General features: G+C 45.7%; 3 protein-coding genes across 4 annotated transcripts; 2 read left to right on the top strand and 1 right to left on the bottom strand.

Moving 5' to 3' along the window:
* The first annotated feature begins 347 nt into the window (after positions 1-347).
* Positions 348-24,689, top strand: SCYL3 (SCY1 like pseudokinase 3). 2 transcript variants are annotated; one of them, XM_065409082.1, is made up of 13 exons: positions 348-512; positions 1,013-1,198; positions 2,022-2,135; positions 3,214-3,270; positions 5,012-5,114; positions 11,429-11,540; positions 12,418-12,495; positions 14,203-14,342; positions 15,187-15,374; positions 16,271-16,442; positions 19,150-19,338; positions 20,588-21,303; positions 24,319-24,689. In XM_065409082.1, exons 1-13 carry the CDS (start codon positions 348-350, stop codon positions 24,379-24,381), a joined length of 2,283 nt encoding a protein of 760 aa, XP_065265154.1. In that variant the 3' UTR covers positions 24,382-24,689. The 2 variants fall into 2 exon arrangements, with proteins under 2 accessions (XP_065265154.1, XP_065265155.1); XM_065409083.1 differs by lacking the exon at positions 19,150-19,338 and adding an exon at positions 16,991-16,995 and having other exon boundaries at positions 16,271-16,446; positions 20,579-21,303.
* Positions 24,690-25,067: 378 nt separating this feature from the next.
* FIRRM (FIGNL1 interacting regulator of recombination and mitosis) lies at positions 25,068-55,036 on the bottom strand. The gene is made up of 22 exons (XM_065409081.1): positions 54,948-55,036; positions 53,513-53,617; positions 52,408-52,548; positions 51,062-51,224; positions 50,683-50,767; positions 49,972-50,110; positions 49,346-49,426; positions 47,214-47,278; positions 42,495-42,643; positions 41,279-41,408; positions 39,943-40,129; positions 38,145-38,227; positions 36,731-36,782; positions 35,861-35,950; positions 34,393-34,578; positions 32,930-33,052; positions 29,146-29,241; positions 28,520-28,633; positions 27,967-28,071; positions 27,485-27,565; positions 26,387-26,506; positions 25,068-25,625 (listed from the first exon to the last, which is right to left on the bottom strand). The coding sequence occupies exons 1-22, from the start codon at positions 55,011-55,013 to the stop codon at positions 25,440-25,442; spliced, it is 2,547 nt and encodes an 848-aa protein (XP_065265153.1). The 5' UTR covers positions 55,014-55,036; the 3' UTR covers positions 25,068-25,439.
* A 4,571-nt stretch (positions 55,037-59,607) lies between these two features.
* LOC135882764 (histidine protein methyltransferase 1 homolog) lies at positions 59,608-64,635 on the top strand. The gene is made up of 2 exons (XM_065409784.1): positions 59,608-59,697; positions 63,500-64,635. Exons 1-2 carry the CDS (start codon positions 59,663-59,665, stop codon positions 64,605-64,607), a joined length of 1,143 nt encoding a protein of 380 aa, XP_065265856.1. The 5' UTR covers positions 59,608-59,662; the 3' UTR covers positions 64,608-64,635.
* The last annotated feature ends 57,261 nt before the right edge of the window (positions 64,636-121,896 follow it).

The following is a 121,896-nucleotide window of genomic DNA, read 5'->3' as shown; positions in this document are numbered from 1 at the left end:
CAAGATACTGCTAATATGGCATAGCTTGCACTGAGCTGTTTGTGCTTTACCTGTTCCACGGCTAAAGTCTCTTATCTCTAGAGCTGTCCAAGCCCTTTATTACCTTTACAACATAAATGACTGAGTTTTAGATTTTTATCTACTGAAACTCCAGGGAGAGAACTGTTGACTCAAGTACATCAACAAGATGAGGTTTTTTTGATGTTTTGTTTCACACTTTTCAGAAAATGTTCTGAAGAATAAATTGGACGGTGCCAGTTGGAATTAAATTGTCTGAAAAACCTCTGTTCGCCGTAAGGCCTATTTGACACCGAGAGAGCTTCCACAACGGCCTAATTCTGCAAGTGATGGGCTCGGAGAACAGTGCTTTAAAGAGCTACACACTGGAAGAGCCGCCGTATACCTTACCAACTGGACTCACAATTTACCCAGCTGTACTGCAAGATGGCAAGCTTGCCTCGGTCTTTGTGTATAAAACAGAGAATGAAGACACAGTTAATAAAGCTGCCAAGGTAGAGAACGTGGCCTTGCTGAATAACAGGCTTCTTTCTAATTCTCTTTTTGCCTTTTCTAGTATCAAAGTCAAGCTATCAGTTCCTGTACATGAATGTCCTCAAAGCCCCTTGGGAGGGAGGAGGAAGAAACAGGTTAATTCAGAATACATTTGAAGGGTAATGATCCCTGCTTCTAGCAGATCTCCTTAATTACAGGGACACTCTCACAGCTCCCAAATACAAGTTTTGTTTTATTTTTTTTATAAGATTTTGATATGACAAGAAACATTCTACAGTGTGATCAAAATAAGAGCAGTGTGTGGTGGTGGGCATTCTGGTAGGGAGTGGGATTGGAATTTATAATTCCCTCCAGAAAACTCACTTAAAAGGACATTAAGGTTGTGTGGTTAAGCACTTGCATGTGAGGAGATGCCAAAGTGATGAATCCCCACTAAACCCCCTGCCTATAAAGGATGTGGGATATATACCAACTTGTTTCCTCCTTGTCATTTTTGAAGCACCTGAAAACCTTGCGCCATCCTTGCCTTTTGCGCTTCCTCTCTTGTACCGTGGAAACAGATGGGATTCACCTGGTTACAGAGCGTGTAAAGCCTTTGGAGATGGCACTGGAGATGCTGTCCTCAGATGAGATCTGTGCAGGGATCTATGACTTATTGCTAGCTCTCATCTTCCTTCATGACAGGGTAAGTTCTCAACAGAAACAGGTGTGAATGTGTAAGGTTTGGGCTCCCAGCAGGAACAGGTTTATGTGAGCAGAGGGAAGGCTTTATCAGTGGGCTTACATGGATGATTGTGAGGTATTGGACCTTAAAATCTCACGTTTCTTGTTCCCTGCCTGCTTTTTATTTCACTTGTGACATGGCATTAGCAGCTATCTCAGACTGATAGAGAATAGTACTTTATACCATCTGGCAGCTGGTGTTCCAGACTGCTTTTAGGCGGTACAAAGAATTCTCACTAGCTGTTTTTGAGGCAATGAATAATGATAAAATGTATCTGAAGAGCCAGAACAGGGAAGATAATTATGAAAATGTCATGACTTTATGGCCTGAGATCGCATGACTTGTCAGAGCTATGAACAAATGCTGCTGGAAAACGGATTCTCAGCATAACATATTTGTTTATCATCCTGGTGGTACATAAGATATCAGACTTTGTCCCTGGGTCTAGCGGTGCTTTTTAGGCATGTGTTCAGGATTGAATTAGCAAATCCCAGATCTGAAGCCAGTGTAACTTTAAGTCTTTGTGCTCAGATATGGAGGGCCTCTTGTAACTTGCAATTAGAGTAAAAGGACTGTGATAATTAAACTTGGCCTCCTTTAAAGCCTCAGTCCTTGTGAAAGGTGCCGTTTGGCCTACAAAAACCATTAAGGAACCTGCAGTATAAATGCTGATCTGTGTACTTTTCAGCAGCTTTTTCTCAGATCATCAGGGCACCTAATTAGTGCTAACAAGGATTTAATGCCTTCATCGATCCCCAGGTCTATTGTTTGTTTTATATTTTAGGGAAACCTAACGCATAACAACGTCTGTTTATCATCTGTATTTGTAAGTGAGGATGGGCACTGGAAACTAGGAGGAATGGAAACAGTTTGCAACCTTAGTGAAGCCACCCCAGAGGTAAGAGCCAAACAACCCACTCACAATGCTTGGAACAAGGGTTTCTGGCTTGTTGGGGATCCATCATTAGAGAGCTTTGCTCAAATTTAAAGTGTATCCAATTGCCTAAATTGAGAATTAATATTAAAAGCGTATCAGCCTGCTTCCCAGATCCGTGGCCTGAATGCTTGCTCTAAGGACACAGTTACCATAAATGACCATGTGTGGGTAAAGTCAACTAGTCATTCGAGGGGACTAGAAGTGGCTGCAAGGAGGTGTTAGGATTGGGGAGAGGGAAGGTGGGAACAAGCTTGAAGTCTGTCCTCTTTACTATTGCTGAGTTTACTTTCTTTCCCTGAAGCAGAAAAGCTGAATCCAGATTAAAACAGGTTAACATCCTCACTCATTTAAAGGGCACTTTGGTTCTCCCTGCTGGCATCTCCATTGGACATTAGGGAGGAAAATGTCTGTCTTGAACTCAGCTGCATCCTGTGCAGAGTCAATGCTGCAGTGAGACACTACTCAAATACATTCTGGCTTTCATTCCAAAGGATCCCCAAATTCTTCATAAACTGTACCCACATAGCATCGCTAACAGTTTTACCACCTCCTGGAGAGGGACAGCTGGCCAGGCAATTGGTACCTTGTGTGATGCACAACATTACAAGAGGTGAAATTTTGACCAAGAGCATTGAAGTAAAATCCCACTATTATTAAAGATCCAGAGGTCCAGGTACAGCATGTAGGGATATGGTTTTAAGACAGAAGGCAGAATTGACTCTAGTAAGATTCAGCAACTGCAGGGCATCTCGGTGTTTTACCCTTGATGCTTAGACCCCAGAGCTATCCCTCCAGGTTGGTAAGGTAGTGAGGCATATCCTATACTGAATGTGAAAGGGGGGAACCCACTGTTGTACATTCAGCCAGTCTTGACTGGCCATGGAGAGAGAGAGGAGCGGCGAGAGAGGGAGAAGGGGGGGGGGGGGGGGAAAGGGCAAAAAAAGCTGGGTTTCATCCACTGCTGCTTGGTGCCAACTCACCAAGCGATAAATGATTAGCTCAAAACATTTAACATGAAGTTTTCCTTTCCTCTTTCTAGTTCCTGTGTGGTATCAAGTCAGTGCGAGACCAGGCAGCCATCCCTCCTGAAGAGAGGGTGAGTAGCATTGGGTTGATCAGAAGTTAATCTGTTTTTGCTGCAGGATTTTTTGGTTTTCGATATTGAAGCAAAAAAGCGCAGAAAGCAGTTTCAGCCCATATATATCTATAAATGATGTATTTCTTTAGATTTAAATAAAATAGAGCATGCTTAGATGTGGAGGGATATGTCCATCTAGATAACTTCAGAATTGTGTTGTACTGTCCATAACTTGTATATTGTGAAAGGGGGAGATGACTCAACGGAATAAGTTAATGACAGAGCAACAGCCCTAACAGCGAATATTTTTTTTACATTTGTGTCCCAGCCTTAATATTTACAACAACCGTGCCCAAAATTTTTCCACCCGAACACTTGCAATTTTTCATATACGCTTACATAATTTTTAAAATAGTGAAATGACAGTATTTGCTTCTATCTGTCTCTTGATAAATAAATACAAAAATATTTCCCCCAACAATAAATATCCACAGTTGATGAGCTTTGCAGTTACAGAGGAGGGCGGTTGTAGGATGAACAAATGCTCAGAGATCTGCCAGAGATTCTTTTGTTTTCATGCTCCTTTTTTTTTTTTTTTTTTTTTTTTAACTCTTCTTTATCGGGATGGATCTACATGGAATATGATAGAACATGTCTTTATTTTATAGCTCCAGAATTAGTTCATATCTCCAAGGAAGATCCCAAGTTAGGCATTTTCCGTTTTCAAAAAAGCATTCTGTACTCTTTCTAGGTACTGGTTCTGTTTCTCTTAGGAAGTCTTAAAGTAAATGGCCTGCTATATTATTTACTATTTCTGTTAAATTGCCAGAGGACCACACAGCTAAATAGCCATAAAAAGACTGGCCAATAATCTTCCAGAACCAACATCGGCCAAATAAGACTTTGGTATTTTTAATTATTCTAAAGCTGAGCAAATTTTTTTGCACCGAGTTTTATAAGATAAAATTGGCCAGAAGAACAGGCCAGTTCAAGTATTTAAAAGGTTGCTGGGCATGTATAGAAACTGATTATTGAACACCACTCATGGCCATTTGAAGGTTGTGGTTGTTTATGTAAATGTTATACTCCCAAGAGCAATCCAGCCACATGTATTCTAAGAATTTAGAAAGTGCCAGTTCTGAAACTGAAGCCAATTTTTGTGCTATGCAGAAAGTCAAAATTTAAGAAGCTGGTAAGCTGCACTCAGAAAAGAAAGTCATCATCATCTTGAACCTTTGTATTTTAAAACTCACCAATTTCATTTTGTAAAACTTGGTGCAAACAATATGCTCATCTTTAAACTATAAAGAACCTAAAGCTTCATTCCGCTAACATTTGCTGAGAAGTTGTTGATCCTTTTAAAGCTACATAGTTTTGTGGCGCTGTTGCATTTAATGTCCACGTGTTTCCCTTATTAACCAACTGTCATGTCTATAGTGTAATGCAGACTGCTTACAGACTAGAAGAGAGTGAGTTCTCTCCCTGGTTAACATTGGTTTCCATAGAAATGCAGAAAGCTTCTGGCTTACAGTTGCTGGATGAACTCATGGGGCACTGTTTAACTGTGATGTTCTTGTTTGTGTGTCTAGGCTGTAAGTTCTTTAAGGCTCTAGAGAGGCTTTTGAGTTTTGCATAATATTCCACTTGTAATGCACTGAGTGGAGTAATGGTACTATACAAAGAATCAGAGGGTGTAAGGAGAGAGTAGGGACTCATGGAGACTGTATAGCAGGCTCCTGCTTTATGATTATTTTTTCAGTCTGCAGATTTCAAAATTCTTCCTGAGAGCCACGGACATGCCCGGGATGCCTATTCATTTGGAACAATGGTTGAAAATCTGCTGACATTCTTAAATGATCAAGGTGAGAGTCCTCAAAGACAAGGAATAAAATTACTTTATTTTGCTACCTCCCATGCATGAATGACCCAAAGTATTCATTTTCCAATAGGAAAGAGTGTCTCAGAAGAAGCATGACAAAACTTTTATTGCAGAGAAGTGATTGTCCATTTCACTCTCCACGTATTTCAGAAATGAGAAACTTTCCCATAAGAGCTCTTCCTGTTCCATGCTGTCCTTCACAGGACAGGAGACTTCTTGGTGGTTGCTTTTTCTGTATAGCTTGCATAGTGACTGGGAGTCCAATCCAGGCGTCAGTGACTGGGGTGGGAATTTTTTTGTAATGGAAACGAGGGTACAGTGGTGTTAGGGAGGATTGTCCAGCAGCTGGCATCCTGATTTGGCTGTTGGGATGCTATGTCTGATTCCAAAATCTCACTTCCCCTGTGCATGACTTTGGTAAATTGTATAATCTCTGTCAGCTTTCCCTATCTGCAAAATTTAGATAATGGATTTATCTTTTGTAAACCACTTTACGATGCTCAGTCAAAGAAACTATGTAAATGCAAATTACTATTAAGATTGATCCTTCCCTGCAATTAGAAGGTAGAAATGACACACCGATTCATGGATTCTAAGGCTAGAAGGGACCACGTTGATCACCTAATCCGACCTCCTGTATAATACAGGGCATAAAACTTCCCCAAAATAATTCAGAGAGCATATTTTTTAGAAAAACATCCCATTTTGATTTTAAAATGATCAGTGATGGAGAATCCACCACAACCCTTATGAATTGTTCCAGTTGCTAATTATTCTCAGTTTAAAATGTACACCTAATTTCCAGTCTGAATTTGTCTAACTTCAATGTCTGGTAATTGGATCATGTTTTATCTTTCTCTGCTAGATTGAAGAGCCCATCATTATATATTTGTTCCCCATGGGGGTACTTTATAGACTGTGATCAGGTCACCTGTTAAACTTCTCTTTGTTAAACTAAATAGATTGAGCTCTTTGAGTCTATCACTAGAAGCAGGTCTGCCGACAGCAATTCCAGGCCCCAGGGCAGAACAGTCAATGGGCTCCAGCCTGCACAGACGCGGTCCACCTGACATTTGGGCGGTGCCGCCGGCTGCGCAGGCTGATGCCCAGCGAGCTGCCACCGACTGCCTTCACTGCCGCCGGTACCACCCTGCACGTGCCTAGGAGCCCGCCCTGCAGCCTGCCCGGGCAATTCCACATGAAATCCTTTGAAATCGCCTGAGCCCCTGGGCAATTGCCCTCTTTGCCACCCACTGACCCCGTTTACAGTTACATTTTGCAACCTATCAGTTAGCCAGTTTTTAATCCATGTAATGTATGCCATGTTCATTTTATATCATTTTAGTTTCTTAATCAAAATGTCATGCATTACCAAGTCAAACCCCTTACAGAAGTCTAAGTAGATTACATTAACTCTATTACCTTTACCAACCAGGCTTGTAATTTCGTCAAAAAAAATACCTAGTTTGTTTGACAGAATTTATTTTCCATAAACCTATATTGATTTGCACTGATTACATTACCTTCCTTTAGATCTTTATTAATCAAGTCCTGTATCAGCTGCTCCGTTATCTTTCCCTGGATTGGCGTCAGGCTGACAGGCCTATAGTTACCTGGGTCATCCCTTTTATCCTTTTTAAAAATTGGCACAACCTTAGCTTTCTTCCAGTGTGCTATAACTTCCCTGGTGCTCCAAGACTTAGGCCTGGTCCACACTAACCCCCCACTTCGAACTAAGATACGCAACTTCAGCTACGTTAATAACGTAGCTGAAGTCGAAGTACCTTAGTTGGAACTTACCGCGGGTCCAGACGCGGCAGGCAGGCTCCCCCGTCGACTCCGCGTACTCCTCTCGCGGAGCAGGAGTACCGGCGTCGACGGCGAGCACTTCCGGGATCGATTTATCGCGTCTAGACAAGACGCGATAAATCGATCCCAGAAGATCGATTGCTTACCGCCGGACCCAGAGGTAAGTATAGACGTACCCTTATTGAAAAGCAATGTTAATGGTCCAGCAAGCTGCTCAGTCAGCTCTTTTTAAAACTCTTGGGTGCAAGTAATCTGGACCTGCTGATCTAAAAATGTCTAACTTTAGTAGCTTCTGTTCAGCATCCTCCAGAAATACCAGTGGACTAGAAAGAGTGTTATCACCGTATGATGAGACTGTCATCTGTTTTTCCTCAAATACAGAACAGAAATACTTACTGAACACCTTTGCTTTTTCTGCATTATTACTGCTAATTCTACCATTTCCATCTAGTAATCAACCAATACCATGGTCAAGGATTTTTTGTCCCTAATTAGGGCTGTTGATTAATTGCAGTTAACGAATGCAATTAACTAAAAAAAATTAATTGCGATTAATTGCAGTTTTAATCGCATTGTTAAACAGAATACCAATTGAAATTTATTAAATATTTTGGATGTTTTTCTACATTTTCAAATATATTGATTTCAGTTACAACACAGAATACAAAGTGTACAATACTCCCTTTATATTAATATTTTTATTACAAATATTTGCACCGTAAAAATGATAAACAAAAGAAACAATATTTGTCAATTCACCTCATACAAGTACTGTAGTGCAATATCTGTATCCTGAAAGTGTAACTTACAAATGTAATTTTTTTTGTTAAATAACTGCACTCAAAACCAAAACAAAGCAAAGGTTTAGTCCACTCAGTCCTACTTCTCATTCAGCCAATCGCTTAGACAAACAAGTTTGTTTACATTTATGGGAGATGCTGCTGCCCACTTCTTATTTACAATATCACCAGAAAGTGAGAACAGGCGTTCGCATGGAACTTTCATAGCCGGCATTGCAAGGTATTTATGTGCCAGATATGCTAGACATTTATATGCCCCTTCATGCTTTGGCCACTATTCCAGAAGACATGCTTCCATGCTGATGATGCTCGTTTTAAAAAAAAAAAAAGTGTTAATTAAATTTGTGACTGAACTCCTTGGGGGAGAATTGTATGTCTCCAGCTCTATTTTACCCGCATTCTGCCATATATTTCATGTTATAGTAGTCTCAGATGATGACTCAGCACATGTTCATTTTAAGAACACTTTTGCTGCAGATTTGACAAATGCAAAGACAGTACCAATGTGAGATTTCTAAAGATAGCTACAACACTTGACCCAAGGTTTAAGAATCTGAAGTGCCTTCCAAAATCTGAGAGGATGAAGTGTGGAGCATGCTTTCAGAAGTCTTAAAAGAGCAACACTCCAATGTGGAAACAACAGAACCCGAACCACCAAAAAAGAAAATCAACTTTCTGCTGGTGGCATCTGACTCAGATGATGAAAATGAACATCCGTCAGTCTGCACTGCTTTGGATTGTTAAGAAGAACCTGTCATCAGCATGGACATGTTCTCTGAAATGGTGGTTGAAGCATGAAGGGACATATGATTTAGCACACCTGACATGTAAATATCTTGCAACACTGGCTACAACAGTGCCATGAAAACACCTGTTCTCGCTTTCAGTTGACATTGTGAACAAGAAGTGGCAGCATTATCTCCTGCAAATGTAAACAAACTTGTTTGTCTAAGCGATTGGCTGAACAAGAAATAGGACTGAGTGGACTTGTAGGCTCTAAAGTTTTACATTGTTTTATTTTTGAATGCAGTGATTTTTTTGTACATAATTCTACATTTGTAAGTTCAACTTTCATGATAAAGAGATTACACTACAGTACTTGTATTAGGTGAATTGACAAATACTATTTCTTCTGTTTTTACAGTGCAAATATTTGTAATCAAAAATAAATATAAAGTGAGCACTGTACACTTGGTATTGTTATAATTGAAATCAATATGTTTGAAAATGTAGAAAATATCAAAAATATTTAAATAAATGGTATTCTATTGTTTAACAGTGTGATTAATTGTGATTAATTTTTTTAATCGCTTGACAGACCTATTCCCAATATATTTAAATAACTATCTTATTGTCCTTAACTGTACTGGGCATGGATTTCTCCTTGTGTCCCTTGGCTTCTCTTATCAGTTTTCTACAATTCCTAACTTCTGATTTATATTCATTAGTATCCACTTCCCCTTTCTTCCATTTGTTGTATATCAATTTTTTTTATTTTTATTTTTTACAGTTGCCTTCACTTCCACTCTAAACCAAGTTGGATTTTTAACTAGCATGGGACTTCTTCCTCAATTGTGGCATTTTGGCTTTTGGGGCACTTAGTAGGTGTCCTTAAATGATTCCCAATTATCATTCACAGTTTTCTGGTAAATTCTTCCTCCCAGCTGATTTGGCTCATAATTGTTTTCAGCTTTTTGCAGTTGGTCCTTTTAAAGCACCAAGTATTACTGGTCTGGATATTCTTCTTCTTGCATATTATAAATCTGAGCAAGTCATGATCACTTGTACCTACCATTAACTTTTAGTTCTGTGATTAGTTCCTCTTTATAGTTAGGACTAAGTCCAATATAGAATTCCCCCATGTTGGCAGCAACACTTTTTGAGTTAGGAAATTATAGATGACAATGTTTAGAAATCCCAAGGAGGTTTTAGTCCTGGCAGCATGAGACCTCCAGCACATGTCACTCAGATTGACGTCCTGTCCCACCCCCTCTCCAATCACCCAGGTTTCTTTCCTATGAATTACAGACAGGTGTGTATGGAGGTGGTCATCCAGTTCCCTAGTGTGATTTGATGGTCTATAGCAGACATCAACTAATAATCCTATCTTGTGCTTTCAATGTTAGGACATTGATCCATAAGCATTCAATATCATTTTCTTCTGAGTTATCAATGACTTGGAAACAGGTAATGCCATTTTTGACATAGTGCCATGCCCCTTTCCCTTTTGCCCACTCAGTCCTTCCTAAATGTGTTCTAACCTTTGATTTTAACATTCCAATCATGTGACTCATCCCACCCGGTTTTAGTAATACCAATTAGATTGAATTTATGCTCATAAATGAGCAATTCCAGTTCATCTTGTTTGTTACCCATGTTCTTAGCATTGGTGTATAGGCAATTCAAGAATTTCTTCTTTTCACGTCCTTTGGTTTCTTGATTAATTTTGTTCTCAACATCTTGATTTTGTGCTATGTGCCTGTATCGTCTTTTTTCCCCTTCCCTTTTGCTATTAGCTTAACGCTTCCTGAGTACTCCAGCCAGCCTGTCTCCAAGGAGATTGGTCCCCCTTCTACTGAGGTGGAGGCCATCTGAGCTATACAGTCCCTTCTTTCCATAGAAGGTGGACCAATGTTCCACAAAACCAAAACCCTCCACCACTTACCTAGCTTGAAGAATGAAGTTTGATATCCCTTCATTTTTATCCTAGCTACTGTAGCCATGGATGTCAAATAACCCTGAATCGTATTAAACTCTTTGCCTCAAAAGTAATTATTTAGGCACAGTAGGTGTGTGAGGGGAAAAAATGATTCTTTAGTGTTAAATTTGCTGCCTTTTGTCATTGTGAGCGCCCTTGTTCTTAACAATAAACTCTTATGTAGTGCTTATCTGTAGCTTTCAAAGCCCTTTAGAAAGGGGGTGAATATCGTTATTCCCATTATATAGATGGAGAAACCAAGGCAGACAAAACTGCAGTGACTTGACCCGGTCTCCCAGGGAGGAGTCAGTGACAGACCCAAGTGTTCTGGCTCCCTGGACAATGCTCGATCCACTGGACCATTGTGCCTCTTATCCTATTTATGCTCTCTCACAGCACAAGATCATGACTTCACTTCTTTGTAACGCTCCCTATTTTATATACCTCTATCATGTCACCTTTTTCATCTGTTTCCTGAAGAATCCATTTTTATTATCTCTTCACATGGAAGTCTGTCCATGCCTATAATTGTCCAGCTGACTTTAATTATAATGACACCAAATAGAGCTCTTAGTTGAGGTCCTGCCTGTCTTCTGTAATAGGATGTTTGTAGTTGCTGCAGTGGGAATGTGATGTGTGAGGCGAAAGGAAGCTGCTCAAAAGAACTTTCTTTTGTCCTCTTCACCAAGCTTAGGAGAAAGTGTTCCCTTTAGAACTGGCTTTTTATACATTGTATTTTCCATGCTTACTCCCTAAACTCATCAGCACTCAGTGGCTAGATGGGTCAGGTAGGGAGGAGGTTGATGGAAAATGGCCTTTCTAAAAAAGGTAGAGGCTTATGACAGCTACTAAGCAATAGCAGCGGCTCTGGACTATTTTGCTACCCATCAGCACTTAAACAATAGTAAGTTTGCAGCAGAGGAAGGGGCAGTCTGAGTGTAGTCTGGACCCGGTGCTGGGAATGAAATCTAATGCTCGTTCTGGCTTCAGTTTCAGCGGATATTCTCTCCAGTTTTCAACAGACCTTGCACTGTACGCTGCTGAATCCAGATCCGAAGTGCCGTCCACCACTGTCCAGCTTACTGTCTCATGAGTTCTTCAGGTGAGGGAATGAATGCTTTGTCTGTTTGGCTATAGCTCCCTGTTCCTCACTTCTGTGTTGTTGACATCACTCATTTCATTTTGAAAGGTTGTTGGTGGTTCTTTGATGCATGAAGTGCAAACATAATTACCAAGCTCACAGGCATGTTGTCATGTGGGATCTTTGACAAGGAGACTCCTTAAATTCAGAAGTCCTCATAGCGGGCTGTTGAATTATCAGCAAGATGGTTGAAAGAGTGACACTCCCGTGCATCGCAAATGTTATCTCCCCTACTTCATGCTAGGTGCTGATGGAGGGCATAGAAGACAAGGCTGTTAGAGGTACCTATCTTAGATCCATCTTGACTTCCAGTCTCTACAGACCTACAGTTGCCATCACCTAAATATGTTACTGCCTTGGGGTAGTGTTATTGGCCTGTTGTGGGAATTTTCTTTTCTCACCATAATTTGGGTATCATGCTCAAGAGATTGCAAATGTACTATTGCTCAATTCATACTGTATATAGCTGCATCATTCAATTCCAGTTGTAGACCAGCAGATTGAGGAAATTGCTCTTGGTTTCAGTCCAGCTTCTAATGGACAGATGTCCAAATCACATAATTGCTTTCACCGGCCTCCTTGATAGCCTCAAGAGAGGCTAAGAATGGAATGGACCATGGAGACTGAATCCCCCTGCTAGAAGTGGTTGCAATGGGGGCTGAAGCGCACGGATGCAGTGAGGAATGCAAGAAGCCCAAACTGTCATTCTGATGTTCCCAGTCCAATGTCATGTGACTTGTTACTCCCCTTTCCTCCTCCATGTTCCTGATTAATGCAGGATGTGGCTTTCTTGAATCTCAAGTTCCTGATTCTTAGCCTTCTTCCTTTTTATGGTCAGAAATGATTTTCTGGAAGTTGTGAACTTTCTGAAAAGTTTAACCTTAAAGACTGAGGAGGAGAAAACTGAATTTTTCAAGTAAGTGAAAAGTTTTAAGAGCTTTAACCTTTTGTGGAGATCATTTATTGCGGTGGGAGGGGGGGATGACTTTGTCATGTTCAAAATGGGATCTCAGCAAGACTTTAAAAGGTTTATAGCTGGGATGATACTTCCTCTATCTGTGGATCTCAGTCTCTTACACAGAACATCACCGATGTGTTCTGATTTTAATGTAATCTTATACAAACTCCAAGAAGATCCATTGTTAGCGTTGAATAGGATATACCTGCCACCACCTTTGCTGTGTGGTTTGATTCCGAACAACTAATTTTTCTTGGAAATGGTATCTACACAATTTTCTATGTGCAGCTGATCACTATGGTTGTCACTCCAAGAAAAGTAAAAACCATGTGTAAACTAGGTGAGTAGCAAGTACTTTCATTGCAGAGATAATTGGTCCCGTTGTTCCCTGGGAATGAGCTAGAAAATTTGGACTGTGGTGGACATGGTTGTCTGAAATCTCAGGTGTATTTTAGAAGTGTGATTGGATTCTCTATGGAAACTTAGGCAAAACCAAGGACAGAAGCTTTCCCTTGGGTGGTACGCTGTGAAGACAAACCAGGTTGTATATTGTCCACTAGCCACAATGGGAAATTTAGTTTAGTTTGTTCAGTACAGACAAGGAGAAGCATGACTAATTTAGCAGAAGGTTTTTTATTTAGATCCCACTTGGTCTTCATGGCAGAACTTCCCATTTCCCCTTACTTCTGCATCAGCCATGGTGTCACTTTCAGGATATTACTATGCTGTAGCATCATGTTGCCATCGTGTGTGGTGGTGAGGGAAGAAGGGGTGTGGTATCATTGTAATGCTGCTCATTTGATGAACTGAATCCAAGACCCTCCTCCCGTAACTAACACTTTTGGCACAACTAGAGCTTCTGAAAGATAAGACTGTCAGAATTTTTTTATTATGGTAAAATGTATTTTTCCTTGGCCTCACTCTTGGAAACAGCTGAACTCTTTTGGCTGGAATTTTCCAAAATCCAGCCGCTTTCAGACCCACTTTATACATAGTAAAGAACCATTTAAAAATAATCCTGTACAGATCACTTCTGAAATACTTTTTGCCTTAGATTAAGGGAAGGTCTTCCTGAGTTGATGTCCTTCCTTGCACGGGAAGCAATCTTGTTCAGGCAATGTCCTGTTGAATAAACATACTTGTCTGTTACCGAGTGGCAGAAGGGCGACCCTTGTAATGTGTATGGGGATTGGGATGTAAGTGCATTTTAACTCTAGGGCTTTAACACTGTGATAGTTCATGTGAGCTCCTTGCTCTGAAACACAGACACAAACTGTGGTGATGGACAGTTTTATAAAAGACAGAAATATTCATAGTCTGGCTACAGAATTTGATTGGGGCTTGCTTGGCTGGCTGGTTCTGTCTGGTGTAATCCTTGCCAGCCAGTAGCTTGGCTATGAGGTTTCACAGGATGTATCCATTTCTTTATTATTTATGATTTTGTTTTGAGGTAGGACCTATATTCCCCAATCAGTATTGGGGCTCCATTGTTGTAGGCACTGTACAGACACCATGAGATAACCCCTGCCCCGAAAAGCCCACAGTCTAAATAGAGAGGGAGGGGAAAGGGATATTTAATGGAAACTCATTCTGAAACCAAGTCATAATCAAATTTAAGAAAATAAAAAAAGTTACCCTCATACTAACTCCTCTCTCTCAAAACAGATTCCTGATGGATAGAGTGGCCTGTTTGTCAGAGAAGCTGATAGCTTCACGGCTGGTGCCTCTCTTACTCAATCAGCTTGTGTTTGCTGAGCCAGTAGCTGTCAAGAGTTTCCTTCCACATCTGCTAGGTCCAAAGAAAGGTGACTTTGAATATTCTCTCTTCAGAGCAAACACTTCCTCATTTGGAGTGAAATCAGAAGGGTTAGTTAATTTGAACAGAGGTTTTAATAGTGGTGTTTGTTTAAGCCAAGCAAGTACTGTAAGGTAAAGTACCAAAGATTGTCATTCCAGATACAGAATAATGGGAGTACCCCTGTCCACCAAACTTTTCATTGTTCCTTTGTCACATGCCTCCTGCGGTTGCTGAAAAGAGGATTAGCAATTGTCTGGCCGCCTTCCATGCTGCTATAAATGGCCCTCCCCAGGACTGTGGGGCAAGGGGCATTTCTTAGAGCAGCAGCTGTGTATACCTCCTCCTCCCCTCCCCTAGCATTCTTGCAGATAACAAGGCTGCCCCCTAGCTTGAGCTGTGGGAAGGCAGCAGGTTACTCTGCCACCTCGCTGGCATGGGGCAACTTCTTTCTCCCCAGGAGGCATTCACTCTCCCTTCTTTCCCCTGCTGGAGTGCTCTGTCTCTCTCCCTCAGTAGTTCCTGTGCCCTTTCTTTGCTCCCCCTCCTTCACAATTTTGCCTAAGCAGCCACAGGGACTTGTGTGCCCTTAGCTGCCCAGAGGGGTCACTGTCAAGCAATGCAAATCATTCCTGCCCCACCCTTCTGATGTTCTGAGCATGCTAGCTCTGCAGCACTTCTGGCTCCTGCTGACCAAGAGAGCGTGGCATTAGGACTATGATTCAAACTGGGCTCCTCAGTGATAGACCTAAGCCCATAGGCCGCTGGCTGTGGTGACTGAGAGTAGCGTTAACTTGCAGCGAGTTGTCTCTGGTCTGGGAGGTAGCCTGTCCCATGTTCCAACTCTTCCCTAGATAAAACTGGAGAAAGTGAGACCACCTGCCTGCTGTCACCAGCCCTCTTCCAGACACACGTCACTCCTGTGTTGCTGAAGCTGTTTGAGGTCCACGAAGAGCACGTGCGAGTGGTGCTGCTGTCTCACATTGACGCCTACGCAGAACTGTTCACGCAGGAAGAGTTGAAAAACATCATATTGCCACAGGTTAATGATGAGACAGACAACGGGACTGGACATGGCGTATCAAGAGTGTGGGGATTCTGCTGCTGGGATGGCCTCTGTTGCTTATTACACGTAAAGATCTCCTAGTCCTGGCAACAGTGAAGCACAGTGCAGGCAAATTGTGTAAGCTTTCCCCAAACACCCAACTCTGCCAAATGCAGCTCAGCCCTGACATGCAGCTCCCTTCACTTATTCCAGGCCTGGCACCCATGCACCTCCTCACAGCTCAGTCAGTTCACCTCCATCCTGAGCTAGAGCCTTCCTTGCTAACCCAGTCCTGCCCCCTCACCCTAGCTACGCCAGGGTACCTCAGTCCTGATCTGGAGCACCCCTTGATATTCCAGTCCTGCCCCCTAACCCTAGGTATGCCAGTGTTCCTGGAATATATAGATATTCCAGTGCTAGGATACCCCTTCTTCCTCCCCTCCCACAACTCCTACACATCAAGTTTGACTTATGACCTCCCGCTTATGACAATACACTGCCTCTCCATCCTATGCCACTCCAGTATCTCAGTTGTGGGGGTCTTTTGAGCAGAGATGACTGATCATTCTGAATTGTGCCAAATTATTTGCAAAGTGGTCCAGTGTTCACAAGGAGCTAGTATGGGTGACCCTTTTTAACTGGTAACATGAATCAGGCTTTGAACCCTAGTGAGGAGTAAGGCTACTTTCCTACCCAGGGAAGTGATATACATATTGAATTTTGTTTGTCAGAGAGAAGATGACACTAATAGTGAGTTTCATAAGTGGTTATCCACATGATAGTCTAGATGAAAGAACAGCAGAAACATGCTGTAAACATCTTTAATGGAAGAGCTAAAGAAAGAACTACTCAGATTCTTTGCTGTTTCTGATAGCTTTCTGGTCTTGTCCTAGGTGCTACTGGGCCTTCGAGATACCAGTGACTCTATTGTTGCGATAACGCTGCATGGCTTAGCGGTTCTGGTCTCTCTGCTTGGACCTGAAGTGGTTGTGGGGGGTGGAAGAACTAAGATTTTCAAACGCTCCGCACCGAGTTTCACTAAAACTACGGACCTTTCGCCAGCAGGTAGGTAAATGCAAAAAGAGTTTGGGATTGCAGCACAGTGAGATTGGTTTGTGCTGTCCAATCTTGCCTGTGCTGCTTGGACAGGGACTCTAGGGAGAGTCCGTCATGTGGATAAGCCTGTTAAGTGAAGGCCTCTTGCCCTCAATAGTGGAAAAAATGATCTGCAAAGACAGAACTGGGGTAACGTATTTAGCAACAGATTGTTCCTGCCACAAGCTGCTCCAGTGAGATGTAGAGGAATAAACCACCAGCGACAAAGGCACTGTTGAAAGACCACACTGGGAACAGCCATATATAAACAAAACCACAACTTTCCATTTTGTTAAAGGGACACAGCGAGGAGTATTAGTATTGTAACCAATCCCTCCTAAATAGTTAAAATTTCAGTCAGCTCTATGACTTTTAGTACAACATGGTATTAAATGGAGCAGTGGACCTTGTGTCTGGCATCTTGTGACATTTTAACTGTTTGTGATTGATCTGTTTCCCCCTTATGCGGGGGAAGAAAAAGCAGAAGCTAATTGGTTTTGTCTTGATGTTAGCTGTAGGCCTTGTCTATACCTGTATTTCAGCCTTGCATAGCTACATTAACACAACCCCTCCGGCAGTAGGCAGTGTAGGCAGTTTACACTAGCACAATTTACACTGGTGCAGCTTACCTGGCTTGGAAACGGGGGTAAGTCATGTGACACCCTGGCACCCCACTATTCACCACTGTCATGTAATTAGGATATGTTTTGTACAAAGTATGCCTTGTGAGGTATCATTCTAAGAGTCTTGATCTGCTAGACAGTAATACCTTGTTTGATTGTATGTGCTATCGTCATATGTCAAGTTATGAAGTTTGGCTATGTATGTGTTGAAACATGTTGTGAGGCTGAAAACACCCACAAGCAGCCTTTCAGGTACAACAGTAAAAAGGCCAAACAATGTTAATGGCTCATTGAGAAAATGCACACAAGCACAAGGATTACCCCAGGAACTGTGTACAATAGAAACCTCTCAGAGATAGCACTACACAATGGGAACTGCTTGACCCAGGTCACAGCAAAAGAGCTTTCCAGCAAGTGGGAAGAAGATATAAAAGGGGGACAATGATATCATGATGGTACCTCACTCCCCCTACAACAACACATCTGGAAACACCAGAGGGGCAAGGACTGAACTGGGGGAAATGATGGTCCCAGGCTAGAGGGATTTTTAGCCTGTGTATGAAAACCTGGGAAAGCCAAGGAAGCTTGTGCCTTAAGAATCTGCCAGCCTGTTTATCACTCAGGGTGAGCATTTGCTAATTCATATCCTACCTATTTAGTGTGTTAAGCTCAGTTTGTGGTTTTGTTTATTTACTAAGGTAATCTGCTTTGATCTGTTTGCTATCACTTATAATCACTTAAAATCTATCTTTTGTAGTTAATAAACTTGTTTTGTTTTGTCTAAAACCAGTGTGTGTGGAAATTGTAACTTCGGGCAGAAAGCTGTTGCATATGTCTCTCCACATTGAGGGAGGGGGTGAATTTTATGAGCTTACGCTGTACAGTTGCCTGTGCAGCGCAAGACAGTATAATTTTGGGTTTGCACTCCAGAGCGGGGTGCGTGCCTTAGCAACTGGGAGGTGCCTTACCTGAGCCTTCCCACGCAGAGCTGATCTGAAGCTGCAGCTGGGTGTGTCCCTATCTGTATGCTGATGAAAGAGCAAAGTTGGAGAGCTTGGCAACTTATCACAGCACCACAGTTTGAAAGGGAGCCCAGGCTGGTGGGTCAGGCGAGCTCAGTGGTACCCCAGTTCCAGGTGGCACCCCGGAAGGAATCAGTCACAAGCCACACTGACACAAATCACCTTGTACTGGTGTAAAGTGTGTTACATTAGGGGACTGCATTTGTGCAAATACACAAGGTGACAGAAATCACAGTATGGCGCTCTGCCACCTTGAGTGGTGGCTGGACCTTAGATAGAGGTTGTTGAGCCTGCTATAGCCTTGGCAAATAGACCTGACTCTTCTACCTCAGGCAGAAGAGACTCCAGCTTTTAAGATCTAGGGGTCCAAGGCCCAGTCCCCGCTGCTGCTGATCCAGTCAGGGTTTAGTGTTACACAGGCAATGCCATAGTGACTGGCTTCATTTGCACCAGTGCTGGCTGCCTGTTGCTGTGTGCTGAAACACCTCAATCAGCTGGTTCCTGTACTGAACAGCAGACTGGTTTACGTCACAGCCTATGAGAGGCAGCTGAGAGTTTGTTTTGCATGTGTATGGCAGGGAAAGAGGCACCAAGGGAGGAGATAACAGGAGAATCCCTGTGGAACCTTGTGACTGTTTGACCTGCAGAGCAGAAGCTTGTGTTGGGGAGACAGATGGTTGAACAAACACTGTTCGCCATCTTAGATGCATGGTAATAGGACGTGAATGGGGCTCATATTACTTTCACTTCATTAAAGTGCAGTGATGGCTGCTGCGTTCACCCAGGGGTCTGCAAAGCACCCAGACCTCGCATGTAGAGCCCAAGTACATTTTGCCGATTCAAGGGCTGCCTTAGCAAGTTGCCAGGAATCTGAAGACCCATCAAATTGCAGAAAATGGAGTAGATTGTGGGCCATCTTGGGTTTCATCCTAGCAATTGAATGTAATGAAGTTCTCTATTGTGCCTTTGTTCTGAGCAGAGCAGCAGCTATTGAGTGAGTGTCCTTTGTGTTTTTGCTTTGTATCCCTGCAGACTCCCCAACTCACGTTAGCAACCAGAGAAGTCAGCTCTCCCAGCCCCTACAGAACAACTCTTCCAGTGTGTTCCCCAAGTGCCCCATCGCTGGAAGCGTGTCCCTCAGCAGCGAGAAACATGTGCCAAGAAAAGACTCTCAGGTGGCCTTAAAGACAGGTAAACCTCCAGAGCTTTCTTACTGGAGCAGTCCTTGCTACTAAACACTAATGACGAATATCCTTTTCGGTGGTAGCACAACAGCGCTGCCTCCTGCTGATTTGAAATGGCTACAGAGGTGCCATTTTCAGTTGAGTGACTCACTGCCATATGTACCTGACAGGTAAAGGAGCTAGGAAATGTGGGGAGTGGAGAGTACAGAGGAAGAACATAACATAATGTTTAGGAGAACAGTTTGTATGTTTAACCTTTGGAAAGCTAAGTACTGGAGGGGGGCTCTCCGTGCTTGATTTGCACAGGGATGGATAGAAGATAATTGAGAAGACTGAAGTAAACAATGACACTGCTGGCAAACTGAGCAACACAGATATGTACCCATCATGGCATGTCTGTTTGCCTTTGCGCCCTGGCCCTTTTATGTGCCCTGACCTTCCCACCCCATAGCTAGGTAGGTGAGCAGCTCCAGCAATGAGCTGAAGGCTGTCATGACTCACTAGCGAGTTGCAATTGGCACCATTCATATACTTGCTGCTTCCCTGTCTTCAGCAAGCTGATCCAAAATGTCCATTTGTGTTTCAGTTCTCCTTTGCCTTTGTCCAGTAGCAACTCAGCAGGCCCTGGGCACTTGCTGGTTAGATGTTCCAAGCTTAGGCTAGGTCTACACTACCCGCCTGAATCGGCGGGTAGAAATCGACCTCTCGGGGATCGAATTATCGCGTCTCGTCGGGACGCGACAATCGATCCCCGAATTGATGCTCTTACTCCACCAGCGGAGGTGGGAGTAAGCGCCGTCGACGGGAAGCCGCGGAGGTCGATTTTGCCACCGTCCTTACAGCGGGGTAAGTCGGCTGCGATATGTCGAATTCAGCTATGCTATTCGCGTAGCTGAATTTGCGTATCTTAAATCGACCCCCCCCGTAGTGAAGACCTGCCCTTAGTAACCCTCCCACTGTAGGCAGGAAGCTGGTCACTGCTTCTGAGGCAGAGGCATTTCTGCCCTGCCTTCCCTTCTCCTTTAGCAGCACTTTGAAGCATCAATATAGATCACTGGTGGAGACAAGGCACTGGGCTATGTGGAGCATTGTTCTGATCTAGTGTGACTGTTCCTGAGCAGGCTGATTTTCAGGCCAGCAGGCTGGTGTGGTGTTTCCTTAGTGATAGAGTTAGGGCATCGTGGGAGTTCTAGGTGTAACTTACATTCCCAGTTTTATGGGAAAGGCACAATTTAGCACCATCCAAAACAGGTGTGTAATTCCTATGTCTTCCACAGTTGAACAAGACCCTCAGCTATCCCTGAATGGAGATCCTGCTGCGATGAATACTGTGGGAAGCAGCAGGAGCCCTTTGAGTACTTCTGAAAAGCCAACAGAGGAATGGCCAGACTGGAGTGAGTCCGAAGAGCCCGAGACTCAGAAAATTGTGAACATACAGCTCCGGCCTATGGAGCCACATGGCAGCACTGGGCCCTATGTTGTTGATCATAATGTGGACAAGGAACCCTCGGACAACTTTGAGCCCAGCAGCCCTGCTCCTAAACTGTTCTCAGGAAACAGCCTCAATGCTACGAGAGCTGATGGAGTCCAAGTGCAGAGGCCATTCCCTGGTGCCCTTCAGCCGAGCAAAGAATCCAAAAGCTTCAAACCCAGTCCTCCCCCAATGTCCAGCCCTGTGAATTGCTGGAGCAATGACAGCTGGGACCACCCAGACCAGCTGAGAGAAACCGCATTCCTGGAAAGGTCTCCCAAGTCTCCATGGGAGTCTGGCTTAGGAGAAGAGTTCACAATCCAAGTGAAGAGGAAACCAGTGCGAGATCCTGAGTTGGACTGGTTTGCTGACATGACCCCAGATATTAAACCATCTGCAGCTTTCCTGATTTTACCTGAAGTGAGGACAGACTCGGTTGTTCTTAGTCACTTAAGTGCAGTTTCCAGTGGAGAGGATACCTCCCAGATAGTGCAATTTTCATCCAAATTTGCAGCAGCTGCAGTCACTGAGGTGAGAATATGGGGGGTTGTGGGGATTATATTGAGTGATGTGGTAAATTGTAGAAGGAAAAATGCATTTCAAGGGATGCAAAAATGCAAGCAGGCACTGCACAAACCTGCCACTATGCCTCAGTCCTTAGCAGCTGGGTGTCATCTGTGCAGTGCTGGCACAGTGCATGCTGCCTCAGCAGCTTCATCTAGACAGTGGATAACATGGGGGAGAGGAAGGAGTCTTTGCAGGTGAGGAAACAGGTGGACATCAGTTGACTGCTGTAGAGGTGCTGAATGATGCATCTTATCAGGCACTATGTCAGTTTGATCAGCTCTTGTAGCTGCAGATGTGTGATAAGAGGCACATGAAACTGATTAGTACAGTTTGGGTAAACCTGTGGCCTTTAAAACAAATAGGCACAGTGGCTTGAGGACTAGGAAGGGGATATAAACGTTTCCTTCTAGTTCTTGAGTTCAGATCCAGATAGGGGCTGTTTAGTGGCCTGTGTGAAATATGATTGGCCTAGCCCAGCTTCTACTAGACAGGTACCTTCAACGCAAGTGTGACCTTGTAGATTCAGTGGAGTGGCCAAAGATTTGAAGAGTTGGGAGTCTAAATTCCACTCTCAGCTGTAGCAGTCCTGCTACAACAGCTGAGGCACATTGTGGGGTGCAGCGTGAACCGCATGGCATTAAATGGGATGTTTTGCTTCTGGGACTCTTTCATTAGTTATGTAATCCCTTTTAAAAGATAAACCTACTATAAAATAGGAGGGGTGAGGGGGTCTATGCACCTTGCAAATGAACTCCTCCTTTTAAATGGTTTGTACGATCTGAAAAGAGGAAAGAAACAGCTTGTCCACAATAGCCAGTGGTGCTAGAAACCTGCGCATTTTCTGTAGGGAGTTGTAGAGTGGTGTGTAATCCTGGTTTCTGTCATCACGTGCCTGTATAATGTACCAGATAGATCAAAACAAAGTCCTAGGCTGCTTATTGAACTGGGCACATGACTTGGAAGTTCTGATGGATTGTCACAGAGTCCAAGGACTGCTGCTATGTTCTGCAGCAGTGAGGGACAGGGTTATGGCTCTGCACATGGAACAGTCTGCTTATCTGACTGAGTCCTGGGCTGTGGGTGCTCCTAAGAAGGGGAGAAGCAGGAAAGGCTATTCTCCCTCCCCAAACAGCCTCTGTCTCTGAAATGGAACAGGGTGACCTGTCACAGCCAGTGGTAGTGCTATCAGAGCTGAGGGACTGAGGCTGCCTTGCAGGACAAAGCACAATCACTGTCAGTGCTAGCAGGAAAGGGAACATCCCCTACTTGCCACCAGAGCATGCAGGGTATGGAGAGAGGGAGGTGTATAGAGACCCCTTCCTCTACAGCCCTTTGGAAGGGAGGAGCCCTCACCTCCCTTAGAGATAACAGTTCCTGTGTTAATAGCATGTGTTCCTCTGCTGAGTGATATGGCTAAGAACAGGGGGACTGCTGCTCTTACCCCACCTTGCTGCCATAGTACTTTACTCCCATTTGAGAGTCACAGCAGGGACAGAGACTGGTTTTAAACCATTGTTTGACTGCAAAATACCTGACTCTCCTATCTGTGTTAAATAATTGATCCAGTGCTAGCTTAACGCACACCACCTTTGGAAACCACTGCTATCTGATGTACTGATATCTCCCCCCCCCCCCCCCCCCCCACAGTATCTGAGCACCTAATGCATTTATCTGCACAACACCCCTGGGAGATAGGGAAGTGTTATCAGATAGAGGTTAGTGACTTGCCTGGGTCACGCAGGGAGTTGATGCTGGATCTCCTGTGTCTCAGGCCAGTGAGTGGCTGAACCACATGCAGCACAAGGATTTTATTTTAGTCGGGGGGAACAGTCTAAAAGCTGACCTAACTAGGACAGGGAGAACAGGCTTCACGGGGAGGGCTATTTTAATCTTAGTGCAGAGCTCCATGGTGGCTCCTCACAAAACTGCAGGGAAGGGATGTATTTATGAGCCAGGCATCACTGTGATGGGCATGGCCATTGCATCCGCTGCACAGCCTGGCTCAATGGGCTAACCCTAGTGCCTGTCTGTAGTGTATAAGTTCCTACCTCTGGGGTGGGAGGGTTCAGGTTCTTAGAAATGATGCACAGAACTTCTCTGCAAAGCTTTTTTACCAGAGCTTTCCAGGGGGGATTGAAACCTCACCCAAAGTGACATTTTAAAGCAGCTGATGTTTTAACTGCCTACCAAAGTTCCCCCTTAATGCAGTGTTTCAAGTGCTTCGTTTGAATTGTTCTGGGAGGAAGAGATGGCTTGTTTCTAAAAATAGCACATGATATTTGCTTACTTTCTGGTACCAGAGGGAGTAAATTATTAGAAGTGGGACAGCTGAGCTCTGCTCAGAAAAAAATATTGTGTCACAACAAGTACCTGTGGGTGCTCAGTGTAGGCAAAGTACAGACAGGTCTGGTCATTGATCTAGGTAAGTAGGAGCTGGTAACCCCTTTTTATTTTCAGCCCTAGTAATATTTTATTTAGGCCACTTACCGCTTCATCTACTATGTCTATATAAAGATTTAATGGGGGATGCTGGATTTGGAACTGCCTGGGGTTTAGGGTGAGAGCTGGTGATAGCCCAGCAAACCTGACACTCTTGTTGAGTCTGCTGAGGTGGTTTCTAGTACTAGTGGCCTTGGGGCAAGGACCGTCTCTCTCTCCCCCTTACCAGGCCCTCACAGAAGGGGTGCATGGCATTACAGCACATTCATTTTGCTGCTGCTCCAACCAGTAACTGACCAGCTGTGCAGTTTACTCAAAGGCCAGAGGATTACCAAAAACCTGGGTCAGGGAGGTAGAACTCCAACAACTCTCAGCCAGCTGTGAACCAAACAGGAATTCCCCAGGAACAGGGGGCCCCATTGATGTCTGGCATAGTTCTCAGGGGTTGGGTTAATGTATCTATTTTAGATGGATGGATGTAGCTCTGCATGACTGTCATCTGGTGTGTTCTTACTGACACAGTTTATGTAATTATTCTAGGCTGAAACTGCAGGCTGGGCTGAAGAGGAAGAGGTGAACTGGGAAGATGATACGAACTGGTGATGGATGGGGAAAAAACAAGGGCGGTCTATGGCCTATTGCTTCCAGGATGTGTTAGATTATTACCTCACCAACACGGCAGGCGAGAGCCCAATGCAGCCTATCTTCCTATACCAGGATGCTCCTTTTCCAGCCTGTGCTGAAGCCATATGTACAAGTGAGGTGCATAGCCCTGGCTAGTGGAAATTGGAATAGCTTGAATGGTTTGTGTGTTGGAGCTGAAAGAGTGATTTATACTTTTCTGTTTCAGGAATCATCACTGCTCTGGAAAACTCTTGAAAATAAATGAAAATTGCATTAGTTCAGATAAATTTTATTAATGTTTGTGCCATTTCTTTTTATTAGAAAAATAAGCCACACGGGAGGGGCTCCTTTTAACTTTTTAGATGTAAACTGCAATGATTTCAGACTGTACAGTTTACTTGGATGACCTATTTATTGCTGTTCTACCAGAATGAATGGCTGGGTGGGTGCAGTGTGCTAGGAGACCATTACAAGGAAAGTGTGTTTAACACAAATTGTATCATAGCTCTAAATTCACTCTGCTCTTTAACCTGACCAATAAAGATTATTTTCAAAAGATCAGTACAGTGTCCGAGTGAAACAGCAGCTCAGGTGCCTGACTTCTCCATGAGAGAATGGAGCCTTGGTTTTTAAAATACACTCAAACTATTCACGCATTCATTGTTAACAATTTAATACAAAAGTGTCTGTCTCTGTAGATGTAACAGGGACAATTACAGTCAATTTTCTCTTACAAAAGATTCAAATACCTTACTACACAAGCCTGTTAAGCTTTCCCTGGTCCAAGTTAGAGCAGCATATGAAATCAGCTCCTTTACACAGCATGGAGTCAGTTAAATTCAACATCTTAACTTTTTTGGAAGGGTTAACACATTCAGGCACATTAAACACAACACTATTTACAGTGGGTGAATCAAAATCAGGGTGTTTTGTAGAAGGGTATCACTGGTAACTCCCCTTATTTTCAGTTTGTTCGTTTTCCAGCTGTGATCTCCCCCAGTGTTAAGCCAGTGCTGAGCTGTTCAGTGTCTAACACCTTACCGTACAGTGTTTCTTAAGATGGCTACTGCTGCCTGTAGAGCCTCTAATTTCACTGCAAGCCAAGCAGGAGACGGTCCTTTCTGCAGCAGCAGTTTCACAGCTTCCAGTGCTCTCTCTGCAGTGTCTATAGCAGACTTGTACTGCTCCTCACAGGGTGAGTGACAAGCTCTCTTTGCCAAGGGCTGAAGATTAAAACGTGAGATGTTAAACCTCTACTATTTACTTACAATCCCACTGATACAGGCCAAATCCTCAACCTCTTAGATGAAAAATAACCAGGCCATGTAGTCACACACACAAGCCGCTTCCAACCTCTCTGTTTAAAGCCAGTGCTTAAAGCTGTGAGAATTTCTCCTAACAGTTTTATATGTCTCACTTACTGGTTCAATATAAAGTTTAGTATCCCAATTAACACAGGCATGGGTGCTCCTTTCAGTGTTGTAAGGCTGAGGGCCAACAGGTTCCCCTTTAAATGCTCCTCCTTGAGTGAGAATAGGGCACTTCTTGAACCCCCCCTCTAGTAACAACTGGGGGGGAAGGGAGAGAAATGAATCCTCCCTCAGCAGAAGTGAAATCACATAGCCCTTGCTTATGACAGTTTAACAGGTTGGATAGGACTACCAGAGGCTACTGGGGCTAATGAAATGGGGTGGGCCAGGACTCATGACTGGCACAGCTTTTCCCAGCTCCTCTGAGGTGCCTTCCCTCCTTGCTCTCTCCCTCAGCCCAGAAAGAGGAGAGAGTTTGTGGCAGTTGCAAGGGCAGTACAGAGCCCAGCACTGAAGTGCAGCAGGTGGGTGAGAGCAAGACTCCCTGTCAGCTCAGGAGGGTGTACCCTCTTCACAGCAAGTGCTGGGAGGAGGACAGCACCATTCCCCATGGATGAGGGCATGGCTAAGGACTAATACAAACCTAGTCCAGCTGCTTTCAAAGAGACACCTACCTCTAATGCTGAGCCCCATTCTCCATCCATTTTCATTTTAAGCAAGTGTGCACTGCAGATGGCCTTTTCCTGTTTCACTCGTTCTGCCCTTGCTTCTGCTGTCTCCTCTCCCTGCCTTGCCTGAGGGAAAAGCCACAGGAGCGGTAACAACAAACCCAAACACAGCAGCATTTCCAGCCTCCATGACTCCACCCCTTGACTATTACACTGTGGCAATGGAAATACTCTTTAACGTAATCTGTTTTTTATTTTTTAAACTGCAGTTCTTCAGCAAGGCTTCAACCAGCAAACGTATGGCACTAGGCTGGGAGAACAACTCAGTCTAATGTGGGCTACAACAACTATGCTGGAGCATCATTTCGTGTCTGACATTCGCAGGTAGCAGTTGCTTTGCTGCCTCTCCCCTATGCGGTACAGTGGGCAAAAACTCCTGTGCTGTCCCCTCTGAAGTGCTGCTGTCCAGTGGAAAGCTGGCACATCAAAGGAGGCAAGGGTTGTTAACAGCAGAGATGACTCTTCACCTTTTAATGGTCATGAGTTCAGTGCATTTACTAGTCCTCCTCTAGGAAGTACAAAATACTCTTTCATTAGTTTTTTCTCAATACTCTCTCTGGAGGCTTCTGCGTGAAGAAAATCAATGCACTCTGCTAGTCACTTATTTTCATTTAGGTGCCCATTAAGTGGTACACATAAAAAAATGACACACAGCAAAGGGGCTTGAGAACCCGGCCTTTTGCCTCTGCACAGGGGAGCTAAAACTGCTTAGAACACAAGTGAGCTGCACTCTGTCATCTCACTAATGGATGCCTCTTCACCTTACCCGAAGCACCAGCCAATTTAGTCACCTTGTACTCAGGAAGGGAATAGCAGGGGATGTTAACAAATCAGAGTTGAGGCGCACTGGGAAAGTCTGTGGTGGAAACTTGCACAGCATTTGCCATCACTGTTCCTCATTCTAGCCAACTTTAGCAGGCATGAAAAGGCTCGAGAAAACAAATAATCAGATTCCAATTACAGAGCAGTCTTGTGTCAGTTTACTGTGGGCAAGAGCCCCTCTTCTATCAAGCAAGACAACAGTAAAATAATTCAATAAGATACCTTGGCCAGAAAGCAAACAACTTTGTTTTTAGTTTCTTCAGAATTAAGGCACTGAGGAACTACATCTTCATGCTTTGTTGTCTGTCAAAGGTTTTGAGCAAGAAAAAGTTGGTTAGTATATTAACGTTCAATGCAGCCATAACAAAGATGAACCGTAGCGCATCTACAAAACAATCTGGAAAATGTTCTGTGTTGAGGATGTGGGTGGGGGGGTATTTAAAACAATACTGGAAATCTGTTCTTCCTTCACTTCCGCTTCCTAGGGCCACTGTATTTCTCTTGCATTTTGTTAATCCTTTTATTTTCGTGCAATAGCATATGGAATATGGAGGTCAGTTTCAAGCATTTTGCTCCAGGATAGATACTGACAAAGTGGAGGGAGTTCAGAGAAGAGCAACAAAAATTAAGATGCTAGAGGAACTGATATACAAGGAAATATTAACAGAGCTAAATATGTACATCCAATGTGGTGTCATTCTTACCTCTGCAAACTGAGTGAATGCCTCCAGTGCATGTTGGTAAATCAGCCAAGTCTTGTCGGCCAACAGAGAGGCAAAGAGATATGACAGCTTGGGTATAACTTGCCCCTGAAAGGGGAGCGCACACTAGTCAGATTTTTGTGGAGGGCTAATCAGCATATCCTGCCCCCCTGATTCATCATTAAAGAAATATTTCTGTCAGAAACCTAGAGTCTACAGGTCGAGAAAGTCTGCAACAGCCTTGGCTGGCAAAAAACATAGTAAGAGAGAACATGTACACAAAACCCATTCCTTCCCATCTAGAGCTCAGACATCAGCCCTTCTATCAAGCTCCTGGGAAATAATATACAAATGAATGCACCCAGCATCCTACAGGCAATGCAAGTAACAGAAACAGTCTCACTAGAATATAAAACTTCCATAGAAGTAGTATGTCCTGGTTTGAAAATAAATGTCTCCAAGAACCAGTGCCACTGTACTACATATTCTATGAACACAACCCATTAATAATATATACGAATGGCTCAGGACAAAATGTTGCCTTCAGTGTATTTACCTGAATTTCTTGTGGCATAAACAATTTCCCCATAGAAGAGAGAAGATCCAGTGCTGCCAAGCGAACATGATCTGGGGGATCCAACTCAAGGAGGGAAGCCTGCATTGCAAACACCTGCAGGAAAATAGATCTGGATGAAGCCCCATCAAATAAGAAACAAATAAGACAAAAACTCTGTTCAACTGGGGATTGCAATGACCATCAAGTCTGAGTTCAATCAAAGCTAGAGAGAGTTAGATCAGGACAATAGATGCATCAATGGAACAAAAGCAAGTATCCCAGAGCTTTTCAAAATGTTACCCCCCCAAAAAACAAAAAAATAGAATCCTTACATAAAAGCCCAAAGTGCATTTGAAAGAGAAACATACATCATACACTATCACTGCCCTAAGCCCAGCGAAAAAAATGAGACTGAGAGTCCCAAAAGTGATATGAACCAATGTGTAGCAAACACCATAGCAAAGCCATCAAAATGGTGTACGAAGGAATCAAAATAAAAGTTAAGAACTCTTCATTCTTGCTAAGTGGTAGAAATCAGACCATGAAACAACTCATTAGATGTGATCTCATTTAATAACAAAGATCCAGCATGCATGAGGTAGATTGCACAAAAAGATGTCTCTTACCTGAGTTATCAGTTGAGGGTCTAATGTTTGGATGAAAAATTCCAGTAGTGGAAGGAGCAAGCAAAGTGTCTGCTGGAGGCATGGCTGACTTGAGACCTGCACCAGATCAGAAGAGCATATTATTTAGCATCATAGCACTTCTGTTTACAAGGCAATTTAACTGGTTTATAAAAAGCACGAGACTGCAAATATTGTGCCCAAAGCATTTAACTTCAGACAAATACAGTATAATCACAGATACAATTCCCATGAGAAGCAGTGAGGAAGGCTAGAAGTCTAAATACTAAGGGGCAAACTAGAGTGCCTGGTGTTAAGTGAGGATATTGATATATTAGATATTGTAGAACCTCAGTGGAATGAGGAACATCAATGGGATGTGGTAATACCAGGGTACAAAATACATAGGAATGACAGAGTAGGTCATGCTGGTGGGGGAGTGACATTATATTGAAAAAAAGCACAGAGTCAAATGAAGTAAAAGTCTTAAATGAATCAAACTGTACCATAGAATCTCTATGGATAGAAATTCCATGCTTGAACAACAAGAGTATAGCAATAGGAAAGTACTGTCAACCACCTGACCAGGATGGTGACAGTGACTGTGAAACTTTCAGGACAATTAGGCTACAAAGGCAGAAAATGTAATAATAATGGAGGATTTCGACTATCCTCATACTGACTGGGTGCATGTCACCTCAGGACAAGATGCAGAGATCAAATTTCTAGACACCAACAATGACTGCTTCATGGAGCAGCTAGTCCTGGAACCCGCAAGAGGAGAGACAATTGCTGATTTAGTCCTAAGTGGAGCACAGGATTTGGCCCAAGAGGTGAATATAGCTGAACCGCTCAGTAACAGTGACCATAATGTAATTAAATTTATCATCTTTGTAAGATGGAAATTACCAATGAAACTCGCCTCAGTAGCATTTAACTTCAAAATGGAGAGCTATACAAAAATGACAACGCTAGTTAAATGAAAATTAAAAGGAAGAGTCATAAGGGTGAAATGGCTGCAAACTGTATGGAGACTATTTAAAAACATTGTAATAGAGGCTCAAACTAAATGTATACCCCATGTTAAAAAACAGTAGACGGAACCAAAAAAATGCCAGCATTGCTAAACAGCAGAGTAAAAGAGGCAGTTAGAGACAAAAAGCCATTCTTTAAAAATTGAAAGTCAAATCCTACTGAGGAAAATAGAAAGAAGCATAAACTCTGGCAAGTCCAGCGTAAAAGCATAACTGGGTTATAAAAAGAATTAGCTAAGTTCCTGCAGGACAGGTCCATCAATGGACCCAATCCTCTAGGTGTCCCTAAGCCTCCAACTGCCAGAAGCTGCAACTGGACGACGGGTTGGATCACTCGATAATTGCCCTATTCTGTTCATTCCCTCTGAAACATCTGGCACTGACCACTGTCAGAAGACTGATACTGGGTGAGATGGATCATTGGTCTGACCCAGTATGGCCACTCTTATGTTCATGATAATCAAAGAGAAGGAAAAAAGAATTGTTTAGGATGGTTGCATATTATAGGATGCTCTACTAGTAATATTTTTATTTAAAATCTATGGCATTTGTATCCCGCCCCTCTCACAGAAACCAAACAAGTAAGATGTGTCTCAACCTATTTTCTCCATAACCATTTGGCAAATATAGTTATTCTCCCCCTCCCCCCACCACCCACATCTGAGCACAAACGATGACGACTCCCCTGACTGCACCTTTAAAAGCAGCAAGATACACTGTTTGTGGGAAGTGTTGGTTAGGTAACCTTCTGCTGCAGACCAATAGGAGGCCCTGGGTTTTGGTGTGCTACTCCAGATGGCAATAGTTTTCATTCTGGCTCTGTGGATGAGGGCAAAGCAGTGGACGTGTTATTCCTTGACTTTAGCAAAGCTTTTGATACAGTCTCCCACAGTATTCTTGCCGGCAAGTTAAAGAAGTATGGGCTGGATGAATGGACTATACGGTGGATAGAAAGCTGGCTAGATCATCGGGCTCAACGGGTAGTGATCAATGGCTCTATGTCTAGTTGGCAGCCGGTATCAAGCGGAGTGCCCCAAGGACTCCACCCTCAGCAAGTTTGCAGATGACACTAAACTGGGAGGAGTGGTAGATACGCTGGAGGGTAGGGATAGCATACAGAGGGACCTAGACAAATTAGAGGATTGGGCCAAAAGAAATCTGATGAGGTTCAACAAGGACAAGTGCAGAGTCCTGCACTTAGGACGGAAGAATCCCATGCACTGCTACAGACTAGGGACCGAGAGGCTAGGCAGCAGTTCTGCAGAAAAGGACCTAGGGGTTACAGTGGACGAGAAGCTGGATATGAGTCAACAGTGACCCTTGTTGCCAAAAAGGCTAATGGCATTTTGGTTGTATGAGTAGGGGCATTGCCAGCAGATCGAGGGACGTGATCATTCCCCTCTATTCGGCATTGGTGAGGCCTCATCTGGAGTACTGTGTCCAGTTTTGGGCCCCACACTACAAGAAGGAAAAATTGGAAAGAGTCCAGCGGAGGGCAACTAAAATGATTAGGGGGCTGGAGCACATGACTTATGCGAAGAGGCTGAGGGAACTGGGATTATTTAGTCTGCAGAAGAGAAGAATGAGGGGGGATTTGATAGTTGCTTTCAACTACCTGAAAGGGGGTTCCAAAGAGGATGGATCTAGACTGTTCTCAGTGGTAGCAGATGACAGAACAAGGAGTAATGGTCTCAAGTTGCAGTGGGGGAGGTTTAGGTTGGATATTAGGAAAAACTTTTTCACTAGGAGGGTGGTGAAGCACTGGAATGGGTTACCTAGGGAGGTGGCGGAATCTCCTTCCTTAGAGGTTTTTTAAGGTCAGGCTTGACGAAGCCCTGGCTGGGATGATTTAGTTGGGGATTGATCCTGCTTTGAGCAGGGGTTGGACTAGATGACCTCCTGAGGTTCCTTCCAACCCTGATATTCTATGATTCACATTAGTAATGGGTTAAAAAAACATGGGCCAGACCCTCAGCTGGTATAAACTGGAATAACTCCACTGAAGTCATAGTCTTCCCACAGTTCAAATAAAGTCAATGGAGTTACACTGATTTACAACAGCTGTGGATCTGGCCTTATACGTTTAGATCTTGGAAGAAAGAACAGTAATCACTAGATTTGAACACTGTAAAGGAAATTCTGACTTTATCAAATGTCTCTATGTTCTTTTTTCACCAGTGCAAGGAGTTAAACACATGTTGTTTCTACAGAAGATGGTTATGTTCTGTTTTCTGCACAACCACATCCCTCGCCTGAGCTCAGAATAGTGCTTTTGCAGGCAGTTCAGTGCCAAACAGGGCCAGAATTAATCCAATTCTCATCACAAGGAAATCCTATATTACCTTTGTTTGTTCTTAGTAAAATAAGGTCATTAAGTTATCCCTACTGGCTGGTTCATCTGGTTCTATTAATTTGTTTTTTCCCCATTTCTGGGGTTCAATCCCCTTTCTAGACTCGTTTTAGACAACAGTCCATCTAAAACTGATGTGGGGTAATATATGACTCACCACTACATGGACAGTTCCAGCTACATATCACTGGGGGCAAACGTGCTTGTGGGAAGAATTCAATCCCCAAAGCACTGGCAATGGCTCAGACACCATAATGTTTGAAGCTCAGGGACTCAGCTGCACTGCGCTTTAGGGAGCTGCTCCAACCCCAGTTAAATGCCTTGGTAACACACAAATGGTGGAACATCATGAGCCCTTCAGGGTAGCGATGCCTTACATTGTTGGAACAGTGAGTTCCCTCACCTGCTTGCCCTTGAGGAGAGCCCAGAGCTGACTAGCAGCTCCCAACACTGCTGCCTGTAGTCCTGCCTCCAGAGTGTCGCCAGCAGAATTGCACACAGTCAGCAAGACAGAGAGAGCAACGTTCTAGCAGAGATGGAGAGAAGGGTCAGGAGCAAGGTAAATACCTGGCCTACTGGATTCAGCTGCTAAAGCCTCACAAGAGGCCCAATGTGTCAGTAATGTAATTCTGCTAGTCCACCAGGCTACAAGCCAACTCATGCCACCTTCACAGAGCAAACTCCCACTGACTTCAGTAGGAGTTCTGCACAAATAAGGAGGGGAGGGTTTAGCAGTCTTATTAATCACCACAGAAACATAGGAAGCAGAACCCTGAATTGCTGGCCTTTTAGGTGGAGGTGTCCAGTCACACTCAACTCTCCTTAGGTTGTCAAGGAAAACCAGTGCTTGTCTTTCAGGTATGCCAGCCTCCGAGAACAGCAGAGACCTTATCACTTAAAAGAAATCTTCTAGCCGAAACCACACCAGAAGTCTAAGTGAGAACACTGTATGTATGCTCGGCAAGAGATCAAAAAATAATTAAAATAATTATTGACCCGCAGAGCTTTCGCTAACTATTGTTAGCGGACACATGAGACGTGAACACAACGTTGCAAGGGAGGCACTATATGCCCAAAGATGAGCTCTTTCTGATCCGAAAGATTTTCAAAAATAGGAGTCTAAAGTTAGGTTCCTAATTCCATATTTGGGCACCTAAATGAGCAACCTGCCTTTCAAAAATGCCAAATAGCCACTCCCATTGTGGCTGCCAGAGCTGTTCAGTAATCAGCCCTCTGGAAAGTTGGTCAAAAGTTGAAGCTTAGCTCTCCCTTTGACACAGGAGTTATCTGACATTTTTGCTACTAAGAATTATTAGCCTGCATTTACTGGGGGAGAGGGGAGAAGATAGCTCTCTTCATAATATTGTACTGCAGTGACTCCTAGAGGCCTAGATCAGGGCCCCACTGTGCTACACCCTGTACACATACATAGGCCAGGTCTACACTACACACTTACTTCGCTATAACTATGTCACTCAGGGGTGTGAAAAATCCACACCCTTGAGCGACGTAGTTACACCAATCTTAGCCCCCCCATAGACAGTACTATATTGGCAGGAGAGCGTCTCCTACCGATATAGTTACTGCCTCTTGGGGAGGTGGAGTTAGTAAGCCAACCGGAGAGCTCTCTCCCATCGGCTTTAGAGTGTCTTCACCAGAAGCGTTACAGCAGCGCAGTTGAATCGGTGCAGCTGTGCCATGCAAGTTTGTAGTGTTAGACCTGCCCATAATAAAATGACACTCCCTAGTCCAGAGAGTTTGCAATCTAAACATACTGTAAGGGTGCACAATAGGGGAAGAGTAACAATAGGCTCCTTACCGCTTAGGAGCTCTAGGTTTAATGAACAGAGTCACACCTTCCCTTACCACAGGTGGGAGTTCTCCCAGAGTGCACCTGCCGCTCAGCCACTGCCTGCATTGTGTGAGCCCCACCGCACAGAGCTGGTGCGCCACTTGTTTCCTAAGATCGGGAGTTAGGGCCTTGAGAGAAATATGCTGCCACAGGAGCAGGTTCTCTGCTTCTTTGGGAGGAAACTTTTGGGTAAACTCCACCTGCAAGTCAAAGTAAATGTTAATTAAAGAGATCAGGACAGAACCTGGAAGTGATGAGTTGCAAAACCTACAAACTGTACCTTGATTTGTGCTACTCTTGACAGTTGACAAGGAGCCCCACATGAGGTGTGTGAGAATGATCTACTGAGGCAGTGTGATTCAGCAAATGGTACTCTCAACCATACGGGGGGATAGCAACAGAGAACAGGGGCCAGATCCTCAGCAAGCATAAATCTGCTTTGCTCCACTGAAGTCACTGGAGCAATGACAACTGAAGATCTGGCCACAGAAGTTTGGGGAACAATTCCCCATGGAAAGCAGTCTGATGTTGGGCTCCCCGTCACTAATCAATCTCCCTACTACTGAAGAGCCCATTCCTGCTTACATTTACTCACTGAGTAACTTTATCCATGTGAGCAGACCAATGGACTTCACCGAGAGTTCTAAAAGTGCCTCAGGGTTCGCAGGGTCAGCCCTTTAACTCCTAGTCCAAAAGTTTGCAGCAACCAAGGTTGATCCCCTTTGACTTTTTTACTGATTTGCAGCTCAGTGGGGAAATGCCACCATGCCCACACTGGACACTTGCTTTTGTAAAGCTTGGTGCAGACATACCAGAGGAGCATACTAACATAAAACACTGACAAAATCATAAATGTTTTGCTATTCAGCCTTTTCTTATGAAGCATGTGGAGGCTGATTCCCAAGCAACTAAACCACTTAGCTGAGTATCCTTTTTACCCGAGTGATTTCCTGTGCACCATTTATTAATTTACCTCAGCATTGTTGTTTTTTGTTATTACTATTTAACTGTCATTTATTTGCAACCAACACGCCTATTGTGCCTTTAAACGTTATACGTATAGCTATGGTCTCCCTTTATACTGTGACTCAAAAGTGATCTAGTCATTATTAGAATAAGCAGAGTTAACTCTCACCATCTCTCAACTGGGAAACAGTCTAAAACACAGGGAAAATAGCAAAACAAACTCAAAGCAAAGCTGGATCGATAATAAGGAAAAACTAAAGTGGTAAGAGAAGGCACTTCTGGGACAGCACAGGGGCTGAGTTAGTTATTAAGGTAACCTCCTGTGTCCTTTCTGTATTGGTATGTTATCTTTTGCTCTGCTTTATCATCTCACAACATCAGGATGGCAAGAAACCACTGTTTGCTCCACCCTCCTGTTTCTAGTGAACTGAAAATGGATGGCTTGTGTTTTAATGGAGGCCAATTGGATTTCTATCTGGCTTAGCAGAAGACCGGAGAAATTGGTGCTATACTTGCCTGGTGGTCTGGAGCCATCAAGAACAGCATACGCCTCAGCAGGACCCCCAGGACAGAGAGCTGGTAACACTCGCCAGGGCAAGACTTTAGCTGAATTAGGATAACAGGGAATTGATCTAATCAAATTAAGAAAAATACCCTGCTCCCAGCACATGAATCCTACAGGTTGGCATTTTCAAAGACTCAAAGACTTTTGTGACTCAGGAAAATGACCTAAAAAATTAATATTGAGCCTCTGTTTAGGCAGCAACAAATTCTCCTCTTACACCAAAGATTATATTTCCCTTTTTAATCAAAACATCCCAATGAGTGATCACTGGTAGTTCATCACCATTACAATCAGGTCTTTCCCTGCATTACATGCCATCTATTGGTTTACTGTTTTCTACTTCACGGTGCTATTTTTAATGGATATGTATGCTACTTTGCTCTTATTTATCCTTGGGGCATCTCATTGAATTCTTCTCTGTCCATTCCTCTAATTTATCATATAGGATCACTATAGTAACTTCTAAATTAGCAGCTCTTGCATCAGTTTTGCAGTGTCTGTATATTTCTCACCCCTTCCTTCAGATTGTTTACCTACATCACCACTAAATATATTTATAGTGTTACAAGTGCTAATTATTAACCCTCGGGAGGGAGGGATTTTCCCGAGGGAGGGAGGGATTTGCTGATAGCAAAGATGGAGCACAGAAAGGATGAGAAAATTGTCCAAGGTCACTTATGAAGTTTGCAGGAGAGCTGGAGTTAGAACTCAGGTCTCCTTACTCCCTATCCCTTGCATGATCTGTTCAAAAAAAGCAGAAAACCTGTCTGCCCAAACACACACATGTACATGCATACACTGGACTCTGCCACGCTACTCACCAAATGGGCTATCACAAAGATGTGATGAGCACACAATTCAGCCGTTCCATACCTGGGATGCAACAGAGAGAGGTCAGTAAGCCAATTAGCACAGCTGCCCTGTTCTGCTGGGTCGGAGAGAGTAGTTTGCACTCTGCCACACAAAGCAGAGAAATGGTTTTTCCTAAGGGCCTCTGTATATTTCATTTGCCAGAAGAAAATTCCAAAGCCATTCTGTGGCCAGAGAATCAAGGAATATAGAGGACGTGCATTAGCAGGGGGAAATATGACCCACCTTTTGCGGATCAAAACATAGGACCACTATACGACCAGTGTAGCATTAACTATGATTGCAATGCAAGAAGAAAAAAAAAAAGACATGTATACACAAGTACACAGTACATGGATGATAAATGCACACTGTTGATGTTAATCAAATAAATAATAAATTAAAGTAAGTGTTGTAGAGTGAAGAGAACTTGTATAAAATTTGTAAGTTGATACAGATACACTGGACCATTATAACAATGAAATTAATGTAAATATATGGAAATGAAAGTTACATGATACTAGTGAAATATATCTAAGGTTGGTGAAAAATGTTATGTTAATATATTATTTGAGAAACGGTCTGTGATCTTGTCTTTAAACACTAATGCACAATGCATGTGCACCAGGGGACAAAGTTTTAAGTGGCAAGTGCATCCTTAGTAGTGGCATATTGTGACTTGGGTGCTCAGCTGCACAACATTAACGTCCTTTAGCTGGAGATTTTTTTGGTATGGAATCTCCTAAGGCTGGGTTGTTTTTCAAAGAAAAAATACCCCTAGAAGCAGCAGCACCTCCACGTTACAGGATTTCGAAGCTCTGTTGACTTGCCAAAATTTGCCAGTCCCACATGGAAATTCAATAGTTTGGCCAGATCCCACCAGAATGTCCTGTCGCACACACTTTACAAGGACTGTAACAGAAAGCCCCTCTCCTGAGAGACTTAGCAGCTGCACAGCTGAGGAGGTGCATTGCAAGAGCCCTCCCTCAAGCCTTTCTCTTCCCTTTCCTTCAGCCCAAGTCAAAATAAAGCCTCATGGAGCATTAAAGGTTCTCTCTCCTCAGAGATGGCCATTTCCATGCCACATTTAAACTTGCTACCCACAGGCCTCCACTGTAGAGCTGTTAGAAAAAAAAATGTCAAGAAATCTTTTATAAAAGTATGTTTTCCCCTCATGCTGGAAAAACAGCTGAACCATTTCTGCTCATGTTTTCCAAAATAAGCTACATTTTTGAGCAGAGACCAACCCTGGAACATGGCTGCTCTACAAGTTAAACTTTCTGAGAATTATCAGCAATTCAAACCATGCAGTTAGGAAGCCAATGCTCATGCAGCCTGAACAATACAGTGCATCGCTCCTCACCCTACAATAATTGGGTATCTTACCGGGCCAGGAAGCACCATGAATCCATAGCCAGTAGAGAGGTGATCATACTAGAACCAAGGACTGCATCCAGCAGAGCACGCTCCTGAGGAAAGAATAGAGAAGACACTTATGAACAGATTGCAATTCTACTCTCTACTGTTAATCCACTTACTAGTGTGACACATAATTAGACTAACAAGGTGGGTGAGGTAATATCTTTTATTGGACCAACTTCTGTTGGTGGGAGAGACAAGTTTTTGAGCCACTCAAAGCTCTTCTTCAGGTCAAGCTTGTCTCTCTCACCAACAGAAGTTGATCCAGTATAAGATATTACCTCACCCACCTTGTATCTCTAATATCCTGGGACCGACATGGCTACAACTACACTGCATATAGAATTAGACTTGTCAGTTGGTGCAGTTAAAATGCCTAGGAGCAAACTGGCTTTAATATCGCATGTTCAGTTATAAAGGCAAGCAAGCAACACTAGGTTTATTTTTAACATTGGCCATGTGTGAAAATTTACTACAGCTGGTTGAAAATTTTCAAATTTCAAAAATTTTCAATGAAAAATAGGGTTAATTTTTTTGCTAGAATTTTGGACAAAAAAGAGGGACAAATTTTTCATGAAAATTTTATCCTTTTTGGGGGGCAGATCTCAACTTAACTTAAGACCAAACGCTATCCTTATTCAGTACTTAGGCAGGCAAAACATCTGATTGCCTTGGTAGGAGTTTACTCTGAGTGAGGAATTCAGGAGTTAGTCCTAATTTTTTGTCTGAAAAGATTTTTTTGTATTATTTATAGAAACATACACACACAAGGCTATGCCTTCCTGGACTTATTAGGGGTCGCTTGCTGGAGGATTCTCTGCGACTTGAAGTCTTTAAATCATGATTTGGGGACTTCAATAGCTGAGTCAAGGGAGAGAATTATTCCAGGAGTGGGTGGGTCAGCTTTTGTGGCCTGCATCATGCGGGAGGTCAGACTAGATGATCATAATGGTCCCTTCTGACCTTAAAGTCTATGAGTCTATGAGTCTAATACTTTGCATTTATATAGTGTCCTTTATTCTGTCTACCTGTATATACTGTCCCAAACATAGGGGAATTTCATAAGATCTCAAAGCACTATAAAAACATTAATGACTTAAGCCTCAGAACCCTCCTACAAAGGTAGATAACTACTTATTTCCCTTTTATGGCACAGGATTGAACTGGATCACAAAAATACAGTGGTAGACTAGTAGGCCACTGCTCTGATCACTAGATAACACTTCCTCATTTACGTGCACTGTGAATGAGTAAAACACTGACAAACTTAATACCCTTGGCTCATGGAATTGTAAATTTCCAGCCAGATGGCCCCAAATTGAAGGTGGAGAACCAAAAGACTTTCAGCCTATGTTACAGTAGTTGTGATGGCCTATCCTCTAGGAGATAAAATCTGAAGCTGGAATTTCTGAGTCTTAGGGAGGTGATCACCTTCAGAACTTGTATTAAAAGGAAGTACTAAACAGCTTTTTTAAAGAAGCTGGATTTTTGCACTCCTTTTGTGGTTTTACAAACAGATTTCTAATACAACTGAGGTCTCCAACCATGATTATACAGTTGTTTTTGGTAAATGACATTTGCTGCACATTTGCAGTCTTACTTGCCTTGTATCTGCCTTCTGAAGTAAAGCGAAACCAATTCATGCCTGGACACATCACCTTTGGAGCTCGGTGTGTGAGGAAGGGGACACTTTTTGAAAAAGTTAAAATCCACCAGAAGGAAACAGCTGAAAAGGTGATCATGGCTAAACCAAAAATCAACCTACCAGCTGAGGAAAGCGTGATGGGGGTGTGGATGCAATGAAGGCACACAAGTGGACACAGAAGTGGTGATACAGGGTGACAGGAACCTCAGCTTGTCCATTATCCATCACTCCAGGCAAACAAACAGGAAGAGAGAGCTCACCAGAGCACTGCTGGAAACCGAGAAAAAGGGCTGAGAACAAAGAGAGCCTGCAGAACAATGAAAGAGTGGGGTTACTGCTGTCCACACCTCACACCCCAAGAACAAACATCTGAGCTAGGGGAACTCCTTGTCTCCTGTTGGGAGCTGTGGCAATAACACCAATATTTTTACAGTAACAAATTTACAACTCTGATTAACTTTCTGTTTATAAACTCAGGTGATTAGCAGAGGCTTTTGGGGCTGTAACAGGGTACACTGGCCCTTTACAATTAGAGGGGGCCAGGAGATCCTGTTCCAGGGACATTGGAATAAACAGAGGCCCTGGAAATGGCCTTGTAGCAAGAAGAGAGGAAGCAATCCTGGGGAATTAGTACTTGGTTAGGAAAAATCCAGTCACTGTCCCTTTAAGGGCCAGGATGAGAAGCCCTGTAGTATAGGATTGGGCAGGCTCCCCTCTCCCCTAACCAATCAGGGGGAAGATCTCCGAAGGAGCACAGTATATATATTACTCTCACTCTCTCAGAACAGAGAGTGAGTTGACAGGGAGAAGGAAGCCAGAGCCAGGAGACTGAGCTACCGCTAGGAAGGACAGGACTGGCAACTCCGTGAACAACAGTCTGGGGTAGAATAAGAGCTCTGCGTACAGCAAAAGAGCAGGAAGTGAGCATGAACTTTTGTGTTGCTGTAATTAACTTTATTCTGGGGACACTGAGAATTACTCTGAACTGCTTTCATCTATTCACACAACCCCAGGTGGCGGGTGGAGGCATCTTGAGAAAGACTGTGGGGAGTTCCCAAAGGGACCCAGGGGAAGCACAGTCAGGGCACTGCTGAGGCACCTCTGGACATGAGGGGGCGCTCAGTAAATGGCATGCCTGCTACAGGGAAATAAATAAACACACTGACTTGAGGGAAAGTTGACCAATTTTGGAGATAAAAACAAATTCGACCCTGAGGGCCCTCCACATCCTTGCATGAGCCCAAAGGCCATCCTTTCCCTCAACTGACCAGTGCATCTCTGCTTTGTACTGTGCACCCTTGAGGAATTACATCACATCCACCAGCACATCTGGCCAAGGATCAGACAGTGCGCCCTCAGAGCCTGCTAATGCTACTGATTTGCTAGCTTGAGGGGCCTCTTGCACCTGAACACCCATGTCTGCCTGTGCAGCTTGACTGCTGTAGGCAAAAATTACCTGGGAACCTCTGCTGAGAACTGGCTTCCTGTGGTCCAGAGAGCCTGCACAGCCTCAGACTGAGAGGGCAGCTTGTCCATTATGGTAACCAGAAGATGACACTGCGGCAGATGCAACTCAGGAGAAAGATCTGCAGGGAATTTTTTTTTAAAATGTGAAGTACATTTGCATTTGTAGAGGATATTTTTGATGGAATCAAAATTAAGCTAGGGCGAGTGATTAACAACAGAAGACTGAGTGAAAAGTACATTAATGCTGCTAATGAAGCTCAAAAGTCACTCAGAGATGGAGCTGGTTGGAAAATGGAGGGGAGGTGGAGTCCCAGAGAAAATTTCATGTTTTAAGCAAAAAATAACTAATCACAATATTTTATCCAAAAAAACAAAGAATTTTGATTCAGAAATGCTACTGTAGTGCCTCATGGGAGTTGCGGTTAGAGTGCCTCATGCTCCTTTATGGCCCTTTATGGCCCTGGCTCTGTGGTCAGACTACAGTTCCCATGATGCACCATACTCTCCACTCTTCATGAGAGCCTCAGGAGAGTTGCATGGCCACAGTGTGCATCAGGGAAGATGAAGGCTGGCTGGGGTAGCCCAGTATAGCACACAAAGGAGAGTGGGTGCATGAGACACCTGAACTACAACTCCCAGGATGCACTGTGGCAGCATTTCAGAGATATTTTATTTTCTGGTTGAAACATTTTGGGTTTGGCTGAAAACCGGGGGGGGGGGGCTGGGGGGGCTGGGGGGAGGAACATGCAATTTTTGGGGGGGGGTCAAAAACCCAATTTTCCCATCAAAAACAGTTTTGGCAGAAAATTTTCAGCCAGCCCACTTTTGCATTGACTTTTGTGTCAGAAGGGCATCTTAACTAAAAATATGATTTATTCAATATAATAAATCAGTGTTTTAATGCAATTTTCCCAGTGCACGCAGAACAACAGTCATAGAGTTAAAGAACCTTTTATGTTGTTTTATGAGCTGTGCAATGTTCACCCCACCTAGTGCTGTAATTGCCTGAAGATCCTTTAGTACCTTAAAGTATTACTTAGGATCCATTATTAAAACTACTCCACAGAAATAAGATACCAACTTTTTGACATATGCAGAAGTGTTGTATAGCGAGTGAAACACAAAAAATCAAGACACCTTGTTCTATTCCTGAGAGATGGCACAACTGTACTATTAAACACAGGCAGTAATATTTTTAAACCTACCTAATTTTTCACTTAATACCTGCTCCAGAAAAGGCCTGAAGGGAAGAAGCTGGTGAATGAGAGGGTCCAGTGCCACCAGAAAAACCCTGGCTATTTCATCTCGATGGGCCTCTGAAATCACCGGAGCATACAGACTAGGAGGAAATTTGCTGGAGGGGAAAAAATACAAAGCTACTCACTAGCACTGCATTTCAAATAAGCATGAAGAGACAAAAATGTGAGTTACTATTATTGTGGAAAGAGAACAGGAGTACTTGTGGCACCTTAGAGACTAACAAATTTATTAGAGCATAAGCTTTCGTGGGCTACAGCCCACTTCTTCGGCATCGTGGGCTGTAGCCCACGAAAGCTTATGCTCTAATAAATTTGTTAGTCTCTAAGGTGCCACAAGTACTCATGTTCTTTTTGCGGATACAGACTAACACGGCTGCTACTCTGAAACCTATTATTGTGGAGTAACAGATCTATCAATACGAGCAAAGGGAAGCATAATTTTCATATCTAACAATGTATTTTAAAATGGTGAGCATGTGTCTATATTCTGCCTTTAAACCGACTACTGAAGGCCTATATTTTATTAACCACAGTAAGAAAAACTCCCCAATCTGCTTCTGCTGAAAAATGGTAAAAGTGCATACAAAGAGGAATTTACTCAATAGGTGTACGAGCGGAAAACTTCAAAGGGAAACATTTGTAGGTTCAATTTGTTCCAGATGATGAGAGTACCAACATACTGGACGGCAGGTTAGTGATACCAGGTTAACGCCATTTTGCTTTGCAGGAAATGAAAACTTAGGAAGATTAAGTGAGAAACAAAATATTAAAAAGAGATTGAGTCCAAAAAAAAAAAAAAGAGGAAACAGAATGAGAGAAAGCAGCAGAGAGGGAGAGGGCATCAAGTGAAAACCTACTGGTCACATTCTGGGGTGCAATCCAGACCAGTGTGGGGTTCTGTCACCACCTACCCTGCAAATTTGGGTGCCTCACAATGCTTTACTGTTGTAGCTCCCAACCTGGGCCACTCACAAACAGCAGGCAGGTCAACTCCTGAGTATCTGTGTGTTGCTGCAGTCCTGGTCCAGCATCTCTGACACCAGCAGCTTGTCAGCAAACACCAGCCACATACTGGCTTCCAGCAGTACTTGGTTACTGCTTGCAGTGACCCCAAGACACTCCCAGTCCTGGATTGTCCCCAAAATGTGTGTTCTGCACTGTCCAGCCTCTCCGGGGCAGTTCAGATATTATCCAACAGTTTGCTACTTTAACTGGAGTTACCCAAACAGTTCAGTTTAAAGACAACACTGGATTACATTTGGTTAAAAAATAAAAAGTTTATTTATCTACAAAGAGATAGATTTTAAGTGAGTACAAGTATAAATATTAAAGTCAGAAATGGTTACAAGAGAAATACAGATAAAATGCTTTCTAGTAGCTAAAACGAAACTAGTCTTGGTTCAAGGTAAAATCCTTATCCCAAGTTCCCAGCAACAGGGCTGACCAAATTCTCAGGTCACGATGCCCTCACCAAGTCACAGGGCTGGTTCCTTTGTCTTCTTGGGTGAAAGAGAGAGCAAGAGAGAGATAGGGAGAGAAAGAAAGATATCCCTGGGGTGTTTTTGCCCCTCACTTTTATAGTCCAGTCACCCTTTGAGATGCATTTTCCGGAGGGTTACCGCTAGATAAATTTCCTTCCCACTGTGAGGATAGAGACATGGCATCTTGTGGTGAAAGAGGTTCCATGTTGTTGCTTGCTAAAACGCAGAGCAGGTCTACACTTAAAGCACTGCATTAGTGCAGCTGCGCCACTATAGCGCTTTGGTGATGACGCTACTATGCTGACGGGAGAGCTTCTCCTGGCGGCATAGTTAATCCACCTCCACGAAAGGCGGTATCTATGTCGACAGGAGAAGCCCTCCCATCGACATGGCTCTTTCTACACTGGTGTATAACTAACTGTATCGCTCCGGGGTGTGGCTTTTTCACACCCCTGAGTGATGTAGTTATACCAATGCAAATTCATAGTTATATCTGGCCGCAGATCAATCTGTTCCTGCCTCCCATTCACTGCCAAATGGCCACTTGATGGGTGATTTGCCAATCAACTTTGATGACACCAGGCTAGAGGTGTTAGCTTGTCCATTGTCTCTAAGGAACAGGTTACCTCCTTCCCAGATTTGTCTGGTAAAAACATTTCAGTCATAATTTCAGCTTATGTTCACTACTTTACATATTATGTTGCTACACACATTTCACCATGATCTTTTGTACAAAGATTATTACAGTAGTGTGTAGGGTGTGAATACAGAGGTGCATTCGGTCACCTTACTAGTCTAAGAACAGGTCTACGTTACAGACCTGTATCTGGATAACTACGTCTCTCAGGGGTGCGAAAAATCTACACCCTGAGCAACAGTTATACCAATCTAACCCCCCGTGTAGACAGCACTATGTTGATGGGAGAGCTTCTCGCGTCAACATAGCTACTGCCTCTCGGGGAGGCGGATTAACTACACCAATGGGAGAAGCTGTCCTGTCAGCGTAGGAGCATCTTCACTTAAGCGCTGCAGCTGCACTAATGCAGCGTTTTAAGTGTAGGCCTGCCTAAGAGGTAGGCCTAAAGTGTTTTGGGATGGGGTTTTGTTTTGTTTTTTTTAAGTTATGAATTTCTGCATCTCCCAGGACTGAAAGAACAGGTTTAACCAGCATCTCCCTGAGTGATTTTTTTTATAATGGTAGATGTTAAATTTTATTTCCACTTTGAAATTGGCATGGGCGTGGCAGTTTTCAGTGTTTCGGTTAAAACTTTTATGTATAAAAAATAAGAGTTGCAAAGATATGTTTTTCAAAACTAGAATGGCATAAAGGTGTAGGAAGTATAGGAAGGACTTTAGGGCTATTTGACACAGAGCTATCTACCAGCATAATTATACTGGTATAATTATTCGCTGGCCCTTAGGCACTACCATACTAAACATGATTAATAACTATAGCGGTATAATTGTACCAGTAAATTTCCCCATGCAGACAAGCCCTTAGATACTACTAAAATGAGCATTATAGAAACAGATTACAAAGAGACTATGTAAAAATGGCACCTTCTTACTCAATAAATTTGCTCAGTTTTTAACACTTTCACTCCTGTAAGCCCTGCCAAGTCAGCACATGCAGAAGAGAGAGCGCATCATCAACAAAAATGATTAACTGAGAACGTGACCTTGCAATGAAATGTGCACAAGAGTCCATCTGCACCCAACTCACTGAAGGATCTGGGCTTAAATTCCAAGTGCAGCATCAAAATGTGCCCTCAATTACGCCTACATTATGCTATTTTCCTCATTGCCAGGGCAAACTGAATAAGTATCCTATCTCAGAGAAAAGTGACAAGCAATTTAAAGTCCATGATACTATGTATTGTCTGCAGAGCCGCAGCAAAGTGTGTTTCAGCAAGGATTAACCAGCCTGGCATCTTCCCTTTTTACAAGATTACAGTATAATACAGGGGTCGGCAACCTTTCAGAAGCGGTGTGCCGAGTCTTCATTTATTCACTCTAATTTAAGGTTTCGCGTGCCAGTAATACATTTTAACGTTTTTAGAAGGTCTCTTTCTATAAGTCTATAATATATAACTAAACTATTGTTGTATGTAAAGTAAATAAGGTTTTTTAAATGTTTAAGAAGCTTCATTTAAAATTAAATTAAAATGCAGAGCCCCCTGGACCGGTGGCCAGAACCCAGGCAGTGTGAGTGCCACTGAAAATCAGCTTGCGTGCCGCCTTCGGCATGCGTGCCATAGGTTGCCTACCCCTGGTATAATTCTAAGGCCTGAATGTTCTTTAGTGAAATTCTATTTTCAATCCCTCATTAAATTTGTTAAATAAATAAAAAAATCTGCTCAGGCTGAATATTTCCATGTTCGATCATAGTGAAAGAACTATTTTACAAAATAACTGTTGCTGAGGTGCATAAAATGTGGTTTATGTTTTCACCAGAATGCAACTAAAATAAACTAACTGTCCCACCACACACGTACTTTCAATTAAAAGGAGAAAGAGCAGGTCCCATTGTTAAGTGATTACGTAATAACAAACTCTGTCACAGTGCAAGCACCAAACAGAACAGAACTATGGTTATTGTGGGACAATAATTATTTCCTAGCCTCTGTGGGGTTTAATTTAACCTTAATAGTGCATTAAATTTCTTTTGCACTTAACTTTTTTTAAAACAAAATGTTGCCTCATTATTTCATTGCAGAGGCCCTGTGGAGTGAGTAATCACAAGAAAATCAGTAGTTAAGGGCTCCATCTGCACAGTAAGGTCTACCCAGGTAGATCCACTGATAGGACCTATTAGAAGAAAATGCAACAGAATGAGGAGTTTGGTAACATGTTGGTATTCATGGCACTGATTCCCTTTCTGGTGGCATTTGGAGGATAGGTTAAAATGACTAGTAGCTACACAGACAAACAGACCACACTAAAGCACCCAAAATAAGTTTCCCATGAGGAAATACAAATTTCTCTGACCTCCATACACCAAAGAAATTCTATACACAATTGCTATTTTACATATAACAAATCAAAGAGTGACTGCTGCGATCTTTTATTTTTGCAAGTCTTGTAACGTTTGGAACTGCTGTAACTACGACAGACACTTTCAGAGCTGATACAGAGATATTCCACTGCAGTGGAATAAAAGAGCTATTCTTTGTGGTTCACTTACCTATATATCTGAAGATACAGCTGGTGTAATCGACTGCAGGAATCAGAGAGGAAAGGAATAAATTCCTGCAAAAGCCACCAATTTTGAATGGTATTTTCAAAATGAAATAACGATTAAATATATTTTTCTTCTGCTTACTTGAATTTTTTTTTGAAATGCTTTATTATGAAGTCTAATTTTTAAAAGTTGTAGCCTGCTGTGATGCATAGTGCAAAAGAAATGCAAAATGCACAACACATGACAAATTATCAAGTAAAATTATCATATGTTTCTCCTCTTTAGGAAGCTAAATGAATAAGCTAAGGGTTTTCTTAAACTTCTTTTACAGGAGCAATAACCACAGTCAATCACAAACAAACAAAAATGCACTCTTCACATATTTTAAAGACTATTGATTCTATCCCATGCATAAACAAAAAGATAACTGACATTAACACAACAGACAAGGTGATTATATACCTCATTATCTACTCTGCATTTGTTATTGCTATTTGGTGTGTTACTTAAATGGGTACCAAGAGGTTAAAATAAGAATATCAGAAGAAAGAGGTGGGGGGAGAAGGAAAGGACAGAGAGAAAGAGTAGGAAAGAGGAAAGTGGTTTTCTGTAGTTATCCCTAGGTAGGTGATAGGAGCTTGCAGAAAATCCCAGGAGAAGAAAAGTCCAGCCAGATTATTTATTTTTAAATCTCCTGCTCACATTTGCTTTAAGAGGGAGCTTAAGGTCTTTTTAAAGAGCAATCAAACACTAGAACTCACACATTCAGAGACAGCCTTACACCTTTTTCTGTGTAACAATTTTTCTCCACCCATCTCCATATGTAACTGATTCCTGTTCACCACTATTACACTGCTGCACGAGACTAGCCAGAGGATTTGTGGGGAGGGTTAGGAAGGGGATTCTCTTGGCTACATCCCAAACTTAACTACCCTATTTTATAAAAAGATGTTGGACAGTGATTGAGATCTTCAGGTACCGCCCCACCTCCAGCCTCCTGCTGCAGAAATGGAATCCAACTATTTGTGCTGGTGATATGGATAGTTGCCAACATCTAGACAAATGTTGCAAAGGGCAGTTGTTCAAGTAAGTTGGGGGTCTGTCGATCACTAGGCCCCAAAGCCACTGGTGAACCTGTTTCTCTCTCGCACCGTCACTTGGTAGATGTGTGTATTAATATCCCAATTTTGTAGACACGGAAACTATGGCACAGAGACAGGACTTGAATGAAGGAATCCTTTATTCTCAGTCGTGTACTTAATCCACTAGAACAGTGGTTTTCAACCTTTTTTCATTTGCAGACCCCTAAAAATTTTGAATGGAGACATGGACCCCCTTTGGAAATCTTAGACATAGTCTGTGGACCCCCATGGGTCTGCGGGCAACAGGTTGAAAACCACTGCACCAGACCATACTGCCTCTCATGCTATCAAATTCATCCTCCTAGTGGCAAATGATCATATTGGCTTCTCAGCAACTGAACAAGTTCAAATGAAGGCAGTCTGCTAGTAGGAAGCTGTTAGCGGCCCCGTAAAATCAGCAGCCTCCTGGGTGGAGCTACCTCCCTCAGCTGAGAACTAATCTGCGGCCCACTGAAAAAAGTTGAGGGTCCTGTGGACAAATGCCAGCCCTGGGATGCTGGACGTGGGACCAGGAATATGTTGTGAACATTATGGATAAATCAGCAACAAGCTTACACCCCTCGCAACTGTTTGTCTGTTTACATTTTCAAGGCAATATTGGTCCAGTGCCAACTGTGAGGGATAAGCACCCCTCTACTGACTCATCAATGCCAATGCCTGCTGCATCTCGCTGCTCCCATCCAGGTACAGTACTGACCCTGCTTAACGTGTGAAATCTGATGGAGTCAGAGAGCATGGTGTTCAGCTGGAAGAATACAGCAAGGCAGCTATTTAGCAAAGGATAGGCAGAAGTAGTGAACAGTATTAGGTATCCAAATTGTATTACATGTGAGATAATAAATCACAAGCAGGTAAGTATGGGTGTTAATTATGCCATCCAGATACCACAGTCATAAGTATGGTGTAGCATAACAAAATACTTGATCAGTGTGTCTATTTGCATAGTACAGAGTTAGTTTTATGCTCACGTAGGACCCATATAATAAATCTTACCTTGATGTAGTGAACAAGAGAATTAGCAAAGAATCTACACAGTTTGACTGTCCTCTGGAACAACTTGTAGTCAGTGGTCTCCTATCAAAAAGGAAAGCAGCAATGAAAACACCATGGACAGACTAAGAAGATATCAAAGAAAGCAACATTGCAAGATACATTACTAACAGGGCTAGAAGCTTTATTTTGTTTGTTAAAGGAAGCTTGGATTCCACACAAACACAGCAGAAATTGGGGAAAACCCCTAAGAATGTGTGATGTCCCTGGAATCTCGAAACAATTTTTCACAGGAATCTTCAAAATTTAACTGTTATCTTTTAATTGACCTAGTGAAAGCAGCAGTATGTGAAATGAATGAGATTCCTGATAGAGTACTGGAGGAGCGGTGGGAGGGAGAATACTCTTTGTATTTACCCAAAGTATCCTGGATGCTAACCAGTGCTATTAGACTCCCTTTCAATGTGGTTTTTTAGAGAACCTTGTAAGCAATGTGAAGTACCTAGTGTGTAAAATGAGACTATTTTTTCACCAATAACACTGCATAGCAAACATATCTATTTTTGCAGTGCTTCCTAACCCAACTCTTTCTCAAGCCCAAAAGTAGTTTTGGGGGATTGTTCATTCACCTGTGTCCCAGACAGCTTCATCTGCTCAGCCAGCTGCAAACAGGAATGGAACGAGAAGAGGGTGTCCTTGCACAGGCCACTGAGGATGTCCTTGTGTTTCAAATGGCTCTGTAGCAGGGAATGGTGCTTGAGGCTTTGCCTAAAAAAGCCAGACAGGAGCAGGATCAGATGCTTAATTGTCAGAAACAAATCAAGTGACAACAGGTCATCATGAGCACTATTCCACAGACCCTACTCTACTCTGTCTAGGCTCCTACACTGCACCCGTCACCATGGTATCTGAGTGCACTAATGCAGCGGTGTCCTGACAAATGCCAAGGAACTCAGAGACAGAACCACTCTTGTCCCATTGTGACTATTTATTGAAGCACAGAAGGGATACAGGATGCGTCAACAAGGTGACAGAATCTAATCCAACAGTGTCGGTGGAATTCCAATTCAGACCCTTGGGGAACACTTAAATCATAATATTGTATTTAGAATTTATTTCCTTAACACATTATAAAAAAGATAAAAGAGTGTTTCACTTTCTAAGACAAGGCTCATAACTTTTTCCACTGAGAATGCATTACCGGTTGAACTTCAGTGGGAATCAGGGCCCCACCTCCCATAGGCACTTTTGAAAAGTCTAGCTTTAAACAAGTTATAAAACAGTGGCTCTAAAATACACTTGGGATACACAACAGCAACATTCAAAGTATTAAAACATACTTGATTATGAACTTCCATGTGTTGGCATGAAGGGCATGGTCCATGTTGGAAATGACAGAACAGATCTCCAGCACAGTGTGGATCACTGCAGAGGGAACAGTAAGAGCAAACGAACACCGAGTTTAAATGGACCTGTATATTCAATGCCTGAAAAAAACCAAACACAGCTGTCACATCACTGCATTTGCAAAACCACTTCCAGTTCTGGAAAACTGACCAATTATAAGGTGCTGAACGCCCTTAACTCCCACTGAAGGCAACAGGAATTGAGGGTGCTCAACATCTAGCAGGAAGTGCTCTGCATTTTGGGGGATCAGGCCCACCGTCTGTAGAAAACAGGGGGCTGGGCAGGATAAAGAAACATCTTTCATATACACACCTGACACCATATCTACAATACTGTCCTCAGCAGAAGCAGATTCCATAGAGATCATATCAAGCAGCTCCATAAGCTGCTTTTGAAGAGAATAGGTCTCTTTAAACAGAGATTGCAGGAGGTCAGAAATCAAGTGCAGGCACTCACTGTACAGTGACTCGCTGTCCTGTAGGAAATGTGGGATTAGGGAGCGTTAGAAAATGTCTGAGAATCAAGACCTGATGTTGCTCCTGCTGAAATCAATGGGAATTTTGTTACAAATGTCAATGGGCGCAGAATCAAGGCATACAAACATCTACTTCAACTCACACAACCAGCAAGAGCTGTAGATTTTAAATAGCCATCTGTGGTTACTATGCATGAAATACAAAATACCACTCACTTAGGGCCTGATCCAAAGACCAGTGAATCAGCAAGAGTCTTTCTAGTGATTTAACTGAACTTTGGATCAGACCCTTGATGCATGACTCTAAAATCAGATTTCTACCAAAATCTAGGACCATACTTCATGACAAACATAGTTGTATCCCAAAAGTTTCCCAGTACGTTAAAGTGTTTCTTAATAATAGATTGCCTACCGGAGGAGAAGTCCTTAGCAAGGTCTCACTGTGTAATTTGGCTCCATAAGTATTTAAAGGTTCTAATAAGCAAGGAAGACAAGCTCAAAAGTGAAATTGATGCCAGTAGGATGGATGACAAATTACTATGTCTTATGATACTGGCACTGCTTACAGCAGGAAAGGTTTCAAGCACAACAATCAGTTTTCCTCCATGTGCAGGTGCTGTAAAATGCGACACCAACATGTTTTTATACATAACGCAAAGTATTTAATCCCAATCACAAATCTGCCTTGAAATTTGCACTGAATCATAGGGTTAATATTAACACATCCATAATCACTTACACCTCTGCAAACCCACTGAAGACAATGGGCTTGCACAGGTGTCAATGAGGGCCTAATTAGTTAAACAACTTATTGGGCACAATACAGGAGTAACTGGGTGAAGTGTAATGGCCTGTGATGTACAGATCAGACTAGATAATCTAATGATCCCTTCTCATCTTAAACAGTATGAATTTCATCAGAAGAACCTTTATTACTGGTAATAATGCACAAGATGGAAATAACAGCTTGGCTTTCAGAGGCCATGCTGAGTTTGCAGGGCTGGCAGATGGAAAAGCCATCTTCATACTTGTAAACTGAGCACATTTGATCCAATATTGAGACAACAAATATGGAAAGCCACAAATGTAACTTTTCAAAGCAAAATCACATCTCAAGGATTTTTTTAAATGATCTATAACTAGATCTAGAATAGTTTTTTCCCCTATTAATCCAGAGACCTACCTTGCAGTGCATAAATGTGTTTTTGATTACATAAAGAATGGAAGAGGGAAGGCTACGGATACTCTCTAGAGGCACAGGCTCCTGCAGGGTACAGATATGTCGCACACAACCCGTCAGAGTTTCCAGCAGCTGCACCATAGTCTGCAAGTGAGATCATTATCATCATCATCATCATCACTGAAGGCACAATCTATAACAGTACACTGCAGCAGTTAATTCAAAAAGCAAAAATTATAAAGCAGCTCTTCCCTTGTGCATTTGGCTAAACTGTTCTCTGTCTTTTAGGACATTAGCAAACGGAAAAGTATTAGGAAGCCAGAAAGATTAATGAAGCTCTGTAAAAAAGACAGCAGCAGTTTCAGACCACAGCTTTTCTGTGATGTCATATTCTCTTTACGTGAGAATCATGTTTGTGACAGTATCAACTAACAGATCTTTCAAAGCACAGCTATACCCTAAAAAGTGATTATGAAAAAAATAGCACCTTCCTAAATACCGACTCTGCTCCTTGAGAGCATTTAGAACAACATCTGCTTGCCTTTTTTTTTTTTTTTTTACACTACTATTTATTCCTGTTAGCACTGCTGACCCAATCCAGATCTTGGAGAAAAAAATGGATTCTATTCTGGCTTACACATGATCTACCAAATTTTTAACTCAAATCCAACTGCAGGCTAAATTTTGCCCTCAGTTACACTTTTGTAACATTAATGAATACAATGGAACTGCATGTGTGTCATTAAGGGCAGAATCTGGCCTGCAGAATCTTTATTACTGATGATGGAATATCATATAGAGTCAATGACAGATAAACATGAAACCTCACAATGCAACATGATGAAAATCAAGACTAACAATGCTGAGGGTTGGAGGTCTAAGGCCCCAATCCTGGAAGTATTTAGACACATGCTGAACTACCCTTTATCAACAGAAATATATGGACACTGCCTGACATATTCAAACTAGCTGCACTATGACAAATCCAGAATGGAATTTTACATTCAGCTGTTACTGGCACAAACACTTCACAAATCTCTCCACAGTTTTGGTAAAAAACATATAATCACCTAACCACTCCTCTTACAGCTCATTTCAATAGACTTACCTGTAAAACATTCCTCACTGCTTTGCATAATTCTATGTTCTGGCTGGTTAGTCCTTTGGCTTGACTGGATAATTCATACAACAAATCATCAAATAATTGTATTGCCTGTCAGAATAAAGCAAATTAAAATAAAACTGATATTATTAGACTCCAACATATATCCAGTATAAAACCAGGGCACCCATCATACATCCACTTTCATCTTTGGTATGGAGGTGTGGAATGTAGACACTTATGCTTCATAGCCCTAGCTGTTTGAAGCAAGAAGTATTGCATGTCATAACCTGCAGTTTCCATAGGTCGCAATTCTATTTAAGATGAGGGCAGATATCATGTGTTCTGTTATTACACAGAAATGAGTCTCTCTATAGTTAGTTTAAAGGAGCTTCCCATTTAACCTCCAACCCCAACTTTAACCAATATTATTAACAACATTACTACAAATTTTATAAAATACATCATACTCTAGCACAGACTTTTCTTAAGTTTGGTTCAAATCAATCATTTTGGAGACAGAGAGTTTTGTTTTGTTTTAAAGGCAGTTTATTATTCTGAAAAGGTTTGGAGGTCATGTCATTTTGAAGATTTGTTTTTCTTTTGGTTGGTCTTGATGCCTTAGAGTTGTTAGTCGTGGAATTAGAAAGATATAAGCAGCTCTTTCCAAGCATATACAGAATGTTGCATCGCTGATGTGGTGAAATTACACAGGTTTAGGATATGCACATTATAAAGCAGTTCCTTTCTATGCTCTGAAAATCTGTTGAGGATGATTAATATTGGGGTAGGAACTGACCAGGAGCTCTTACAGACTTCCTGTTGTCTACAATCGGGGGTTCTAGGGAATTAAACTCCTACAGACAATGGGAGCTAGGCAACCCCTATTGTAGTCTCTTCTATTTCATTTAAAATGTGAATATTTAATTTAAGAATTTCAGTATAGCTATAATAAATAGGGAGTATTTCATGTTGTCAGGATTGACCATATCCTAGGTTAATTTGGCCTTACAGGTTATTTGTTACAAATACTTTGGTCTTCGGCCTTGCAATTTATTTAGCCAAAGAAGCACCCTCAAATTATAATAATAAATAAATGATCATAATCATAATAATGTAATTCTGCATTTACTTATCATCTGTTTTAATAGGTCAATTTTTCTCAAAACAGGCTTTTAAAATTCACTTTGTTATTGACTACATCATGCATAACATCATTGGCCCACTCTTCCTGCCATTGAAACCAACACTAAAAATCACAGGAGCAGGACTCAGGATATAAAATCATGAGACCATTTTAGAGTGAAAGGGAATGTATTTCAAACATTAGCTTGATTTCAAAACAAGAATTCTATCATACAAACTACTACAGACCTTGCAGTAACCAGATTTTTAGTATTGTATTGATGTTTGATTCTTCACATTACGGAAGACATCATACCTTGGGTAACACTTTTGAGAAAAAGGTTTGCTCTAATTCTGAAAGGTTGATATGAGGCAGAAACATTTCAGTCAGAATCCTCAGCACACCTGTGAAGCAAAATATTTGCAGTAAAGGAGAACACCATAAAATGATCAAAAAGATACCACTACCAAAGTCCCACTATAATAAAAATACTTGCAACTGCACAAGTATTCTTTCTGATGGTACAAGGGGACAGCAACCCTAACAAATAAACTGATAGCCTGAGAGGGTTAGGAGGGAGGGAAGGAAGGAATCCCACCCCACCCCCATAATAATGCCCATTTGGAGAGGTGCATGAATGTAGGGATCTTTACCTTCCCAGGAAGCAACAGTCTGATATACAGCACTATATAATACAGATAGGATACCAGGCCACGACTAGTAATTTGAATCACTATGACAACCCTTATAAATAAGCTTACTGTAGGCCAAAATCTAAGCATGGACAACACCTACTGAAGCTAATGGAAGTTGCAATTGAAAATGTATCCCTGTATATACATTCCCTTCCAGTTCCCCCTCTCTTGGATGATCCTAACACATGCACTTTTAAAAAGAACAGCGGAGGCACTCGAGCAAACTTTTAAAAAATGGTTATCAGAGCTTCCCTAAACTGTCACCTACTGTCTGCATTTTCCTTTCCCCCATCCTTTACCAGAATATTTATAATACAAGTGATTGCCTTTCTAAGTAACCCGCAGATACCGTTACCACAATTTGGTTTTTGTGAGCTTAGAACAGAGGTGGGCAAACTACGGCCGGTGGGCCACATCCGGCCCATGGGACCCTCCTGCGCGGCCCCTGAGTTCCTGGGCCGTGAGGCTAGCCCCCGGCCCCTCCCCTGATGTTCCCCTCCCCCGCAGCCTCAGCTCGCCCCACCGCCACCACAATGCTCTGGGCGGGGCGGGGGGGGCTGCGAGCTTCTGGGGCAGCGCAGCTGCAGAGCCTGGCCTAACCCGGTACTCTATGCTGCGCAGTGCCGACAGTGTGACTGGCTCCAGCCGGGCACCGCAGCTGTAGCGCCACCAGCCACTGGTGCTCCAGGCAGCGCAGTAAGGGGGCAGGGAGCGGGGTGGTTGGATAGAGGGCAGGGGAGTTGGGGGGGGTGGGCAGGGGTCGGGGCAGTCAGAGGATGGGGAACAGGGGGTTGAATGCGGGCAGGGGTCCCGGGGGGGCAGTCAGGAATGAAAGGGGGGATTGGATGGGCCGGTGGGGGGCAGTCAGGGAACAGAGAGAAGGGATGACTGGATGGGCAGGGGTCCCGGGGGGGGCCCGTCAGGAATGAGAGGAGGGGTTGGATGGGGCGGTGGGGGGCAGTCAGGGGCGGGGGTTCCAGGGGTGGTCACAGGACAGGGAGCCAGGGGGGGTGGATGGGGCAGGAGTCCTGGGGGGGGCCGTCAGGGAACAGGGAGGGTTGGATGGGGCAGGAATCCCGGGGGGGCGGATAGGAGGTGGGGGCCGGGCCACGACCCCCACCCCTAACCGGCCCTCCATACAATTTCTGAAACACAATGCGACCCTCAGGCCAAAAAGTTTGCCCACCCCTGACTTAGAACCACTTCCATGCTGATGACAAATTGTGATACCAGTGTACAAATGAGACAGAAAGTGAAAAGAGATTCTATTTTTAATAAATACCCTAGCAATTATCAATGGCCCAAAAGGAAAAACAAGATCTTCACACACACACATGCATCTATTTCTCTTTTTGTTTTTAAGTTGTTCAGAATGTCTGTGATTGTTGAAGACTGTCTTACAAAACCAAGGAAGATTATGTTATAAAATAATTTGTAATTAACACAGGGGCTACAATACAATAATTGTAATACAAAATGACTTATAGGGAAGAGGCACTGTAACACCAAATAAAGTTGTCATAACTTACGAATATGCTCGGTCCAGTCGTCAGAATTTTGATAGATAGAGTAAAAATGTTAAAGAAAAGAAACCCAAATATGTACTGAAGTACAGACTAATCCCACTATGGAAGTTGCTATGACTCCAGTTCTGCAAACACTTAAAAGGATGTGGTAAATCAATGGCACTATTTCCATAGTAGCATCCACCATAAGCTTAAACCCTTGCAGGATTAGGACCAATATAAATATAACTATATACACACAGATACCTATTCAACGTGAATTAGCACCAAAAAAAATGTTACTTAACTACTTTAATCAAACACAAAAATGAATAGAATTTTATTTATAATTTTGAATTATTCCTACTTTCCAATGCATTCCAGTAACAGCACTCTCTAGCCTACTTTTAATTAGATTGTCTATATAAAAGATAGTATGCAGTGTAGTTGTAGTCGTGTAATGTTTCCAGGATATTAGAAAGACAAGGTGGGTGAGGTAATATCTTTATTGGACCAACTCCTGTTGGAGAGAGACAAGCTTTTGAGCCACAGGTTCTTCAGGTCTGGTAAAGGAACTCCCAGCAGCAAAAACACCCTATCGTCCCTGTGGGTGAACACTTTTCACAAAGCGTTCACTCGGTCTGCTGACTTATGTCCTCATCCTCAAAAGAAACCTGCACAATGCTTTCAAAAAATCATGGACCAAAGAGAGAGACTGTGGATTTACGATTTATTACGACAATCTGTAACCTATAAACCCCCTCCTTCGTCCTAGGACTGCAGAAGAGTAAACATGCCACTTTACCTTGAATGGTCCCTTACAATATGTGCTAACTACTTATGCTAAACAATCTGTTCCACCTTGCATTTTGCTGTGAGGCTGGCAGTTCCTTTCCCAGACCTGAAGAACAGCTCTGTGGCGCTCAAAAACTTGTCTCTGTCATCAACAGAAGTTGGTCCAATAAAAGATATTACCTCACCCAGCTTGTCTCTCTACATAGAAGATTAACATTCAATAATTTTAAATAACTAAAAGTTGGTGCTCATAAGTTCTTTTACTCATCTTTTATAATTCAGTGTCAGAATTATAATCTTCTTTTCACTGCAGTTTTCTTTTTACATGTTTATTCTTGTAAAGTGTGTTATTTTAAGAGGATTATTAGAATTCAGGGTTGCTAAATTTCAAATTTACCCCTTTGGAATATTGAATTCTTTTTAAACTGTATTTTTACTTTACTGCACTGCTGTTACATTTGCTAACCAGGCCCACATGTTCTTTATTTTCAGAACTGTGTGATACTCTGTTATTTTTATTTTGGTAACCTCATCTTTAGAAAAGTTAAACTGAAAAGCCATGACCCTGAAAGCCGCTCTGCGAGGGGGAGTCCCGCACTCATCCAGAGCCCTGAAGGGGCTTAACAGTTTGAGGGGTCAGTGGGATAAGTGTGCAAAAACTAAACACAATACACTGCGATGGGAGTAGGGAGGAAGTCAGAGAAACCGAGCGACAAGTGGTAGCTAAGTGGTAGGTTGGAGAACAGGGTAAGAAAGGCTATGGGCTGCACACAGTGATGGGTGCCTGGCAGTCGGAAACCAACAGTGCTGGGTAATGGAGACCCTGCATTAACCCATCAACCTTATGGCTGCCCCAATGCCGCCCACCAGCTACCCCACATCAGCTCTCATCAGTGCACAGACACCCGCCCTATCCCTGCCCCCAACACCTGCAACTCTACCCCTGTGCCACCCCATCAGCACCTGACACCAGTTCCATTCCTGTCCCAGCAACACCCCACAGCACCCTGGCTCCAGCCCTGCCCCAGTGACACCCCCCAGCGTCCCAGCCTCACTGCAGTGACATCCCACAGCACCCCAGTGACACCCTATAGCGCCCCAGTGACACCCTACAGAGCCTCAGCCCCAGCAACACCCTGCAGCACCTCAGCCCCATCCCTGCTTCACTGGCACCCTGCAGAGCCTCAGCCCCACCCCAGTGCCCCATCCCTGCCAGCTGCCCGACTGACACCCCACAGCACTCACAGCCCCATTCCTGCCCCACTGACACCCTGCATTGCCCAGCCCCACCCATGACACCCCACAGCACTCACAGCCCCAGTCCTGCCCCAATCAGGGCCGGCTCCAGGCACCAGCCTGGCAAGCAGGTGCTTGGGGCGGCCACTCCGGAGTGGGGCGGCACGTCCAGCTATTCGGCGGCAATTTGGCGGACGGTCCCTCACTCCCACTTGGAGCAAAGGACCTCCCGCCGAATTGCCGCCGCAGATCGCGATTGCGGCTTTTTTTTTTTTTTTTTGGCTGCTTGGGGCGGCCAAAACCCTGGAGCCGGCCCTGGCCCCAATGACACCCTGCATCGCCCAGCCCCACCCCAGTGACACCCCACAGCACTCACAGCCCCAGTCCTGCCCCACTGACACCCTGCATCGCCCAGCCCCACCCGTGACACCCCACAGCCCCATTCCTGCCCCTCTAACACCCTGCATCGCCCAGCCCCACTGACACCCCGCAGCCCCTCGCCGCCCTGGCCGGGGCCCGCGGAAGGATATGAGCAGGCGGGGCAGGACGCAGGGCAGCTCCCGGCGGCAGAGCGCCCCGTCCCAGCCGCCCAGCTCCCGCAGCAGCAGCTCGGGGTCCGCCGGGGACATGGCCCGGCCCGGCTCCGTCCCGCCGCCAGCAGCCACGGCGCGCCTCGCGGTCTCCCAGCAGCCCCCGCGGCAGGCGCCGCGCCGTGTGGGGAGGGGCAGAGCGCGCGGCGGAGTGAGGCGGCCGGGCCCAGTACAGGGGCGGGAAGGGCCGGTAGGGGCTGTATGGAGCCATGCGTGCTAGGGCCGAGGGGGCCCCCGGGGCACGGTGAGTGACCCCCTCCCCCGCAGCCAGCCAGGGACAAGGGGGGGCCCCGGGGCACGGTGAGTGGCCCCTCCCCCGCAGCCAGCCAGGGACAAGGGGGGGCCCCGGGGCAGGGTGAGTGGCCCCTCCCCCGCAGCCAGCCAGGGACAAGGGGGGGCCCCGGGGCAGGGTGAGTGGCCCCTCCCCCGCAGCTAGCCAGGGACAAGGGGGGGCCCCGGGGCAGGGTGAGTGACCCCTCCCCCGCAGCCAGCCAGGGACAAGGGGGGGCCCCGGGGCAGGGTGAGTGACCCCTTCCCCGCAGCCAGCCAGGGACAAGGGGGGGCCCCGGGGCACGGTGAGTGGCCCCTACCCCGCAGCCAGCCAGGGACAAGGGGGGGCCCCGGGGCACGGTGAGTGGCCCCTCCCCCGCAGCCAGCCAGGGACAAGGGGGGGCCCCGGGGCAGGGTGAGTGACCCCTCCCCCGCAGCCAGCCAGGGACAAGGGGGGGCCCCGGGGCACGGTGAGTGACCCCTCCCCCGCAGCCAGCCAGGGACAAGGGGGGGCCCCGGGGCACGGTGAGTGACCCCTCCCCCGCAGCCAGCCAGGGACAAGGGGGGGCCCCGGGGCAGGGTGAGTGACCCCTCCCCCGCAGCCAGCCAGGGACAAGGGGGGGCCCCGGGGCAGGGTGAGTGACCCCTCCCCCGCAGCCAGCCAGGGACAAGGGGGGGCCCCGGGGCAGGGTGAGTGACCCCTCCCCCGCAGCCAGCCAGGGACAAGGGGGGGTCCCCGCGGCACGGTGAGTGACCTCCTGCCCCGCAGCCAGCCAGGGACAAGGGCGGTCCCCGGGGCAGGGTGAGTGACCTCCTGCCCCTCAGCCAGCCAGGGACAAGGGGGGGCCCCGGGGCACGGTGAGTGGCCCCTCCCCCGCAGCCAGCCAGGGACAAGGGGGGGCCCCGGGGCACGGTGAGTGGCCCCTCCCCCGCAGCCAGCCAGGGACAAGGGCGGTCCCCGGGGCAGGGTGAGTGACCCCCTGCCCCTCAGCCAGCCAGGGACAAGGGCGGTCCCCGGGGCAGGGTGAGTGACCCCCTGCCCCTCAGCCAGCCAGGGACAAGGGGGGGCCCCGGGGCACGGTGAGTGGCCCCTCCCCCGCAGCCAGCCAGGGACAAGGGGGGGCCCCGGGGCAGGGTGAGTGGCCCCTCCCCCGCAGCCAGCCAGGGACAAGGGGGGGCCCCGGGGCAGGGTGAGTGACCCCTTCCCCGCAGCCAGCCAGGGACAAGGGGGGGCCCCGGGGCACGGTGAGTGGCCCCTCCCCCGCAGCCAGCCAGGGACAAGGGGGGGCCCCGGGGCACGGTGAGTGGCCCCTCCCCCGCAGCCAGCCAGGGACAAGGGGGGGCCCCGGGGCACGGTGAGTGGCCCCTCCCCCGCAGCCAGCCAGGGACAAGGGGGGGCCCCGGGGCAGGGTGAGTGGCCCCTCCCCCGCAGCCAGCCAGGGACAAGGGGGGGCCCCGGGGCAGGGTGAGTGACCCCTCCCCCGCAGCCAGCCAGGGACAAGGGGGGGCCCCGGGGCAGGGTGAGTGACCCCTCCCCCGCAGCCAGCCAGGGACAAGGGGGGGCCCCGGGGCACGGTGAGTGACCCCTCCCCCGCAGCCAGCCAGGGACAAGGGGGGGCCCCGGGGCAGGGTGAGTGACCCCTCCCCCGCAGCCAGCCAGGGACAAGGGGGGGCCCCGGGGCAGGGTGAGTGACCCCTCCCCCGCAGCTAGCCAGGGACAAGGGGGGGCCCCGGGGCACGGTGAGTGACCCCTCCCCCGCAGCCAGCCAGGGACAAGGGGGGGCCCCGGGGCAGGGTGAGTGACCCCTTCCCCGCAGCCAGCCAGGGACAAGGGGGGGCCCCGGGGCAGGGTGAGTGACCCCTTCCCCGCAGCCAGCCAGGGACAAGGGGGGGCCCCGGGGCAGGGTGAGTGGCCCCTCCCCCGCAGCCAGCCAGGGACAAGGGGGGGCCCCGGGGCAGGGTGAGTGACCCCTCCCCCGCAGCCAGCCAGGGACAAGGGGGGGGCCCCGGGGCAGGGTGAGTGACCCCTCCCCCGCAGCCAGCCAGGGACAAGGGGGGGCCCCGGGGCACGGTGAGTGACCCCTCCCCCGCAGCCAGCCAGGGACAAGGGGGGGCCCCGGGGCAGGGTGAGTGACCCCTCCCCCGCAGCCAGCCAGGGACAAGGGGGGGCCCCGGGGCAGGGTGAGTGACCCCTCCCCCGCAGCTAGCCAGGGACAAGGGGGGGCCCCGGGGCACGGTGAGTGACCCCTCCCCCGCAGCCAGCCAGGGACAAGGGGGGGCCCCGGGGCACGGTGAGTGACCCCTCCCCCGCAGCCAGCCAGGGACAAGGGGGGGCCCCGGGGCACGGTGAGTGACCCCTCCCCCGCAGCCAGCCAGGGACAAGGGGGGGGTCCCCGCGGCACGGTGAGTGACCTCTGCCCCGCAGCCAGCCAGGGACAAGGGCGGTCCCCGGGGCAGGGTGAGTGACCCCCTGCCCCTCAGCTAGCCAGGGACAAGGGGGGGTCCCCGGAGCAGGGTGAGTGAATCCCGCAAACATTTATGCACGTGCTGAACTCTGCTCACAAGACTGTGGGACTCCATTCAAGACAAGAACCTCCCAAAGCAGTGGGATTGCTCACAGGAGTAAGGTTAAGCATGGGGTCAAATGTGTGCAGAATTAGTGCAGCTGCAGGCTAGGGCGACCAGACAGCAAGTGTGAAAAATCGGGACAGGGGGTGAGGAGTAATAGGAGCCTATATGAGAAAAAGACCCCAAAATCAGGACTGTCCCTATAAAATCGGGACATCTGGTCACCCTACTGCAGGCGGTGCAAGTGGAGAACTAGAGTAGTGCCAGTCTGTGTGGTTGGATCTAGTTTTCAAACTAGATGGATATGAATATGAGCCATAATATTATTTAGATATTAGAATTTTTATTCAAATTAGAAATTCTTATTTCTGGCACAGTTTCCAACTGATGGTGTCACTTTTATTTTAAATTGAGGACAAAACCAAACATATAATACCAAGTGAGAATCAGATGCCCTGAAAAAGAACAGGAGAAACCCTGGCATAGTAGTTCAAAATAGAGCAAGTAGAATGCAGAGCAATAATCTTTTAATTTACAGACGAGAATGAGACCACAGTCTGAAATTTGGAACAATCACATTTTCTTGTCGGACAATCAAATTTGAACTTTTAGTTTCCTGTAGGCAAGCGATTTATATCTTCTTGAACTTGTCGGTGTGCTTTGCAGGGAGGAAGGCTGTGACTAAAGCTCAAGATTAAATTATTCAGGAGACCAGACTTTACTCAACTCTGCCATTCACTTCCTGCATTACCTTTCACAAATCCCTTAATTGTCTTTTGTTTTCTCCTCTGTGAAATGGGAATAGTAATAATTGCTTACCTCAAAGGGATGTTACAAGGTGGCATTAGATAATATTTGTAACTTATGTTGTCCTTTGGATAGATAAAAGCGCAAAGTATTTATCTTTCAATTTAATGAAATGTGATATTTGACATATATTCTCTTTTTATAGAATTCAACAGATGAATTTGCAGAGAAAGTGGACATTATACCTGCAAAGTAGAGGCTTTCATAGTGATAACTAATGTAAAGATCTTTGCAGACAGCTTTTAACTATGGCAGAGCAGCCTTACAGCCAGGGAGCAAGTTCTTATCTGCACAAGCCATAGAAGAAAAATCACATTTATATTAACAGTTTCATTGGATGAGTGTCTGCCCTATTGTAAGTTTGGATATAAGCTGTGATTTATTTTTTTTATACTTCATAGGAAAATGGCTTTTCAGTTTAACTTCTCTATTGAAGAGAAAGCAGGAAATGAACTCGAGACTCTTGGTGATACAGCCTTGCAGCTGGAATCTGCACACGCTTCTTTGAACCCAGGCGGATCTACAGAAAAGAGCAAAGAAATTTCATCAGAAGAAAACGTTGTGCACAAGGAGTCTCTGTGTGCACATGAGGCAACACCCAAAACTGCAGATCCAGTAGCAAACTGTAGCCCTGATAAAAGCCAGGTCCAGATGCTGCCAAAGAAACGAGCCAGCTTTAAAGTTGCCAAAGAGCATAATATTCCTGAAGATTTCAGCAAAGTGTTAGAAAATAAAGTTATGGAAGCTGTACAGGGCCTATACTATGTAAATATTTCTGTGGTGGAAATGACCCTTTCAAATGACTCCCATGAAGAAGACATAGTGTCTAAAAGTATTTCTTCTCACTCTGATCTTATCACAGGCATCTATGAAGGGGGACTGAAAATATGGGAATGCACTTTTGATCTCATGGATTATTTGTCAGAGGCTGAAATGCAGTTTATCAACAAGACAGTCTTGGATCTTGGTTGTGGGGCTGGGCTGCTGGGAATACTTGCATTAAAGAGAAAAGCTAAAAAAGTCCACTTTCAGGACTATAACCACACTGTGATTGATGAAATAACCTTGCCTAATGTAGTGGCTAACTGTACTGATGGTGGTGGTGATGGCGGAATTAGTGAACCTCCTTCAAAGAAGCACAAGAAAGCAGACTTCATACCAGCTCTAATGTCTAAGTGCAGATTTTTTTCCGGAGAATGGGCTGAGTTTAGCCAACTCCTGTTAAGTGGCAACAAACCCTTTTCAAAGTATGACCTTATTCTCACATCCGAGACCATCTACAATCCTGACTACTACAGTGCTTTGCATGATACGATTTCTAAACTGTTGGATAAAAATGGCCGCGTGTATTTGGCTAGCAAAGCACATTATTTTGGGGTGGGAGGTGGTGTGCATATCTTTGAGAAATTCATTGAAGAGAGGAATGTGTTCTGGACTAGAACTGTCAAAGTTATCAATGAAGGACTGACACGGTACATTATTGAAATGGCCTTTAAGATTTCCAGTTAATCCATTCATTCCCCATGGTGCCTGTTAAATATCTTAATAAAGAAGTGATTTATAGCCAGATGTCCCGCTGCCTTTTTATCTGTTGAGTTGTTCTGAAATGTCTTCCTGTGGAACTCCTTGCCAGAGGATGTTGTGAAGGTCATGACCATAACAGGGTTCAAAAAAGAACTAGATAAATTAATGGAGGATAGGTCCATCAATGACTATTAGCCAGGATGGGCAGGAATGGTGTCCCTAGCCTCTGTTTGCCAGAAGCTGGGAATGAGGGACAGGGGATGGATCACTTGATGATTACCTGTTCTATTCATTCTCTCTGGGGCACCTGGCATTGGCCACTGTCGGAAGACAGGATACTGGGCTAGATGGCCCTTGGGTCTGACTCAGTGGGGCCGTTCTTATGTTCTTATATAGGTCTCTATGACTTGCAGTAAATTGTTTTTTTCCAATTTGTCACACTACATAGTGATTAATGTATTTTATCCATGTCACTCAAGCCTATAAAAGTTGGGTGCAGGATCCATAATGCTGTCATTTTGACGACATCACTATTCAGATAAAGGGCAGGAAACCCTTTAAGTTGATGACTTTTTATCCAACAAAAATAGCTTTCATAACAGCTTGCAATTTTTTTATATCAATTATATGAACAGGCAGTCCTGGAATGGTGTTTGAGACATTGCTAAAATTGTCCATATGATGAAAGAGAAGGAGAAACCAGAAACACAAATTTTGGCTGTATCTTGTGCTCCAGAATATAAGCTTATATTTAAAAAAAATAGCACTTACTAGCCCTTATGACTTGAAGAAGAGGTAAAATGATGTCTGCCTGAGATTGCAGGCAGCCTGAAAAAACTGCTTTTAAATGCCCCACTTCATTTTAAGGGGTAGTAACTCTGAAGCTTAATGATAACACTTAGTTTATAATCAAGGCCCTTCTTTTTTGGTATTTGCTAAAAATTCTCTCTGAAAAATTCCCAGGGTTTTGACAAAGTCAGTATTTGGGTTTTATCAATTTTACTGTTTTAGCTTGAACCCAGGAATTTTTTACAGGGGAAGTGGATGGGACTGTGCTGAAAGGCTGGGGCCAGAAGAGGCTCTGTGTGGCAGGGGGGCCCAGTTCTCATGGGGTGCAGCGCTTCTGCTCCGTGTAGGCCAGTTACTGCAGTGGTTCGGCTATCTGAGCTCCCTGCCCATCTCGCTCCCCCATTGCACCGAAGAAGCGGACAGGGTCTGAAAGGCCGGTGTTAGGAGGCACCCCTCTCCCACCACCCTCTGCCCTTCATTTTCAGCTTTTACCCATTTTTCACTGTTTTTAAAATTTTGAATAAACACTGATAAATTCCTGGCAAATTAAAACAAAAAAACTGAAAACGAAGAGCCCTATGTATAATGTTGATATTTACACTACTGGCCAAAGCACAGAAGGGTGATTACGTTATAAAATCTGCCCAATCTACTTTTAATGGCAACTTGTTTGGGCATAAAGGGAGGGAGGCTGTGGACAAAGGTTGGCAGAGCATTGCTACTGTTTTCCAATCTGAGTCTCAAGACAGTGGGAACTGGTTGTGTGCAATAATGACCAGTGTGTGTGTCTCACTTTACTATTGCCTCAGGGAGTGAAAAGTCTTTAAGAGCTAAGGGAGTGTAATCCATTTGCACTGGGAGCACGATACGCAAGAAAGAGAATCCTAGATGTGTTCTGTTGATGAAAAGGTGCTTATAACCATCTACTACTTTATCGTATCCTTCTGCAAGGAACTTTTTTCCATAATGGAAGAGTTGCCTAATTCCTCCCACGCGTGTCCCCAAAACTATTAAAGAAGACTTCTTTTAGAAATAAATATATATATATATATATAAAAGAAAGCCACCCTCCAGTGACAATAAGCCATGGCAGCTTAGTTCTTAGGTTTCTAGTGCAATGCTCAGATAGTTGAATGCATTCAGCCTTTGAACTTGTGCCTTGCAATACACACAAGGTATTTACTAATAGCCAATTACTGCAAACCTTGAGCTGGCTTACTGCTGTATTCTCCCACATTTTAAATGTCACTAGTCATGCAATGTAGCTTTCCCCACATCCTTTTGAGAACATACTTCACTATCAGAACCCACTGGTTTTTTCCCCTGATGTTCAGCATGAATTTTCCTTTGCTTAATTTCCTCACTTTATTCTTAGCTACAGCTTCTTGGAACATCCTTGAGGTTTTTATATATCAGACCTTTTAAGGCTTTATACTTGGAGGTTTTATTAGCGCTATACCACAGGCTGTAGAGGCAACTACAAAACAGGAGAATTGACATAGTATAATTAATTTCCCCTTTCCGTATCATGGCCCAAAGGTAGATAAAGAAAATAATCCATTTAAGTCATTTGTTTGAGATGAAACCAGCAAAAACAACTCTGGAGCTTCTAATTCCCTATTCACTTTCCTTATGTTTTATTGTCCATGATCCTACTCCTGCTAAAGTCAGCTGCAACAGTCGTGTACTTCAAGGGAGATGGATTTGGCCATTGGTTTTGGAGGTTGGTAAGTCTGAGGTTTGAAGATGGGTATTGTCAAGGTTGATTCCCCACTCTGGCACTTCGAGTGCAGAAGGTGGGGCCCACAAGGATTCTAAAAATTAATACTGGCCTCTCCAGGCTTGTACTAAACTCCCAAGGTTACAGATTTTCTCTGTCCTTGGATGGGTCATTCCATGCTGCCGTCCAAGCTCCCTTGAGACATTTATCCGCTTCCTGCTCTGCCTGGAACTGCTCCTTTGATGCTGGAGACATTAGTTCCTTGCTGGGTTGTGGACTTGGGCTTGGTCCCAATGGAAGCGATGCAGGTGATGGGGGTGTCTCCGTCTATTGTGAACTGCTCTTCGCTGGTGCACTAGATCGTATTTCATGCTCCAGTTGATTTTTTTGCACCAGTTTAGCTGCTGCTGGAGGTGCAGGCTCTGTGGCACCCTTTGGTGCTGGCTCCCTTGACTTTGGTGGGGTTGCAAGCACAGGCTCTGGTGCTGACTGCTCCGCCAGTTCCGATCCTTGGACTGGTTCTGGCTGGGTTCCAGGAACTGGATTTACAACTGCTGCCATAGACTTTGGTCTAGGGTCTGGTTCCACCACCTCTGGCTGGGTCCCCGGGCCTGTGGTATCAGGGGAAACAGACTGGGTTCTTCTAGGAGGCTCAGGAATGGAGTTAGATGTGGAGGCCTGTTTAGCCTGGCTGTGGGTGACAATCCCCACCCTTTTTGTTAGCCTCACATGATTGGCTAAGTCTTCTCCCTGTAGCATGGGAATGGGATAATCATCAAAGACTGCAAAAGTCCATATTCCTAACCAGCCCTTGTACTGGACAGGCAACTTGGCTGTAGGCAAGTTTAAAAAGTTGGTCTTAAAGGGTTGCACCGTCACTTGGGCCTCTGGATCGATGAATTTGGGGTCCACCAGGGATTGGTGGATAGCTGACACCTGTGCTGTGCTCCAGTGTCTCTCCATGCAGTAATCTTCCTCCCGCTGACACACACAGTTTCTCTTCGCTCTGGGGGTATTTGTGAGACATCTGGGCCTGAAGGCTCTCGGTGGGACCCCAGGGCTGATGAGTTGCAGTCTGGTGCTCTTGGGGCAGTTGGCCTTCACATGTCCCAACTCGTTACATTTAAAGCATCGCTCAGCTCACTGTGGGCTCGGGCGAGGTGGGTGGTTGGAGAGTAGGGTGGTAGGACAAGAGGGCATCTGGGGTTTCCCTGGCTGTGTGGAGGGCTTCTCCTTGTGAGGTGGGGCCTTGGGCTGACTCCGATGGTGGGGTGTTGTCTTGGGTTGCCCTGTCTGGTATCCGCAGCAACTGCTACTAGCTTTCTTCTTCTCCGCCACCTCCACCCATTTGGCTCCGATCTTCCCCACCTCATTTACAATTTTGGGCTTCCAATCTAGGAAGTACCTTTCTATTTCCTCAGGAACACCCTCTAAGAACTGCTCCATTTGTATTAGGACAGACAGATCTTCCAGAGACTTAATATTTGCTCCTGATATTCAGGCATCCCAATTTTTTACAATGTGGTAGGTGTGTTGGAAAATGCCATGTTTGGTTTCCACCTTAGGGCTCGGAACCACCGATGGGCATGCTCGGGAGTTAGCCCCATCCTAATTCTGGTTTTTTGTTTAAAAAGTTCGTACTCGTTCATGTGTTCTTTAGGCATTTCAGCTGCCACCTTTGCTAAGGGTCCACTGACTTGTGGTCTCAGCTCCACCATATACTGGTCTGGAGGGGATTTTCTTGGAATGGGGAGCAGTACATGGAGAAGGACTGTTAGGGCTACCTGATTGACCCAGTTTAGCCTTTTCCAGCTCCAAGCGCTTCAGCTCCATTTCCGCCACCATGTCAAGGCTGATTCCCCACTCTGGCACTTCGAGTGCAGAAGGTGGGGGCCCCCAAGGATTCTAAAAATTAATACTGGCCACTCCAGGCTTGTATTAACCTGTAACCTTGGGAGTTTTTCTCTGTCCTTGAATGGGTAGATGCTGCTACCACCCAAGTGCAAAAAACCCCTTTGGGAACCTTCCTGTGGAGTACCCTTAACAGGGCTGGCTTTAGGACCTGCGGGGCCCGATTCCGCGGTCCAGGTCTTTGGCGGAACTTCGGTGGCAGGGGGTCCGCTCCGCGTCTTCCGCGGCACTGAAGGACCCCCGCCGCCGAAATGCCGCCGAAGACCCCAGAGCGACCCCCCCCCCTCCGCTGCCGAAATGCTGCCGAAGACCCTGGAGCGGCCCCACCACCTCCACCACTGAAATGCCGCCGGAGCGGACCACCGCCGGGTGAGCTTAAAGCACGGGGCCCTCTTAGGTGCAGGCACGGGGCCCTCTTACCCGCAGACCCAATTCCGGGGAATCGGGTGAATAGGCCTAAAGCTGGCCCTGACCCTCAAGCCCCTTCACACACACCCCCTCTGAGCTGAGAAAGAAAACAAAGGAAATCAGCTGTTGCCACCAGCTAAGTAAACAACCTCTGCACAAACCTTTTAGGACACAAAAACCCAATCCTGTTCTTAAAAAAGGTAAATTTTATTAAAAACAAAAAGAAAGAAAATACATCTGGAACTTAGGCTATTGCTAGATCTAAAAAGAGCAAATACAATAATTAAGCATCAAGAATGGTTTTCCTGAGGTCTAGCTTAAAGGTTACAAGCAAAACAAAAGCACCTGGGGTTAGCACAGAGAAGTCCACAAGCCATAAAGAAGTAAAAGAGATAAACCTAATCACATCTTCCTAGACATTTCCTGATCTACTTACATATCTGGCGTTTCAAATGAGTAGTTTCTAGGTATGATTTGATGGTTTTTCATACCTGGCGCAGCTCTTACAGCATAGTTCCAGCCCTATCTCTCCTCTCAGGAGAACAACAGACAGACAGACAAAGGGGAAGTTTTTTCCCAATTTTAAAAAGTTCTAGCCTTCCCATTGGCTCTTTTGGTCAGGTGCCCACTCCCTTCCTTTCACCTATGGACTTTTTAACCCTTTACAGATAAAGCCAGTAGAGAACAGCTACTAACAGGGATTTTATAGCTAACTGGCTGGCTAGGTGTCCATAAAAGGGAGTTACCCCCCTCTTCATTTATCACAGGTATCATTCTTCCCCTTCTGGGTATGTCTGCATAGCAAAAGCCTTGCACGGGCTGGCCTACCTGAACTAGCTTGAATCCACCTAACACAGATAACAATAGCAGTGAAAACAGTGCAGAGCAGGCTAGCAAGCCAAGTAAATACCCAGGGTCAATGTCAGGCTTGTACTACCCATGCTGAAGACGGGAAGTACAAGCCTGGCACGAACCCTGGGTATGAACTTGGCTCACTAGCCCACTATGCACTGTCTTCAGTGCTATTGCTACTTATGCTAGCTGGATTCAAGCTAACCCGGCGTGCACACCCTTAGACGAGGAGTGACACTACTGCTTCCCCCAACTGTCAAATCATTACAACCCTATAGACTAGTTCTAAATCATCTTTTCAAAATCTGGAATTAATAGCCTCTACCCTACCCCCTTCTTCTGGCCAAGTGAGGAATGCAAGTAATCAGTGTTCCCTATACACCACATCATCCCCCCCACCCCACCCATAACCTCTTCACTACTAGATGAGGGGATAGAATCCAGAGGTTTCTTCCCACCCAAGTCCCCTTTGTAGGAGCATGATGCACCACTGAGCCATCTACAATGTCCTGTGTGTGCAAACTAGATTGCAACCCAACACCTCTTTCTCGTCTGCCCATTCCCAGAACTCATCCCAACTCCACCCTCACGTTTTGGAAGTGTGACTTGTATGATCAGAAATCCGGTCTGGCTTTGTCTTTCCAGTAAATCAGTACTGCAGGGAGACATAACAATCCTGTCCAATTCTCTCAGGAAAGTGAGTTTTAAAGACCTTGTTTCTGTGAGAGAGTTTGCCTTATCTGATGATCTTTCTTTGAAGAGAGTATTTGCTGATTACAGGAACTGAGACCATCAATCAGCCCAACTTTATGCACAGGAACCAGTGAGGCAGTACAACAGCAGCACTTAAAATTATCTTTTTCTGTTGAAAAGTTTAGGGCAAAAACAAAGGGAAGATGCATAAGGGAAGGCTGGCTGGAAAATGTTCTATTTAGAAACAGTTCTGGTTCTCTTACCCCATTCTTGGTTACTAGGCACATTGGCATGGAAACATGTTCTGTAGTCATAATCCCTGTAGGGAAATCAAAGCTAGGAACTGTATTATCGTGACCTCGCAACCATCTTGTATGCTCAGCCTCCATAAATTGGAAATATAACTATAGAGTCAGTAGTATTCGGCTTTGGTGTAGACAGAAAAATATCAGCTGCATTACTAACAGGGACAGTTAAATTAAAATCACAGATTCATGGGAATAAAAGGGAGTATGGACAAGATAACCTTGAGTTTCTGCAAATTTCTTACTGGGTGCCTGTCTGAGTTTCTTGTTAAAACTTGCTTTTGCTGATAAGTAGAAATTATGAGGTTTTTCTGTTGCTAGAGAAATTGTTTTAGTCCATTAGGGGTTATGATTGGTTAGATTTAGTGTATAGTCATGCTTTCAGTAAAATAATTGATTAAGGTATTGATAAGAAGAACTCTAATTTTAACTATAATGAGGGTCAGAAAATAAGCTTGTTGGAACTCAATTCCGGGATACAATTCAAGACCAAAGCTGCCAGGACTTTTAACCCCTGCATGACCATATTGTGCAGAACCCAGAGCCCCGGACGAGAGCAGATCCTGACTGCCCATCGAGAGACATCCGTCTGTTGTTGTTGGGAGTGGTAGGCATTAGATGCTTGGCATGTGTATTCCATTATTTGTTGCTAATTGCTAATAAGTACATGTACATGTTTAAGGATATTCACCATGTGAAGGTTCTTTCACTGGGAAAAAGCCCTGCAGACCCATAGAGCCCTGAACCTACAGAGGGATAAGTTGGGTCCCTTGTCCCTGCGTACCCACGAAGACAGGTAGCAGACGGGAGCCTTAAATTGTGCGGGTAATAGTAGGGCATTCTGTGGAGAGGAATGGTGTGGAAGGAAGATACTGAGAAGATTATGGGATATGTTTGTTAGCAGGGAATTAAGGATAACATCACTACCATAGGAAGGGATGGGGAAAGATGCAATAAGAGAAGACTTCAGAGGCAATCCAATGTAGAGATATGTAAGGCCTTGAAGGCTAGGACAAAAAATGTAAACTTAATGCCACGGAGGAGGGGGAGTAAGTATAGAAATTTGAAGAGGAAGGAAACATAGTGAGCTTAATGGTAGAAAGAGAATGTTATGGGCCATAGTCTGTATGGAACGGAGAGTTGCAAGGCAAGTATTACAAAAGCCAGAGGAGGATGTTGTGGTAGTCAAGATGTGATAAGGACAGACATGGCCAAGATTTTTAGCTGGAACAGAAAAGAAGGGTTGCATCTTCAATATGCTGTCAAGTAAGTGAAAGATTTGGACACAGCCTTAGATGTGTCAGGAGCAGATAGAGGAGTCAAAGACTTGCAATTTCTAAGCATGGATGGTGATTGTCAGCAGTGACATTGAATGAGGGGAGCAAAGAATTTTAGAGGAAAAAGTCAAGAGGACAGTTTTCACCATGTTAAGTTTAAGCTGATGGAAAGATATCCAAGCAGGTGATGTCAGCTAGGCTGAGGAGCAGGATTGGAGGAAGGGAGACGGGTCAGAAGTGAAGAGGTAGATTTGTAAGTCTGGTGTAAGTAGCAGTTGAAGCCATGCGACCAGATAGATTATCCTGAGAGAAAGCGCAAAGGAAAAAGAAGAGGACCTAATTCTCAGCAGGAGAAACTGGACAAACATTCTATACAGGCTTGAGGAGACATAAAACACACACCTACCTGAGCCTGAACCAGCCCAAAATTTCTCCAGAGGGAGCGAAGAAAACCTAGCCTGGCTTGACCCTGCTTATCTTTCCAGATTAGGCGAGATCAGGCCTGTTCATGGAAGTTATCCACACAGAAGACTTAGATAGTGAGGTTCATGAGCTGTAACTAAACATCTTTCTCTCACAAATGTAGATCTAATTTATAATACTTTCCTTTGGCCATAGAAATCTTGGCATATGGGGATTGCCAACTATTTAATCTGGACTATTTTAAATTGAAGCAGAATCAAACTATTAGGTATTTATAAGAACATAAGAACGGCCGTATTGTGTGAGACCAATAGTCAATCTAGCCCAGTAGCCTGACTCGGACAGTGGCCAATGCCAGAAGCTTCAGCAGGAATGAACAGAATGAGGCAATTATGAATGATCCGTGCTATAGACCAGTCCCAGATTTTGGCAGTTGGAAGTTTAGGGACACTCAGAGCATGGGGTTGAATCCCTGATCATCTTGACTGTTCTATAACCCTGATCATTTTTGTTGCCCTTCTCTAATTCTAATGATCTTTTTTTGAGATGGGGCAAACAGAACTGCCTGCAGTATTCAAGGTGTGGTCATAACAGGGATTTATATATGGGCATGATAGGGATTATATATATATGGGGGGGATCGATCTAAATTACGCAACTTCAGCTACGTGAATAACATAGCTGAAGTCGACATATTTATATCAACTTACCGTGGTGTCTTCACCGTGGTGAGTCAACTGCTGCTGCTCCCCCGTCAACTCTGCCTGCGCCTCTCGCCGAGCTGGAGTACAGGAGTCGACAGGAGAGCGCTCAGGGGTTGATTTATCGTGTCTAGACTAGACACGATAAATCGACCCCTGCTGGATTAATCGCTGCCCACTGATGCGGTGGGTAATGAAGACATACCCATAGAGTGGCATTATATCTATCCCCTTCCTAATGCTTCCTAACATTGTTAGCTTTTTTGACGGCTGCTGCACATTAAGCAGCTGTTGCCATGGATAGTTCTCTGAAAACTCCAAGATCGCTCTTATTTTTTCTAATTTGCATTTGCCAGTTTGTTGTCCAGTTACCCATTTTTATGAGATTCCTTTGTAACTCTTACCAGTCAGCTTTGGACTTAACTATCTTGAGTAATTTTGTATTGTCTGTAAATTTTGATATCTCACTGTTTACTCCCTTTTCCGTTTCATCTATGAAATGTTGAGCAGCACAGGTTCCAGTACAAGTCACTGCTGGATTCCACCATTTACCTCTCCATTGTAAAACCAACCATTTATTCCTATCCTCTGTCTCCTGTCTTTTAACTAGTTCCTGCTCCATGAGACGACCTTCCCTCTTATCCCATGACTAACTACTTTGCTTAAGAGCCTTTGATGAGGGATCTTGTCAAAGGCTTTCTGAAAGTTCAAGTTCACCATATCCACTGGATCACCTTTGCCCACATACTTGTTGACACGCTCAAAGAATTCTAATAGACGGGTGAGACATAATTTCCCACTACAACACTGTGTTGACTCTTCCCCAACACATGATATTCATCTTTGTGTCTAATAATGCTGTTCTTTACTTTTTTCAACCAGTTTACCTGGTACCGAATTTAACCTTACAAGCCTGTAATGACCAGAATCACCTCTAGAACCTTTTTCAAAAACCAGCATTATATTAGCTACTCTCAATCATGTGGTACAGAGGCTGATTTAAGCAATAGGTTACAGACCACAGTTAATCATTCTGCAATTTCATAGTTGTATTCCTTCAGAACTCCTGGGTGAATGCCAGTGTTCCCTCTAATTTTTCCTACCCATGTGTGGAATGAATTTTGTTATGTGCACCAATATGGAGGGGACGTGTGACACATAACAAAATTCATGTGGTGGGGATGGGGCCGAGGGGTTCGGAGTGTGGGAGGGGTCCCAGGGCTGGGGCAGAGGGTTGGGGTGCAGGGAGTGAGGGCTGTGTCTGGAGGTGCGGGCTCTGGGGTGGGGCCGGGGATGAGGGGTTTGGGGTGCAGGAGGGTGCTCTGGGACTACGGCGGGGAGACAGGACTCCCCCCAGCCCTCTCTCGCCGCAGCAGCACCTGGGCTGGCGGGGGAGAGGCGGCTCTCTCTGCTGCGGCAGCTCCAGGCCTGGGGCCACAGGATAGGCGCCCCACCGCTGGCCCTGCAGGTCTGGCTAGAACTAGGTTCCGGGAGGGGCGTGCCGGCTGCGACAGGTCCGGGGCTGGGTTTGGGGAGGGGTGCCCAGTGACAGGTTTGGGCCAGGCCTATCCCGGTGGCAGCCGGGGCCAGGCCACCCGGGTTTGTGCCGCGCTGCCCCAGCCACGGCTGGGGCCGGACCATGACACTCCACCCCAGCTGGGGTAGGGGCACCCAAGCCGTCGCAGGTCTGGGCTACGGCATAGTTGGGGCTGGGCCGCCCCAGCTGTGACAGGTTGGGGGCTGGGCTAGGTTGGGGCTGGGGGAGGGGCGCCCCGCCCCCAGGAGCGGCAGATCCCCGGGTGGGTTCCCTGAGCACCTGCGTAGCACTAAATAGGCTGCTGCATGGTAGTGCAGCTTACAGGGAACTTAGCTAAATACTATCTGGGCCTGATGACTTATTACTGTTTATCAATTTGTTCCAAAATCTTCTGAGGACCTGCCTCAGATTGAAGTGACAGTAGAGATTTGTTACCTAAAAAGGCGGCTCATGAGTGACAATGAGCCCCAAATACTCTAGAGCAGCAGTTCTCAAACTTTAGCAACCCGAGGACCCCCCTTTTGATTTAAAATTTTTCAGGGACACCCAACCCCCCTGCTCAGTCTTGCTCTGCCCGTCTTCCCTGAGGCCACACCACTGCCCCACCCCTTTCCGAGGCCCTGCCCCCTGTTCACTCCATGGGTTGCTCACTCTTCCCCACCCTCACTCACTTTCACTAGGCTGGGGCAGGGGGTTAGGGTGTGGGCTCTGGGGGAGAGTTTGGGTGCAGGAGGGGGTGTGGGCTGTGGGAGGCAGTTTGGGTGAGGGAGGGGGTGTGGGGTGCATAGTCTGGGAGGGAGTTTGGGTGTGGGCTCTGGGAGGCAATTTGGATGCCGGACGGGGTGTGGCGCTTACCTGGGGCAGCTCCCAAAAACGACCGGCCCATCCATCTGACCGCGGCTCTTGGGGCCTGGGCGGGGGTGGGGAAGCCAGGGGATCTCTGCGTGCTGCCCCTGCCTGAAGGCACCGCCCCCGCAGCGCCCATTGGCTGAAGTTCCCGGCCAATATGAGCTGCAGAGTCGGCACTCAGGGCGGAGGCAGCGCGCTGAGACCCCCTGCTCCTCCCTCCCCCCCAGGGACATGCCGGCTGCTTCTGGGAGTAGTGCGGAGCCAGGGCAGGTAGGAAGCCTGTTCCCCAGCGTGCTGAGAGGGAGGGGGAGGAGTTTCTCAGCATTGCCCACAGACCCCCTGGTGTACTCTCAGGGACCCCCGGGGTCCACAGACCCTAGGTTGAGAAACATTGCTCTAGCAAAGTCATGAGCCAGGCCTGAAGAAATTATGAGACTGGTTTAGAAATAATAAATTCTGGGTTCTATTTCTTTGCCTTCTGATTTTTGAAACTCTAGGTTATACACATTTTCAAGCTTTTCTCCACAACCACCATTTTTAAAAAATGAAAGCTGAGATTTTCATGTAATCAATTGACTCCACATGCAGGGGCTTTAAGAGAAACACCAAATATTTCAAGACTTGTGATAAAATTGTGAGAGTTTGCAATGCTGCATTAAGGTTAAATAGTCATTAACCAGGGCCGGCTCTAGGCACCAGTGTCCCAAGCATGTGCTTGGGGCAGCACTTTTCAAGGGGCGGCATTCCGGCCCTTTGGGGCAGCACTCCGGCCCTTTTTTTGTTTTGTTTTGTTTCGGCAGCGGCAGCACTCCGCTTTTTTTTTTTTTTTTGCTTGGGGCGGCAAAAAACCTGGAGGCGGCCCTGGCATTAACAAAAACAAAGAGAGTTTTAAATTCTTGTACCTTTCAATTGCTCAGCTTTCCCTGACTTGGATCTTGTGATGTCACCACTACGAAAATTTCACTAGTTCTTTAGTCATCATTGACTAGAGTTTTCATTCCATCTTAGATAACATCTGAATTTATAATGTAAAAACAAGTCTGGAAAAATAAATAATAATTAGGAAAGCCTTATAGCTGACCTTTACACGTCATCAGGGGAGGCTCTAGGCACCAGCGCACCAAGCGCGTGCCTGGGGCGGCAAGCCGCGGGGGGCGGCCTGCTGGTCGCAGTGAGGGTGGCAGTCAGGCTGCCTTTGGTGGCATGCCTGCGGGAGGTCTGCCGGTCCTGCGGCTTCGGCAGCAATTCGGCGGCGGGTATGCCGAAGGTGCGGGACCGGCGGACCTCCCGCAGGCATGCCGCCGAAGGCTGCCTCACTGCCGTGCTTGGGGCGGCAAAATACATAGAGCCATCCCTGCACGTCATAAGAAAGCTAAAAGAGTCATACGCCTATTTTCCCCTCTTTATTTCCCCTCTATCTTTGATAAGAGAGGCCAAATTATTTGTTAACGGCCACACAGTGAGTCAATGGAAAAAATCAAGAATAGGGTTCAGAAACTTCTTCTGACCAAGCTGATATAAACAGTTGTATCCACAACATTCACTTGGTAATGAATTAGTTCCTTTTATTGTTCTCGTGTGATTTCCTGTCTGAATACTGAAAAAACACTCTCTTGTATATTCACATCAAATGCCTACTCAGAAAAGAAAAAGCCCTCAGAGCTTTCTTTCAAAGGGAAATTCCAAAATATGTTTAGGAGAATACTAAGAAATGCAATGTTTTCTTGTGTGATGCCACGCAAGCCTTATCTCACTAATCTTGGTTTCTGGTATTTGATCCTTGTCTATCTTCTGTGCTCATTTTGGGTCATTCCCTCTGCCTTGTTAATATCTATTTCTTGGAGTTGTTTGAAATTAATGTCTGTAAAGTGTTTTGAATACAAAATACTGTATAAGTACTAAGAAATTAATTATTATTATTTTCATTATTGAGGCAATATAATGCACTCCTTTTTTTTGGTATTCTCAATGGCCCTGATTGGGAATAGATAACGTGTTTGCACTCAGGAATAATGTGGATGTTCCTAGACTCCGCGTTTTGCACAAGCTTTTCTTTCTTTCTCATTCTGACATTTGTGTGTTTCTACTGTTTGATAAGGTAGCCAGAGAAATAAGGAAACCAGTTAGACTGATCTACACTGTACAAATTTGACTGCATTTGAACACAGTATGAACAATCAAGTTAGATGATGTACTACTGACCACTATAACATAGCATTTGTAGGGCACATGCCTGAACATTGTGTATCCTGGTCTACATTGACTGCTGAAGCATAGTCAGCATTGTGTCATCTAACTCAATTGCTCACAACCATGTTCCAAGACAATACAGTTTTGTGGTTTTGTTAGGTAAAAAGCAAGTCCTTACTCACCTCTCCAGCACCCGAGTTCGTGCGGAGTTGGTATGGGGCTCACAATCTGTCAGAGACCAGACACCAATTCGTTGATCAACGGGCTCACACTATCCTTAGCTTAAAAGGCTTCGGAGTAAGTGTGGCGAGTTTATTAGGGGTGAGCATCAATATTTATACACAGAAGTAAACAAAGTGATTAACAGATCATAATGGTCATGCATAATCAATCAAGATTCTACAGGATAAAACAGGTTAAAATGTAAACTTAAAAAGACAAAAGGGGAGATGGCTACTTAAGGGGAGGGGGGGTGTCATGAGTAGTTAGCAGGTCAGAGCTTTGATTAAAACTTTCAGACAGAGACATCAAGTCTGGGTTAAGTTTAAGCTCATCAAAAGTTCAGACTCAACATTCCTCCATTTGTAGCTTTGGGATAACTATTTACCAAAAGCTACACCTCATTTTAAGGAGCCAAGGGCCGCTTGGCAATTTCAGCCTGGGCCAACTCGAAGAGAGTAAGGCCTTTGGCTGAAGTAGGAAAAGAATAAACTGACCCACATGAGTCTATGAGGGAGGGGACACACTGAATACAGCAACACAGTATTATAAGGATTACTATGGCCCCAACAATACCCACCAAGAGTTTTTTAACCCACCCAAATCCAGGCAGCCAATTCCATAAGGCTCCCCACCAATCATAAGGTGGCTGGCCAGAGGAGTAGTTCTTAGCCATTTCCCTTAAATGTTTGGTACGCTGAAAAGTGTCAGGGTAGGTGTCATTTACAAAAACACAACATTCTTCATTTATGAGGGCGCAAGTTCCTCCCTGGGCTGCTAACATTATGTTTAAAGCCATTCGGTTTTGCAAAGCTAACTGGCGCAGCTGGGACATTTCCCCGGCCTGATTTTCAAATAGGGTCGCAGTTTCATTGGTTAAAGATTCTAGTAGTCCCTGTAGACGGATGACACCACCCCTCAAGCTAATGAGACCAGCCCACCGCTGCCACGACAAACCATCACGGATATTAATATCTCTGAAGGTTTCACGGATGTTACGAACGTGGGGAAAATGAGGGGGAGTGAGGGAGATGCGAGAAGGCAGTGTTAGCCATGCTAAATAACATGACCCTGCCCAATCAGGGGAGAGAAAGTAATAAGCTTTGGGCCCGCACACCCAGTATGTTCCATACAGTGCGTTTCGGGTATTCCATTTCTCAAAGTAGGAGGTAACCCACCACCCGTTGGACCACTGTTCCCCTGGTAACGCAGAGGGGTCGTTGTGCGAACTGCAGAGGCACAATTTGGTAGTGGTGTTTTCAAAGTGCAGTGTAGTACTGCTTGAGCAGTTGTAGAAGGCAATCGTATATCCCTTAACAATTAGTTGGACACCCTCGTGATCTGAGCAGGGCTTCTTAAAAGCTGACTCTGAAGGCTTGCCCACCCATGAAAAAGTTGGATCGGGGTGAGGGATCCACATATGGGATAAGTGGGATGCGCAAGGCTTGAAGCCAAGATTTTTACTAAAGGCGGTGCCATTAAAATACATGTTGCATTTACTTGTTCCCACAAAAGTTGACCCCTTTTCTTTAACAAAACACAGTGATCCTGTCTGATTGGTTACCCTGAGATATCTGTTAATTGGCACTCCTGTTTTGTCCCATGTAAGATTGTGTTGGACTGGATCTTTTACTCTAGCCGGTGGCATCCAAGTCATATTAGCAGTGGTCAGAGGAATGGGTGTGAAGGGGAGTCCCTGTTCTGCATTTACTGGAAATTGAGTACATACCCAGCAATTACTTCTATTTCCTAAAATACGAGTTTTAACCTCGTGGGAATATCTAATAAAAGCATTATCTTCATAAGCAGAAAATAAACTAAAAAGGCATAATAAAAAACATACAGTTGTCAGAATAAAAGGTCCTCTTATTTTTTCCGAGTCAATTTAAGTCTGATGTCTGAAAGAGGTAAGCTGGTCCACTGGTCAGAGGCAGTGTCCTCAGTGGTGGCAAGAGCTGCTGGTCCGTCACTGTGGTCCACTACGGCTGGCTTGACGTGGGAGTGGTGGATCCAGGATTTGCGTCCTTCCAGGAACACTGCAGTCTGGGTTGTTAAAAGAACCTGGTGGGGTCCAGTAAACCTCGGCTGGAGGGTGTCGCCACGAACGAACTTTTTGGCCCAGACGAAGTCCCCTTGTTGGAACGGGTGGATCTGTTCTTCCAGCGGCACGGTCTGGGAAAACTGCGAGGCTTTCCAAAGGGTACAGAGGCGAGCCTGTAGGGAGAGAAACTGGCACGCGGTCATATGATCCCCTCCCAATAGTGAAACATCAGCACGTGGTAGCGCCCCGCCTTTGAAAAGGGGGGTGTCCATAGAGCAGTTCAAAGGGGGATAATCCCAATACACGGGTTGGGCGAGTACGAAGGTGAAACAGGACCAAGGGAAATACGTGAGGCCACTTTAACCCTGTTTTCTGACAGTATTTAGCCAATGTAAGCTTAAGCTCCCTATTTATACGCTCAACTTTTCCGCTAGACTGGGGGTGGTAGGGTGTATGAAAGGAGTGTGAAATGCCCAGTCCTTGTTCTAAACGGCCAAGGACATGACCAGTAAAGTGGGGTCCGCGATCTGAGTCAAGCACGAGAGGGATGCCAAAACGGGGTACAATGTTTCTAAGGAGAATCTTCGCCACTGTGGCAGCAGTACAATTAGCAGTAGGAAAAGCTTCGACCCATGAAGTCAGAGGGCAAACCAAAACAAGGAGGTGCTTTTTCCCAAAAGCCTTTGGCATATCTGCAAAGTCAATTTGAAGATGTTGAAATGGAGCAGCAGGTGGAGGTCTTTCACCCTTAATTTTGTTAAGAGGCGGAGCAGGTCCATTACGCTGACATGTGCTGCATGCTTTCACTATTGACAGGCAGTAGGGTTGAATGCCTGGAGCATACCAAAAGCGAGCGATGGTGTCAAGGGCGTGCGTGTCGTAGTGACCCCCCTTATCATGGTGCCAGCGAACTGCCACGGGGTATGTGGAGCGAGGGAGGCAGGCTCGGCCATCCGGCATAAGCCAAGTCCCTTTGACCAGAGTGGCTCCGAGGCTCTCCCACGACTGTAGTTCAGCAGCGGGTACTGGTACGGGGTGCGGTGGAGTAAAGGAGGAGGTTACAATAGCCAACGTGGGCATGGCTAAGGGTAAGACGGCAGCCGTCTTGGCGGAGGCGTCAGCCAGGGCATTCCCACGGGTGACGGGGCTATTATCTTTAGTATGGGCCCGGCAGTGAACTACAGCCAGGACCGAGGGTTCTTGGAGGGCGTCCAAAAGCTTGTGGATGAGGGGGAGGTGCTGAATGGGTTTACCGGCAGCTGTCTGGAAACCTTGAAACTTCCAGAGGTGGATGTGACAATGCACAACTCCAAAAGCATACTTGCTATCAGTAAAAATGGTAACGGTCTTACCAGCGGCCAACTGGCAAGCTCGGGCCAGGGCATAGAGTTCGGCGGCTTGGGCTCCCCAGTTGCCTGGCAGTGAGGCGGCCTCTTGAATGTCCCATTCAGAGGTGACTGCATAACCGGTGAAACGCTTGCCATCAACATAGAAGGAGCTTCCGTCCGAGAAGAGGATGCAATCAGGGTTGTCCAGTGGCACGTTAAACAGGTTGTTCCTTATCTGTAAGATGCTATGAACTACTTCCACACAGTCGTGCTGATCCTGGAGGACTGGCAGGTCAGGAAGCAAGGTAGCTGGATTAAGGGGCCCACACCTTTCAAAAATTAGGTTAGTGTCTTTTAAGAGTTCGGCCTCTAGCTGTTGCTGACGATGGGCCGAAAAGACTTGGGTTGTGCCCCTACGCAGAAGGGCTGACAAGGCATGAGAGGTCCAAACCGTGGTAAAATGACCCAGGGTCAGGCTCTTTGCCTTTGTGATCAGCAGGGCAGCTGCTGCCAGAGTCCGGGTGCAGGATGGGGTTCCCTGAGCGACAGGGTCGATCTGCTGAGAGTAAAAAGCAAGCGGGAAATGGTGGGGCCCGCTTAGCTGGGTAAGGACGCCACTAGCAATTCCGCCCCTCTCGTGGACAAAAAGGTGAAAGGGTTTGCTGTAATTGGGGGGGGGCGGAGAGACATGGAGGAGGCCACACTGTCCTTGAGTAACTGAAAGGCTTGGATCGTGTCTGGGGACCACTGCAGAGGGTTAGGAGCAAGGTTAGCAGTGAGTCGGTGGAGCGGTTTGCTTAACTCCCCGCAGGACGGCAACCAGGGGCGACAGAAGCCAATTAATCCTAAGAAACCTCGAAGTTGTTTCTTGGTGTTTGGCAGAGGGCAGTTTTGGATAGTCTTTATGCGGACTGGGTCCATTTGTCTCCCCTCTGGGGTTAACAGGAAGCCCAGATATCGGACCTTCTGTGAGACCCACTGAATCTTGTTAGGGTCTACCTTGTGGCCTCTGGTGTGTAGGTATAATAAAAGTGCCTTACCGGATGCGGAGGGCAGCTTTTTCACGGTTACCTAATAGGATGTCATCTACGTATAGGACTAACGTGGATCCCTGCGGACTGGTGAAGCCTTCCAAGTCGTGGCGGAGGCATTGGCTGAAAATCGTGGGGCTGTGTCTGTATCCTTGAGGAAGTCGTTGCCAGACATAACTTTGTCCCTTCCAGGTGAAACCAAAGAGATACTGAGAGTCTGGGTGCACAGGAATGCTGAAAAAGGCTGATTTTAAGTCAATAACAGTGAACCACTCAGCATCCCAGGGGATTTGGCTGATGATAGTAGCTGGATCAGGAACTACTGCATGAAGAGGGACCACATACTGATTAACAACCCATAGATCCTGTACAAAGCGCCAACGAATAGGGTCTCCGTCCTTTTTAGGAGGCTTTTTGACAGGCAGTATAGGGGTGTTACAGGGAGTGTGCTGAGGGCGGACTAGCTTTTGTGCAATGAATTCCTCGATAATGGGGCGGATGCCCTCCCGGGCTTCCAGCGACAGGGGTATTGAGGGACTGACGGGGGGGTTAAGGAGGGCTTTACTTGAATCCTTACTGGCTCTGCCGAAAGGAGCAGGCCAACATCAGTGTCAGAAATTCCCCAGAGGGTTAAAGGCAAGTCAGTGAGGTCAGGGGAGAGAGAGGGGGGGGGGTTTCCCAATTACCCTGAGTTGGGGCCGAATCTCCTAACACTGTCATCAATAATCCTACCCCTTCAGGAGTGCAGGTTAAAGTAGCCTCAAGCTTACAGAGTAAATTCCGGCCCATCAAAGGGATCGGACAAGCTGGGGAAAAAAGAAAACGGTGAGAAAAACATTTATCAGCATAAATAACATTTAGAGGCAAAGTGAGTCCCAGAGACTGTGGGTTGTCCTCCACCCCAGTTGCAGTTTTAACCTCAGAGGATAGCCAGGGAGAGGGGGCATGATTTAAAAGAGAGAAAGTAGCTCCAGTATCAATGAGGAAAGAGACAGGCAGTCCTTGGACTGAAAGGGTTAGACGAGGCTCTTTGCTGGGAGGGGAGAAAGTGAGGAAGGAGCCGGCTAAAGACATTAAGGAAATAAGACCATCACATTGTTTGCCTTCGCCCCCAGGGTACCATCATTGAGGAGGCTGAGTTTGCTGCAGCTGCTGCTGTTGCCCGTAGTTGATCCAGGCCTGAGGAACGGGCTGGGCTGGTGGTGCAGGGGCGTATTTGTCCCTGGTGTAAGTATCTGCGGATGCGACCAGACCCTCTGGGCATCCCCAGGGGAGGGATATGCATCCTGCTGCATTTGCTTGATCTTTTGCCTAGTAATTACTCCTCCCGAGGTGTGCCCTTCCATTTCCCCCTTATCCCTCTGCAGAGATTTCGATCTGGAGTCCTGCAGATTCCCCTCTGCGCTCTGGAGAGAGTCCCCCTGCGGAGGAATAGGGGCAGGCGCAGTGGGGACCAACTGACGAGTCAAAACACGCCGTGGTTTACACCCTTCATCGAAATAACATGGAGGGGATTCACTCTCGGGAGAATACCTGACTGCCATAATTTTTAAAGATTTCCACAGCTCTGCTGCTGTGTCCCAACAAAACCAGTAACATAACTGTCCCGGATGGTCTTTTTCGATCTGGCTCCTTACTTCTCTTAAGGCAGCCTGTTCGAAAGAGCCATACGAAGGCCACCTCATCTCCGGGTCGGCCAATACCGCGGTATACCCAGTCCAATTCCTTACACACAGTGTGTACAACTTCCTCCTAGACATTCCTGTCTGTACTGGGAGTTTCCCTTCGTTCCATAACTTATTTACAATCCCCAGCGGACTCTCAAGAGGCACGCTAGTCCCTTGACCCATGGTGTCTGACAGGAGCCCTCCAACTGGCGTTTATCCTGCTGTCCAGTACACGACCCCTCAATATTGAATTGGCTGGGAGAAATCTCCCATGGCGCCTGCCAATTCATATATGAGTGGTCCGAGCACTGGACAGAGGCACCGCACCAGAAGGAAATCCCGGACGAGCCCCCAAATTGTTAGGTAAAAAGCAAGTCCTTACTCGCCTCTCCAGCACCCGAGTTCGTGCGGAGTTGGTATGGGGCTCACAATCTGTCAGAGACCAGACACCAATTCGTTGATCAACGGGCTCACACTATCCTTAGCTTAAAAGGCTTCGGAGTAAGTGTGGCGAGTTTATTAGGGGTGAGCATCAATATTTATACACAGAAGTAAACAAAGTGATTAACAGATCATAATGGTCATGCATAATCAATCAAGATTCTACAGGATAAAACAGGTTAAAATGTAAACTTAAAAAGACAAAAGGGGAGATGGCTACTTAAGGGGAGGGGGGGTGTCATGAGTAGTTAGCAGGTCAGAGCTTTGATTAAAACTTTCAGACAGAGACATCAAGTCTGGGTTAAGTTTAAGCTCATCAAAAGTTCAGACTCAACATTTTCGTGCTGTAGACATAATCAAATATCTGTTTTCAACAACATAGGGGCAGGAGAGCCTTTTGAACCAAGTATATTAACTACATACAAGAATTAAAGAACTGTTTAAAATGCTTAATGTGTAGCCATGCAAATAGGATGGAAAAGAAAAAAAAAATTAGGTACCCAGGGATCATGAACTTAATTGAATGAGTTCTGATGTAGAGATATTGATGATTATTATTTACTTGCCCATTGATTTCAATGGAAGTGAAGAGCCTAAATACCTTTGAGAATCTGGGTCTTATTTATGAGTTCAGAGTGCCCTAATGTATGCTAGTTGCATCACAGAAGTAAGTGAAGACAGTCCTTGCCTGGAAAAGCTTACTTCTAAGTTCAGGCATGGCACGTTAAAAAAGAATCATAAACCGACAGAGGAAGAGAAAAGGGGGAAGAATGGACATGGGTTGCTGTAGGAGCAGGATTTTATAATTGTACTATGAGAATTAATGTATAATTTGATTTCATCCTGCCAGCCACCCTTTTTGAATAGCTTCTTGTATGTATTGCAAACTAAGTTGTGTAAGGTTCTTTTGTAATCCCTTTAGTAACCATATAATCCTTTCCAAAATGTTATCCTAGTTGAAGTCCTCTGTAAAAGACTGTTTGTGTGAATGAGGAATGCATGCATCAGGAAAAGATAAGGTGTGAAGGCCATTGTTAACCAGATAGTCAAGAAAGGAGGAGCGAAGACACTTATCGAGATTTTTTGACGCCAAAAGAAACATCAATGCGCATCCATGATTGAGGAAGAGCAGATTGACGACCCTGAGGTGAAGGCTGGCACCCCTAAAGACAATTGATTAAGTCGAAACCAGGACAGGATGACCCTCTCAGAGGTGTTTTTGGAATGTTAACGACAAAAGATACACCACTTAAGGAGTAACCCGTCACAAACTGACACAGCAAAATCCATAGACTTCATTAGAGAAAAAAAGACTATAAGAACAGGGTGCTTGGCCATGGGACTTTGGGTTTGTCTTATCACACTCCAGGAGCATCGGATCGCGACTGACAGAGCCCGGCTCCCCTCTGTGACCAATCTGGCTGGCCACTAGATTGATTCAGACTCTGGACTGGTAACTATAAACATCAACTGGCAGGACTCTGTGTGTGTGCATGGTGTGTGTGTGTTTGAAAAGCATATGCTAACTGCTGTATCCTCAATAAATGTGGTGTTTTTGCCTTCTCCCCTATAAAGATCCCCTGTGCTTCTTATAAGTATAACATTGCAATAATAGGATTATACAGTTCATTGGTAAGACACTTCTTGGTGGACCTCTTAAGTTTGGTATTAACGGTTTTTTTGGTTTCAAACTTCTTTTGGGTTTCACAGCGGATGTCTGAGAGAAACAGGATAAAGCCACACCTGACATGCCAATAATGGCATTTTACATCTGAACACACTGCCTCTGAGGAATTGTAGACCGGGTCTCTCAAGTTACAAGGGGTCTCTGAGAAGAATCTTTGAGACAGGGCACTGAATGGAAATATGGAATTGTCACAACCAGTGTGCTCTATTAAGAGGAAAAGAGGGCTTTAGTCATGGCAGATTTTCATGTAAATTAATCATTGTTTTATCATTCAAAGTGTTCTTTTCTTTGTGGGGTCCTCTGTTCATTGTTTCTCAATGACTTTCAGCTAGAATGTGCTCAGCCCATAGAGAGGGCCAAATTTCACTTCCGTAGGGGCCTGCAATTGAATTGCGAGCATAAATCAATACCTGAGCTACTGGCTACTCGATTGTAGGAGCAAGTCAGGTAATTAGAGAGGTAAGTCTCAGACTTCCACCAGCAATTCATTATATATTTTGTGGGTGCATTTGGCACCAATAGAAAAGGAGACCAAGCCTCATCCCTTTTCAGAAATTACCTAATTGTTATTGTTTATTAATTAACGGTACAGTGCCCACAAGCATAAGTGTGTCACACTACAGATAAGAAGGCATGAGGCAAAATTTTCTCCTGACATAACTCTATTGAAATCAGTAGAGTTTCACCAGCAGACAATTTGGTCCATGGCATCTGCTGCAAAAAAACTTAGAACCTAATTTCAGATGTGACACAATGAAAGGGGCAACAAAACTGTGTGGTTGGGGTCGGGAGGAAGGCCAAGGGGTTACAGCTACAAGAATCCATAAAAACATACAGCTGTAATGTGTATGTTATAACAGATACAGGATGTTTTAAATGAGGGGCCAGGTTCCTTGCACCGACACATGCTTGATGAGGGAGAGGACATCCCTAACCCTGGCCCTGATGAACATTAAAGCAATCTTTAGGCAACTCTCTCGTATTGTGAGCTAAGAATTAGCATCATGGAGCTCTGTTTTGTCCCCACTACTCCCTATGCCTACATGGCCCCCTATACCAGCATGTGGTGGGGTCAGCTGGCATAGGCGACAGCTCTTCTGATTTTATGCCAATGGAAAATTCCCCTTTGCTGGGGGAATTCTCAACTGGCCATTTGTGGTCAGTTTATGTCTCCTTTGCACCACTCAGGCAGCACAAAGCGGATGGAGCAGGGGCTGAGATGTATCTGGCCCAAGACAGATAAGTAGGACTTCGTAGAGGGACTTTCCTAGCTGTACCCTCTTTATAGAAGGGGTAGGCTTACTCATCACTGACAGTGCCAGGGAGTTAAACTGCATTTCCTTAAGAGACCAGAAATTCTTCATTTGCTATGCCTGAGCGACTGTTGCCTACTTCACAATATCATCTAAATGCACTTTTTCTACAAAGGAAAGGAAACATTAATGGCTCATACCAGATAACAGCTGAAGCAGTCCCTTAGTCAATAAGATGGAAAAATTGAATGCTCACTGATTAAAGGCATTAAATGCATGAAGCTGAGGGTGATTGCAAGCTTTTTTTAAATTCTGTCCCTCACTATGTATAGGTTTAGCGTTTCAAACACAAAGGGCCTGATGAAAAGCCATTGAAGTCATTGGAAGTCAATAGGCTCTGAGGCCCAATATGAATGTAAAGTCAGATAGTTTTATTTCTGAATTTCACTCAGTCATTAAAATCTGCACTAAGAAGGGAAGTCTGTTTATGCCAGCCTTAGCTCAGGAGGTGCTCCTTGAGACTACAGCAGACACATATGCAGTCCAGCTGCAGTAGCAGATGAGGTGCTGGTGTAACCCTTGGTCAGGATGTCTGGGGCCTCTGGATCTAAAAATATAGACCTTTACTGGTTGAGCTAAAGAATTAGATTTTTTAGAGGTCATAGCAGACTCATAAACTTCTATATGTGGGCAGCTACTATGGGACAAAAAATGCCACGCTATAACCATTGGGTATGCTGTGGAAGTTTTGTCTGGAGGTAGTTACTGCAGGTACAGTTATCCTGAATACACACACACCTTTGGTGCAAAGCCACACAATGCAAGTCGTGCAGATACCCCAGACACCTTAGTGTAATGTGAGGTGTAAACCGGACCCCACCTCGTGGCCTCCAGCAACTTGTCTTCAGTTCTCTCTTAGTCCTTTACAATAATTTACACTCAGGTCTGAATACTTCAAATAAGTTTTATTTGGGGTTTTATTTATTTTGTCTTCTCCCAAATAGAGCTCTTTTAGCCCATGGGCCCAACCCTTCTTCTCCTTTGTTCAGGAGTCCCGCAGTCTTCCTTCTGGGGCCTGTCTCTAAGTTTATGGAGGTTTCCTCTGCTTGACCCAGGAGTCCCACAGCCCTCATTCTTTGGGCTGAGTTCATTCAAGTTGATTGCAGCTCTAAATCAGCTTCTCCCAGCTGGCCTGTTTTTTCTTAGGCTGATATAGGTCAGTAGATAGCAACCTTCCTCTGTTCTAAAGGAAGATGCAGAATATACATTGCTCTCTTTCCCAGAGCTTGTCCTGGTTGACTGGGAGAGACAGGAGCTTCGCCCTATGCTACATTACAGGGCTCCTGGTCCCAGGCCCTTAAAATGACAGTCACCTGCTGTGACAGAATGCACCCCCTATTCACACCCTACACACTACTATAACAATCTTTCTACAAAATATCCCTTGTAAGGTATCATTTGAAAACTAATAACTTGCTGGTCAATAATATCATGGTGAAATGTATGTAGCCACTTTACATATAAAGTTATGAGCGGTAAGCTGAAATCATGACTGAAGTGTGTTTACCAGACAAGTCTGGGGAGTGGGTAAACTTGTTTCTCAAAGACAAAGGACAAGTTGATGCCTCTAGCCACGTGTCATCAAAGCTGATGGGCCATCACCTATCAAATGGCCGTTCTTTGGCAAGGAAGGGGGACAGGAACAAACAGATCTGCATCTGAACAAACAACAGCATAAAACCTCTCCCCCACCAGACTCCATGTCTCCTTTGCCTCAGCTGGAAAGAAATTTCTGCCTTTAATGCCTCATTACTTGTACTCATTTAAAATCTCTCTCTTTGTAGTTAAATAGACTTGTTTTATTTTTTAATCAAAACTAATCTAGTGTTGTGAATTGTTTGGGTAACTCCATTTAAGGTAGCAGACTTTGGTATTTTGATCCCGTTAGAGGGGCAACAGACTTAATATATCTGGACTGTCCAGGAGAGGACTGGACAGTGCAGAACACATGTTTTGGGGGTGGGGGGAATCTGAGATTGGGAGTGTGTTGGGGTCACCCTACAAATAGTAACCCAGGCTGCTGGAAGACAGAGTGTGGCTGGTGTTTGCTGACAGGCTGCTGGGGTCAGTGTTGCTGGATCAGAGCTGTGGCTTTCAAGAGACACTCACGGTGTGACTTGCCTACTGTTTGGCTGTTTGTGAGGAGCTACAGCTGCAAAGCTTTGTGAGGCACCCCAGGTTGCAGGGCAAGTGGTGACACAGCTCCTCACTGGTCTGGATTGCACCACAGAATGCCATACCTGTGTTTTCTCCAAACACTGACTGTTTTCTTCCAATACCTGACTCTGCTCTTCTCTAGGTCTTGATCCATTCCAGAAGTCCAGGAATCTTAAGGGGTCATGCCATAGAACAAAGGTTGACTGACGCACTGTTCCTACCACCCTCAAAGGGGACAGACACCCTGATACACCAGATAATAACCTTATCCATTATACTGCACTCCTTGCTGTGTATTTTTAATATTAAAAATTATTAACTTATTCTTTTGTTACATTTGGGTAATGATACTAACAGTCGGAGCTTTCATTAAACAGTTAGACACCTTCTTTAATAAGGCCTGTTTTATAATAAAAACAATTTTATTGTGTGTATGAAAATCAAGTCCGTGTGCTGGACAGACTTTTGATGTTCTCCTTAAAACTGAGTTGAAATTTCCTAGTGCAGTGAGTAGTGATTTGGTGGCTCTCAGGGCAGTTCTGACGGCAAAATATTTACATCATAAAAACCACTGTTTTTTCCTTAGAATGTTTATCTTCATTTGATGAGGCCAAAATATGTTGTTAACTCTTGAAAATAGATTGACAACATTGTTGTTATTTAAATGCAGTTTCTGGGTTGCAGTTGGCACCAGTTGACAGCAGTTTCTGGGTGGTAGGCTCAGCAATAAGTCCAATCACAGATCGGATCACAGAGGCTAGGAGGCTGATCCATAGCCTAGTGATGTAGGAGCCCATTGTTTTCAATGGTGCAGAGCTCTACCCACATAGAGTGGCTGTAGATTCAAGCCAGAATGCTCTTTTCACATCATTTCTTGTTCATAATCACTTGCCAAATCATTATGAAGAAAATGAGCATTATAAAGGCAAACTTTTTTACATTTTTACCATTTTGTAATTTTTTTCCAGATCTTTCCCCAGAACTACACATGCCACAGTTTCTTTTTCTGGTTATCATAGTGGACAGTTTGCCCCTCTCAGAATATCTGATAGGAACTCCCCACTTCTCTCTCAGAGATATTCCCACTGCTTGACTTATCAGTCAAAGGACACATAATTATGTGGAGGTGTTGTGTCTTTAAAACCTAACTGCTATGAGCAGCCCAATAAATGAAACCTAAACACAGTTTCTTTTTCTCAAGTGTTCATTTCCTCATGTCTTTGTAGCATTTGGTAATAAACCAAATAACCAGCATTTAAATAACAACAATGTTGTTAATCTATTTTCAAGAGTTAACAACATATTTTGGCCTCATCAAATGAAGATAAACATTCTAAGGAAAAAAATACAATTCCAAGAGTGAGGCCTTGTAATAGAAGGACTTAGCCTTCTAGTATAGAATTGAAATAGTTAGAAATCCATTGAGTTACAATGACATAAAACGAATGTAATGAAGTAAAAGATCAGAACCTACTATTCAACTCTGTGTATGCAAATATGTGGCTATAAATATAGGGATCATATGTCACATGTAATGAAATGAAATGAAATGAAATGGGTCTGTTTTTATAAAGGGCCTGGTTCGCAGCTGCATTACTCCAGTTTTATACCAATGGAACCCCTTTGAAACAGAGAACGGGGGGTGGGGGGGAGGTTTGCAAAAATCCAAAACCAATCTTTAGCTTAAAACAGCACTAAATAGAACATTATAAAAGGAACCTAAAGCTGTGTGGAATAACTATAGTCTCACTTATACTTAAATAGAGAAATACCTTGAGGTAGGTAATCTAAATAATCAAAATATTGTCTCAGAAGAGGATACCGAATTTCCCTGTACATTGTAACATCAGAGAGGCCAGTCAAGTGATATTCTAAACTATGAGGTTGGATTTAGAAACTAGGAATGCTGGCAACAGTAGGTGCCAAGAGTCCTGGGACAGAAACTAGGAATGCTGGTATGGGTGCCCCAGAGGGGAAGGAGCATCTGTCTCCCTTATTAAGGAGTAGTGGAGGCCAGCACAGGCAGGGGTGCTTGTCTGCCCAGCCATATCCCCTTCTACTTCTGATCTGCTCCCTCCCTGTAGTCTGCCCGTTTTGCTGTGCCCCAGAACACCCCTCTGTGCCTGGGGTTGCTGTAGTGGTGGCACGGAGCTGGCAGAACCAGCTCTGTGCCTGGTTTAGGAAGCCTCCTGTGCCAGGAGTATTTGTTGTGGGAAGAGCCTCACACCTGCTTTCTGGCCAGTCAGACTAGGGCAAAGGGGCGATTGTGCAATGCTGAATCTGGCCTCCTGTCCTCAAGTAATCCCCACACAGGTGATGCCAGTAGTGGTCAAGCCTCATATTCAGGCTTCAGGATTTTTTTGCTGTTCAACAAAAATACAGTGTAAAGGAATTTCCCTTTTTGACCCCATCCATGTCCCTGTAGGTAGTGCTCCCATTAAAGGGATTTGGTGTCTGCGATATTAGAGTGGTTCATTACAAATTCAGCACTGTACAGAGGTGCTGGGGCTCAACCAATTTTTTTACATTCAGAACTGATGCAGTGTTAGGGGGCTTATTCCTTCACCCTCTCACTTCCCTGGTCCTTCTTGCATGAACAGAGAGCAACAATACTCGAAGGCCAAAGGTGCAAACAATTTGATGTTTATTGGGGTGAACTTCCAGCAAGCATGATTCCAGTTTCCTTCCTCAGTGTTCCTCTTCCCAGCTCTGACACCACAGAGCCTTTCCTGTATCCCTGTTCCCATTCCCCCCATACTTCCTGATTGACTGCAGACTATATAGTAAAACTTGAGTTCTGCTTAGCTATACCTTAACCAATTATTTTACTGAAATTTAACTAAGCAGTCCTAACATACTGTAACATGGTTATTTAACCAATTATATCCCACCACCTTAATTGGTTTACACCCAACAAAATTAATTATACAGCAGACAATAGGGAAGTGGAGACTACAATTAACAATCACAGAACCAGACAGAGATTATACAGACAAACAATAGGGAAGTGGAGACTACAGTGAGAGAACAATACAGAAATGAGGATTTCACATCCCAGCTCTTGATAAGTGAGTTCTTGCCAGACAGGATGCTATCAAACTAAGTTTCTTTTTACATCTTCTAGGCTCTTCCCTTTCTCTAGAGGTGATAGGAATACAATCCTGTCCTGATATTCCTAACAGCCATGGGCGACAGGTTTGTAGAAATTTTGGTGGTGCCCAGAACCCGCCCCCGCCCAAACTCTGCCCCCCCCAAAACCCCGCCCCCCACCTGCCCAAGGCTCTGAGAGGGAGTTTGGGTGGGGGAGGAGGTCTGGGGTGCAGGGTGCAGGCTCTGGGAGGGAGTTTGGGGATAGGAGGGGGTGTGGAGGAAGGGGGTGCAGGCTCTAGGAGGGAGTTTGGGGGAGGGAGGGAGGGGGTTTGGGGTGGGGCTTTGTTTGGGGTGGGGCTGGGGATGAGAGGTTTGGAGTGTGGGAGGGGCTCAGGATGAGGGTAGGGGTGTAGGGGGTGAGGGCTCTGTCTGGGGCTGGGAATGAGGGGTTTGGGGTGTGGGAGGGGCTCAGGGCGAGAGTAGGAGTGTGGGGGTGAGGGCTCTGGCTGGGGATGGGGATGATGGGTTTGGGGTGTTGGAGAGGCTCAGGGCTAGAGCAGAGGGTAGGGGTGTGGGGTGTGAGGGCTCTGTCTGGGGCTGGGGAGTTTGGGGTGTTGGAGAGGCTTAGGGCTGGGGCAGAGGGTTGGGGTGTGGGGGGGGATGAGGGCTCTGACTGGGGCTGGGGATAAGGTGTTTGGGGTGTTGGAGGGGCTCAGGGCTGGGGCAGAGCGTTGGGGTGCGAGGGCTCTGGCTGGGGCTGGAGATGAGGGGTTTGTGGTGTTGGAGGGGGCTCAGGGCTGGGGCAGAGGGTTGGGGTGTGGTGGATGAGAGCTCTGGCTGGGGCTGGGAATGGGAGGTTTGGGATGTGGGAGGGGCTCAGGGCTTGGGCAGAGGGTCAGGGTGTGGGGGGATGAGGGCTCTGGCTGGGACTGGGGATAAGGTGTTTGGGGTGCTGGAGGGGCTCAGGGCTGGGGCAGAGGGTTGAGGGTGCGGTGGAGGGTGAAATCTCTGACTGGGGGTGTGGGCTCTGGGGTGGGGCAGAGCTGGGGATGAGTTTGGGGTGCAGGCAGGCTGCTCCGGGACAGAGGCCAGAGAGGAGGACTCCCCCCAGCCCTTTCCTTGTCGGCAGCAGCAAGCTCCGGGGGAGGAGTCCCCCTTTCCTGCCCCCCCAGCAACACACTCACCCCCACCACTGTCACTGCATGTGCTCCTAGGGCCCCTCTCAGGTCCAGGAATCTCCCTCGCCTCCCCCGTGGTGGGTGCCGGGGGGTGCTGCGTGCGCCTCCTCCGCTGCTATTGCCCCTGACTGTAGCCTCACTGGGGGTGAGGGATGGGGCTGCCCCTTGCCCAGCATGGGGCAGGAGCGGTGACTGAGGGTGTGTGGGGGGGTCCCCTGTGCTGCTGGAGGGTCCTGCCGGAAAAGGGAAGGGTCGGAGGGGGAAGGGCAGGCTCACAGTCAGTCTGCCCTGGCAGTGGAGATGGGGGGCACTAGGACCCTGCGGCAGCAGTTGCTGCAGGGAGGCAAGGGAAGACGGAAGAGGCAGGGACGCTCTGCTCCCTCCTGGGCCTGGAGACGTGCATGGGGGCAGCAAGGGGGGGCCGGGGGACACTCAGGGGAGGCACGGAGGTGGGGGGGGGGTGGCAGGTGGGGCCGGTGGGGAGTCCTGGCTCCAAATATTGCTGGAGCTGGGCCCCTGGGCTCCGAATATTGCTGGTGCTCGAGCACCACGTGGGTATATAACTCGCAGCTCATGCTAACAGCCCAATAGCACCTTATTTCAATGTGACTAGTTTGGAATGTGAGGATGTGACCATACACGTCCCAGGTTATGGCTGCCTCTGCTGCTTAGCCCAAGGCCTTAGCCTAAGAACCAGGCCTCAGACTGTCACAGTAAGAGAAGGCCCTTACACAGACAGACAGTGGTTTTCATTCTTTCTTTCTTTTATACCTCTATAACTAGCTAAGTGATAAGAATACACCTAAATTCTTAAAGTATAGGCCCTTACAGACAGGCCTGAATATCTATATCCTAATGTGTCCAGTTGCTGGCAGTTGCAACAAGCTGCCCCTGCAGGTTTTACATGCTTTTGTCCATATTATAAGTCCATTGAATGTCCACAGAGAAATGGGTTATTGACCAAACCAACTTAACCACTTGGTATGGAATCAGGCAGTATGCCCCGGTTTGATTATTCACAGCAATAAGATTTACAGATCCATTTGTGCACCAAAGTCCAGATAGCAGCACGTAGATGTGTGTAGTTTGGTTATGGGCTGGTGTAATTGGGCCCCCTAGTAATATGTACATTTTCAGCAAAACACCTCATACACAGTACACCCAATTGTCCACCCCTTGCCATAGGCCATTGATCCTGCTCCTCCATAGTCATAGGAGACGGGCACATCCAAACATCTTCTCTGGATTTACACCATTTTACACACCCCTCCATTGATTCCCAGTGAGCTCCTCCCCTTCTCCTTATTTCCATAGGGCTTGTGGGGCCCACCTTAGTTGCCATTCTATTTCCAGGCCCCATGGTAGCAATTACACAGGTACTGGCCTCCTAGTTGAGCATTTTGCATTCCCATACACATCTCCCCCCCCAGGTCAGCCTTTTGAAGCCATCCCCACCCACGTCATGAGGTTTTCTGTTCATTGAAACACAATGATGCTAGCAACAAGACAAACACCACAGACAAACAACACAAAACACAGATCCATGGTATTCTGGGTTATTCTTCCGCTGGTGCCAGCATGGTTGTAGAGTTTCTGAAAAACAAAAGAAACAATTTCCACTCCCTGGTAGGGTCAGATTATTGCTTAATAATAATACCAATTCCTTTTACAAATTTCCTTGCTAATTGCAGGAAAAACAGAAGAATTACCTCCAAGTTGTCCTTATTTTGTTCTATAGTCAGACTAGTGAATTACCCCACTCACTGGTCATTTATGAAATTCATGAAGTGGTGTACCTCAGTTTCCCCTCTTGTACAACAGACCAGGTTTGCAATAGATTCTCTGCTGTACCAAACTTTAAGTTTATTCTCAGGTAATAGCTGAGAGACAGCTTCAGATTTCTGCTCTGTGTATACACACACACACACACACACACCCTTAGGGGTAACCTGTCCCCTGTATTTTCAGGCTTGACTTGTTTTTTCACCTCCCTTTTCTGGAGGGCCATAATCTGAGTCTTCTAGTAGCTTGTTTGCTGACCAGATGTATTCATTATTTGAAGGTTCTTTGTGCTGCTACTTATGAGCAGTTTCCTCCTTCCCCCATCAGCTAGGTAATTTGCATCCACACAGAGGCTTTCTTGGGTTGCTTTTGGATCCAAAGCTATCAGCAGCTCAGAGACTGTCTTAAAAAGGGACACATTCCACTTCCACCAGAGTTCTGATTACTTTTCACTTTCATTTCCTGCTCCAAAACACACACAGATCTGAAAAAGAGAGCACAATCTATTGTGGCTCCTTTTGGAGCCCTAATAGGATTTTAATTAAGTACTATGTTTTGTTTGCATTTCTTTTACACCTTTTCCAATATACACTGCGCACGTCCTGGGAAATCGTTTAACCTCCATAACATTATATTAGCCATATTAATTTTACACAAGGTGTAACTGCCTCCCCCATGCCCAGAGTTTTCATGCACCCCCACCAAAGCGACAGTCCTATCTCCCAGAGCCACCCCAAGGTTCAGTGTTCCCATCATTGCTACCCTTTTCCTTTTCCTGTGCACACACACAAAATTATCTTTTGTCTAACATCCCTTGCACTGTGATTACTTTTTTACACAACTGTACCCCAATTACACTCTCATCTTGTACAATCAGAGACAGCCAGGGGCAGTCAAGTTAAGTTCCAATAGAAACCCCTGACATTCCTTTAGTGATTTTGATTACATTACCCAATAGTTAAATAATTTTGATCAGATTATCGCTCCGCCTGCTGCCTGCAGCAGTCCCTTATAGACCATTTCTGTGGGAAAAGGGCCCATTTTCCCTCAGAATAGCTGTAAAGGCTTCTGGGGACAGAAGCATAGTGGTGGTAGTAGCCACTCTACCTGACCCCCGGTATAATTTAATTACCAAGCTTTCATCCAATGTGACTGCACAGAGTTGCACATACAGTTACATTTATATAACTGAGTTTTATTATCAAACCAAAAACTTGCTTCTTGTAACACCACAACTGTTATCTGTACCATTTCCACAACTCCCAAATATTTACTTTCCTCCAAACCCTGTATTATCAATTTTTGCAAAAGATATTTGTAACTTTTCACATACTTTTTAAAATCACTTACTCCTACATTTAGTTCTTTAAGGTAGTGCAATTTATCTGTAACAACTCAGCCACCAAGTACAATTATTGTCACACAGCTGCTGTCTGTGCTGTCTTTACCTTGAGACTTTTCAAAAGACAGTAAAACATTTGCCTCCATGGTTGCCCATGGATCTTTTACTCCAAAAATTCCAGTGGAATACAGCAGACCTCCGTCATATTTTGTCCCAAACAAAAACAAAACAAAACAAAAAACATTTCACATAAGTATCCAAAGTACCCTCCATTAAAACTTCAGAAAAATAAAAGCATGGAAAGGCGGGGAGAGAGGAGGGGGAAGAGGTGGAAAGAAACCAATTAAACTGACCTAACAGACTTAAGGTACAGGCTACCAGCAGCAAATTAAGTAAACTGAGAGAAAGAAGAAGAAAAGAAGAAAAGGCTATAGTTAGCTATGAACCAAGAATAGGCTCCCCGGCTTGAAATAGTTGGGAACCCTTACCCCCAGGTTCTCATCCTGGCTCTGGGAGAAGAGTGGGGGTTGTTACCTGCTCCTGCAAACCCTGCCATTTTTCCACTTTGAAACTTTTTTTTTCCCCTCCACTCCCCCAGGATCAAGTCCCAGCTCCTGTCTCTAAAGGTGGTCTGTTAACTCTGCTTCTGACTTTAAACCCTGTTGTGCCAAATTATTTTTAACCATCCCTAACTAATTTACAACCTTTCAGCAACCCTTGCAGAAACAGCACCAAACTTGAAAGATTAATGGCAGCCTCCCATAATGCTGCCCTTACTTCAAACCTCTCACAAGCGGACTGAAGTGCCTCCTTTCCCTGGAAGGCATTCAGTCCCAATGGGCAGGGACCTTCTTCCACTACCCATGTACCAAAGGAGGGTGGGCTCCACAGCCACCCCCCATCCCTCTAGGTCCCCTAACACTTCCTCCATTTCCTTTTTAATCTCATCCCAGGCTGACCCCTGCACCTGGTATGGGCCCTGGTTCTTCCTTATCCATTTATCAAAAAAATCCTGGCTTGCCAGAACCCACAACTACCATCATGAGAGTTCGCTATACCCCCTCCAAGCAGCTGCGCGGACTGTTGGGGAGGGGGACTTACAGGCTGCCACTCACCTATCCAATGCGATGTATCCGAGTCACAGCACCAAGATGTTAGGGGGCTTATTCCTTCACCCTCTCACTTCCCTGGTCCTTCTTGCATGAACAGAAAGCAACAATACCCGAAGTCCAAAGGTGCAAACAATTCAATGTTTATTGGGGTGAACTTCCAGCAAGCATGATTCCAGTTTCCTTCCTCAGTGTCCCCCTTCCCAGCTCTGACAGCACAGAGCCTTGCCTTGCCTGTGTCCCTGTTCCCATTTACCCCCCCCCCCGTTAGCAAAACATGATTCCAATTCCCCCACCCCCATTCCCCCCTTACTTCCTGATTGACTGCAGACTATATAGTAAAACTTGAGTTCTGCTTAGCTATACCTTAACCAATCATTTTACTGAAATTTAACTAACCAATCCTAACATATTGTAACATGGTTATTTAACCAATTATATCCCACCACCTTACTTGGTTTACACCCAACAAAATTAATTATACAGCAGACAGAAACAATCACAGAACCAGACAGAGATTATACAGACAAACAATAGGGAAGTGGAGACTACAGTGATGGAACAATACAGAAATGAGGATTTCACATCCCAGCTATTGATAAGTGAGTTCTTGCCAGACAGGAAGCTATCAAATTAAGTTTCCTTTTACATCTTCTAGGCTCTTCCCTGTCTCTGGAGGTGATAGGAATATCAGGACAGGATTGTATTCCTAACAGCCCAATAGCACCTTATTTCAATGTGACTAGTTTGGAATGTGAGGATGTGACCATACACTTCCCAGTTTATGGCTGCCTCTGCTACTTAGCCAAAGGCCTTACTCTAAGAACCAGGCCTCAGACTGTCACAGTACGAGAAGGCCCGTACACAGACAGACAGTGATTTTGATTCTTTCTTTTATACCTCTATAACTAGCTAAGTGATAAGAATACACCTAAATTCTTAAAGTATAGGCCTTTATAGACAGGTCTGAATATCTGTATCCTAACATGAAGCAAGCCCAAAGGTGCTGGGGCTATGAACTGCCAAGCCTAGAGGTGCCAGGGCTCAGGCCCGGCAAGCCCTGGCACAAATTAAGGGTATGTCTACACTACGAGGGTATTTTGATTTCACTTAAATCGAATATGTGGAATCGATATTGCAAAGTCGAACTTGTGTGTCCACACTAAGGACAGTAATTCGACTTTGTGAGTCCACACTAACGGGGAAAGCGTCGACATTGGAAGCGGTGCACTGTGGGCAGCTATCCCACAGTTCCCGCAGTCCCCGCTGCCCATTGGAATTCTGGGTCGAGCCGCCAATGCCTTCTGGGTAAAAAAAAAAGGGTCGAGGGTGCTTTTGGGTAATTGTCGTCATCCGTCTGTCACTACCGCCCTCCCTCCCTCCCTGAAAGCGCCTGCGGGAAATCAGTTCGCACACTTTTCGGGTCAGTGACAGCGCGGACGCCACAGCACTGCGAGCATGGATCCCGCTGCGACCATCGCTGCAGTTGTGGCCCTTGTCAACGCCTCGCAGGTTATCATCCACCTTTCCCAGAGGCAGATGCAGATAAACCAGGCGAGGAGGCTACGGCACCGCGGTGAGGGCCTGAACTCTGAGAGGGGCACAGACCTCTCACAAAGCACGGGACCCAGCTCCGAGGACATCACGGTGACAATGGGTCATGTGGATGTTGTGGAACGGCGATTCTGGGCACGGGAAACAAGCACGGACTGGTGGGACCGCATAGTGCTGCAGGTCTGGGACGAATCCCAGTGGCTGCGAAACTTTTGCATGCGGAAGGGGACTTTCCTTGAACTTTGTGAGTTGCTGTCCCCTGCCGTGAAGCGCAATGACACCCGGATGCGAGCAGCCCTGACTGTCCAGAAGCGAGTGGCCATAGCCCTCTGGAAGCTTGCAACGCCGGACAGCTACCGGTCTGTCGCGAACCAGTTTGGCGTGGGCAAATCTACCGTGGGGGTTGTTGTGATGCAAGTAGCCAACGCAATCGTCAAGGTACTGCTCTCAAAGGTAGTGACCCTGGGAAACGTGGAGGTCATCATAGATGGCTTCGCCGCGATGGGATTCCCAAACTGCGGTGGGGCTATAGATGGAACTCACATCCCTATCCTGGGACCGGACCACCAGGCCAGCCAGTACATCAACCGAAAGGGCTACTTTTCAATGGTGCTGCAAGCACTGGTGGACCACAGGGGACGTTTTACCAACATCAACGTTGGATGGCCGGGCAAGGTTCATGACGCTCGCGTCTTCAGGAACTCTGGTCTGTTTAGACGGCTGCAGGAAGGTATTTACTTCCCGGACCACAAAATAACTCTTGGGGATGTGGAGATGCCTACAGTGATCCTTGGGGACCCAGCCTACCCACTAATGCCCTGGCTCATGAAGCCCTACACTGGCGCCCTGGACACTGAAAAAGAACTGTTCAACTACCGGCTGAGCAAGTGCAGAATGGTGGTGGAGTGTGCTTTTGGACATCTCAAGGGGAGATGGAGAAGCTTATTCACTCGCTGTGATCTCAGCGAAACCAATATCCCCATTGTTATAGCTGCTTGCTGTGTGCTCCACAATCTGTGTGAGAGCAAGGGGGAGACCTTTATGGCGGGGTGGGAGGTTGAGGCAAATAGCCTGGCATCTGATTACGCCCAGCCAGACAGCCGGGCGATTAGAAGAGCCCAGCGGGACGCGCTGTGCATCCGGGAGGCTTTGAAAGCCAGGTTCCACAGTGAGCAGGGTAACCAGTGACTTTTAAGTTTCTGTACAGAGAAGCTGAACCTGCCCCCGTTTCTTTACCCAGTTAAGGATGACTATCCTCTCCAGTTACAGACCCCCTCCACCCCCTTCCAAAAAAATAAAATCAGTTTTACTTTTGTTATTGAACACCGTTGTCTTTAGTACTGTTTTCGCGGGAATCTTTGAAACCGGGGACGCAGACTGTGGTGGGGAGCGGGTGTAGTGTACTGATGCAAATGATCCTTCTAAACTCCAGGAATGACAGGATTCACAGTGGCGGACTGGTTGTTTCAACGGAGCCTGCCAGCCCTCCTGAGTGGGACTGTGTGTATGTGGGGGCTATGTGACTTTATGGCAGGGGGAGGAGGGTTACAGATCCCCTGCTGCGTGGCTCTGTGATCCAGGACAAGGACCGCTGCATACGATCTGTAAGTGCCCTCCCCCGCCACAAAGTCACAGAGCAACTAACACCTCCCCGCCCCCCACAAAAGATGAAAACCACCTACCAGACTGACCAGGGTAACTAGTCACTGCACTGTGTATGTGCCCTGCTGCTGGACCTGCCCCCGCCTCTGTAGCCTGCTAAAGGTGACTGTCCTGTCCAATTACCAAGCCCCTTCCCCCCCTTCAGACAGACTCTCCCTCAAAAGAGCCTGACTGAAACAGTAATGAACAGAAACGTATTTTTTATTAACAACCACACATGAAACTGGGGGGTGAAACTTGGACGGGGGCTTGGGTGAGGCGGCCAGGAAAGGACTTTTCAAATTTTGGGGAATGACAGCCTTCTGGTGCTTGAGCAGTCTGCAGGGGTGGAGTGAGAGTTTTCACGGACTCTTCCGCCCCTCCTTCTTTGGACTTTGGGCGAGGGGGGTATGGGACTTGGTGGCGGGGGAGGGCGGTTACTGATAGACTGCAGCGGGGCTCTGTCCTCCTGCCTCCGTTCCTGCAGAACATCAACAAGGCGCCGGAGCGAGTCCGTTTGCTCCCTCAGAAGTCCAAGCAGCGTTTGAGTCGCCTGCTGGTCTTCCTGCCGCCACCTCTCCTCACGTTCCATGTGTGTCCGGTGCATTTGGGACAAATTCTCCCTCCACTGGTTATGCTGTGCTGCCTGGGCTCGGGAGCAGCCCATTAGTTCTGAGAACATGTCCTCTCGCGTCTTCTTCTTCCTCCGCCTAATGTGCGCTAGCCTCTGGGAGTGTGATGCCAGGCTGGGTTGGGAGACAGTTGCAGATGTGGCTGTGGGAATGAGGAAAAGGCAGTGAATTCCTCCTAAAGATAAATGTAGTTGTGAATCAAGAACATAGTCTTTCTCTGTGAACAAGACCATGAACCACACCTATCACATGCGCACTGAGGACAAGGTCGAATTTTCGAACCTCGCCTTCAGTGCCTGGGCTTTTGCACTGCCGATCTGGGAAGCGGGGCAGGACACGGTACTCTCTGTAGCAGGCAAACATGGTAAGCCGTAGACTTGTGGCTGCTTAAAACTTTAGGAGTACCACTGGCCTCCTTTCACATTGAAAGCACTGCCAGTCTGTGCTGCCAGCAATCGGCCAAGCAGGAACTCTGGCCCTATCCCACCCCCTCGCAGATGTGCCAGGGAAAGATCCCTGGATGCTGGCCCTCTCCCGCCCCCACCGCGTGGCTGTAAACCAGCGGTCACAGTTCTGTAAAGGAACTTGTTGCAAGCAGTCCCAATACTAACAGTCCCCTACCTAATTCAAAGCAGGTTGTCATGAGCGACATTACTCTCATGAGGATCCCGGACACCGAGATCCAACGGATGCTTCGAGAAAGCCTTCAGAGACCGGGGCCCTATGCCGCCATGCTATGCAAGGCACTGATACCAGAGTACCTGCTTGTCTCCTGGCGCGGGAACGTCTCGTACTTCGGAGGACCAAGTAAAGCCGCTCTCCCCAGGAACCTGATGAACAGGCTATCCCATTACTTGCAGGAGAGCTTTGTGGAGATGTCCGTGGAGGACTATTGCTCTATCCCCGGACATATAGACCGGCTTTTCATATAGCTGCAGTAGCAGGGACTAAAGAGTGGAGCAGCTTGGGCAGCACAATCATGCACAACCGGACACTGTTTGATTTTTTTTAAATAGTTGTTACTGATTACTTAAGCGCCCAGGGGGAAGAAATCATGAATCACAGATTGTTCTTAGTCTTAATATTCAAGTTTTGTAAAAAATAAAGGTTTATATGTTTAAAGCACTTACCGCTTGATCCTTCCCCTGAATCTGTGTCCGGGTTAAATGCTGGGGAGGGTTGGTAGGGCATCTCTGTAAGGGTGATGAAGAGCTCCTGGCTGTCGGGGAAATCAGCTTGGGAAGCGCTGTCGACTGCCTCGTCCTCCTCATCTCCTTCCTCATCTTCCCCGTCCGCTAACATGTCCGAGGAACCGGCCGTGGACAATATCCCATCCTCAGAGTCCACGGTCAGTGGTGGGGTAGTGGTGGCGGCCGCACCAAGGATGGAATGCAGTGCCTCGTAGAAACGGGATGTGTGGGGCTGGGATCCGGAGCATCCGTTTGCCTGTTTGGTCTTCTGGTAGCCTTGTCTCAGCTCCTTGATTTTCACGCGGCACTGCGTTGCATCCCGGCAGTATCCTCTCTCTGCCATGGCTTTCGAGATCTTCTCATAGATCTTTGCGTTCCATCTTTTGGAGCGCAGCTCGGAAAGCACGGACTCATCGCCCCACACAGCGATGAGATCCAAGACTTCCCGATCAGTCCATGCTGGGGCCCTCTTTCTATTCTGGGATTGCACGGCCATCTCTGCTGGAGAGCTCTGCATCGTTGCCAGTGCTGCTGAGCTGAGATCGCCACGCTGTCCAAACAGGAAATGAGATTCAAACTGCCCAGACAGGAAAAGGAATTCAAATTTTCCCGGGGCTTTTCCTGTGTGGCTGGTCAGAGCATCCGAGCTCGGACTGCTGTCCAGAGCGTCAACAGAGTGGTGCACTGTGGGATAGCTCCCGGAGCTATTAGCGTCGATTTCCATCCACACCAAGCCTAATTCGATATGGCCATGTCGAATTTAGCACTACTCCCCTCGTTGGGGAGGAGTACAGAAGTCGAATTTAAGAGCCCTCTATGTCGAACTAAGTAGCCTCGTGGTGTGGACGGGTGCAGGGTTAATTCGATTTAATGGCGCTAAATTCGACATAAACGCCTAGTGTAGACCAGGCCTAAGTGGTTAGGTCTGTGCAAAAATCCCCCACAAATAATAAAGTTCCAAAGCTTGGTTTTGTCCCTCTAAGCCAGCACTCCATAAAAGTAACAGTATTTCTCTTCTAACTTGGCTTGAGTCAGTGACACCGTTCTCAGATTCAAGCTTGGCTCTATGTACACAAGTTCAGCTCCCAGGATGGATTTCACATCCCAGCTATTGGATGGAATTTTGGCTCTCCACCCTAGACGATACTAAATTCCTTGTTGATTCGAACTATCAAAATGATGGTGTTTTCAATGACACCTCTCATTGATCTTTTTGATTTGTGCTTTCAGGCTTCAGATAAAGCCATGATAGAAGTGTAAAGTATAATTACACAGTAGCTAAATCCTACAAAGGGAATATACTTTGTCTACTTCCCAAATAGCCCTCCACTGAAAGGATTCCTAAAGACCTGTTTTGGTTCAGTAGCACAGAGAGGGTGTAATTTCAGGGGGTGATGGTCTATCAGAAAAGGAAAGTTTGTTTAGTTGGAGGGCTGGAAACTACTTTGGCCTTTAATAGAATCTGGGAGTAAAACTGAAATGTGAGCTATTGGCTCCTGCCAATTCAGATTGAAATGTGGGGAGAGGAAAAGAAGAGAGACTAAAGAAAGGAAGAAGCTGAATTGCCAGTCAGTGGAGTGGTTCTTTCAGGAACATTTGTGAAAAATAGCTGCAATCCACAAATATTTTAATAGCAAAATGAATATTATCATCTTTCTCTCTTTGACCTATTTGCCTCCCACCCCTTTGGCAAAGGGGTCTCTTATAGTCCAGGGAACCAGGAAGATTCTGGATTATAGAAATCTGGGATGCATTTACATTACCTGCATTAGGGGACAGTGAGAGCTGATGTGGGGATTGTCCCAAACCATAGAGAATATTCGATCAGGTTAATGTATCCCTGAATAGGAAAACAATCTGTATTCAAAGTCCAACTTGTAAATTTTTCCTTTGCCAATCTGGCACAGGATGTGAGGATATTTTGGCTGGTGGTTTAAAGATTTTTTACTAAGTAGTTTTAACACATGCTAATTTTTTCCCTGTACTACAGAGTTGGTAACTTCCATGAGATGAAGTTCACAGATACAGTGGAAGATAGAAAATAGGAGCTGATGATAATGGTTCATTGCTGGATAACTAGAGCTGTATTTTCAAAGACCTGTGCATGGGACTAACATCACAGTGAGGGGGCAAACTCCAGCTGAGCATGAAAGTGGCCAATAAGATGATGCTAATCAGATATGCATGTTATATTGACCCCCACTCAGCGTGGGCTCTGGGCAGATTGGGAGTCTGGTTTGCCAGTTGTGCATGCAGCGGTCATTTATAGTAGTTTCTACATGAATACCTTTCCACAGCTAGTGTCCCCTACGCCCCCCCCCAATTTAGTCACCATATTAGCTCATGAATTCCACAGGTTCGCAGCAAAACCTGCAAGATGCATTGTATTAACCTCATCCTTTATAATATAAAAGGCTGTTGGACACTCACATGAATAGTGAGCTCAGAGGAGTGAAGCGCCTGAGTTGCCGGGGGGTGGGGTGGGGGGTGGGAGGAGAATCAGTCTGTCTCTAGGCCTCTCTCTGAAGATTATTCTCCAGGGCTCTGCTCTGCCCCTCCTCTCTTGTTCTCTTCCCCAGCGTCCCCATGCCCCTGGGTACCTATGCCCTGCAGAATGTCTGACTACCCACTATGTGTAGGGATGGTGCCATGGTCCCAGATGTCAGCCTGTGCTCTGCAGGGATGAACACTGTGAAGGAGTCTACTGAGGAATAAACCCAACACATCACTTAATTGATGTGTATGAAATTTTAGGGCTTATCTATAGGGGGAGACTCAGGAAAATTAATTACTAAAGGTATGAATTTAAAGTCGCTTAGTTAAACTGTTTTAAACTCCTGTGCGGACACTCTCATTCAGAAATAAAGTGGCCTTAATTAGGCTAAACTTAATTAAGAGTGTTCACACAGGAGTTTAATTTATTTAACTCAGACATCTGAGTAAACAGGTAGAATTTATTCAGGTGTCTTGAGTTAAATAGGTGTTAATAAACATAAGGTTTTAAAGAATCTTAGCCTGTGTCTAGATTAGGAAAAGTTGAAGTTAGGTCTGGGTTAGCTAACACATGTTGGGTGCCCCTTTCAATTAATCAGGTTTCATTTCTATGGGATCTTTTACTTCATTACATTAGTTTTATGCCATTGTAATTCAATGGATTTCTAACTATTATGATTCTGTAATAAAAGGCTAAGTCCTTCTATTACAAGGCCTCACTCTTGGAATCATTGTATTTTTTTCCCTCAGAATGTTTATATTCATTTGATGATGCCCAAATCTATTAATAACTCTGGAAAATAGACTGAAAACATTGTGATTATTTAAACGCTGGTTATTTGGTTTTTATTACTAAATGCTACAAAGACATGAGGAAATGAACACTTGAGAAAAAGAAACTGTGTTTAGGTTTCATTTACTGGGCTGTTCGTAGCAGTTAGGTTTCAAAGACACTACACCGCTACACAATTATGTGTCTAGACTGGACACATTGGATGTGATTATCATTGAAGGTTTGGGAGGATGGAAAGACACCTTCTTCATTACATTGTGATGACGAGCCCAACACATTAGAGATAGAAATACCTTCTCTGGAATGATTAATTCCCAAAACACGGTATCTATTGTGATAGACCCAGGCCAGTTGGGTACAGCAGAATAGCAGAAGGCAGATATACTGGCCACTGGATTAACAGTTTTCTGTTCCCTGACTAACCAGAGCAGGGGCTGCTCCAGGCTAATGAGAACACCTGACTCCAATTAACCTGCAAAGAGTCAGGTGAAGCCATTAAGCTAATGTGACCACCTGACTCTAATTAAGGCCCCACTGATACTATAAAAAGGGCTCACTCCAGTCAGGCAGAGGGGAGCCAGGGAGAGGAAGTGTGGCTGGTTAACGAAGACACCCTCAAGTTGTTGATAAGGGAGCCCTAAGGTAAGGGTGAAGAAGGGAGAAGCAGGAGAGCTGTGGGGAAGTGGCCCAGGGAAGTGTAGCAACTCTGGCAGTGAAAGGTTGGCTGCCAACAGCTGCTACCATTAGGGTCCCTGGGCCGGAACCCGGAGTAGAGGGCGGGCCCGGGTTCCCCCCAATCCACCACTACAGGAACACCTCCTGGGAGGGGAAGTCAGGCCCCTGTCAGGACAGGAGGCGAAACTGTTCCAAAACAAGCCCTAGGGACAACAGAGACTATGGGAGTTCTCTCATCAACCTCCTTGCTGGCCTATGATGAAAAGGGCTCAGTAGACTGTAACCCTGGCCCTAGAGAGAGAAGGGCTATGTGGAGGGTCACAGTGAGCCACTGAGGCTAGCATATACTGCCTAGAAGCGCAGGACCCACGTGGGCAAGGTCAGTGCTCTGCCACATTATGTTCGGTTTGTAATTTTTTATTAACTAATATTGTAAAGGTGTCATTCTTAGATGGGTATAAGGCATTGCACACATGGTTCAGGCCATGGAATGAGTCAAAATTGTCTTGAGAAATTGTAGAACTGGTCTGAATTCAACAAGATGAAATTCAATGAAGACAAATGCAAAATACTTTACTTTGGAAGGAAAAATTAAATGCACGACTACAAAATGGGGAATAACTGGCTATGTGGTAGTATTGCTGAAAAGAGTCTGGGGGTTACAGTAGATCAGAAACTGAACACGAATCAACAATGTGGTGCAGCTGTGAAAAAGGGTAATAGTCTGCATGCATTAACAGGAGTGTCATATGTAAGATATGGGAAGTAATTGTTCAGCTGTACTCTGCACTAGTGAGGCCTCAGCTGGAGTACTGTGTTCAGTTCTGGGGACTACACTTTATGAAAGATGTGGACAAACTGGAGAGAGCAACAAAAAATAACAAAATCTGACCTATGAGGAAAGTTTAAAAAAATGGGCATGTTTAGCCTTGAGAAAAGAAGACTGGGCGGAAGCGGGAGATGTGATAAGTCTTCAAATATGTTAAGGGCTGTGTAGTGAGGTGATCACCCCTCCGAACTGGAAGGGGTTAAAAGCAGCCCTGGAGAGGGCTGCAGCAGGGAAAGGGAGTGAGAACAGCTGTGAGAAGCCGAGTGAGTTGCTGACCACAGCTGTGGCCAGCTTAATCAGGGCCCAGCTGGCCCTTATAAGAGGAGGGATGAGTCGTCGCCCCGTTACAGGCTGTTATAAAGAAGACACGGATCAATTGTTCTCTGTGTCCACTGAAGGTAGAACAAGAAGTAATGGGCTTAATCTACAGCAAAGGAGATTTAGGTTAGATATTAGGGAAAACTTTCTAACTATAAGGGTAGTTAAGCTCTAGGGTGACCAGACAGCAAGTGTGAAAAATCAGGATGGGGTGGGGGTAATAGGAGCCTATATAAGAAAAAAAAAAAAATCGGGACTGTGCCTATAAAATTGGGACATCTGGTCACCCTATTAAGCTCTGGAATAGGCTTCCAAGGGAGGAGGTTGTGGAATCCCCTCACTGGAAGTTTTTAAAAACAAGGTGGACAAACACCTGTCAGGGATGGTCTAGGAGGTTTACTTGGTCCTGCCACAGTGCAGGGGGCTGGACTTGATGACTTCTTGAAGTCTCTTCCAGCCCTACATTTCTGTGATTCTATGAGCCCCATTAACTTGAGAAAGCGAGGATTATCTCTTCTGGATATTGGGGCAGAAGCTCTACAGCTGATTTTTAGACATCTCTCCTCTGGCAGAAATGCTCTAAATGGCTTCTATGAATGGCATCTGTTGTGTGGGTATTAATAGGGCCCTTTCCCTTTTATTTCTGAGTCCTAGACTGTTGAAGAGTGCAGTTGGGATATGCCTATGGATAGGCCTTCCCTTGATGGAGCTTTGATAAGCCAATCATCTAAATCAGGAGAGATGAAAATTCAAGAATAGAACCCTTTCCCCCTGAAAGTGCTGGGCACCTCTTCTATAGCACCTGTTTGTAAAAGGGAGGGAACTAACCGGATCCTGTGAGATGGGTCCGTGAAAAGGGAAGGGGGAGAGCCTGGAAGGACTGATGGTCTTGAACTGGCTAGCATGTCCATTGTATACTATCTCCAAGATCCACTTGTCTGATGTTATTGTTTTCCAATTGTTGCATAAAATGGCACAGGTGGTCTCCCAAGAGGAATGGGGAAAGAAGTGTAGAAACTGGAATGCAACTCTCAACCCTCATGTGGTACAGAGGAATATGATACTAGGGTTTGTTTCCACTTAGAATAAGGTTTAAAAGACTTCCTTGTCTGTTGATGATGTTGTTGAGAAGGGTTTTGATATTGTTGAAAACTACATCTTTGAGAAAAGTACAAAGATGAAGCTGAGGGTGGACACTGTCTCTGATATCTGAACATTGGTACCCCCAATGGGGAGCCGGAATACATCCACAGATCTGGCAGTAGTCCTAACATCTTTCATTCTTTCCAGTATTTCATCTGTCTTTGCACTAGTTAAGCCTTCCCCATCAAATGGAAGGTACTCCGCCTTCACCTGTGTCTCTGAGGGTAGGCTTGAGATTCTCAACCAAACATATCACCAAAGCGATATTGCAGAAGCCACTGCTCTGGCAGAAATGTCAGTACAGTGAAAAGATGCCTTCAGTTCATGTTTCACAGCAGTTTGTCCTTCAGTAAGTATCCACCTTTTGCTCATTCTACTGCAGCTTCCACCACTCATTTACGGCTGGAGGTGTGCGGAACTTAGAAAAACCCTCTTGAGAGAGCTGATAAAGTTTATAATCTTTTCTTGACATTGGTTGTCCCAATGCAAGAGAGGACCTGATCAATTTTGCCAGTTGAGAAAGTCCTTCTAAGAGAGGAAGAGCAATTCTGCTTCTAGAAGATGAACCCAAGATGTTAAATATAGGCTGGGAAGTCTCCTCCAGAGACACCAAGGGTAGCCAAGAGTCTCAGCCATTCTGTCTATTAGCTCGTGAAAAAGGACTTCTTTCCTTCTTTCTGAAGGGAAAGAAGTAGTTGAAATCCCCCTGCTATCATCTGGGGCGATTGTATCTTCTGATTCCAGAACCAACACATGAGTATGTTCAGCTAATCTCAGTTTCTCCTCCTCTGAAAGTGTATCTATGTAAGGGGACTGTTGCCCCCTTACTAACATTCAGTGGGGGTGTTTTGGTTGGCTAGCTCCCAGCACTAAAAGGGGAAGGGTCGATGGCAAATCAGGAGCCTGAGACTAACAGTCCCCAGGAACAATGGGGAGAGGCCAATGCTCCAGATCAGCCTGATTGACAGGGCGGGCAGGCTAATCAGAGAGTCAGGAGGTCAGGGGGGTCCCGTCCTCCGTGTGAACTGGAATTGCCTAAGTCAGACAGAGTGGGGCCGAGCTAAGGAGAGAGCAGGGGCCCAAGCTAAGCTGCTGGAAGCAGAGCTGTAGCAACCAGAGCCAGAGGGGCCAGACAAGCAGCCAGGAAGCAGGTCAGAGCTGGGAGCAGAGTCACAGAAGCAGCCTGCAGAGCAGACCTGTCCTGGGAACAGAGCTGTAGCAACCAGAGCCAGAGGGGCCAGAGAAGCAGCCCAGGGAGCTGAAGGCAGAGCAGCAGCAGCAGTAGCAGCAGCAGAGCTGAGGCAGTGTGAAGCTGGAGCCGGGGCTGGAGAAGTCCGGAGCTGGGTGCGGTGAGCAGCTGGGGAGAGTGAGGGGGACCCTGGGCAGTGGGCCCAGCACAAGGAGACGCCTCAGCCAAGAGGCTCTGCAGGCCAGACTTGGAGGGGGATCGTAACCCTGTCAGAGTGGGGGCAACACTGGGAAGAAGGGTCCTGCCACCTAGAGCCTGAGAGCGTGTGGCCACCGCCAGAGCAAGTGTCCGACCCGCAGCGTCTCTGCAGCACAGCCAGGGCCTGAGAAGGAGGCCTGGGACCTACAAGGAACAGACTGTGACCTGCCCTGACGTTCCAGAGAGACTGTTTGTAATGTTCCCTGCCACAGAGCAGGGTGTTGTGTTTTCCTTTAACCTTTCCCATTTTTCCTTATTCTTTTTTTTTAATTAATTGTTAATTAAACAACTTGTATTTGCTTTAAATTGTATGAAATGATCAGTGGGTCAGGGAGGTGCCCAGTGCAGAGAGAGTACCCTGGAGTGGGGACACCCTAGCCCCTGTCCTGGGTGATCACAGCAGGGTTGGGGGTCGAGCCCCCCAGGAATCCTGGGCCCAGCCTTGTCAGGGTTTACGAGGACTCTGCCAGACAGGAGAGTGGAAGGGGAGTCCTCAAGGGCAGGGAGGCCTCTGGGTAAAGGAAGTGGGAGCGAGGACTCAGATCCTTTCACTAGCCCACTTCACCGGGGTAGTGCAGAAGCCAGGAAAGTTCCTCACAATAGCGGGACCATTTCCCCCGCTTACATCTAGAATGATTGTAGGGGACTGATCTCTACTCTTGTGTTTCGCAAAGGCATCCAGGATCTTTGGATCCCATGGTTCAAAGCTGTCTCGCATACCAAGTGGAGAAGGTTTCCTTATGCAAAAGGAGGTTGGGGTTCTAGGGAGGGTCAGCACAGCCATCTTATCCAAGTTGGAACCTGCCACCCTTGGCCAGAATTACATATTTGGATTTGAATAATAAAACTTTGGGTAATAAGGGCCCTGTGACGGGGTGCACCAACTCCAAACTGGGTCAACGGGGGCTCCCTAGCTCGACTCACAGAACCCATCACAGGCCCTCCTCATACTATTGCCTGGCAGTGCATCTTGCTTCGTGCTGCAGAATCTGTTCATGTTCCGAGTGAGATTGCAGGTCCAATCTTGGTTCCAATCCTGATGGTAAAGGTGATATTGGTGGTCTTGGTTGTAAAATAGGAAAGGGTGAGTGTACTTTGTTTGCAGAGCATGAAGGAGTCTTAGGCAGAGGAGGAAGTGGAGAGATTCAGACATCAGCCACTCTTCTTCTCTTTTCCAAAGAAGGACTGTCCACTTGTGGAACCAGAACCAACTATCTCATGTCCCTTCTTTACTTAAAGAAGTCAGATCCAAGCCCAGAGAAGAATGCAGATCTGGGCAATGGATTTAAACCACCACCATAATAGACTGTTGATGTGTCAATTTGGAACAGTGCTTGGAACTGAAGGTATGGTATCCTTCTTTTTGGAGTTCAATCCTTTCTTGTGTTTGGATTTTGGTTCTAATTGGATCTGAAGTTATTGGATCCAACACATCCACACAATGCCTCTTGGCTCTTTTAACAGAGTCCTTTTTGTTTGTCAGTTTCCTAAATGTTCTTGAAGCGCATATTGCATAAGCAATATTCTTTACACCAATATTCCATATGAGGATGAACTACAAGCTGTCAAGAACAGTATCCCTGATGAGTCCACAGCACACCTGGTGGCTGAGCTTTGTGACTTTGTCCTCACCCACAACCATTTCAGATTTGGGGACAACTTATACCTTCAAGTCAGCGGCACTGCTATGGGTACCCGCATGGCCCCACAGTATGCCAACATTTTTATGGCTGACTTAGAACAATGCTTCCTCAGCCCTCGTCCCCTAGCACTCCTCCTCTACTTGCGCTACACTGATGACATCATCATCATATGGACCCACGGGAGGAGGCCCTTGAAGAATTCCACCTAGATTTCAACAATTTCCACCCGACCATCAACCTCAGCCTGGACCAGTCCACACAAGAGATCCACTTCCTGGACACTACAGTGCAAATAAGTGATGGTCACATAAACACCACCCTATACTGGAAACCTACTGACCACTATACTTACCTGCATGCCTCCAGCTTCCATCCAGGACACATCACACGATCCATTGTCTACAGCCAAGCCCTAAGATACAACCGAATTTGCTCCAATCCCTCAAACAGAGACAAACACCTACAAGATCTTTATCAAGCATTCTTAAAACTACAATACCCACCTGGGGAAGTGAGGAAACAGACTGACAGAGTGAGATGGGTACCCAGAAGTCACCTACTATGGGACAGGCCCAACAAGGAAAATAACAGAACACCACTGGCCATCACATACAGCCCTCAGCTAAAACCTCTCCAGCACATCATTAACGATCTACAGCCTATCATGGAAAACGATCCCTCACTCTTACAGACCTTAGGAGGCAGGCCAGTCCTCGCTTACAGACAGCCCCCCAACCTGAAGCAAATACTCACCATCAACTACACACCACACCACAGAAACACTAACCCAGGAACCAATCCCTGTAACAAACCTCATTGCCTACTCTGTCCCCATATCTACTCTAGCGACACCATCAGAGGACCCAACCACATCAGCCACACCATCAGGGACTCATTCACCTGTATATCTACTAATGTGATATATGCCATCATATGCCAGCAATGTCCCTCTGCCATGTACATTGGCCAAACCAGACAGGCTCTACGTAAAAGAATAAATGGACACAAATCGGACATCAGGAATGGTAACATACAAAAGCCAGGAGGAGAACACTTCAATCTTCCTGGACATTCTGTAACAGATTTAAAAGTAGCCATACTTGAACAAAAAAACTTCAGAAACAGACTTCAAAGAGAAACTGCAGAACTAAAATACATTTGCAAATTTAACACCATTAATTTGGGCTTGAATAGGGACTGGGAGTGGCTGGCTCACTACAAAAGCAACTTTCCCTCTCCTGGAATTGACACCCCCTCATCAATTATTGGTAGTGGACTATATCCACCCTGATTGAATTGGCCCTGTCTACACTGGTTTTCCACTTGTGAGGTAACTCCCTTCTCTTCATCTGTCAGTATAATAATGCCTGCATCTGTAATTTTCACTCCATGAATCTGAAGAAGTCAGGTTTTTACCCACGAAAGCTTATGCCCAAATAAATCTGTTAGTCTTTAAGGTGCCACCGGACTCCTTGTTGTTTTTGTGGATACAGACTAACACGGCTACCCCCTGATACTTGAAGCGCATGGATATATCTCTCATGAACTGGCTCTGGATACAGAGGCTGACACATCAAGGAGTCCCTGCGTTCAGACTTAGGATCTGATATTCTCCTTTATATGCTGCCTTAAAAACATTTTCCACTTCTGGTGTCCATGCTCTCGTGATTGGAGTGTTTTGGCCAGCAGCGTCCGCTGCAGTCATGCATGCATTCTGAGTGTTCTTGTACCCCACACTGAGGGCATATAAGATGGAGCAGACCAGCCACCACTCAATTCCTTCTCATTCCCTCAGGCTACAAGAGAGAGCTGTTTGTTGTCCGTTCCCTGTGACCTGATTAGTTTCTAAGTATGATTAAGTTACTTGTTTACCCATTGGCGATTAATTTTTGACAAGTTTCCCAGAAATGTTTTGTATATTTTACTCCCTGGGACTGGGGCTTAGAGATGACCAGTCTTAAATTCCCTGGATATGTACAGTCCCTCATGTGAAATCTCAACGTCCATTAAAGATGGGAACACTAGATGTCTTTTCTGTTTGGGAGAATCTCACATCCCCAGTAAATGTGTCATATATAAGTCCTTTTCCAAGAGGACCTTAAAATCAAAAGAGGCCAGTCTCCAGATGTTTCTACTCAATAGGTCTATGAGACTGGCTTCAGATTTGGTGTCATTGACCCCTCTGTACAAGACCTTCCTGTCTCCAGTTGTGCTCCAATCAGCACAGGGTCTGACAGCTCCGGAGTCCCATCAGATATGGCTCCAGCTGCTTCCTCAGGAAAGTCTCTGACAAAGAGCTTTCTGAGAAACAAAGTAAAATAGACTGGGGAAAATTAGAGGCAGTCCCTGCAGAAGATCTGTTCTAAAAAAAGAATGGTTTCCCTGCACCATTCACCGTCAAGAGACTTCATGGCCCAGTGCGGCTACTGTTGAAGCTTGTAAAGATCTCTGTACCAAGGCTTTGACAGTGATGCAGTATGCCAAATCTACTGCTCCCTCTGTACCAATTCCTGATACGTCCACAGCAGCTCACTGACCCTTTCCTGGCCAGTGTGGGTTTATGTGCCCCATCACAGGACTACATAAAGATGGCTACAGGATATAATTTGTCCCAATTTTCCATTATTTGTATGATCGTAGCACACAACTAATTCTTTCCTGCATTTAAAAACGCTGCTTCTGGTAGCCTGAGTTCCAGTAAGTGAAGTAATGATACTAGACAGGCCCTCATAGGAGGCGTGTGTCCCCATCCCTTACCGCTGTGAGCCAATGGAATAGGAAAACTTCTAGATCATTTCCGAAAGGTGTAAAGTTTCCCCTGGTATTGGACTGATTTCAATATCCAATACTTCAAATACGGAAGGGAGTAAATTAATGTGTCTGCCCATCACAGAACTGAAAGGCCAAGGAAATCTGAATTCAATCTGGCACATCGGATCTCCCTGAGTAACCTGAAAATATACCTATATATAGAGAGAGGGTGGAAAAGAAGGAGTAGGAACAGTCCCTTTGCTTTAATAAGCTGAAGAACATAGAACCCTTTCTATCAGATCTATGGCCCAGGACACAGAATTAAGGGAAACCAGGACTTTTATATCCTACCTGCCGATGTGGCCTAGTGTAGGCAAACAGCATAGTATGGATGTGAATTCTTCTCCCCTTAACTTCGCATGGGATTATCTACTACTATATCCAGCCTAACATGCCTATAGCTATGCTCAGCAGCTCTTGCTTTCTTGGGTAGATTATTAAACATAAAATAAAAGAATAAAAAACAGACAGTTTCCCTTTTCTTTTTCTGAGATTGGTGGTATGCTCTTTGGGGACATCCTCATGGGAAGGTCTGCATGTAGAGATGGATCTGATACTTGTTTCTGAGGGTGGTGAGGCTTATGCTCATTCTTGGCTCTGCTGGTAGGGACTTCCATAATTTATGGCCCAGCACAAAAAAATTTCAGCCACTGACTCCTGACAGTTTCATCCTGGCCTTGAAGGATACAAAGTCCCCATGATCACAGCTGCTTTGGTAGAGAGATGGTCTCATAGGAACCGATGCCGCATCCTACTAAGGACCTTCTAGATGAGGTCCAGGACTCTAGAATTATGATCAGTGGAGGTAGAGACGCTCCAGTGTGATGGGTCTTCCACCAAAAAAAAGTGTTTTCCACCCAGAAATTTTGTCACAGAATTAAGATCCCTTTTGCTGCAGAGCAGATGGGGCCTAGCATGTATCCATATTTAATGCTGAAATGCAAGCTTTTATTTAAAAAGGTGTTAATAAGCCCCTGTCATTTTGCCAAGAAATTTCAAACTAAAAAGCTCCTAAAGGCTGCTGAAGATCGTAAAAGTCTCAAAAAATGCAAACAGGAACTAGCGTTGTATAGGTCATCATTATCGGCTTTGAAGACCAAGGATGGAGAATCAGTAACCAATCAAACAGAGATGGAGGCAATCTGCAGGGATTTCTATACCCAGCTCTTTGCATCCCATATAGACGTCCCAATGCCATCACTTCAACAAACTGATGAACACATACTCCCGGTTCTCATCAGTGAAGTCCGTCATGCAGTCCATCAAATGAAAGAGGGGAAGGCTCCAGGCAAGGACAGTCTGACAGCAGAAGTACTTAAGGCGGGAGGTCAGGAACTCTGGAAAGCTCTTGCCCAAAGGTTCAGCCGTTACCTGAAAACCCAGAAGATACCGTCCAGTTGGAAAGAGTCCAATACCATCTTGCTGCATCAGAAAGGCGATCGAGAAAATCTAAAGAACTATCGCCTGATCTTCCTGCTTTCACATATCTATAAATTGTTCTCCAAAATAATAACAAATTGACTGTCGCGAAACCTGGATGAACAGCAACCTAGAGAGCAGGCCAGTTTTCGAAGAAATTACACACGGTAGACCACATCTTCACTCTAAACCAACTACTAGAGCATTCAAGGGAATACAAGTTCCCTTTGTGCATTGCCTTCGTGGACTACTAGAAGGCGTTTGATAGCGTGGAGACTAATGCCGTTCTTGAAGCTCTTTCAGAACAGGGCAGCAGCGCAAAATATCACATTATTAAAGGAAGCAAACTCTGGCTGCAGCACGGATATATCACTGTTCGATACTCCCCTCCGAATCCCCATCGAGAAAGGTGTGAAACAAGGAGATACAGTTTCACCAAAATTATTCACAGCCTGTCTTGAATTGGTCTTTCAACGAGCAGACCTGAAAGGCAGGATTAATATCAACGGTGAGCGGCTAAACCATCTCAGGTTCGCAGATGATATAGTGCTGATAGCTGAAAATACAGTCCAGCTTGAGAGAATGCTTAAAGAACTGAACACAAAAAGTTGTCAAGTCGGATTAAAAATGAACCAGTCGAAAAAGAAATATATGAGATCGGATGTTCTGCCAAGAACCCAAATAACTCTTGGAGGAGAGCAGATCCAAGAGGCCGACAAATACGTTTATTTGGGCCAGGAAGTCAACATGCGCCACGATCAGAAAGGCGAACTGTTGCGCAGGGATAGCTCAGTGGTTTGAGCATTGGCCTGCTAAACCCAGGGTTGTGAGTTCAATCCTTGAGGGGGCCATTTAGGGGTCTGGGGCAAAATCAGTACTTGGTCCTGCTAATGAAGGCAGGGGGCTGGACTTGATGACCTTTCAAGGTCCCTTCCAGTTCTATGAGATAGGTATATCTCCATATATATAACTTGAGTTCTACTAACTCTGGGTTTATACTACAGTGTAGACAGATCCTGAGGCAACATGTAGCTTTATCATCACAACTTTTCCTAGCCTCATGAGTATATTAAATACAAATTTATATTTTTCCATAATTTCCCGCACTAGATCCAGCAAGTTGTGCATGGAACTGCAGGCAAGTTGAAATGTTTACAGCCAATTTTTGCCAGTCACCGAAGACCCATTTTCTTCATTGACTAGTAACTGTAATAGTAAGCAGTCGCCTTTGTAATGTGCACTGATGAGATGCAGGCACCCCAGTTCTTTTAATTCCCCTGATTACATCTTTTCAAAACTTCATTGGTCTTTACATTGAGGAATATTTCCTTTACAGTTTTTCAGAAATCAGAGGTAACACATCTTCCCTATCAATTTCCTTTCAAGTCCTATATGTTCTGAACTACATGCAAATCTGAGAATTGGTGTAATTGCCTCTGCATGGGGAGCAGGGCTGGCCTTACCATGAGGCGAACTGAGGTGGCCGCCTCAGGTGCCAGACTGTGGGGGGGCACCACTAGGACCCAGAGTGTAGAAAATTGTGTCTGCTACTGGTGCATATGTATTAAGAACATAAGAATGGCCATACTGGGTCAGACCAAAGGTCCATCCAACCCAGTAGCCTGTCTACCGACAGTGGCCAATGCCTGGTGCCCCAGAGGGAGTGAACCTAACAGGTAATGATCAAGTGATCTCTCTCCTGCCATCCATCTCCACCCTCTGACAAACAGAGGCTAGGGACACCATTCCTTACCCATCCTGGCTAATAGCCATTAATGGACTTAACCTCCACGAATGTGTCTAGTTCTCTTTTAAACCCTGTTATAGTCCTAGCCTTCACAACCTCCTCAGGCAAGGAGTTCCACAGGTTGACTGTGCGCTGTGTGAAGAAGAACTTCCTTTTCTTTGTTTTAAACCTGCTGCCCATTAATTTCATTTGGTGGCCCCTATTTCTTATATTATGAGAACAAGTAAATAACTTTTCCTTATTCAGTTTCTCCACACCACTCATGATTTTATATACCTCTATCATATCCCCCTGTAGTGACTCGGTGTGGCTCCCCTCCTGCCCAGCAGAGGGAGTGCCCTTACAGACACCCAAGTGGGCGGAGCCTCCGCCACCTGTTCCCGCCCCCCGGAAGTCAAGGGGCGTGACAGAAAGTATAAAAGCCAGCCGCCAAAGCTCAGTACGGCCCCAGCCACCGCAGGGAGCAGACGTGCGGCAGGAAGCTCGCGGCCGGGAGACCTCCAAGGCCCGAGGCTGTGGCCCTAACTGGCCGGAGCTGCCCCGAGCCCACTACGAGGAGGAACCACCGGAGCCTGTCCGCTCCCGTCATTGGGAGGAGCCGTTGGAACTCCCCCACACCAACCCCGAAGGCGAGACGCCAGCAGGGTCCTTTCGCCCCTGCTGTTACCCGGAGGAGCCGCCTGAGTCCACACCGGACTTCCCCGAGGAGCTGCCGGACCTGCCACCAAGCCCCGGCTGGGAGGAACCCATGCTGATGGACTGGACTGGGCCCGGTGCCACGGACGAGGTAGGCCCTGAGGAGGAACCTGGAAGTAGCCCGGGGGTAGCCGACCCCGGTCAGGCTGCAGACACGTACGAGCCGATGTCAGTGTGTTTCGGTCAGGATACCCCACTGACTCGCAGCGGCAGCAGCCGCTGCTAGGGCCCCGGGCTGGGACACAGTGGAGTGGGTGGGCCTGCGTCCCCCCCTGCCACCCCGCTCACGGGTGGCAGGCTTCCCCCCGCTCACGGGTGGCAGGCTTCCCCCTCACCCAACGCCCAGGTATAGGGCCTTGGGCCTAGCCTGACCACTATATTGTTGCTCAGCCCCTGCACCAAAGGGCCTGAGCTCCCTAACTGTTTGTTGCTCAGCCCCTGCACCAAAGGGCCTGAGCCCTGAGCTGTTGTATTGTTGCTCAGCCCCTGCACCAAAGGGCCTGAGCCCTGAACTGACTGACTGTTTGCTCAGCCCCCGCCTGAGGGCCTGAGCCCTGAACTGACTGTTTGTTTGCTCAGCCCCCGCCTGAGGGCCTGAGCCCCTGAACTGACTGTTTGTTTGCTCAGCCCCTGCCTGAGGGCCTGAGCCCTGAACTGACTGTTTGTTTGCTCAGCCCCTGCCTGAGGGCCTGAGCCCCTGAACTAACTGTTTGCTTGTTCCACCGGTAGTGAGTCGGTGTGGCTCCCCTCCTGCCCAGGAGGGTCGAGCCCCGGCACGAACCTTCCACACACCCCTTAGTCTCCTCTTTTCCAAGCTGAAAAGTCCTAGCCTCTTTAATCTCTCCTCATATGGGACCCGTTCCAAACCCCTAATCATTTTAGTTGCCCTTCTCTGAACCTTTTCTAATGCCAGTATATCTTTTTTGAGATGAGGAGACCACATCTGTATGCACTATTCAAGATGTGGGCGTACCATGGATTTATATAATGGCAATAAGATGTTCTCTGTCTTATTCTCTATCCCTTTTTTAATGGTTCCTAACATACTGGTTGCTTTTTTTGACTGCTGCTGCACACTGCGTGGATGTCTTCAGAGAACTATCCACGATGACTCCAAGATCTCTTTTCTGATTAGTTGTAGCTAAATTAGCCCCCATCATATTGTATGTATAGTTGGGGTTATTTTTTCCAATGTGCATTACTTTACATTTATCCACATTAAATTTCATTTGCCATTTTGTTGCCAATCACTTAGTTGTGTGAGATCTTTTTGAAGTTCTTCACAGTCTGCTTTGGTCTTAACTATCTTGAGCAGTTTAGTATCATCTGCAAACTTTGCCACCTCACTGTTTACCCCTTTCTCCAGATCATTTATGAATAAGTTGAATAGGATTGGTCCTAGGACTGACCCTTGGGGAACACCACTAGTTACCCTTCTCCATTCTGAAACTTTACCATTTATTCCTACCCTTTGTTCCCTGTCTTTTAACCAGTTCTCAGTCCATGAAAGGATCTTCCCTCTTATCCCATGACAACTTAATTTACGTCAGAGCCTTTGGTGAGGGACCTTGTCAAAGGCTTTCTGGAAATCTAAGTACACTATGTCCACTGGATCCCCCTTGTCCACATGTTTGTTGACCCCTTCAAAGAACTCTAATAGATTAGTAAAACATGATTTCCCTTTACAGAAACCATGTTGACTATTGCTCAACAGTTTATGTTCTTTTATGTGTCTGACAATTTTATTCTTTACTATTGTTTCAACTAATTTGCCCGGTACTGATGTTAGACTTACCTGAAGGTAATTGCCGGGATCACCTCTAGAGTCCTTTTTAAATATGGCGTTACATTTGCTATCTTCCAGTCATTGGGTACAGAAGCCGATTTAAAGGACAGGTTACAAACCTTAGTTAATAGTTCCGCAACTTCACATTTGAGTTCTTTCAGAACTCTTGGGTGAATGCCATCTGGTCCCAGTGACTTGTTACTGTTAAGTTTATCAATTAATTCCAAAACCACCTCTAGTGACACTTCAATCTGTGACAATTCCTCGGATTTGTCACCTACAAAGGACAGCTCAGTTTTGGGAATCTCCCTAACATCCTCAGCTGTGAAGACTGAAGCAAAGAATTCATTTAGTTTCTCTGCAATGACTTTATCGTCTTTAAGTGCTCCTTTTGTATCTCGATCATCCAGGGGTCCC

The sequence above is a fragment of the Emys orbicularis genome, chromosome 8 (genome assembly GCF_028017835.1).
Source record: "Emys orbicularis isolate rEmyOrb1 chromosome 8, rEmyOrb1.hap1, whole genome shotgun sequence".
NCBI classification, from domain to species: Eukaryota; Metazoa; Chordata; order Testudines; family Emydidae; genus Emys; species Emys orbicularis.
The sequence above is the reverse complement of the archived record's forward strand: the minus strand, read 5'-3'. Positions and strand labels throughout refer to the sequence as shown.

Excerpts from the sequence above, each read along its gene's own strand:
- SCYL3 (XM_065409082.1), top strand. The coding sequence starts at position 348 with ATGGGCTCGGAGAACAGTGCTTTAAAGAGCTACACACTGGAAGAGCCG. Across the intron at positions 513-1,012 it reads CAGTTAATAAAGCTGCCAAG|CACCTGAAAACCTTGCGCCA; the intron begins GTAGAGAACGTG and ends TCATTTTTGAAG. Across the intron at positions 12,496-14,202 it reads GAGAAAACTGAATTTTTCAA|ATTCCTGATGGATAGAGTGG; the intron begins GTAAGTGAAAAG and ends CTCTCAAAACAG.
- FIRRM (XM_065409081.1), bottom strand. The coding sequence starts at position 55,013 with ATGTTTCTGCCTCATATCAACCTTTCAGAATTAGAGCAAACCTTTTTC. Across the intron at positions 52,549-53,512 it reads CAGTGAGGAATGTTTTACAG|ACTATGGTGCAGCTGCTGGA; the intron begins GTAAGTCTATTG and ends TCTCACTTGCAG. Across the intron at positions 34,579-35,860 it reads TGATGGCTCCAGACCACCAG|GTGGAGTTTACCCAAAAGTT; the intron begins GCAAGTATAGCA and ends TTTGACTTGCAG.
- LOC135882764 (XM_065409784.1), top strand. The coding sequence starts at position 59,663 with ATGCGTGCTAGGGCCGAGGGGGCCCCCGGGGCACG. Across the intron at positions 59,698-63,499 it reads GAGGGGGCCCCCGGGGCACG|GAAAATGGCTTTTCAGTTTA; the intron begins GTGAGTGACCCC and ends TATACTTCATAG.